Genomic DNA, 144,179 nt, shown 5'->3' on the forward strand with positions numbered 1-144,179 from the left:
TGTGGGATCTTCCCAGACCAGGGCTTGAACCTGTGTCCCCTGCGTTGGCAGGCGGATTCTTAACCACCGCGCCACCAGGGAAGCCCTGTCTCAAACATATTTTTAAGGCCACTGTCATTTGCAATCTCAAGCAGTTGATCCTCTTCTAGGACGGACAAAGTCAATTCACCTGGCTTATTTACAAATGGATCATGGATCCATTCCTTCCCAGTTCGGGGGGGTCTTTTGTGGTTGGGAAGTAATGCTCAAACTCTTCTGAAAGCTGAGATAGCTGATCATGCACCAGCTGGGAGAAAGAAGGCCCTGGCTCAGTCTCTTTCAAAATCTCTGCTAATGTTTGAAACATGTCAAAAATTCCAATGTACACTCGTCGCCCCCAGAATTCCAGTTTGGCTTTGAATGCAGCCACTTTATCTGCCAACTTGAACACAGTTGTTGTTCTCCCCTGAAGTGACAGATTGAGTTCGTTGAGCAGGAATATGTCACACAAGTAAGCAAGTTTTGCGACCCATTCTGTGCCACTGAAATGTGTTGCCAGTAGTGACTGTTTTTCTAAAATAAATCTCTAGAGCAGCTCTCATAACTCAGAAACTCTGGCCAGTGATCTACCTTTAGAAAGCCATCTCACTTCTGTGTACAAGAGAAGACGTGTGTGCTCTATGTCCATCTCCTCACAGAGCTGCGCAAACAGACATGAGTTAAGGGCATGTATTTTAATACATGATAATATTAATTGATAATAATATTGATAATTGTTCATTATCAACTTAATCACATCCTGCAAAACGCTGTTAAGTTCAGTTGACATTTTTCGGCTAGCCAGCATTTCTCTATGGATGACACAGTCTGTAGACTCACATTCAGAAGCGACCTCTTTGAACCGAGTAGTGAAACCAGAAAGCCATCCAGTCATGGCAGCTGCTCCATCCATGCATATAGTGACACAAAATGACCAGTTCAGTTTTCCTGATATGTAATCGTTCAAGGACTTGAATAGTTCTACAGCTGTGGTGTTGGTTGGCAACAAAAGTGCACATAACATATCCTCATGCATATGGTCCTGAAAAATATATCGCACAAAAACAAGCACTGTTGCCTTGTTGTCAACATCGGTAGACTTGTCAACCTGGATTGCGTACCACGGTGACTCATTAATCCTCTTTAACAGTTGTGCCTCAATATCCTCTGCTATTTCATCAATTAGTCTAGTTATGGTGCTAGCTGAAGGCGGAACGCATACCACCTTTTGAACTGCAGCCTCTCCTAAAAGTTCACGACAAATGTCCTTAGCAGCAGCAGGATCAACTCTTCACCAATAGTAAAGGGCTTCTTAGCTTTAGCAATGCGGTTAGCCACTAAGAATCATGCTCTCAGTGCAGACATATTTGATGAAGCGGTGGCCTTCAATAACTGCTTCTGTTCTTTGTGTTCACATTTTTTTCTTTTGAAAAACTCCAAAGGCTTGTCTTTTAATGCAGGATGCTTGGTCTCCATGTGGTGAAGGAGTTTTGGAGGTTTCATGGCTTCATGGGATAGCCAGTCGCCACATATTATTCAAAGTGGGCTTGGAGAATGTGAATCACCTGTTGCAATGAACCCATAATTCAAGTAGGACTCTTGGTATTTTCTTTTAAATGCAGCTTTCTTTTTGTTGGCAGTCTTAGAGTCTTCTGCTGTCTCCTCATTGGGTCTTTTCCCCTTTTCAAAGAAGCTCTCCAGTGATGTTTGTTTTTTACTCATTTTGGCTAGGGTTAGCTTGTGGGCTTACCAAAACTGTGGCTGAGACAAGTGTGCAGTGCGGGAAAGAGGCACAGATGGAAATGGTAAATAAAATAATGGGCAGACCATGCATGGACTAAAATAAGTGTCGGATTCTGACTTAAAGCCTGCCAGCACAGTACCGGTCCATGGCCCGCGGGTTGGGGATCCCTGATGTCTAGTGACAGAAAACAAATCAGTGGTTGCCTGTGTCAGGGAGGTTTTGGTGTAGATAACTGGGAAGGGGCACAAAGATACCTTTGGGCATGAAGAAATGTTTTTTAATTTTGATGTTGCTTAGAGAGGTGTATATATTTTTCAAAATTCATCTCATTAAACACCTAAAATAAGTGTACTTTATGTAGTGTATAGCTCAATAAAGATTTTTTATAAGATCTAGATTTTCAGAATGGATAAAACCAAAATAAATTCATATGTTGCTTACAAGAAAAGCATCTAAACTGTATAGACATACAAGTGTTGCAAATAAGAAGATGGAAAAATATATTCCATCTAGTACTAAAAACAATTGGTTCCAAATCAAACCCACCACCATCATCACCACCACCACCACGCAGACAGGGTTCTTTCCTCATGGAACTAACATTGTAGTGGGAGACACAGTCTTACAGTTAGATAGATACATGGATAATTGTAAAGTGTTTTTTGTCTTCACATAGCTGAAACATTAATATGAAATAATGAAAAATAAACTGCTGCTTAAAATAATGGGTTATACTGTCTTCATTATTTAGAGATAGAGACAACTTTCATGAATAGAAAGTACTTTTATGGATTTTTTTTTTGAGAAAAATAATGGATCAAAAGGAGTATCACAAATTTAGTCAAGTCTAAAAAGGAAATGAAATGTGATAAGAGTTACGATGATCACTGGAGGGGAATGTAGATTGAGAAAGCATTTCTTTTTAAAGGGAAAGATTTGAGTACTTTAAGTGCTATGAGGAAGACCCAGGAAAGTAGGAGCAGTTAAAAATTCTTGTTTGCAAGTGCATAATTGAGAGTGAAGTTCCCGAGAAACAAGGGGCTCCAGAACACAGATTGTTTAGCCTTAGAAAGAGTCAGAAATTCATTTCCTATGATTGTAACAGAAAAGTGGAGGGAAGAATGTGTTTACATCTTGGCAAATTTGTAGATTTGGGTGGCAGGAAGTAGAAGATGTTCCTGTCAGATGTCTTACATTTTCTGTATACTAGGAGATGAGGTCATTTTCTGAGAGCCTGAGTGTAGATGGTGGCTAGAGGAGATTAGAGAAATTCTGGAATTGGGAGAAAGGGCTGGGGAACAGCATTGAGGCCCCAGTTAGAACTTATACATTTAAAGGCTCCTATCTGCACAGTCCTGGGATTTTTCTCCTGCCTCATTTTACAGCAACAGTGCTCTTAGTGGGGATATGGAGAGTTGCATGCATACAGGTTTGGGGAGATTGAGAGAAAAGGAGTAAGAGTTGAGGACACTAGCAAAAGAATATTCATGGATAGGAAGAATTAATATTGTTAAAATGACCACATTTCTCAAGGCAATTCACAGATTCAGTGCAATCCTATCAAAATACCAGGGGCTTTTTTCACAGAACTGGAACAAATAATTTTAAAATTTGTATGGACACACAAAAGACACCAAATAGTCAAAATGATCTTGAGGAAGAACAACGGAGCTGGAGGTATCATACTCCCTGACTTCAGATTATACTACAAAGCTACAGTAATCAAACAGTATGGTACTCACACAAAAACAGACACATAGATTAATGGAACAGGATAGAAAGCCCAGAAATAAACCCACCCACTTATGGTCAATTAATCTATGACAAAGGAGGCAAGAATGTACAATAGAGAAAATACAGTCTCTTCAATAGGTGGTGCCAGGAAAACTGGACAGCTAATGTAAAAGAATGAAATTAGAACATTCTCTAACACCATATACAAAAAATAAACTCAAAATGGATTAAAGACTTAAATGTAAGACCAGAAACCATAAAACTCCTAGAAGAAAACAGGCAGAACACTCTTTGACGTAAACTGTAGCAATATTTTTTTTATCTGTCTCCTAAGGCAAAGGAAATAGAAGCAAAAATAAACAAATGAGACCTAATTAAACGTAAAAGCTTTTATACAACAAAGGAAACCAGAAACAAACAAACAAAACAAAAACCTAGTGAACGGGAAATATTTGCAAATGATATGACCAAGAAGGGTAAATATCCAAAATACATAACTCAACATCAAAAAACAAACAACCCAATTAAAAATGGGCAGAAGACCTGAGAAGACATTTTTCCAAAGGAGACATACAGATGGGTAACAGGTACATGAAAAGATACTCAACATAGTTCATCATCAGAGCAATGCAAATCAAAACCACGATGAGATATCACTGCACATCTGCCAGAATGGCTATCATCAAAACGACCACAAATAACAAATGTTGGTGAGGATGTAGAGAAAAGGGAACCCTTGTACACTGTTGGTGGGAATGTAACTTGGTGCAGCCACTGTGGAAAAAACTAAAAATAGAAATACCATCTGATCCAACAATTTCACTCCTGGGTATATATCCAAAGAAAACAAAAACACCAATTCGAAAAGATGCATAGAATAGATAAATAACAGATAGAGAATGGATAGACAACAAGGTCCTACTGTTTAGCGCAGGGAACTATATTCAATATCCTGTGATAAACCATAATGGAAAAGAATATGAAAAAGAATGTATATGTATATGTATAACTGAATCACTTTGCTGTACAACAGAAATTAACACAATGTTGTAAATCAACTATACTTCAATAATAAAAAAGAAAAAAAAAGATACATGCATCCTGATGTTCATAGCAGCATTATTTACAATAGCCAAGATATAGAAGCAACCTAAGTGTTCACCCACAGATGAATGGATAAAGAAGATATGAGACATATACCTATATATGTATATATGTATATACACTTACACACACTGGAGTACTACTCAGCTATAAAAGAGAATGAAATTTTGCCATTTGTAACAACATGGATGGATTTTGTATACTTAGTGAAATAAGTCAGACAGAGAAAGACAAATACTGTATGATATCACTTATATGTGGAAGTTAAAAAATAAAATAGTGAATATAACCAAAAGGAAACAGACTCAGAGAAAAATTAGTGGTTACCAGCAGGAGAGGGAAGCGGGGAGGGATAAGATAGAGGTAGGGGATTTACAGGTACAAACCACTATGTATAATATAAATAAGCTACAAGGAAATATAGTACAACACAGGGGATATAGCCAATACTTTATAATAACTATAAATGAAGTATAACCTTTAAAAATTGTGATGGGCACTGCATCTTAGCTGGAAAGGAAAAGTTAGAAAGACTCAAGAGTTCTGATTCATAGGTAGAAAGCAGAGATGGAGGATGAACGGTCCAGAGTGAGTGAACTGGCCCAGTGAGGGAGAAGATTTTGAAAAAGAAGGGCAGGGAGCTGAAAATGGACTCTCCAAAAACATGTACATTGGGTTGGTTAGGTTTTGCTCCCTTCTTCCCCTAAAAAAACAAAGCTGGGGAAAAATAGAGGCAGGGGAAGGGAATCATAAAATTTAAGTCACAGAAATATCACTGAAGTTGCTACAATAGTCTCCATCACATAATTCCCTTGTCCAAGAAGTGAATGTATTTATTATTTATTATAGAATAGTGTAGCACAAAGCTTGGCTATACAGTGTTCGCTAATAGACATCTGCTTAGTAATGAATGAAAGAATAGTAACTGCAAATTTCTCATTCAAACCTTGAGAATCTTCTATTACACGTCTTTCTAGTTCTGTTTTCTTTAGGCAGCTAATACATAGTTGAATAATTACCCTGGGAAGCAACATAGTTGGAATTGTTGTTGGCGTCAGAGTTTGGTTCAAATCCCCAAACAGCCAGATACTAGACTGATAAGGAAGAGTGTCTCATAAAATTCTCTTCCCTTACCTGCTCCCTCCTCTCTCCTTGGGGCTTCAAGGAGACCGGAGAACAAGGCCGTTCTCCAGCTGGCAGTTTTACTTCCCAAGATAATTTTATTTTTAAGTTCTATGTGTAAAATTACTAAGGAGTTACTAGGGATGCAAAGATGAATTTAAAAAGATTTTACTCTACAGGAATTTCTGAGTCTGAAGAGGAGCCAGACATAAACATAGATATCTATATGTATAGCTATATTTATCTACCCATCTATTATAAGACACGGCAAAAATCCTAAAAGTGAAGTATAAACCAAGCTCTAGGAAAGGCCTAGGAAATGATTATTTCTAAGGCGTGGGTGGGAATAGCGAAATTTTAAGAAGAAAGTGGCATTTGAATGGTGTACTGAAGGATGAGCAGAATTTCAGTGAAAGGTAAGGGGCTGCAGGAACGGTCTAATGAAAGGTAAAGAGAGGGAGACAGAAAGATTGGAATCTATTGAGGAAGACAACAGCATCAGAGATATATTAACTTAACAATTCATTGTTTTGCTCCTGCCTTTAGAAGCTTATTTTTAGTTGAGAGAAATAAAATGGGTACATAAATACCCACAATACTAGTGAGCGTCATAGAAAAGGAGAGGTTGCATCCTGTTTCGACGATTTTTCTGGCTACAGTGTTCTCCCCTGGAATCCCAGCTAACGGATGTTCAGAATCACCTGTTTAGAATATGATCAATAGAGAACAGCACTTAAGAGTGAGATCCTCATGTTTTAGATTCAGTTTCAAATGACTTAGCTTCTATGTGCTTCAGTTAACTTTTAAATAAAAATAAGAATATTTTCCTCAAAGAATTGTTAAGAATGACACGGGATGAAGAACACATGGCAGAACAGTACTTAGTATTTATGTCCTAAGTTATATATTTAATAAATAAGTAGATATGTGTGTGCAGTTTTCACCAGACAGCACACTCCCGCGGGCTGTAGCCGATAGGCCTCACCCTCCGATCAGTCGGCCCATTCCCTGGCTTTTGCGGAAAGAGCGGTTCATAACGCCTCCCAGCCTTAGCTAAAGCACGTGGGCTCCGCCTCCCCACAACAACAAAAAACCCTGTAGCACCAGCACCGGCCGCTCTGCTCGTGTGGCTTTTTAAATCCATCCGAAAGGACCAATCAAAGGCGGCATTCCGAGTGCGCGGAAGCGAATTGGCTGACAGATGATGACAGTGACCAATAGGCTTTGAGATGAGTTTGGTCTGGGCCGGAAGCGAGCGAATCGAAAACGGGTGGCGGTCGCGGGCAGTTTGAATCGGAATCTGTGCTCCAGCCCGCGGCGGCTGTACTAGGACCCGACTCTCTGAAGGGTTGTTTTCCCTTCTCTGCCAGCAAGGTGAGCGTTTTGCTTGGGTCCCGGCTCTGGCGGCGGGAGTGAGGGAGCTGTTGGCCTTCTGCAGGGGGTTACTGGGCGGGGATGCCTGTGGGATCGCGCTCCTAGGCACTGAAGGTGCTGCGGGCCGCCGCCTCCTCCCTCCTGACGGAACTGGGGAATCGGCCCCGGGCCAAGTTCTTTGTGGTGTCGGCCCCCCTCTGCTCCTGGTAATACTGGGCTGGCACTAGTGTCCGGAGGCCCTGCTCGGTCACGGGCTCGCCCTTTGGAGGATCAATTTCCTCCTTTGTAAGGTAAAAGACTTGGGAGATCAGCAGGTATTTACTAGCAGCCTTCCGCGCCTATTTGAAATTTGGACATCGGTCCTTTGTTGCGTGGAGGAAATGCAAACTTTAGTTATGAGGGTTTTGATCCGGGCAGCGGGTTGGTGTGCCTATTGTTAGTTGCGAGAGCATTTCTCTCACGCCTTCCACGTTCATTTGGCTGCGCCTGTGTTCCTGGCTCTGCTATGGGATGAGGACTCAGAAATAAATGACTTTGAGCCTGGTCTAGAGGAGCAGGCAGAGTTTTCATTCACAGGCTCCGCGGTGGCACTTTAGGCGGGAACTTGGGTTTCTTGGTGGAGATGGGGAATTCTGATAAAGGGAAAGCGCAAGACGGGCCTGCCGTGCTGGGGGTGGGCGAGTCACACGGTCACAAAAGAGCTTCCTCGGGCACTTTTCTGGGGTTGAGTGATTCGGGCATGGAGAGTGTCCTCCCCACGGTTAAGACAGAAACAGCATTTTCTGGAAGGAGCATAGTCCTGCAGTTCCTTTTTGCAGGAACCTCGATATCCAGGGCTTTTCTTCATCACCCACCCCCGGCCCCCACTCCCATCCCTTTGCCCCTCACATCTTTGAGGATTGCATTTTTTGTCCTTTTCTCCCAGTGGCTCCATAGAGATTGTTGAATGGTTGATGCCTTAATCTGTCAAAGTCCCCTCTAATCAAAATTTGCTTGGGTCTGGTGATTGCTTTAACCATTTATTTGTTGCTGTGTCTTAGACTTTGGAAATGGAAAAGCATTTAACTTGCCAGTCTTCCTTCTGTTTATTTCCATCATCTCTATCATCTTTTTAAATTGCTCCTTTTAATATTTTGTTCGCTATGGCGTATGGATGTCATGATTTCAGTGGCTGGAAGAACTGTTTAGGAGTTGTATTTGTGTGCCTCTGAGGTATGATATACCCACCCGTGAACCCCTGAATGAGCAAGCTAGTTTGGAATAGAAGGAGTAGCCTATTGGGGCAGTGTAAATTGACCTTTGTTGGTGGAGCGGCATGAGACTCCTTTAAGTAGTTTTTGGGTAAATGAGAATGGAGTTTAAGATGTTGTGTTCAAAGAACTAAAAGGGTGGGGTGGGAGGTGAGAATGGCAGAGAAAACAGCTCTCCAAGGCTTGATACTAAATTATGTGTTTTGCGAGACCCTTCCTTCTCTTTTAATATTTGGAAAAAAGTTTTTATTATAGTTAGTACTTTCACCAACTATTTATTAATTGTTGTGATAAAAATTTTCATTGATAAAGTGGACTGAAACAAAACGCTAAAATGGTTGTGGACTTCATTTAGTAAGAAATGGATTCTCATCCTTTTGCTAAAATAATTGGAAAATGAATGCTTTTTCTTTCATTTAAGTTCTAAATGCTAATGAATAAAGAATAATTGCCATACTTTTCTCCCAGCTGATTTAAATTTTCTAAGATATATCTGAGAAAGAGGTAGGTCATTTCTGTCTTGGTGCCCTAGGCATCAATATACAAATGAAAAAGCGTTTTCAGTGACTAATACAATTGCTAATGTGTATGGAAAGCTTATCAGGAGATACTGTTCTAAAGCTTTAGGGAAACACCACCATTATTATTCACATTTTACAAATGAGGAAACCAAGGCACAGAGGTGTTAAATAACATGCCCAAGGTCACACCACACATCTTGTAGGTTGCTGAGCAGGGATTTGAATCACTAAGGCTATATACCTGATTCCTGGTCAGGGTCTGTCTGGAGAATGACTTTACTGCATTTTGCAGTGATTCTAGTGCTAGTATGGCATCCACCCTTGTTCATGCATGCATTGACTCAACAAATGATAACCTCTTGGGAGGAAAAGGAGGTACCTGTGCCATGAGAGACGCTGATGGGGAGATATGACCCGATTATGATGGTTGTCCTCAGGGAAGGCTTCCTGGAGGAAGAGGGACAGAGTATGAGTGGGAATTAATGACATGAAGAGAGGAAAGAAGAGCATTTGCAAAGTAACTTATCATGCGTTTTATTTGTCCTGTAAGACCTATTTCACCAGAAACCTTATAGCAAAATATTCATGTCTTGTACAATGAAAACAAACTGAGTGGTAGAAAGCAGGTAGCCATATAAGAGTCAAAAATGAGATATAAGAAAACCAGAAAGCAAGGGGAAGCCAAACAAGCATATTGTGTACTATTGACACTTCACAGTCAGTTATTGGTAGTCGCCTTGCAGAGGGTGGAGAAGATGGAAGTTATACTTTGTTATCTTTTGAAACATGAAGTTTTGAAACTTGATTCTTAGAGGTGGTTATGTAGATTAGTTAGTCTCTGAGGCTGTAAGTTTCTTTTTACTATAGTAAGACTAACAGGCTGCTTATTCTTTTCAGTTTGTTTATAAATGTTTGAATAATAAAGGAGAGCAAAATGAGCTGGGCTTTGGAAGAATGGAAGGAAGGCCTGCCTACAAGAGCTCTTCAGAAAATTCAAGAGCTTGAAGGACAGCTCGACAAACTGAAGAAAGAAAGGCAGCAAAGGCAGTTTCAACTTGAAACCCTGGAGGCTGCGTTGCAGAAGCAAAAACAGAAGGTATCACTGAAATGCTGGTATTTAAAACTGTTCTCTCATTATTTGGATGAATGGTTTTGTCTTGGTCTTTTCAATTTAGAGAAAAATGATTTTGCTATCTTCAGGTGGTAATCCCCCCTCCTCTCCTTTATTGAGCCTTTTTTTTTTTGGCCACACCGCGTGGCATGTGGGATCTTAGTTCACCAACCAGGGATGGGACCGCGCTCCCTGCAGTGGAAGCTCAAGCACTGAGTCTTAACCGCTGGACCACAGGGGAAGTCCCCTCCCCTACTGAGTCATTTTTATTTTAATTACCTCATTTTCTCCGTTCTTTGTTTTCATTTCTGCTTACCTGCTAATGTGTAGGGCTGCTGAGTTCCATTTTCACTTCTGTTTAGGACCAAGAATTGGGCATTGCTTTTGCATTATGCACCAACATGGCCGAAAATCTCTGGCTCCGAATCTGGGATCAATATTAGAGCACTTTGCAGTCCAAATAGATAACGCTTTCTGAGAGTGAGCTTTTCACCTTGGTATTCCCACCTCTCTCCAGGACTAGTAAATGGAAACTTAAATAGTACTTCTTTCATATCTTTGCATTAGCCAACCCATAGTAATACAATTACTGCTCCTAAAATGTTTTTGCTAGTGGGAGAATTTTTCAGTTTCTTACAGTAACTGGCTTTAGCAGCTGAACTTGAAAGTGAATAGCTAAGGGAGGGTTTATAAGATTTATTTTTGATTTTTTAATTCTCGAAAGCATATTAAAGCCTCTCTTTCTAGGATGGGTTTGTGTAGCCCTAACCAAAGACTGTAATACATGACTTTGCAAAACTTTTCTATCAGTGGGCTTCAAAGTGAGATCATCTAAAATTTCGGTGTACATCAAGCACTGACTTCTGGATTTTTACAACCATATCTCAGAAAATTAGTCATCAGTGTTAGATTGACAGATAATATTTGGTAAATTCATGAGTAAGAGACCTAGTTCCTTTTGAATAATCTGCATTAGGTTGAGAATGAAAAAACTGAGGGTGCAAACCTGAAAAGGGAGAACCAAAGCTTGATGGAAATATGTGAAAATCTGGAGAAGACTAAGCAGAAGATTTCTCATGAACTTCAAGTCAAGGAGTCACAAGTGAATTTCCAAGAAGGACAACTGAACTCAAGCAAAAAGCAAATAGAAAAACTGGAACAGGAACTTAAAAGGTAACTTTTTTGGGAATGGTATTTATTATAGATGTCTTTGTATATATTCATTAGATGCAGCTATCTTTTCCTTTTATGGTATAATTATTACACATTGCAATTTTTTCTTTCCAGTGGAATGAACAATGATTTGAGGAAGATTAATTCTTTTCTTATATGCTTCAGTCCTATTGTTGCATGGCTCAGTACTATATAAATTCATTAAATGGTTGCTAGCTTATTCATTTACTTACTCAGTATATGTTTATTAAGCTGCTTCATGTGCCAGGCACTGTGTTTGTTACTAGGGTATGCAATAATAAATAATACCAAAACTATCAACAGTGGTTACTGAAAAGATGGAGGGAAGTTAAAGCATGGCTTATATATATATATATATATATTTTTTTTTTTTTTTTTTTTTTTTTTTTTTTTTTTTGCGGTACGCGGGCCTCTCACTGTTGTGGCCTCTCCCGTTGCGGAGCACAGGCTCCGGACACGCAGGCTCAGCGGCCATGGCTCACGGGCCCAGCCGCTCCGTGGCATGTGGGATCTTCCCAGACCGGGGCACAAACCCGCGTCCCCTGCATCCGCAGGCGGACTCTCAACCACTGTGCCACCAGGGAAGCCCAGCATGGCTTATATTGATGGCTTCTGTTTTCTCTGCGTGGAAAAGCTGTTGTAGAGAATGAGAGAACTAGGGAACTTCAAAAGGACTGAGGAGCACTGAGGGCTCAGTTGAGATTGGAGGCCAGGAATTTATAGTGGGACCAATCCATAGCGTTTAATGAGTTTTTTTTTTTTTTCCTTTCTTTAGCATATAGATGCTGAGAAGGTATACAGGAGGATCGATTTAGGGTTTTTGGGCGAGGGTGATGGGATCGAAGACAGTGGAATAATTGAGGATATTGGAAGAAAGTGATGGAAGTTGGGTGCCATGGAATCTCAGCTGGAGAGGAGGGAAGTGAAGTCTAGAAGACTTTCTTACTGAGATCCCCATCCGAGACACCCATCTTCCATCTTAAGCATTACATAATCAATTCACCAATATCAATTCTATATTTAGGCAATAAAAAAAGGTGCTTATTACTACTTTTCCATTAAAAAAAAATCCCCCAAACAACTAGAGGCATTATTCAAAATAAATTTAATGGGACTTGAGCACTGCTAGCTTATAAATGGAGTCTTCTTGTTCTAGTAGTGAAATTTTGTCAAAATAACAAGGAGTGATAAACACTAAAAGCAAAAAAGACTAGCAAATTGCCCTATTGTTAATTCCATGAATATACACCCAGAAATTTTAAGAAAAAATTTTGTTTTGAAATAACTTTACACTTCCAGAAACAGTTGTTAATATCTTACATAACCAGAGTACAATGACCAAATCAGAAATAAACATTAATAATTCAATACTATTAACTAAACTACAGACTTTATTGGAATTTCACTCATTTTTCCAGTAATGGCCTTTTTCTGTTCCAGGATCTGATCCAGGATTCCACATTGCATTTAGTTGATGTTTTCTTACTTTTTTTTTTTTAAAAATATTTATTTATTTAGTTGGCTGCGCCGGGTCTTAGTTACTTTTTTTTCTAAGCTCTGATGCTTTCTTGTCTTTTGTGACCTTGACATTTTTAAAGAGCACTAGTCTCCTTTATTGTAGAATAGTCCTCAATTTGGGTTCGTCTGCTGTTTTTCAACAATAGCAGAATTGACAGTTTGGACTGGATTATTCTTTGTTGTGGAAGGCTGCCCTGTGCATTGTAGGATACTTAGAATTCCTGGCCTCTACCCACTAGATGCCAGTAGCACCTACACTGCCTCTAAATTTTGACAGTCAAAAATGTTGCCAGGCATTGCCAAATGTCCTGTGGGAGGGCAAATTCATCCTGGATGGAGAATCACTGGGTCAGATTGAGGTTATGAATTTTTGGTAAGAATACCACAGAGGTAGTGACACACCTTTATAGTGACGTGTATAGTAGTGACAGGCATCATATCAGAGTGTACATGATTTAATTTGACTTTTAAACCGATCGCTTGTTAGGGTGTTTATCTGGGTTTCTGCATTATAAAGTTACTACTTTTCCATTTGTAATTAATAAATATTCTGATGCCAAGAATTTTTTTTCCTGGCATAGCTGCAATAATCTTAATTCTACCTACAAAAGGAAACATACTTTTGAAAGTTAAAACGTTTAAAAATTACAGTTTGCCCTCCATATCCATGAGTTCTGCATCCAGAGATTCAACCAACCAAGGGTAAAAAATATTTGAAAAAAAATTCCAGAGAGTTCCAAAAGCAAAACTTAAGTTTGCTGCGTGCAGGCAACTATTTACATAGCATATACATTGTATTAGGTATTATAAGTAACCTAGAGATGATTTAAAGTATACAGGAGGATATACATAGGTTATATGTAAATACTACCCATGTGATTTTATATGAGAGTTGAGCATTTGCACATTTTACTATTCAAGGGGGTCCTAGAACCAATCTTCTGCAGGTACCAAGGGACAACTATATGCTTGTCTTTTGGTGAAGCTGATAATTTAAGTGCACAGAAATATTTTTCTAATTTTGTTTCCTATCCATGTGGGAAGGTGGCTATCTATAATTTGCAATGTTAGAATGATAAATAAATTTCTGTCTTGTTGAGTTCTTTGTTTTTCTAAACTCTATCCTGGTCTGTGTTGTTCATCACTGTATTCCTAGCACCTGGCAATTGTAGGTCCTCAAATATTTGTTGAATGAATGAATGAAAGAGAGGCATTTGTTTTGGAAAGCAGGTGCTTGGGAAGTAGGAAGCTCACTTCAGTATGCTAGAATAATTATTTCTTTGAAAAGAACATTTTGGCTGCCAATGTTAGAAATATTGGTTTTAATAATTTAATTTATTAATTGGTTTTAATAATTTAATTTAATTTAGACAGAAATGTTAGTATTTTTAACATTTGAGGAAAAGATGCTTTTGTATACATTTCCCTATTTCATTGAAAAGTGCCATTTGGTAGCAATGCCTGCAGATATAAAGTTCACGGTTGTACCTGACATGTAGCAACAGTTAAATGTTAGCATTAATATTATCATTATTATCAGTTGTTAGTTATTATCATCATCATCATGGGATTAGGATACCCTCATAGCACATTTAGTTTAAAAATATTTTTATTATCTATGATGTTGATAGATATAGATGTTTATAAAAGTTTACAAACTGTATAAACTTTAGACTATAAAAACTATTGAGTATACTCTTCTATAGTATAAAAATTGTTAAGGGTATAAGACCTATAGATTACAATAACTATTGAGTATATTTTATATTAATTAATTAATTTAATTTTTTTGGCAGTGTTGGGTCTTTGTTGCAGTGCGCAGGCTTCTCATTATTGTGGCTTCTCTTTTTGCAGAGCACGAGCTCTAGGCACGCAGGCTTCAGTAGTTGTGGCTCACAGGCTCTAGAGCACAGGCTCAGTAGTTGTGGCGCACGGGCTTAGTTGCTCTGCAGCGTGTGTGATCTTCCCGGGCCAAGGCTCGAACCCGTGTCCCCTGTATTGGCAGGCGGATTCTTAACCACTGCGCCACCAGGGAAGCCCTGAGTATAGTTATAAAATTTTCACTGGTAACCTTCAGGTACAGGGCAGGAACTTATTTTTTCCATCAATGGCCACCAATTTCAGGTATATCTTGAACGAGTTAGGTTGAACATTTGAAATGTTCGTCAAAAACTGGTGAATAATAGACACAGAACACAGACTGGTTGTTGTCAGGGACTGGGGGAAGATGGCACTGGGGAGAAATTCCTTAATGGTTAAAGAGCTTTACTATGGAATGATAGAAATGGCTTGTAAGTAGATAGAGATGGTGGTTGTACAACACTGTGAGTGTAATCAATGCCACTGTATTGTTCACTTAATCTGGTTAATTTTATGTTACGTGAATTTCACCTCAAAAATTATTTTTTAAAACAAAACAAAAGAACAAACAAAAACAAACAAATAAAAACTGGTGAATATTAGCAATCTCATATAGTTAAATTAAACCTAGGAGAAAACAGCTTACTTTAGTGCTTTTTTTTTTGTTTTGGTGGTGGTGGTTTGTGTTTCTTCTCTCCCTAGGAGACAGGAGATACAAAGGTTTATAAAAACAATAGGATATACTTTTATTTAATATTTAAAATTAATAATTTTTTTTTTTTTTTTTTTTTTTACTGAAAAGATGTGAATTTGAGAGGGCAAAGAAACATCAGTTTTGCAAAGTTCTTCAAAATTCATCTCTGGAGCTACCAACCTTTTTACACCTTTGGAATTCTATAGACCTGCAGTGTCCAATATGGTAGCCACTGGTTACATGCGGCTGTTGAACACTTGAAATGTGGCTAGTGTCAATTGAGGTGTGCTGGAAGGACACAACCCAGTCCAAATTCTGAAGATTTAGTACAGAAACATGTAAAATATCCTATTAATGATTTTTGCAATGATTATAAGTTGAAATTACAATATGGAAAATATTGAGTTAAATATTAAGATTAAATTCATTTAGTTCTTGTTACTTTTTTCATGCTAATAGAATATTTCTGTTGGAGGACTCTTACCTGTTGTAAATTCGAATGTGACAATTTGATTTGCTGAGTAGCCATTTTCAGCTCATACATTGCTTCTTCCTTCCTGGATTGAATTTGGAGCAGGCAGAGCTAGGGCACTGAGGCACTTTCTTCACTACTTTCTTCACTCCCTGCTTTGAGTACTGTGTCCTTGGCAAAGAGAATGGTGCACATCATTAGCCATTCTACTAGGGTGTTCATTTTATTTCTTGTGTTAAGTTAAAATCAGGGACATTGGAGACTTGCAAGAATTGAGTCCTCTTAGGTTTGCTTCTGAAGGGTGTTACAACTGAAATGGTAGGGATACTCTGTACACATATACAATACAGTCGGCCCTCGTATCCACAAGTTCTGCACCCACAGATAGGGAGGGCTGAGTGTACAACTGCTGTTTTATATAAGGGACTTGAGCATCCCTAGATTTTGTTATCTGCATGTGTCCTGGGACCAACAACCCACAGATCCCAAGGACGTCTGTATATAGCTCACTTTCTCCAGTTCTTTGGATCTGTTTCCTGCCAGTATCTTTTCTAGATGCATTACGTTAACTTGAGTTTTAATATGTGTTTTAAAAATATCACAAAAGACCTGATACGTATATCAAATCTGTTTTTATAATGACAATATTATAAGTAATGCCATCCGGTTTTATGATTTGAGCCCATGCTCCAATTTCCTCCTGTGTTTCTGAAATTCTGTTTTTTTGTAGCACTGTGTCTTTCTTTGGCCTAGAATATAAAATTTGATTGGAATGTGTCCCAACCCTCCCAACTCTTCTTTGCTACTGTGGTGGTTATTACAGATCTTCATTATCATCTTTATCACATTGTAATTACTGGTTTGTATTTCTGTTTTCCTAACTAGACTGAGTTCCTTTGAAGACAAAGGACTGTCTCATAAATTAGTTCTTATTAAACATCTGTTGGATAAATGAAGTGGTAAGAATTCTTAGAGGGTTGGTTTTTTGTAAGTTTATCGCTTTCTGAGAATGTATGGTGTTGGTATTCTACAGCTGTTGTTCTGATTTGCCGTCCTCTCCGGTCATTTTCTCACAGGTGTAAATCTGAACTTGAAAGAAGCCAACAAGCTGCACAGTCTGCAGATGGCTCTATGAGTCCATGCATTACACCACAAAAAATTTTTGCAACTCCACTCACACCAAGCCAGTATTATAGCGGTAAGGATTTTTTCCCTTTGTATACAGAGCTCTTTTATTGAGATTTTAATTCTGCCAAAGAAATGAATTCATTCAACTTTGAATTCAACTTCTAATTTTAGCATTAAAAAAAAAGCAGCCATTAGTTACATATACATTTGTGTATCTGTTGAACTATGTTGAGCCATCAGTAAGCCTTTAAATTTTTCACTTTATCCTTCTATGGTATTTTCAAACATAATTCAGTTTTGGAATATTTAAAACGCCTATGTTTCCATGTATTTTGATATTTGAGTAATTTGATCGGTATCCGTTGCCTTAACCAAAATGTTCTTTCTATCTGATGTACTAAGATACTCATTTCTAGACGATCTATCATAATGATTCTTTGCAGAATCAGTGATCGAAGTAAAACTGTATCTCAATGTCTTTGTTTAGGTTCCAAGTATGAAGATCTAAAAGAAAAATATAATAAAGAAGTTGAAGAACGGAAAAGATTAGAGGCAGAGGTGAAAGCCTTGAAGGCAAAGGTAAATTAATTATGGGCCTTTTAATAGAGTATGCAGTTGAAGAAGTACTTTGATATAGAATGCAACAAGGATAGAGAAAAATCTGCTTTACATAGGGCTGACACATTTTTCTTACACTGAGAAAATTAAGTTCCTGGCTCATTGGTTATGGTATTTTTAAATTTTTTTTTTTTTTTTTTTTTTTCTTTTTGCGGTATGCGGGCCTCTCACTCTTGTGGCCTCTCCCGTTGCGGAGCACAGGCTCCGGATGCGCAGGCCCAGCGGCCGTGGCTCACGGGCCCAGCCGCTCTGCGGCATATGGGATCCTCCCAGACCGGGGCACGAACCCGTATCCCCTGCATCGGCAGGCGGACTCTCAACCACTGCGCCACCAGGGAGGCCCCTGGTATTTTTAAATTTAAAAATAGGTAAGAGTGGAGTAAAATAAGATTGGGGAGATGACTTTAACCCTAAATATTAAATGTTCACCGAATTCCATGGAAACTGTGGTAATGTAATTATTTCTCTGTTAAGATCTAATGATAAAGAACAAGTTTGAAGAGGGTGGGACGAGAGTCATAATTGACACTCACTAGCTTTGGAACCTGGAGGCAATTGCTTCCTGTTCAGGCCTTCTGATGGAATGTGGTGATTGCTACCAGGGACATGAGGTTTGGAGGTCATTATTAATGAACTGTTTATTTCAGGTGAGAATGTTATCAACGTAATCTCCCCAGTTCTTTTAAATAAGTTGCTGACAAGTGTTTTAAATTACATTTTGATAGGGGTAAAAAAGGCAGAGAGAGGTGGGTGAAAAGATTTGTTTAACATCAATAAAATAAACAAAATGCGTATTTTGGAAACCCCAGCTTTTAGTTTCAGGACTGACCCTGAAAATACCTGGTGTCTATAGAATATACCTTTCCCATTTCTGTGCACATGATGTTATTTATTTTTTAAAAAATTCCAGTTTGGCACTTAATGGCACAATTCCACTAAACATATGAACTTGGTGAGATGGCACAACTTAGCAAACAGTTTAAGGCTGAATTTATACGTAGATGCCTTAAATACTGAGGATCAAAAAAATACCTGTTAGAGCTTTAACAGTTTTAATTCTTTTTACATCTTTAACCCTTGTTTTGATATCACCAGGGTTTTGATATGTAGCAAAGGCATTGCTTACAAGATGAATAAAATTAAACAATAATTCTCTGGTCTGATTTGGAAATATGTGCTTTGTTATCCAGTTCAGTCATTGGTATCAATTCTGGCCCTGACATCTGTTCCCAGAGTTATTTTGTGGAGGACTGTGAGTCTCCAGAAGCATTAAACCTTTCCCTGTGGCAAGAAAAGCCCTTGCTATCAAAAATTTAACTCAGCTTCTGTAGCCACACCTTGATAGTTGTCAGAATGCAGGCAGAGAGAAGAACAAAAAGAAGAATTCAAAACAGCAGAAAATCCACAAATGTGTATTATATAATACAAAATACCTCATACGACATTTTTGGGGGGAGAGTGTTATGGTGGAACGTGAGATTCTTGAAAGAGTTCTTTAGGTTAGTATTGAACTTTGAGTCCCTGTGTGCAAAGCTACAGAGGGGGGTGACCAAGGACGGGCAAAGGAAGGCAAAGGTGACCAAGGACGGGCAAACTCACATGTGTTTTTATGAAGTATATGAGGGATGCAGAATAAATACAAAAACTGAGCCCATTTAAAATAGATTGGGCCTCAGATGGTACTGGTTTCACCCTTCAGTGCTAAGTCTGACCATTAGAACATTTCCTCACTGGTTATTGGGACTCAGTGGTTCCCTTGACTTGATGAATGTTCTTTCTTGGTACACAGTGGAAGTGTTACCTTCTTGGCATGGCTTTATGTTCTATTTGAAAATAAGTACGTAGTCTTTTTTTTTTTTATTGCAGTATCGCTGATTTCCAATGTTGTACTAGTTTCAGGTGTATATAGCAAGGTGATTCAGTTATATACGTATTATATATACATATATATTTTTTCATATTCTTTTCCATTATAAGTTATTACAAGACATTGAATATAGTCCCCTGTGTGTAAGACCTTGTTGTTTATCTATATTATATGTAGTAGTTTGTATCTGCTAATCCCAAACTCCTCATTTACCCGCCCTCCCACCCCCACTACTTTCCCCTTTGGTAACCATAAGTTTGCTTTTTTATGTCTGTGAGTCTAGTACATAGTCTTAAATATTTTGACTTCTAAAGGGCTCTAAAGAGTTTCTGTTTTTACAGAAAGCAAGCCAGGCTACTCCCCAAAGCACCATGAATCACCGGGACATTGCCCGACATCAGGCTTCATCATCTGTGTTCTCATGGCAACAAGAAAAGACCCCAAGTCGTCTTTCATCTAATGCTCTAAAAACTCCGATTAGGAGAGATTTCTCTGCATCTAATTTTTCTGGGGAACAAGAAGTGACTCTGAGTAGATCAACTTTGCAAACAGGGAATAGAGATGCTAATAGTAGTTTCTGTGATAATTCTAGCAATTCTCATCTTTTGGATCAATTAAAAGCCCAGAATCAAGGTAACTTCTTGAGCTAAATTAAATTTTCCTGAGATAATTTCAGAAGTCTAGAAATTTCTAGACATTTTTAGCCCTAGAAAGTGCTGATGTGTTTTGTTAGACCCATCAGTGATCAACATCCCAGCCTGGTGATTTGAAATACTGTCTCTGGGATAATGAGAAAAGATATCACCATTTGGAAAGGCACCTTTATTTGTACTATAAAGCTGATGCCATGAAGACTTGAAAAGTAGGGTGAGTGGCTTTGACTTTCCAGAGCGGGGCAAGTAGGTGGGTTACAGTTGACACTCCCCACGGCTCTCCCCTGGCTCCTTTTGTGGCCCATGAAACAAGCCAGTTTTGGCCAGAGGTGTGGCATGTGTCTGTAGGACAGCTTTGCTGTGTGCTGCCAGGTTGTGTGTATGGGAGAAACCTGTAACCTTGGCTGCTGCACCACGCTGCTGCTGACAGCCAAGGGTGCCAGGTGGTGTTTTGGAATCTAGTCTGCAGACTATGATAATTTCCAGTGCTATGATAGATTGAAAATCACCATCTGTGTGCACTGGTGAGACCTGTCACATGGCCAGTGCCATTGGAACCAATATTGTGTATATGTGGGGAAAAAAATGAAAAAAAACATTGTTGTTAATTTTGGCAATAGAGGAGGTTCACACTGTTGCTCTTTACTGGAGGACAAGCTACTAGAGAATATGGGAGGGTGAATTTTTCACTGCTTAGCACTCATTTGCATTGATATGGGCACAAAAAAAAATTAGTTCGTGGGTGTATAAAACCAAGTGGTAATTTTAGTGCAGGGTGTTATATGTGGTACACTTTTTGCAGTCTCGATAAGATACTATTCACGATTTTAGAAAAACATTTCCGCCCCCCCAAGTTTCTCTGTGAAAACTTATGAAAATTTGTTTCTCCTGCTTTCTGTAGGGTTTTTGAATACAAATAACAATAAAGACTAAACATTGAAATTAAATCCAAATAAAGTAGCTTCTTTGTTTAGTGTGAATTGACTTATGTTTGACTCACCAAAGATTTCAGAACAGAGTAACATTGATACATTCTGAGTTTAGTTGTAAATGTCTTTTGTGAAAAATATGTTAATTGAAGTGTGGGTTTTGTTTGTGATTTAAGAGCTAAGGAGCAAGATTAGTGAGTTGGAACTACATCTGCAAGGACAAGAAAGAGAAATGAAAGGCCAAGTGAATAAGCTTCAAGAACTCCAACTCCAAGTGGATAAAGCAAAAGCGGAATTAAACGAAAAAGAGAAAGTTTTGAACAAAAGCAGGGATGAACTGGTGAGAACAACTGCACAGTATGACCAGGCATCAACCAAGGTACTCGACTTTTCATGAGTTATTGATAAATCTCCATTTTTTTCATATAATTCTTTGGAAAGAGTACTCTGCACTTAGACTTGTGAAATAAATATTAGTAATGAACTTTATTATATACTAGGCAGTATTGATGCAGTTGAACAGTAAGTTCTTTTAGAGTTGGGTAGATCTGGGGTCAAATCCGGACTGTATATTTTCCCAGCCAAGGGACCTGGGCAAGTCACTGATCTCTTTTATATCTCAGAGGGTGGTGAAGAATAAAGATTATGTATGTACAGCGCCTGGCAGGTGCCTAATATATAAAAGAGGCACTTAAAGTCATGGAGCTTTAAAAGAGGTTTAGGACATATGATAGAACTGAATAGACCTACTCCTGGGATCCAGTGTATACACGCCTACCATTTACTCTAAGGCTCTAATTAAGGCCAAGCTTCGCAGCCTGTTATTTGGGGGTTGTCTTTGTTGTTGTTGTTGCTTTGCCCCCAACCTACCTCTCTAGTCTTTTCTTCTCTTTTTTCTATTATTCATTCATTCACTGACTCATTTGACAAATATTTATTGACCATCTACTGTATGTCAGCCACTGTTCTAGACCTGGGGATGCAGCAGTGAGTAAATAGACAAAAAGAATGGCCCTTGTGGAGCTTCATCATAATGGGGGACGTAACGTAGATGTACCAGTCACGTAGATAGCGTGCTATAAGGAGAAAAGTGTAGAGCAAGACGAATTATCTTCTAGGACCAACTGCAGTTATTTGGTGTTTCTTGAACCTAATCTTTGTCTGGGTCAGTGTTCTGCCCACGTTGCCTTTCTGCTTGGCATACCCGCCTCTTGGAATACTTTTGACGTGCTCCTCATCCCGTGAGCTCCTTCTCTCATTTCTTAGTGTGGTGAGGTCTTTTCTCCTGGCTTCCATCCCCATTATGACCCTTTTATTGTCGTTATTTATGTTCTAGCTCTTGTAGTTCCCACACTTGGCTAATTGTCAGAATCACTGAGAACTCTGCAGAATTAATCTTCTTAGACTCACGTCTGAAGTGGGCCTATGGAATTTACCTTTAATAAAATCTCTAGTTAAAAACCACTGTAGTAGGTAGACCTGTATCTTCTATTTGCTTCCTGGGAACAGGCTCTTTCTGTCTTTTTTTTCAAATTAATCCTTTTTATTTTAAGATAATTATAGATTCATGTAGTTGTATAAAATAATAGCTTGTTAATATGATGGGTTACAATGATTGCTTTTCAGATATTTGAATGTCTTTCATCCTCGGAATAGACCATACTTGGTCGTGGTGTATAATTCATTTTATATATTTCTGAATTTTATTTGCTAATAATTTGTTAAGGATTCTCGTGTCTATATTTGTGAGGGATGTTGTTCAGCTGTTTTCTCTTTTTGTACTGTCTTTGTCTGGTATTTGTGTCAGAGGTAATACTAGCTTCATAAAATGCATTGGGAAGCATTCCCTTCTCTTCTCGGAAGAGATTGTGCAGAATTGGTGTTATTTCATCTTTATACATTTGGTAGAATTCTCCATGAAACTATCTGGGCCTGGAGATTTCTTTTTTGGGAGATTTAAAATTATAAATTCAATTTTAAAAATACTTACACAGCTATTAAAATTATTTATTTCTCATTGGATGAGTTGGATTAGTTTGTGATTTTAGAGGAAATTTCATCTAAATTGTCAAATTTGTGCATGTGGAGTTCAGAGTATTTCCTTATTCTTTTGATGTCTGTAGGTCAGGTTTATTCCCTGTTCATTTCTGATATTTGTGTCTTCTCTATTTTTCTCTTTGTCAGTATTGCTAGGAATTTGACAGTTTTGTTGCTGTTTTATTGATCTTACTAAAGAGTCAGCTCTTTAATTCATTGATTTTTCTCTATTTCCTGTTTTCAATTTCATTAATTTTTTTTTTTCCTCTCTGTTATTTCCTTCTGCTTGCTTTAGGTTTATTTTGCTCTTCTTTTTCTAGGTTGTTGAGGTGGGGAGCTTAGGTTACTGACTTGAGACTTCTTCTTTTCTAATGCAGACATTTAATGCTATAAATTTCCCTCTCAGTACTGCTGTAACTGTGCTCTGAAAATTTTGATATATTGTATTTTTTTAAATAATTTTTTAAAAAAATTATTTATTTTTGGCTGCGTTGGGTCTTCGTTGCTGTGCACAGGCTTTCTCTAGTTGCAGTGAGCAGGGGCTACTCTTCGTTGTAGTGCGTGGGCTTCTCATTGTGGTGGCTTCTCTTGTTGCGGAGCACAGGCTCTAGGCGCATGGGATTCAGTAGTTGTGGCACATGGGCTCAGTAGTTGTGGCTCGTGGGTTCTAGAGCACAAGCTTAGTAGTTGCGGTGTGTGGGCTTAGTTGCTCCGCAGCATGTGGGATCTTCCCAGACCAGGGCTTGAACCCGTGTCTCCTGCATTGGCAGGTGGATTCTTAACCACTGCACCACCAGGGAAGTCCCTGATATATTGTATTTTAATTTTTATTCTTTAATGTACTAAAAAAAATTTTTTTTCTTGAAACTTCCTCTTTGGCTCATTGATTATTCAGAAATACCTTGTTTAGTTTCCAAGTGTTTGGAGCTTTTTCTCTTTTTGTTATTGATTTCTAGTTTGATTCCACTGTGTTCAGAGAATATACTTTATGATTTCAGGTCTTTTAAATTTGTGGGGGTTTGTTTTATGGCCTAGTATATGGTCTACCTTGGTATATGTTTCATAGGCACTTGGAAAAAAATGTATATTCTGTTGTTGGATGGAATGTTCTAAAAGTGTCACTAGCGTCTGTTGGTTAATGTTCTTTGTTAAATTCCTCTGTATCTTTGCTGATTTCTTGTCTAGTTGCTCTAGCAATTGTTGAGAGAGGGATATTGAAGTCTCCCATAATTGTTGATTTGTCTGTTTCTCCTTTCTGTTCTATCAGTTTTTGCTTCACTTATTTTGCAGTTCTGTAGTTTGGTCCATACACATTTAGGATTGCTATGTCTTCTTGGTGGATTGACCCTTATCATTATGCAATATCCCTCAGTGTCTCTGTTAATTTTTTTTATTCTGAAGTCTACTTTACCTGGTAGTAATATAGCCACTCTAGCTTTCCTTTGGTTTATGTTTCATGATGTATTTCTTTCTGTCTTTTTACTTTCAGCCTATCTGTGCTATTAAATTAAAAAGTATGGGCTAACTATAAATTAAAAAATAGGCCTAATGTGAGTTTTGTGTGGACAGCGTATAGTTGGGTCATATTTTTTAATTCACTCTTTTAAAACACTATTCCCTTTTAGAAACACTATCTGTCTTTTAATTAGTATATTTAGATCACTGATATTCAATGTAATTATTGATATGTCATGGCTTAAGTCTTCCATCTTATATTTTGTTTTTTATTTCTTTCATTTTTCATTCCTCTGTTTCATTTTTCCTGCCTTCCTGTAGGTTACTTGAACATTTTTTAGAATTCCCTTTTGAATTATCGATAGTGTTTCTGAGTGTATTTCTTGGTAGAGCTTTTATAATGATTGTTCTAAATAATGTATGTATACATACAATTTATCACAGTTTATTAGTGTTGTCATTCTATCAACACTAATAAAGTATCGAAAATTTACTTCTCTTTTTGTCCTTATACCCTCCCACATTTATAGTATAATTTTCTTCAGTGTTTTCTCTACATACATTTAGAACCACATCAGACAGTGTTATAATTTTTGCTTTACTTGTCAAACATAATTTAGAAAACTGAAGAAGAGATGGAAAGCCTATTGTATATATGTTTATTGTTCATTAACTTACTGTTCCTTCCTTCATGATTCCTTCCATATTTCCTTCTTTCATTTATTTCCTTTCTGTTTAGAGAACATCCTTTAACCATTCTTTTAGTGTAGTTACAAATCCTCCAAATTTTCTTTAGTCTGGGAATGTTTTGATTTCCTCTTCATTCTTGGAAGATATTTCTGCAGGGTATAGGATTCTAAAGGTTAACGGTTTTTTTCTTTCAGCACTGTCTTGTTTTTCCTTGGGCCCCAAAGTCTCTTGTTAATCTTCTTTCTTCTCTTTTTTCAGACTTTTTTATGTTTGTTTTAATGTAATGTGCAAGGTTTTGGATTATCCTTGGTGGGAGGTATAGGGAAATGTTCATCTCTTCCATCTACCTGGAAGTGGTAGGCCAGGTTCATTTTTAGAATTCTTCTAGTGCAGTGCTTTGCACAGAAATTCTTGATAACTATGGCTTAGATGTATGAAGGAACATGACCTCCCTCGATCCATATATTTATTCTCTTTGTGCAATCTGGGTTTGTAATTTGGTTTTCTAAGTTAGAAAGACTTGGATTCAAACCCTGCCTCTACTACATCCCAACTGTGTTGCTATGGAGGTATTTAATTAACTTCTGAACTTCAGTGTCCTAATCAATAAAATGGTGTTAATAATAATGCCTTTGTCATAGGATTGCTGTAAAGTTTGTGATAATTTTTTTAAAATATTTTATTTATTTATTTATTTATTTTCCTTGTTTTTTCTGGCTGCATCGCATGTTAGTTGCAGCACATGGGATCTTTGTTGAGGCATGTGGGTTCTTTTCATTACGGCGTGTGGTCTGCTTGGGTTTCTCTCTCGTTGTGGTGCACAGGCTTCTCTCTAGTTGTGGTGTGCGGGTTTTCTCTCTCTAGTTGTGGCGTGTGGGCTCCAGGGCGTGTGGGCTCTTTAGTTTGCGGCATGTGGGCTTCTCTTTGAGGTACTCAAGCTCAATAGTTGTGGCACGTGGGCTTAGTTGCCCCACGGCATGTGGGATCTTAGTTCCCCGACCAGGGATTGAACCTGCATCCCCTGCGTTGGAAGGCAGATTCTTTACCACTGGACCACCAGGGAAGTCCCTGTGATAATTTTTATAAAGGTTTTAGCATATAGTGCCTGGCACATGGTGAACTTATAATAATAGTTGTTATTATTATATCAATAAAGTTCCTTGTCAGTTTAGCTCATTTTCAGTTGCATTTCTGCCAAGTCACGCCTTCTCATATAGGAGAATTATACTTATCCTTTTACATTTTTTTTTTTTTTTCGCGGTATGCGGGCCTCTCACTGTTGTGGCCTCTCCCGTTGCGGAGCACAGGCTCCGGATGCGCAGGCCCAGCGGCCATGGCTCACGGGCCCAGCCGCTCCGCGGCATATGGGATCCTCCCAGACCGGGGCACGAACCCGTATCCCCTGCATTGGCAGGCGGACTCTCAACCACTGCGCCACCAGGGAGGCCCTATCCTTTTACATTTTGTCTTGTTGGTTTTGGTGTGACAAGGTCACCAAATCCTTGCACTGACTAGCATATTTGATGAAGTCTCTTCTTACCAGATCATGAATTAGAATTTTTGACTAGGACAGTGCTGAGAATATAGTTCTGGCTTTCTTTCTATTGGAGACTTCCCTCCAGGTTCTTAAGACTCATTTGTTCAATGCTTTTTGTATTCCATTTTTTTCCTGTAAACTACAAACCCACCTAACTGAAAATTCAGTCCACCTTTCTCCATCTTGTCTCTAAAGATAATACGACCTTGTCCAATATGTTGCTGAAATCAGGTTATGCTTTGTTTATGCTATTCCCTGATGTACCATTAGAACTATCTATTAAATAAAATGGAGCTAATTTGGCCAAAATCAATACCACGTGCTTTAGTGAACATACGCTGTTTCTCGTATGCTTCTTTTCCAAGTATTTACAAACCTTGTGGGATGCAAGGTTTGAACTCATGTAGAAACAGAGTGCTGGGGCTGGCAGCAAAGCTAGACTTCAGCACCCATATTTTACAGCTAAAAACTCATTGGCCCAGAGCACTGAGTCTCCAGGGTCATATGCTGTATATTTTTAAAGGACTTGAACTCTGGACCCTTTTTTAGAGTATTATGGAGCATTCATGACACCTAGTGGCCAGGTACTTGCACATGGATTGTGCATCATAAATATCAGCATAAAAATAATCTAAATAAAATATAAATTACTCCTAAAGGCTCTTTTTTAAGCTACTGTTTCTAATAAGAAAGAATTGATTGATTCTGAGATCCTATAGTGGAATATGTTGCAGTTTGAGGGAGTGCCAGCAGAGGGTGCCAAGGGTTCATTCATCTACTCTGCCATGCATGTTTTTTCCCCCCTGAAAATTGGCAGAATTTTATTTTATTTTATTTTTTACATTTATTTATTTATTTGGTTGTGATGGGTCTTAGTTGTGGCAGGCGGGCTCCTTAGTTGCGGCTCAGGGGCTCCTTAGTTGTGGCTCACCAGCTCCTTAGTTGTGGCACGCAGGCTCCTTAGTTGTGGCATGTGAACTCTTAGTTGCGGCATGCATGTGGGATTTAGTTCCCTGACCAGGGATTGAACCTGGGCGCCCTGCATTGGGAGCACAGAGTCTTAACCACTGTGCCAGTGGGGAAGTCCCTGTCAACATTTTAGACCATCATTTAGGCAATGATTTTTGTCTGAGTTGTTTACTGCTATATCCCCAGTGCCTAGCATGGTGCTAGACATATTTGTTGAGTTCATATTTATTATTATTAGAAATAATTTCTTTCATACTTTTCCTTAGGGATTTAAAAATTCAAGAACAATAAGGTTAATGACAAAGGTGTCTTAATGTTCAAAGCAGTGGATTAATTTGAACTACTGCTCAATATTTTAATTTTTGAATCCGGTATTTTAAAGTTATGATATTTGCAAAATCAGACCAGCTTTATCTTTTCATTTTTGGTTAGTTAATAGTTGGTGTCTGGTCTTCCAGGAAAGTCTTACATAATGTTTTCTTTTCCTCTGAATTCTCTGTTAAATTTCTAATAGTTCTAATAGTTCTAAATGGAACTATAATGAGTCTCAGAGAAATACATTAGTGGAGAGATTTGCCAAATTGGGGCACATTTCTTTTGGAACAGGAATTCTCCCCCACTAATGTGAGTTGTTCTTATTCTTTCCTGGGAAGTTAGAGTTGCTTTGTAGGGCAGTTCAAGGATTTGAACACCACAGGGAAGCATCAGAGGAATGGGTTTTAACACTTGAAGATTTAATTTTAGAAGAGCATCCTAAATTTTGATGTAGTTCATGTTTTAAAAATTATTTGAGAGATAACTGGCTATGCATAAAAAAGAATGAAATAATGCCATTTGCAGCCACATAGATGGACCTAGAGCTTATCATACTAAGTGAAGTAAGTCAGACAGTGAAAGACAAATATCACCTGATATCACTTATATGTGGAATCTAAAAAATGATACAAATGAACCTGCTTACAAAACAGAAACAGACTCACAGACATAGAAAACAAATTTATGGTTACTAAGGGGGAGAGTGGGAGGAGGGATAAATTGGGAATTTGGGATTAACAGATATACACTACTATATATAAAATAGGTAAACAGTAAGGATCTACTGTAAGGCACAGGGAACTATATTCAATATCTTGTAATAACCTATAATGGAAAAGAATCTGAAAAAGAACATATATGTATGTGTGTGTAACCGAATCACTTTGCTGTACACCTGAAACTAACACAACATTGTAAATCAACTATACTTCAATTAAAAAAAAAGATAACTGGCTATGCAAAAAGGCAAATGCATGTTCTTCGTGTTGCCTTTGGCAGCTTGGTTAAAACCCATTGTGATATTCTTTGGAGTGCTGTGAACCTCCAGACATTTAAAATGGCATATTGGGAGCATTGTGGAAAGATGCATATTAATATTTAAGTTTCCCACAAAATCTGTTGTGCTTGAAAAACACTATCATATGAGGATAATGGGTACCCTCTGGTTATTTTATAGCCTCTAAATTACGCAGGTCAACATCACTGCATTTTAACCTCTCATTCCCGTGCAACAAAACATTAGGTGAGGGCTTCCCTGGTGGCGCAGTGGTTGAGAATCTGCCTGCTAATGCAGGGGACATGGGTTTGAGCCCTGGTCTGGGAGGATCCCACATGCCGCGGAGCAACTAGCCCCGTGAGCCACAGTTACTGAGCCTGCGCGTCTGGAGCCTGTGCTCCGCAACAAGAGAGGCCGCGATAGTGAGAGGCCCGCGCACTGCGATGAAGAGTGGCCCCCACTTGCCACAACTAGAGAAAGCCCTCGCAGAGAAACGAAGACCCAACATAGCAAAAATAAATAAATTAATTAATAAACTCCTACCCCCAACATCTTCTAAAAAAAAAACAAAAAAACCCCCCCAAAAATTAGGTGAATCATTATTCAGACATGCTGATTTCTTTTTTCATGGCGCAAGTTATGAAGTATTTATTTAAATGGTCTAATGCTTTACATCCTTGCTAATATTTCCCAAATATAAATTTTATGTGTGCTAAAATAATTGTAGTGGTTTTGGTACTTGACTAATTGTTTTAAACCCAACTTTTTATGAAATAAAAATGTCAAAACACTATGTTAAACTTGAACCAGATCATGGGACTAATTTTTCTAAAATTCAAAATGTTTGCTTCTTTCCAAGAATAATTTTGTTTTGTACTGAGTGTCTTAATTTGTTGTTAGTGTATTGCTTTGGAACAAAAACTGAAAAAATTGACTGAAGATTTGAGTTGTCAGCGTCAAAATGCAGAAAGTGCCAGATGTTCTCTGGAACAGAAAATCAAGGAAAAAGAAAAAGAGTTCCAAGAGGTAAGGTAAATGGATTCATGAGGAGTCTGTCCAGAAGGCTCTTGTTGGCATTTCCTAGTTTGATCATTTGAAAAGAGGAGTGTCTGTCGTTATTTGGGATGTTCCACTAGAGGGGAAATGCTTTGTGTGGAAAAGGCACTATATTTTCCTTCACACTTTTCCATCTTTTAGTTTTTGACTGGAGAAGGGACTTAGAATGTTCTTTTTTATCCACATTTTCTGATTTGTTTGAAATTTGACACCAAGTAGGAAAGGATTGTATTTCTTATTTCAAACACTCTGTGTTGTAAAGGAAATTGTATTACATTCACCAGGTGTTTTTAAAGGCTGTGAGTTGGCAAATACATTAGAAAGGTAATTGATGGGGAGGGGAAAGAAGTTGGCAGACAAATTAGGGCTGAAGATGCCCTTGCATAAGGCTTGGTATCAGTTTCAGGTGAGTTAGCCTTGAAATGGGTCTATAGTCTTTCAATGAGAGTGACTGGAAATGTTAACCTCGTGTCCCTGTGTGATTATCCAAGTTAATTGGTGGTATTTCCTTCCTGTCATTCTCAATGGTCAGTGGCATAAGCTATTTGACATTTTAAACTCCATTGTTGAGTGTGTTGATTTCTCAGCCGAGTTGTGACTGGCTACAGCTCGGCTCTACTCTTTTGCCCCTGGATACTTCAGAACAGAGGTGATTCATTTAAGTCAGGGATGAGGCGGGAACAGGCCAGTTTCCATGTGTTCTCCTGGCAGACTCCTTCCTCTTCCGCTCAGAGACCCGGATCTGATGCCTGGGACCCGTGCTAAGGATACCTGTATCAATCATCAGGTAGTCGCAGACAGGCTCCCATAATCTTCTGCTCTTACAGAAGAGCATTGCCTGGAGGAAGACTGGGTCTCGCCCTAGGATCTCCCTTGTTAACCAACATCAGTCTGATGCATTTGTCTTTTGCTTTTTAGGAGCTCTCCCGTCAACAGCGTTCCTTCCAAACCCTGGATCAAGAGTTCACTCAGATGAAAGCCAAGCTCACCCAGGAGCTACAGCAAGCCAAGAACATGCACAACATCCTCCAGGCTGAACTGGATAAAGTAGGGTGCTAACTGATTTCTCCCCCATCCTTAACCTCCCCACCCCCTTTTTAATACATGTCATTTCTATACCACAGCAGACATATGATACCTTTAAAGAAAGAAAAAAAAAAGCTCTATCCTCACTTTCCTTACTTATCAAAGTGGAGAGCAAACTGAACCTTTCTGGGTCTGGGTTTTTTTGTTTAGAGAAGGAGGACAGTGAGTGAGGATCTCAGATCTGAAGGTCTGTGGGCGTCTCTGATATTCCAGTGGTTCTTGGTCATGCCACCAGCTGGGAGCTATCCCAAGTATTTATGCTTCCAAATAGTCAAAGCACTGAAAATTATAATTATTTAACACTCCCTGCACAAATGATCTCATCTGCTTTTATGGCTTTCTGTGTCATCCATGTGATGATGACACCCATGTTTATATCTCCAGCCTAGACGTCTGGTCTGAATTTCAGACTTGAGGGTGTGCATCTGATATTTCCAGTCACACATGTAATAGGCATCTCACACTTGAAACATGTTATTAATGGAACTCCAACTTTTTTCAGACTTGTTCTTTGCTGAGTCTTCCTTGTCCCAGTGAATAGCAATTCCATTCTTCACATCGCTCAGGTTAAAACCTCAATGTCATCTTCAACTCCTCTTTTCCTCTCAACACCTCAAAGTAATCCATTAAAATTCTGCTGGCTCTACATTTATTCACACACACACACCCACACACACACGTGTGTGCATGTGTATTTGTGTATATCTATGCATATGTATATTTGCATGCATGTGTATATTATATGAATAGTATAAACTTTTGTGTGTTAGAACACAAAATCTATATAGAACAAATGTACAACAATAAATTACTATAAGGCATGCCTCTCTTGTGACCATTATATATGTCAGAGGATACAGTCTTGTTGGCTACCCCAGAAACCTTTCATGTGCCACATACCTCCATGCTAAGAATAAACCTGACTTCTCTGTCTGTCTATATGTTTTATACTGGATCTGACTGCGTTCACCATCTCCAGCTCTATATGTGGTCTAAGACACATCATCTCTCACCTGGGTTTCTGTACCAGCATCCTAACTGGTCTCCCTGCTTCCACCCTTCCTCCTCACAGTGTGTTTTCAATCAGCAGCCAGAGTGAGTCTTTTCAAGTGTAGGTCAGATCATGTCACTCCTCTGCTCAGAAGTCTGCAGTTACTCCCCATTTCTCAGAGTAAGAGTCAGGTCCTTCCAAATGTGTGCAGGAGCCTAGGTGGCCTTCCTACCACCTTACCCGCTCACCCCATCTCCCACTCTCCCCTTGCTTACCTGTCCATGTGGCCTCCTTGCCATGGGGGGACACACCCAGCAAGTGGCAGCTTTGGGGTTTGCTCTTGGGGGTGCTCTGTCCCCAGACAGATCTGTAGGGTGTGAGCCTTCACTTTGTGAAGCCTTGCTGCTCCAGTGTCACCTTATGAATGACATCTTCCCGTGGTCACTACATAGACCCTTGCCCTCAAATACTTTCTGTTTCTTTACCTTGCTTTACTTTTCTCCATAAGGTCTATCACCTGACATGTAATAGAGTTATTTGTTTATTTAAATATTATCTTCTGGGGCTTCCCTGGTGGTGCAGTGGTTAAGAATCCGCCTACCAATACAGGGGACATGGGTTCGAGCCCTGGTCCGGGGAAGATCCCACATGCCGCGGAGCAACTAAGCCGGTGCGCCACAACTACTGAGCCTGCGCTCTAGAGCCCGCGAGCCACAACTACTGAGTCCACATGCTACAACTACTGAATCCTGTACGCCTAGAGCCCATGCTCCGCAACAAGAGAAGCCACCGCAGTGAGAAGCCCATGCACTGCGACAAAGAGTAGCCCCCGCTCACTGCAACTAAAAAGAAAGCCCGCGTGCAGCAACGAAGACCCAATGCAACCAAAAATAAATAAATAAATAAATTAAAAAAGATATTATCTTCCTTCCATCACTCAGATCTTTCCATGAGGACAGGGTCTCGTCTGTTTAGTTTCCTGCTCTATCTGCAATGCGGAAGCACTAAATATCCAGAGCTTTACTGTCAGAAGAAGCAATGCGGTCATTCATTCTTCCTTTTTTTTTTTTTGGCCGCGCCCTGAGGCTTGTGGGATTTTAGTTCCCCAACCAGGGATTGAACATGGGCCCTCAGCAGTGAAAGCGCAGAGTCCTAACTGCTGGACCGCCAGGGAATTCCCAATTCATTCTTTTCTTGACTTCACCCATTTTCCCTGAGAGGGTGACACATTTTAGAGTTTTATGCTGAATATGTCAGGTACTCACCTGTTGTCAGAGTTATACTTCTTTTCTTTTTTTTTTTTTAACATCTTTATTGGAGTATAGTTGCTTTACAATGATGTGTTAGTTTCCGTTTTATAACAAAGTGAATCAGTTATATATATACATATGTTCCCATATCTCTTCCCTCTTGCGTCTCCCTCCCTCCCACCCTCCCTATCCCACCCCTCTAAGTGGTCACAAAACACCGAGCTGATCTCCCTGTGCTATGAGGTTGCTTCCCACTAGCTAGCTATTTTATGTTTGGTAGTGTAGATATGTCCATACCTCTAAGTCTATAGTTTCTTTTTAACCTTTATCTTACTTTGCTGCTTTGGGTAAAATCTACCCATCTCTCTTACTGACTTAGTCCATTTGGACTGCTATAGCAAGCTACTACAGAGTGAGTAGGTTATAAACAACAGAAATTTATTTCTCACAGCTCTAGAGGCTGAAATTCTGAGAGCAGAGTACCAGCATGGTCATATGAGGACCTTCTTTCTAGTTGCAGACTTCTTGTATGCTCACATGGTGGAAGGGATGAGGGAGCTCTGTGCGGTCTTTTTTATAGAAGCTCTAATCCCTTTCATGAGGCCTCCATCCTCATGACCTAATTACCTCTCAAAGACCCCACATATTAATACCTTCATTTTTGCAGGTTAGGATTTCAACATATGAATTTGGGGAGACAAAAACACTCAGACCATAGCACTTTCCCTTGGCTTTTTAAAAAAAAAATTATTTATTTTTTATACAGCGGGTTCTTATTAGTTATCCATTTTATACATATTAGTGTATATTGGGGTTGACTTTCCCTTGGCTTCTGTGACACCACTTTTACTCCATCTGCCTCTATGCTCATTTCTTCTTAAGTCCGTTTGTGGACTCTATTATTTTTTCTACCCTACCTTTATCTGTTCATAGGACAGAGAGTTCTGACCTCTGTCCTCTTCAAATTCTGTTCTACATACTTTTCTTAATCAATTTCATCTATGAGATTTCTTCAATCACCAACTATTTGTTGACTAATCTCCTTATCAAGTGGTCATTTGACCACACCCTTAAAGGTCTTTCCTGAACAGGCTTTCTTCTTCTTTTCAATATGGATAAGCTGAGAATGTTCCAAAGCCTTAAGTTCTGCTTCCCTTTTGATGAACAATTTGAACTTTAAATCATTTATATCTTCCTACATTTTACCATAAGCAGTCAGGAGGAACCAGGCTGCTCCTTCAATACTTTGCTTAGATAGTTCCTCAGCCAATATACAATTTCATTGTTCTACCTTGCACAAAACAAAAGAACATGAGCACCATTCAGAGAAGTTCTCGGCCATTTTATAACAAGGATGGTCTTTCCTCCTTATTCAACAGCATATTCCTTATTTCTGTCTGAGTCGTCATCAGAATGGCCTTGATTGTACAGTCTACAACTGTCTGTTCAAGATTACTTAGGTATTCTATGAAAAGACTGAGGCTTTCTCTACAGCTCTCCTCTTTTCTTTCTGGACCTGTGCTAGAACCATCCTTACTGGTGCATTGACAGCAACGAATGCTTTTTCTAGAATGCACCCCAAGATTCTTTCAACTTCTACCCATTACTCAGTTCCAAAGCCACTTCCACATTTTTAGGTATTTGTTATAGCAGCACCTCACTTCTTGATATCAATTTCTCTCTCAATCTATTCAGGCTGCTATAAAAGAATACCATCGACTAAGTAGCTTAAAGAACAGAAATTTACTACTCACAGTTCTGGAGGCTGGGAAGTCTGAGACCAAGGCACCTGTAGATTAGATGTCTGGTGAGAGCCAGCTTGCTCATGTTCAGATTGCAGTCTTTTTGCTATGTCTTCATATGGTCAAAGGGGCAAGGGATCTTTCTGGAGTCCACTTTTTTTGTTGTTTTGTTTTGTTTTGTTTTTGTTGTTTTTTTATTTTTTTATTATTTTTTTATTTTTTATTTATTTATTTTTTTTGCTTTATAACAAATTAAATCAGTTATACATATACATATGTTCTCATATCCCCTCCCTTTTGCGTTATACTTATTTTCTTAGTGTTTGTTTCTTTATTTTCTAAAAGTGAGGATTTACCAATTAGGTTGTCTCATTATATGAAAAATACAGGTTAATTCCCAAATGTAAGATATAGCAGCCTAGGACATGTTGATTTCTAGTAGCAGAGGAGCTGGGTATGGGGAAATGCAGGCGAAATGCGGACAGCCAACATTTATTGACATCTCTTACATACATGGGATCTGAAGTTCTGATAGATTCATTCCTTTATCTATCCATCTGTCCAAGTTTGGAAAAAAGAAAAAAAATCTTCGTGTGCCAGGATAAATTGTTATGCACTATTTATTGGATGTCCTCCCAAGACTTTAAAAAATATACATTTGCAAATGTATAATTTTTTTTTTTTGGTTTTGACTTTTGTTTAAAAGGGAACATTCTGTTGGTAGTGTCTGAGCCTTCTTTTTATTGGATGTTTTGTAGTTTATTTAGTCATTCCCCTACTGATGGGTGTTTAGGTTCATGTAGCACCATTGGTAGTATCGTTGGGCAGGTAAAGGCGTGTGTTGCTGGTGCTTCCGTAGAACAGCTTCCTACATGTGACACTGATGGCCTCGAGGGCATATGTGTTCTCACGTGTGATAGGTACTTCCAAATTGCTCTCCAGAAAAGTCGTAGCAGTTCACTTGACACCAGCTGTAAGAGGCCTGTTTTCTCCCATCCTCCTAATAGGAGATAGTCCAGGTTTTAAAAATTTTGCCAACTAAGGAGTGAAAAATGTTATCTTATCATTGTTTTAATTCACACTTTTAAAAAATATATATTTATTTATTTGGCTGCCTCGGGTCTTTATTGCAGCGTGAGGGCTCTTGGTTGTGGCGCACGGGCTTCTCTCTAGTTGTGGAGTGTGGGTTTTCTCTTCTCTAGTTGTGGCATGTGGGCTCCAGAGCACAGAGGCTCTATGGTTTGTGGCACGTGGGCTCTAGTTGAGAGGCACGAGCTCAGTAGTTGCGGCACATGGGCTTAGTTGCCCCACAGCATGTGGGATCTTAGTTCCCTGACCTGGGATCGAACCCGCATCCTCTGCATTGTAAGGCGGATTCTTTACCACTGGACCACCAGGGAAGTCCCAATTCACACTTTCTTGATTACCATTGAGGTTATTTCTTTCAGAAGGTGATTTGCCATTTGTATCTTTTGTATAACATTTCTGTTTCTGTCCTTTGCTCTTTTTTTTAATGGGCTTGCCTCTTTGTATATTGAATCATAGATATGCTTTATGTGTTGTATTTTGGAAATATCATTTTTATTCTGTTGTATTTATTGCAAATGTGTTCTCCCAGTTTGTTTTCTCAACTTTTGTTATTTCTTATCTCATTTTTTAACATTTAGTTTATTACTATTTAGTTGTTTTATTTTTTTGTGGTTAATTGTTTTCCTTGTGGCTTCCTCCTCAAACCCAGCCTTTTTCATCAACATATGCTGCTGCCAAGTAATGTCACAGGTTGACGTGATGGTATTTTAAGTTCAACTTCTAGGGCCTTATTAAGCTGTGACGTATAGTGTGTCTCAACCAAAATAGATGGCATCAATTCTTATATTCCATGACCTTTTTATTCTTCTTTAAGAATAAATAGTTATTTAAAAAGTAAAGAAAAATGAAGCTTTGCTTTGTTTTCTATTTGTAGGTCACATCTGTAAAGCACCAGCTGGAAAAAAAATTGGAAGAGTTTAAGGAAAAGTTCAGTAGAACTGAACAGACCTTACAGGCGAGTGAGACCAAGGAAAATGAGCTGAGGAGAAGCAGTGAGGTAAGTGAGGGGTAGAGAAGAGTATTTGTCAACTTCTGTACAGGAGGAAGTGGGAGGGTTAAAGAATTTCTGTACCATTTTCTAGTAGTTTATTATAGCTACATTTTTGTTTTTAATTTGCCAGAAGTATATATTACAAAGTGTTTTGTATATAATCTATGACATAGAACATGTGGTTTTTTTTTTTCACTTTCTATTCTGATATAACTTACTAATATGCATCTAGCAATTATAGGAAAGCATGACTTATATTAAGACCATGTACTACTCTTTTGATTTTTTTTTTAAGATTGTTTTAGACAACCTGTGAGGTGGAAGGATGGAAGAAAGCAAGGGATTTTCTAAATGGAAAGAAACAAAACTGGTGATGGGAGGTATAATTTAAATCCCTTTTCGAAGGGTTTGCTTTTGCGTCATCAAATATTAAAAACCTTGTGCAGAGTGATAGACTTAAATATAAAATTTTTTACAGATAAAGAGTTTCTAGATTTAATATTGTTATAAAAACATCAAGTAATTGTAAATTGTATTACTCTGGCTTCAGCAGTCAACATTAACTTTCATGTTGAGTGTGTGCAGGCATAGGTGATGGTGTCTTTGCTGGGGTTTTTTTGGCCACACCGCATGGTATACGGGATCTTAGTTCCCCCACCAGGGATCAAACCCCCGCCTCCTGCAGTGGAAGCATGGAGTCTTAACCACTTGATCACCAGGGAATTCCCATGACGGTGTCTTTGGAGAGTCATGGTAACGATACAAAATGGTGGATGAGGTTTCCCGATGGCATGGAGTACAGGGCGTACCCTGATGTTGCTTCTACCGATAGGATTTTATCTGTACTTACTTACTTTATTTATTTATTTATTTTTGGCTGTGTTGGGTCTTTGTTGCTGCGCACAGACCTTCTCTAGCTGTGGTGAGCGGGGGCTACTCTTCGTCGCGTTGCTCGGGCTTCTCATTGTGGTGGCTTCTTTTGTTGCAGAGCATGGACTCTAGGCACACGGGCTTTGGTAGTTGTGGCACACGGGTTCAGTAGTTGTGGCTCGTGGGCTTTAGAGCGCAGGCTCAGGAGTTGTGGCACACGGGCTTAGTTGTTACGCAGCATGTGGGATCTCCCTGGACCAGGGCTCGAACCCGTGTCCCCTGCATTGGCAGGCGGATTCTCAACCACTGCGCCAACAGGGAGGTGTCTGTACTTACTTTAATTTGCTTCTCTCTGAATATATTTAGTTGCTTGGAGTTTATTTTAAAGGGCTTAATTAAGAACCATTTAGGGACAGTTAATAGACTGAAACAATATGAATAGAGTCATAAATCTGCACTGTAGTTTTATGAAAAAGCACAGCAGAACAGTAGAGGTTTCTTTTCCAACAAATGTTACAGGAAAGAATTTGTTTTCATTAATCTTTTAGCTATTTTGCAGTTACTTTTTAGATTGTACAGTTTTTTTGTTTGTTTGTTTGTTTTGTAAGTTCTCTGTAAAGAATAGTGATTTATCCAGGTGAGGCAAGTCTAAATATATTTATCCCCTCAGCTTCAAGGAGTGTATTATGGTTATAAAATCAGAACGTCTGTCAGTAGCAAAGAAGAGGTTGTTAAAGCAGCTATAGCCTCAGAGGGGTAATACTGCTGGAGAGAGGAGGCCACAGCCCCAGAAACCCGAGTGGAAGAAAACTTCATATCAGATGATGGTTTCATCAGCAAACGTTTTTAAATGAAAGCGTTTGTTTCAGCAAAACAAATGTTCGCCTTTTGGCCAGTGGGGACCAACCAACAGATGCTTCTGCTAACATTTCCACAGGCAGACTGGCACCAAGCTCTTCCCTCTGTGAGCTTCCCTTTCAGCCAGGAACTCTCCCACGACTCCACTGGCTGCCTGGTGGAAACATTTTGTAAAATCGATCGGCTGGTTAAGAGAGTCCAAACACTTTGCAAACGGTTTGCTTGGCCAAGGCTCCATAGTGGGCTGGACATTTCTTGCAGGTGTTTCTGAAGATTCATGCATCCCTGCAGGGCCTGGTTTGTCAGCTGTGGAGCTGTCCACCATGAGCTCTAGCTAAATGCCCATCATGTTGCACTTAATATTTCATTGATTTCTGTGTCCAGTGAGGGCAGTCATTGGAGATGCGTAGCTCAGGGCCAGGGAATTCATTTAGTATTTGTCTTTAATGTATGTTTTTGTGTGTGTGCCTTTTGAGGATGATATCAAGAATTCAAAGGGTTTAGCTGGCTCTTGCAGTTTGAATTGGGATTGGAATCAGAAAAGCAATTTACCCAGTTAGACTGGTGGTATAACTTCGAGGTAAAATTTTGGTGGCTTTAAAGTGAGCGAGATCTGAAATTGCATCACTTTTCTGCCACCTCCCTGCTGTGTGACCTTGGGACAATGCTTACCATTTCTGAGTCTGACTTTCCTCATCTGCACATGGGGACTAATACTAACCCTCCCTTTTCAGAGCTGCATTAATGATTAACTTAAGTATTGTATGTCAAATGTTTAGACCCGTGCCCAGCACATAAGGGCTCTTTGGTCTTCACAGCTGTTGTAACTTTTTGATGCTACCAGTTTGCTGTCACCCATAGGCAGAGAAAGGATGGGCAAAGGAAAGGGCATCTGAGATTTTTCACATATAAAATTACAGCCTATTCTAGTCTTATCGCACCGGGTATCTTACTGTGTCTAATTATAAGTACAAACAAGTTTAGCACGCTTATAGGTTTTGGATGCCGAAAAAATGAGACAGTTGTACTGAAATTCTCCTTGTCCATGTTTAGCAAACTAATATGCTGCTCACAGTGAGAAATTATCAGTAGTGGAAATGTGATTTAATGGCCCAATCAAGGGTAAAGTTAGCATTTAGTATCAAAGTGAATGGAAGGCTTCGATAAGCTGTTCATCCAGCATCCAGTGCCAACCCCATAGCATTGGGGTTAGGCAATCATATACCATCATTTGATAGCCAAGATGAGGGAACACTTGCTTGGGTACCTTCCCTAGCGTGGGGACCTGTATTACGACGGGGTCCGCTAAGGGGCCTGGTCTGGCAGGCAAGAATGATGAAGTGGAAGGGGAAAAACACATCCTTTGCATCCATCCCTGGTTCACCATATAGACTTCGCCCAGCAGGGGACATATTAAGCTTCATTCATGGATGGGATCACGAAATGCCACACAGTAACTGAAATTTGTTTTGTCTGGTCCTAGGAAATGATGCTTCCCTGGCTGCTCCTAAACCAAAGTTTATCTGGCTGGAATTGCTCCCTAAGCTCTAAGGCTGACTTGTGGTTATAGGGTTTTTTGTTGTGTTTTTCCAGACTAGTGCCCAACTCTGCAAATCATGTGAGGTTGCAGGAGCTGCCTAGGAGAATATATCCTTGTATGCTTAATGCATCGTTGGCAATGAGCCACGCAGTCAAGTCTTAAGTGGCTGTAAGCTGTGCAGAAAACTAATTGCTGATGGGTGGCAGCCTACAGCTCCATTTTCAGATGTTCATTTTCTAAATTCTGGCTTTTTAAAATTCTTGGGTTGGCCATAGCCATAGCATGATAAGCCTGCTGGGTCCCAGGATTGGCTGAACATTTCTTCATTTGAAACAAGTATTTATGGAACTACTGCCAGAATAGACAAAGACTTGTTAATCTTTTCGTTGAGCTTAGTATTCATTTAAATGTCTCCTGTTATACACAGACATGGATAGAGACGAACAGACACATAAACATAAGTTGCACCCTCCCTCCTGGGGTCCCTCCCCACCTCTTCTCCTCCTTTTCACCTTCCTTCCTCCTACTGGGATGCACCCAGCTTTGCATACAGTGTCTTGTCAGCTTTCTTGTCACGCCTCTAGATGTAGGTGCCATTTGATTTGATGATTTTTTTTTAGGGTAAAAAATATAAGTTGCAAAATAAAAATGCTAAGTCAACTCAGATGGTTGCATTCTAGTTACTCTCTTATGTTGAGCTCATTTAGCTGATCTTAGCATTGATCACACACATCGAGCTGCTGTTAAATTTTAGGAAGAAACACTACTGACAATGCTCCGTTACCCTTGTTAAAGTACGTTAAGGTATTTTTCCTTTCACATCTGTGATCTCATTTGAGTGGTGATTATCTTGGAGCCTGAAGAGCAAACACGCGATTATAGATTCTCTAGTTGAATGATGCTAGTTTAAGTCAGTAACATCATTGCACTTTAGTGATCATTCTTTGCAGAATTTCACAATGACTGGTATGAACGTCACTCTTGAGACGAGTTGGAGCGGGCTTTTAGTTCTGGTTGATCTCTTAATTTGATAGCTTGTCAGTTGAGCTCATGGAAGGGAGGTAGGATCAGGACAAAGGAGACAGAAATATAACTACAACGGACTCTGTCTTACTTTGGTGATGAAATGAACATATATACATGAACACAGCAGCTGCCAGCAAGTTTTCAAGTACTTTCTACCAGCCAGATTCTCCCTCTTCTTGAATTTGGCTTTGCTACGTTGGTACCCATCTGCTGGTAGTAACCAGACTGATAATTGAAGGCAGGCTTCCAGCACTGAATTGCCAGGGCCATCTGTTTTCCAACAGTGCAGTAGGGTTTGGAGGATGGGTCTTAATTGTTTCTTTAAGATTCAAAAATTTCCCCTACTTTTCAGCTTTTCAGAGGGATATTTTTTAAGTGTGTGTGTGTGTGCGTGTGTGTGTGTATGTGTGTGTTTTAAAGTCAGGCTTGTGAATCCCCCCCCACCCCGAGGATGGGAGTTGCTTGATTCTGTCAGTTTGTAATGATATATGCCAATTCCCAGTGGTCCAGAGGGTGGCATATAATATAGGTTGAAATACTTATCAGCTGTAATGTCATTGAAGGTTGAACAGCGGGTTGAGGAATATGGATAGAGGATTTATAATATTTATTATGCAAGTCATGTGGTTAATAAGAAGCATTTTTATTCAGCATGCAAATATTACTTCATTTTAAGACTCAGAAAAATAGACAGGTCTCCCTAGAAAATAGTATGGGGCTGCATATGTGTCTCTGCTACTCTATGGCACATAGATGCATGGGTCCTTCATTTAATCAGGTACCCAAAGGACCTTTTTTCACTGTGAAATCTCAGATTCCTCCACCCAGAATTAATTCTTCCATGCTCCAGCCCTCTGATTTCCCATAGGACACTTCATCTCTCTTGAGGATTTAGTGCATCTTGGTGTGTATTAAGTGATTGGTATTACATCTTCCCCACTGGCGGGTACCTGGTCCTGGGGGCAGAGACTCTTTTAATTTGTAGCTGCATCTTTCATAATGCCCATTCCAACATCTTTACATTGCAGACTTTCTTAATAAACATTTAATAAAGGTAATTTTACTCATAAAGACATTCCCGTAACAGTGAACCTTAAGATGGTTTTATAACAAAACATCAAAATTTGTCACGTGAATTTTTTGGTTCGATAGCACCTTAGAACTTTGCAAAGATATATTTGATCATTCAGGTGTGATGGGGACTTGGAGCATTTGTGTCTTTGGGGAGCTTGTTTTTTTTTTTTTTTTTTTTTTTTTTTTGCGGTATGCGGGCCTCTCACTGTTGTGGCCTCTCCTGTTGCGGAGCACAGGCTCTGGACGCGCAGGCCCAGCGGCCGTGGCTCACGGGCCCAGCCACTCTGTGGCATGTGGAATCTTCCCAGACTGGGGCACGAACCCGTGTCCCCTGCATCGGCAGGTGGACTCTCAACCACTGTGCCACCAGGGAAGCCCTGGGGAGCTTGTAAATAGGGTTTTCCTTATGAACAAACACTTTCACAACCGTAGGGACACCCAGAAAGTTCAAAAAATATATATTTCTCGAAGTAAAAAGATTATCATCCGTTTTGGGTTTTGTGCTTTTGACTTCTATTTATAAAATCATTTTATTGAAGTAAAACTATGTAACTTCATTGCTCAAAGGGAAAGTGTGATTCCTCCCCGAGTGAGATACACACACAGTCCCATTAGGGACCCTCACCAAGGCAGAAGTCCTAAGTTGCTTGAGCATCTGCTTGGGTGATAACTAACTAAACCTGTGCTTTAGGAAATGAAGAGGGAAAACAGCCTCCTTAAGAGTCAGTCTGAGCAAAGGGCCAGAGAAGTTTGCCACCTGGAGGAAGAACTGAAGAAGGCCAAGCAGCGTTTGAGTCAGAGCCAGAACTTTGCAGAAGAAATGAGGGGTGAGTAAATGTAGCGTTTTTGAGTTCTTTCTCTAGGCTAATGTCCCCATGAGGGAGGATGGATATCATTAGAAGCTTCTTTGAATTTTTCCATATCTTCTCCCAGAGAGAGATGCCTGCAGTTGATGTGGAAAAAGTTTTTGCTTTTCCACTTTTTCGTTTCCAGAGTGATAGCTGGACTTTTTTTTTTTTTATTTTATTGGAACACACTGAGTCCCCAGATGCCTGGTTTTCAGCACTTTGAAACCAGAAGGGTAAATATTTTCCACACAAAAGTAAATTGTCGGCGCTGTCTCTCGCCCCAGAGTGCTATTTTGTGTCTCAAATGTGTTTGTTAGTTACATCCAGACGGCGCATCTTCTCACCCTTCGCCATTTCCCTTATAATGGAAAATCCTATGTTAAATGCATGTTTTCCCAGCCCTTAGTGACCATTGTTTTGGGATGGCTTACTTGACTGAATGATTTTATTTCCTTATTCTCTGTATAGCCATAGAATGATGCTGTATACACCAAATGAATCCACTGTTCGTTTCACATTTATGTATATGTGCCTTGAGTCTTTACTTACACTTATGTTCTCCCTGAGGTATTTGCACATCTTGGATTTCTTTTAACCTGACTTGTGGAATGGGTGTCACACTTCTCTGTGACTGTTTTCTTTTTTAAATTCCAGTCTCCCTAAGACAGCTTTCAATTTTTCCATGACAGGAGGTAGAAATGTCAATCTTCAGCTTTTTGGAAAGAAAACTATAGGAAAAGAAAGGGTTAGGGCGTTTTTCAGTGATGGTCACCAGTATCATTGTTCGAGGTCCTCACACGCAAAGTGGACTGATATCCCCTGTGGCGATATCTCCACCAGCCTTCCACTCTCAGTATGTAGACTGAGATTAGGGGGCTAAAAATAGGAATGATTTCTAGTTACATCTGAGTTTATAATACATGCTACCTTTTTCATCTGCTATTGAGATTCTCAACTTTTATTCTTCCTCAACATACTTGGGAAGCCTTCCCATTATTGTTGAATGAAAGCAGTGTGGTTATTCTCAACTAGGAGAGGCCAGTGGGCAGAGGGGAGTTTTTAGGCAGAGGACAGGTGGTAATGGAGTTTGTGACATCTTCCTGATGATTCTCATCTTCACAGGCACCACCCTCACTGTGAGGGGCCAGGATGTGGGGAGATATTGCTTCTAAGTGATACTCACACGTAGGCCTCGAGAGTTACTAATATATAGCACCATATACTATTAAGATATATATATATTAGTTGAAGTATAGTTGATTTACATGTCAGTTTCAGGTGTACAGCACAGTGATTGTGTTTTATATATATACACACACACATGCACACACACACATATATCCTTTTTCAGATTTTTTCCCCTTATAAGTTATTACAAAATATTGAGTATAATTCCCTGTAGCACTTTATACTCTAGTACTTATGCCTGATCCTATGTATTTTTTGGCTAAAATGGCGAAGAAGTTATTTACTTTTCTGAGAAAACTGGAATACTCCATAGTATTCCTGAGATATTTCCATTTTAGTGCTGCTCTTGTCACACTTTTCTCTCCTTGAATAAGTATTTCCAAAGGGCAAAAATATGCATATACATAAACACATACAAGGAAAAAGAATAAAAGAAAGTTTCACGTGCTTAAGAAAATAATCCCTTGGTATTTTATACAACAACACTTTCTTAAGCTGCTGAGAAAGGAGATAAACAAATGTATTGCCATCCTGAAAAGGAAAATTTTCTCATTGTCTTTATATAAGCTTAGATAATTATCAGGTGATCTACTTTCAAGGAGGTATGCAGGCAATAATGCCAGTTTGTACAGGACTTGAGAAGCTGTTAGTTTGTTTGGATTTTTTTTTTTTTTAGAGTCTAGAATTCTTGTAGAATAAATATTTATTAAAACCATGACAACTTAAAAAATATTTTTTTTCATAGCTAAGAATACGTCTCAGGAAACCATGTTAAGAGATCTTCAAGAAAAAATAAATCAGCAAGAGAATTCCTTGACTTTAGAGAAACTGAAGCTTGCCTTGGCTGATCTGGAAAAGCAGCGAGATTGTTCTCAAGACCTTTTGAAGAAAAGGGAACATCACATTGAACAACTGAATGAAAAGTTAAGCAAAACAGAGAGAGAGTCCGAAGCTTTATTGAGTGCTTTGGAATTAAAGAAGAAAGAATATGAAGAATTGAAAGAAGAGAAAACTCTGTTTTCTCGCTGGAAAAGTGAAAATGAACAACTTTTAAATCAGATGGAATCAGAAAAGGAAAGCTTGCAGAGTAAAATTAATCACTTGGAAACCTGTCTTAAGACACAACAAATAAAAAGTCACGAATATAATGAGAGGGTAAGAACATTGGAGATGGAAAGAGAAAATCTAAATGTCGAGATCAGGAACCTTCACAATGTGATAGACAGCAAGACTGCAGAGGCAGAGACACAGAAGCAAGCTTATGGAGAACTACAACAGAAAGCCGAGTTCTCAGATCAGAAACATGAGAAGGAAATAGAAAATATGTGTTTGAAAATTTCTCAGCTTACTGGGCAAGTTGAAGATCTAGAAGATAAGCTTCAGTCACTGTCAAGTGAAATAATGGACAAAGACCAGCGTTACCAAGACTTGCATGCTGAATCTGAGAGCCTCAGGGATCTGCTAAAATCCAGAGATTCCTCTGTGGTGACAAATGAGCCTCATCAGAGAAGTCTTTTGGCATTTGAACAGCAGTCTGCAGTGAATAATTCCTTTGCAAATATAATTGAAGAACAAGAAAGGAGCGAATGCCATTTAGAAACAGACCAAAGTCCAAAAAGCTCATCCATGTTACAAAACAGAGTCGTTTCTCTTGAATTTTCATTAGAGTCTCAAAAGCAGATGAACTCAGATCTGCAAAAGCAGTGTGAAGAATTGGTGCAAATCAAAGGGGAAATTGAAGAAAATCTCATGAAAGCAGAACAGATGCATCAAAGTTTTGTGGCTGAAACAAGTCAACGAATTAGTAAGTTACAAGAAGACACTTCTGTTCATCAGAATGTTGTTGCTGAAACTTTAGTTGCCTTGGAGAGCAAGGAAAGAGAGTTACAACTTTTGAATGAAAAGTTAGAAACTGAGCAGGCAGAGATTCAAGAATTAAGAAAGAGTAACGATTTACTTCAGGAATCTCTAAAAGAGCTACAACTTTTGTCTGAAACTCTGAGCTTGGAGAAAAAGGAAATGAGTTCCATCATTTCTCTTGATAAAAAGGACATTGAAGAGCTGACCCAAGAGAATGGTACTCTCAAGGAAATTAATGCAACCTTAACCCAAGAGAAGATGAACTTGCTCCAAAAAACTGAGAGTTTTTCAAACTGTATAGATGAAAGAGACAAAAGCATTTCAGAGTTATCTGACCAGTACAAACAAGAAAGACTTACTTTACTCCAAAGATGTGAAGAAACAGGAAATGCATTTCGGGATCTTAGTGAAAAATATAAAGCAGAGCAGGAAAAGAACTCTAAATTAGAATGCTTGCTGAATGAATGCACGAGTGTTTGTGAAGAGAGAAAAAATGAATTGGGACAGCTAAAGGAAACATTTGCAAGGGAACACCAAGCATTTGTATCACAATTAGCATTAGCTGAAGAAAGAAACCAGAGTTTAATACTAGAGTTGGAGACAGTGCAGCAGGCCCTGAGATCTGAGATTACAGATATCCAAAGCAATTCCAAGAGGGAGGCTGACAGTTTAAAGCAAGAAATCATGACTTTAAAGGAAGAACAAAGTAAGATGCAACAGGAAGTTAATGCCTTATTACAAGAGAAGGAGCACCTGATGGAATTAATGAAGATGAAACATGAGCATCAGCATCTAGAATTGGAACCAATTCAAGACTCTGTGAAAGTAGCAGAGAGGAAGATAAATACATGTCATGTTCAACTTCCGATGGACCTTGAAGTTAAAGATGCTTCTCTAGACAGTTATAATGTGCAACTGGCGCAAGTAGAAACTAAAGTGAGAAACATGGAATTAAAACTTCAGGAGAGTGAGAAGGAGGAGTACCTACAGCACAGATTACAAATTAGAGGAGAATTAGAAACTGGAGATGTGCAACAAGGCACTCAGTCACAAGATACTAGCGGCCTTGGAAACTTTGAAATAGATCCAGAGGAAAAATATATTTCGGTGCTTCACGAGTTGTCAACAAGTCAGCAGGACAATGCCCACCTGCAGTGCTCTCTACAGACGGCAATGAACAAGCTGGACGAGTTAGAGAAGATGTGTGAGGCGTTGCAGGTGGAAAAGCTTGAACTCATATCTGAGCTAAATGACTCAAGATCAGAATGTGTCACAGCAACTAGCAAAATGGCAGAAGAGGTAGGGAAACTAGTAAATGAAGTTAAAATATTAAATGACGAAAATGGACTTCTCCAAGGTGAGTTCGTGAAAGAAATGCCAGAAAGTGAATTTGGTGAACAGCAAGATGAGCAGACGTCTGTGTCCTTAAATCCTTTGGATGACAGTAATTCCTATGAGCATTTGACAGTGTCAAACAAAGAAGTTCACGTGCACTTTGCTGAATTACAGGAGAAATTCTCATCTTTACAGAGTGAACACAAAATTTTACATGATCAGCACTGTCAGATGAGCTCTAAGATGTCAGAGCTACAGTCCTACATTGACACATTAAAGGCTGAAAATTCAGTCTTGTCCACGAGTCTGAGAAACTCTCAAGGTGACTTGGTAAAGGAGGTGATGCCAGGACCTGGGGAGAAGCATTTTCTGTCCTTGTCACTCTCTGGGGTGACTGACAGCCCTGGTAATGCAATAGAATCCTCTTTTTACAAAGATCTTTTAGAGCATATGGGAGAAACATCCCTTTTGAATAATTTAGACAGGACTGTTTTGGCAAACCACTCCAGTGTAGAGGAGGTCTCTTGCAGTAGTCTGGAGGAGGAGAATCTGACTGAGAAAGAAATCCCCTCTGCCCCGGTGAGGAGCGTTGAAGAACTTGAGACTGTCTGTCAGATGTACCTGCAGTCCTTCAAGAAGCTAGAAGAGAAAATTGAAAGTCAAGGGATTACGAAAAATAAGGAAATCGAAGAACTTGAACGGCTACTAAGTTCTTCAAGGGAAGAGCTTGACTGTCTCAGGAAGCAGTATTTGTCAGAAAATGAACAGTGGCAGCAGAAGCTGACAAGCGTGACAGCAGAGATGGAGTCCAAGTTGGCGGCAGAAAAGAAACACACGGAACACCTCACACTTGAGCTTGAAGTAGCGCGACTCCAGCTTCAAGGTCTGGACTTAAGCTCTCGGTCTCTGCTTGGCACCGACATAGAAGATGTAAGTATGTGGGACTGACATGCTATTTCTCGAATCAAGTGCCTAGTAGGCACGCAATCAATGTTTGTTGAATTGAAATCGAAATTAAATCTAAACTAAAATATTTTTAGGGTTCAAGGACATAAGAACAAAATATACCAAAGTTTTGAAAAAATAGACCAGAACTTTAGGAAAGTGAGTCAGCTTTATTTGGGGAGTAAATTTCTATCATGATTATCTTTACACACTATTATATTGGACATTACTAAAGATGTTTTTTAAAGACTCCTGGAGAAAATCATGTTAGAGAGTCAGAACATGTTCTTCAGGACGTGTTTTCACTCTTTGTGAGTTGATAAAGCACATTAAATATCAAATTGGAACTTAGGAATTGTAAGGTGATATGAATTTTAACCTCTCTTGCCTTTTTCAGACTGTTTTTAATGTTAGAGTTATAGTCATGAACCTAAATATTGCAGTTTATTATGTATTTCTGGATACTTTTCTGACAATTTGCTTGGTACAAATTTGGATATCAAATTTGATATCAGTCTGATTTGATATCAGTCATTCAAAGAGATATTTCTTTCTTTACAGAATATGAAATTGTTCAGTTACTTATACCTTTCTCTTTTCTAGTCTACCAGCTAAACTGGTAATGGCTTACAGACAATGAGACTCACTTAATTCCCTCCCTCTACCTCTGTAAGGTAGGGAGGGCAGGTGAGACGTGACAGCAGTTGTTGTCAAAGTAGCAGATCCCTATTTTACAGAGAAGAGAAAGTGAGGTTCAAACATGTGATTTATCCAACAATATAGTAGGTGCTGGATCTGTGATTAAGTCCTTGGGCTGGGAATCTGGTCATGAAACCCTACTGCCTTCTCTTATCGAAGAATATCATAAATGCTGAAGATGGAAGCCGACCATTTTATGTGGAATTTGTTAGCCTCTTATTTGATAATCCCAAAGAAAATTTATATTTAGGTTACCTAGCATATTGCTAGCAAGAAAAAAAATTTGAAATGTAACTACATCACAATTTAGATGATCAAGTAACTGACCCTGAAGGGTTTGTCTTCATGATAAATACCCAGTATCTTGCCCATAGAGAACACTTACTGAATGTTTGTTTAATTGTGTTGAATATTTGGATGGAGAGAGGTGAATTTGGTGGGAAGAATGCCCTTTGAAGAGATGTGTTTAGAAGAAGCAAGTAGCCAGTTTCTCAAAAAGAATACTATAATTCAGCCTATTTATTCTATTTTGATTCTTCTTGAAAAATAAAGTGCCTTCTCATTATATCTTACAACTACAGGCTATTCTGGGTGCAAACGATAGCTGTGACATAAGAGAATCGGAAGAATATACTTCAGAAACTAAAGAGAGGACACCAAAGCATGAGATTCATCAGATTTGTGAAAAAGATGTTCAGCAGGACCTCAGTCTAGAGATGGAGAAAATAACTAAGACGAGTGCAGTCAAACTTATAGGAGAGTGGTCCGGGGAGCAGCCCCCAGAAACCAGTCACGGGACCCCAGTGGAAGACACAGCCCAGGGCTGTTCAGAATGCATTTCCGAATTGTCACTTTCTGGTCCTGATGCTTCGGTACCTATGGATTTTCTGGAGAATCAGGTAACCATTCAGAATCTCCAACTGCAGGTAAAAGAGACATCAAATGAGAACTTGAGATTACTTCATGGCATAAAGGAACGTGACCAAAAAGTTGAAAGCTTGCTCAATGAAATCAAAGAGTTAGACTCAAAACTCAATTTACAGGAAGTACAACTAACTACCAAGATTGCAACATGTATAGAATTGGAAAAAATAGTTGAGGAACTTAAAGAAAAATCAGATTTCAGTGAAAAATTGGAATCCTTTTCTCGTGATAACCAGAGAGTAGAAAGTTCGGGAGGCCTCACTTCTAACTTAGAAATGGGCACAGATAAATTGTCACATGAAGGTATTGAAGATGAGGTAGCCAAGGTGACCGACAACTGGAGAGAGAGATGTCTCAATGTGGAAAATGAGCTGCAGAGGATGAAAGCTGAGAGAGGTAGCACAGAGCATCACTCCCTCTCTGCGGAAGCCAACTTAGAGGTAGTTCAAACAGAGAAGCTGTTTTTAGAAAAAGACAATGAAAATAAGCAGAAAGTTATAACCTGTCTTGAGGAAGAACTCTTGGTGGTCACAAGTGAGAGAGACCAGCTTCGTGGAGAGTTAGATACTTTGTCAAAAGAAAATCAAGAGCTGGATCAGATGTCTGAAAAGATGAAGGAGAAAATACGAGAGCTCGAATCTCATCAAGATGAGTGTCTACATCTCCAAGAGCAGCTGCAGAGTTTGGAAAAGGATTCTCAGGCACTGTCTTTGGTAAGAAGCGAGCTGGAAAACCAAGTCAGACAACTGAATAAAGAGACAGAATCACTCATAAGGGAATCCGAGAGCCTGCAGACCAAACTGAGTGAATTGGAGCATGAAAAGCTGACCGTCGCCAAGGCCTTGGAGGCTGCACTGATGGAGAAAGGCGAGGTCGCGGTGAGGCTGAGCTCAACGCAGGAGGAAGTGCACCAGCTGAGAAGAGGCATTGAGAAACTTAGGGTCCGCATTGAGGCCGATGAAAAGAAGCAGCTCCACATCTCAGAGAAACTGAAAGAAAGCGAGCGTAGGAACGACTCGCTTCAGGATAAAGTTGAGACCCTTGAAAGGGAATTGCACATGGCAGAAGAAAACCAAGAGCTGGTGATTCTTGATGCTGAGAATTCCAAAGCAGAGGTGGAGACCCTAAAAACACAAATGGAATTGATGACTGAAAGCCTGAAAACTTTAGATTTAGACCTTGTCACCATACGGTCCGAAAAAGAAAATCTGGTGAAACAACTACAAGAAAAACAAGGTCAGATGTCTGAATTACACACGTTACTCTCTTCATTGAAAAGTGTATTAGAAGAAAAGGAGCTAGAGAAAATACAGATGAAAGAAGAATCTAAAGCTGTGGTGGAGATACTGCAAACACAATTGAAAGAGCTAAGTGAGGAAGTAGCAGCCTTGTTTGATGACCAGGAGACCTGGAAGGCGGAAGAACAGAGTCTGGACTCCCCAGTGCAGGAAGTACATCAGCTGAGAAATAACATTGGAAAGCTGAAAGTCCACCTAGATACTAATGAAAGGAAGCAGCTCCATATCTTAGAAAAACTGAAGGAAAGTGAGCATCAGGCAGCTTTGCTTAAGGATACAGTTGAGAACCTTGAAAGAGAACTAGAGGTATCAGGAAAAAACCAAGAGCATGTGATTCTTGAGGCTGAGAAGTCCAAAGCAGAGGTAGAGACCCTGAAAGCAAAAATAGAGGAGATGGCCCAAAATCTGAGAGCTTTGGAGTTAGATCTCGTCAATACAAGGTCAGAAAAAGAAGATCTGACAAAAGAATTACAAAAAGAACAAGGGCGAGTGTCTGAATTAGAAACGTTAAACTCTTCATTTGAAAATCTATTGCAAGAAAAAGAGCAAGAAAAAGAACAGATGAAAGAAGAATCTAAAGCTGTGGTGGAGATACTGCAAACACAATTGAAAGAGATAAGTGAGGAAGTAGCAGCCTTGTGTGATGACCAGGAGACCTGGAAGGCGGAAGAACAGAGCCTGAGTAGTCAAGTAGATTCCCTTGAACATGAGAAGGCTCAACTGCTACAGGGCCTTGACGAGGCCAAAAGCAATCACATGCTTTTGCAGTCTTCTGTGAATGGCCTCATTCAAGAAGTAGAAGATGGCAAACAGAAACTAGAGAAAAAGGATGAAGAAATCAGGATACTAAAAAATTATATTCAAGACCAAGAGCAGCTGGTCTCTAAACTGTCGCAGATGGAAGGAGAACAGCAACTTTGGGAGGAGCAAAGAACAAAACTGGAAAATCAGATGGTGGAATTGGAGCAGAAGACCCAGGTGCTGCAATCCAAACATGACACTTTGCAGGACACCTTAGAAGCTCTGCAGAATTCTTCCAAGGATCTGGAGAAAGAGCTTGAATTGACAAAAATGGAAAAACTGTCCTTTGTTGAAAAAGTAAGTGGCTTTATCTCTGTACCTTTGAATGTGTTGTCACGCGGGAGGGTCAACCACTGTGTGAGTTGTTTCCTTCTGGATAGTGTTTGCAGTATTGGACCAAACTTTGTAAAGGCTTTTGGGGTCTTGAACTGTGGGGACATTGAGTTGGCTCCAGCAGTGGTGACCCTTTGCTTTGGCACACACTTCCGTGGGGCACTTCTATGGATTGGCATGGTTTTCACTGTGGCACCTGGACAGGGCAGAAGCTTTTGGGTTGTGCATGGTTCCTTTCTCATAGTACATCAGAATAGTAGCCCCCATACCCATACCCAGTTGAGAACCACTGCTGTAGAGAGTATAGCAGATATCAGTTAGAATCAGTAGGGATCCCCTTTGCTGCTGCCCTGCCTTTTTTTTGCCTTTAGGAGAAAGAACTATTAAAGATACTGACACAATTGTAACTGATAGAACCCTCATGGCTCCCAGGGCACGTCCTGGGGATTTTGTGCTTTCAGCTCCCTCTTTTGTACCTTCTCTTCGGGCAGTCTCCTGTTCTGTTAGCTGGTGTTTAAAGGGAAAATCTGCCATCTGGAAGCTTAATTATTAAAGAAAAATTAAGTTTTTGCCCTATACTTACTGACCTAGGAAAGTGATTCCTTCAAATTAAGTTTTTACTGGACAAATATTAAGAGACTGTCCAGAAAATACAATCAATCATACCTCTGTATTTTCCAAGAATTTCAAGTTTTTGTATGGCAGTTATGGGTGGAGACAGTTAGACAAACTATACCAGGCTGTTTCAATCTGATATAGGGATGAATGTAAAAAATGCTGCTTTAACTGGTTTTAATGAATCATAGTCATGTTTCTTGCTTTTTAGCATGGCATTGGAGAATTAGTAAGAGATCCAAGAGCTGACAGATTAAGTCACTGCCTCGTACAATGTTCTCTGATATTTAAGTTTAATTCAAATCATTACTTCTATGAAGGATTTTAAGACTTGGTAGTATTATCTTTCTTTGTCATTCCTTTCCTTATTGTTGTCTTATTAAATCTTGCAGAGAAGAAAAGGTAAGCTTACCAGTAGGTTTTGAGAATATTAGTTGAGTGGATTAGTAAAGGGAGGATTAGCTGGGTTTTATTTTATTATTGGAGGCTAAAGCGAATGTCGTGAATATGCTGTATAAGAGTGACTAATTTGATCAAACAGACAACCATAAGCAGATCCTAACGAAGATGAAATTTCAGGTAAACACAATGACTGTGAAGGAAACTGAGCTGCAGAAGGAAATGCATGCCATGGTACAGAAAACGACGGAGCTGAAAGAAGAATTTAGTAGGGAGAAAAACAGGCTAACTGAAGATTTAAAATTAGTGTCAGAAGAAATAAAGAGCAGAAAAGTAAGTTTCTCTGTGACAGATTCATTACACTCTGATAATTCTTGTGCACTCTCTCCTTGTTTGTTTTTGTTAAGACCTTCTGTAATGTACCAGACTTTATTTTTAGCTTTTGAAAAGAGTAACCCAAGTTTATGTCATGATCAGACCTGCAGTAATTTTCGCCATCCAGCACTGTCATGAGCCCGGAAGGAGTCAGGCGAGGCCCCTGAACACAAGAAAATACCTGTCATGGAGCCCAACTATTTTTTTCATAGAAGATGACCCTTGTAACTACATTAACGCATACCAGAAATGGATTTCATGCCGCTTTCAGTAGGCGTTGTCCTAGCCTGCCACAGATTACAAGCCAGAACATTGCTAGAGACAAATGCACTGAACTTGCAAAGAACTTACAAAGTAACAGAAAGAAAGTCATAGTAAGATGTAAAGTTGGAGCAGTCTTGGGGTGCTATTTTAGGGCAGGTTGTGGCAGAACTATAGCATTTGGGCTGCCACTCCCACTGCTGGTCCCCAATAGACATTGCTGATTCATGCGCTTTCTCCTGAATCTCTTTAACACCAAGTCTTAGGTAGCAGCTACCATGCATGCAAATGGTAAACACTCCTATATTCATGTAGTCCTTGTGCAACTTCATCCCTAAGTAATTCTCAGAAAAGGACAGCAAAATAGAATTGTGATTATGACCCAGAGTAATCACAAAAAGTTGAAACGATATTTGTAATGGCCTGTATAAGGAGTTGGGGAGGTTAGTGCTTTTCTTTAAATGTGGTATTTAATGTAATGAAAATTGAAAAGTTTTGGCATTTAATCTCAGCAATTGGCTCATGGAATTTTCTGGCAATGCTGTGTGGAAGGAGTTCCTGTGGATGATATTTGAGTCCTGCATCTGCTAAAATCTCCTTTGGTACTGAGCAGCCTGGGAGTATCCCAAGTATATTGTTATTTGTCTTTCATTTATAGGCTCTACTAAAAAGGAAAGCTAGGTGTTCAGCCTCAAGGCCATACATATGAGCGTGTTCGTCTGCAATGGCTATTCATTCTATAAACACGGCTAAGGTCAGAGGATAGAATGGTGGGCGATAGCTGTCCTGTGGTTCTTCCTGCACTCACAGAACTTACCATCTTGACATACAATAAATCATTACATAGGAAATATATCAAATAATCATAAACTGTTAAGTGCTATAAAGGAAACAAGATTCTTCACTGCAGAATATTTGGGAAGTGGAGTGTGGGGTAAGGAAGAAACTAATTTAGATGGGGTGGCCAGAGAATGTCACGTGCAGGGCAAGGCATCAGCCACGTGACCAACAGGGCAGACAAAGGAGCCTTCTAGGTCTAGAGAGCGGAGTGGTAGAATCTCTGAAATTAGAAAGATCTTTGTACATTTTAGAAATGGAAAGGAAGTCATTGTGTCTGGAGTCAGATGGAAAATACTAGGAAAGAAGTTTGGAGCAGTAGAAAGGCATGGTAAAGAACTAGAGTAGAATCTAAAGTGACACCAAACACGAGGCTGGAGATTGAAGGGAACGTTTAGGGTGGATACATGAACTTGGCTAGTTCAGAATATAGGTAGTGTTTAAACAATTATGGGAATGGTAGAAAACATAGATGGAGAAGAGAAGATGGCTCAGGGCCTAGCCCAGATGCCCTCCAGCATGTAGGGTGAGATGGGGGAAGGAAGAACCAGCAAAGAAACTGAGAAGACAAGATGAGGCCAACCAGGAGAGTGTCATGTTCTAGAAGCGACGCATGGAGGCTCTCTCAAGACCGAAGGAGTGGTCAGCAGCAGCAGATTCTACCTGGAGGTCGAATGAGATGAGGGCTGAAGAGTGCTCCTGGGATTTCCAACATGGAGCTTAACGAGGCCGTGAAAAGCCATTTCAGGAGGAGCTGGGATGAAAGCAGGTTGGAGTGGGTTGAGGAGTGAACGGTTGATGAGGAAGTGGACACAGCATGTATATAAACACATATAGAAACAGCTATTTGGGGTCAGGCACGGAGAAGCCAGATACCTCTAGGGCTGCAGGGGTTTGGTTTTTTTTTTTTTGCGGTACGTGGGCCTCTCCCGTCGTGGAGCGCAGGCTCCGGACACGAGGGCTCAGCGGCCATGGCTCATGGGCCCAGCCGCTCCACGGCACGTGGGATCTTCCTGGACCGGGGCACGAACCCGTGTCCCCTGCATCGGCAGGCGGACTCTCAACCACTGCACCACCAGGGAAGCCATAGGACTGCAGTTTTGATAGTCCTGCACAGTGAAGGGAGAGAAGGGCAGAAGAGGGGTGGGGGGCTTTGGAAGGAAATTCTTAAACTGATAGAAGATGGAATCTAAGCTGGACAAGGAAGAAGATGTAAGTCTGGAGGGGCTTGAGTGTGAATGAAGGTGGTGGTGATGCTGCTAATGAGGTCAAGAAATTACTGCACTAGAAGTACTTAAATAAGTGAGCCTGGGGCTTCCCTGGTGGCGCAGTGGTTGAGAGTCCGCCTGCCGATGCAGGGGACACGGGTTCGTTCCCCGGTGTGGGAAGATCCCACATGCCGTGGAGCGGCTGGGGCCGTGAGCCATGGCCGCTGAGCCTGCGCGTCCGGAGCCTGTGCTCCGCAACGGGAGAGGCCACAGCAGTGAGAGGCCCGCGTACCGCCAACAAACAAACAAACAAACAAACAAAAAAATAAGTGAGCCTGGGAGCCTAGGAGGGTTTGGTCCAGAGTGTTTTAGTAGCGAAACCGAGGTTTCAGAGATTCTGTGTTGCCCGTGGATGTAACCTTGGGCTGGAGCAAAGGAAATTGCCACTGGAGGTGAAATCGCCATTTAAAGTGAATACAGTCATCCCTTGGTATCCACGGGGCATTGGTTCTAGGCCCTCCCCAGATTCCAAAATCCGCAGATGCTCAAGTCCCTTATATAAAATGGCATAGTGTTTGCATATCACCTGCACACATCCTCGTGTATACTTTAAGTCATTTCTACATTACTTAAAATACCTAATGCTACCTAAATAGTTGTAAATACAATGTTAATGCTGTGTAAAAAGTTGCTGGTACACAGCAAATTCAAGTTTGGCTTTTTGGAAATTTCTGGAATTTGTGTTTTGGAATATTTTTGTTCTGTAGTTGGTTGAATCAGTGAATGTGAAATCTGGGGAAACAGAGAGTCAACTGTACATTGCTAAGGATTATAGCATTAACTCTATATAGATTGTCTTGCCTGTAAACTATTACAGGCAAGACAGTACTCAGTACTCAGTATTTTCTAGATATTGATATATATATCCAGTACTCAGTATTCAGTATTTTCTAGATGTTGATATATATATCCAGGTTCTTAATTATCTTCCCATGATTTTATTATTTTTCTCATTAGGGTCAACTGAAGGAGCTCATGCTAGAAAACAGTGAACTGAAGAAGAGTTTGGATTGTGTACACAAAGACCAGATGGAAAAGCAAGGGAAGATGAGAGAAGAAATAGCTGAATATCAGCTACGGCTTCAGGAAGCTGAAAATAAACACCAGGCTTTGCTTCTGGACATAAACAAACAGGTAAAAATGTGTGGTCTGGTGACTGGGGGAACTGGAGAGAGTGTGTTGACCATGGTGATGAGGCATTTTTTCCAAGAAGGTCAGTGTTCTGCATTATTATTATGATGTATAATCCTGTGAACATCCCATCCTATTAAGTTCCCTATCTTTCCACCAGTTACTTGCACGTCTTATTTTATGACTTGATTTTTTAAAAAATACATTTCCATCTTGGAGTAGAATGGTAAGGGAGTTGCAAAGACCATTTGTAATGGTCCCCGGAACAGCAGTTTCCTTTTTTTGTTTGTTTTCTTTACAATATTTTCACCTGAGCCTCCTGGTTAAGTAACATTTTTCTGCCCTAGTATGAAATGGAAATCCAGACATATCGAGAGAAATTGACTTCTATGGAAGAATGTCTCAGCTCCCAGAAGGTGGAGATAGACCTCTTAAAGTCCAGTAAAGAAGAACTCAATAATTCTTTGAAAGTGACCACTGAGATTTTAGAAGAATTGAAGAAAACCAAGGTATGTCCACTTATCATTACTTCATGACTTAGAATGGTTCATACATCTAACGGTGTTTTTTTTTTGTTTTGTTTTTTTTTTTTTTGCGGTACGCGGGCCTCTCACTGTTGTGGCCTCTCCCGTTGCGGAGCACAGGCTCCGGACGCGCAGGCTCAGCGGCCATGGCTCACGGGCCCAGCCGCTCTGCGGCATGTGGGATGTTCCCGGACCGGGGCACGAACCCGCGTCCCCTGCATCGGCAGGCGGACTCTCAACCACTGCGCCACCAGGGAAGCCCTAACAGTGGTTTTAACAGTATGAAATTAAGTGCTTTCATTTTAATTTTCATGAAAAAAGTTTTTTTGTAATCATAAATAATGTCATTCATCAGTTGTCTGCTGAGTTGTTTTTAAAAATTAGAGGATAGCCTGCAGTTCCATAGCTTGAATAAACTTCATTCATTGCTCAGTGAATCCTCTCAAAGTAGAGGATGTCAGAGACTTCTTGCGATGGATATGAAGATCAAGCCAATAACAGATCAGGGCAGGCCCCTCCAGGTGTGGATAATAATAATTTGGTGGTGAAAGTCTTGCATGACTGGTCTTCAGGTTCACTGCTGTCACCAAACCCACTTTACCATGGCTTATGGGGAGATCAGGGTGAGCCAAGCACTTGTTCAGGTACACGTATGTGTATGTTCTCCTTTTCTTTTCCATGCAAGGACCATAAAACTTTTTTCTTTATACAAAAAAGGAGGTGAGCCCTAATCTCAGGATTGTTAGACTGTAGAAGGTGCTACAGCAATTCTACCTGGAAAGGGAGGCTGTTTTGATACCCACAAAATTCTTTTCATAAAACGAATACCATCCAGAATGTAAAATATGGGTTTGTTTTTTTTTTTTTTTTTTTTTTTTTTGCGGTACGCGGGCCTCTCATTGTGGTGGCCTCTCCCGTTGCGGAGCACAGGCTCCGGACGCGCAGGCTCAGCGGCCATGGCTCACGGGCCCAGCCGCTCCGCGGCATGTGGGATGTTCCCGGACCGGGGCACGAACCCGTGTCCCCTGCATCGGCAGGCGGACTCTCAACCACTGCGCCACCAGGGAAGCCCCCAGAATGTAAAATATGAACGTGGAAAATAAATATTTTTCAGTAAAGGTCAGAAAACTAGGTATAGATTTCTTATGTTTACGGCCCTTATACAGTTATCAAGGTGAAGGAAATATACCAGTAAAATACAAACTAAGTGCAAAATAACATTAATGATCAATAATGTTCTGTTGCTACAAAATGAGAGATGTTAGGTTTAATAACAAGACAGAAGTAGCTTCAGGTCTAAGTTTTAATTTACTCACTTTCTCGTTTTTTTTAATCTTCGACAGTTGTACTGTGGGGAATGTCTATTTATATATATGCCGTGTACAAAATGGTATATTGTTAGTTGAGTCTATACAAATCTTATATAATTTTAATGAAGAAGAAGTTGATAAGCATTGTTTTATTTATTTACTTATTTATTTATTTATTTTGGCTGCACTGGGTCTTAGTTATGGCATGTGGGATCTTTGTGGCAGCATGCAAGATCTTTAGTTGCGGCATGTGGACTTCTTAGTTGCGGCATGTGGGCTTCTTATTTGAGGCACGCATGTGGAATCTAGTTCCCTGACCAGGGATCGAACCCAGGCCCCCTGCATTGGGAGTGTGGAGGGCTACCCACTGGACCACAGGGAAGTCCCAGCATTGTTGAAATTGAATTAAATCTATCTCTAATCCAATTACTGTTGGAATCAGAAATAGAAAGTTCTGAAAGTGCAGATTTACTGCAACATTGCTAATAAATTATTTCAAGGTGAAATGTGCGAAGAATGAAATCTACTTGTAACATGAATGCGATGCTCAGGTTCTTTTTTTTTTTTTAATAGTTTTGTCTGCCTTTATATGTTCATGGTCTCTTATCAAAAACTCTTAGAGCTAGATTGTTTTACAATTCTGCATTTCTTAGATATTGCATAATGCAATGCATATGCCACATATTACATAATGTCCCATCAGAATCTTGGGGTAATACTTCATAATCAAATTCATATTTCTACAGAAAAATGTATGAATATTTTTACAAGGTGGGATAAAGGAATAAATTCCTTCATATCTGTTCAAGTCAAGTTTTGCCTAGAAATCATTTTCAGAGCTTTTTTTTTGATTTTGCAATTGTGCTTAAGGAACTGTGAACATGTGCTACTGAGAAGTGCTTGATGACATAATTCTGCCACCATTCTATTCACTTTTTGTTTGAGCTGCTATAAAATTTAAATCTGTATTGTAAACCATAATATCATTTGGTCTTAAATTTGTGTTGTGAGCCATAGTATCACTTGGTGTGACTAAACAAATGCCATCTTAGGTATTGAAATTGTGCAACAGTACAGGTCACAAAAGGGAACAATTCTGTCATCTAGAGTGTTTGGCCTACCAAGAGTATGTGCATGGACCCTTGGCCCCTACCTCCCGGTGTGATTCCTATTGAATAAACACAGGCATAGTGGGCTACTTAATAGGACATTATATTAAGAACTGTGACTGATGCTTGCTGATCCTAAGAAAGGGAGTGACAAAACCACAGTGTCTACTGGGGGGACTTAGGACACTGAGCAGAGAAGATGAATTGTTTTGAAGATAATAGTTCTTAAATTTACAGCATATGATTCTTAATTATATCGTATTATTTTTCCATATGCTTATGAAAAGCAATTCAAGGTTTTAAGTGGAATTACTTCTGTTTTGTAGATGGAAAATCTAAAATATGCAGATAAGTTGAAGAAGGAAAACGATCGTGCCCGGGGGAAAATAAAGTTGTTGATCAAATCCTGTAAACAGCTGGAAGAAGAAAAGGAGATGTTGCAGAAAGAGGTATCTCATCTTGAAGCTGCACAAGAGAAACAGAAAGCAGGTCGGTGTTTACTGGGTCCGTCAGTGAACCCAAACTGTTTTCCACCAGTGAATCACACACTTACGGTGTGCCTGCGTGGGAAGTGTCGTTAGCGCTCTGTTCTGTGACTGCATGCTGATTGTCAGCCGTTAGCCGTTTTCCAATTTCAGAATTTTGTGCTTAGCTTGGGGTCATTAATAGGATTCAGAATGAAGCCTGCATTTTAAAAATAGAATTATTGCATCTTCTGTTCTATAAAACATACAAAAAAACTGGTAGCCCTTTCTGCTAATGAGCCTTTCCAAGAAGAGTTTCATGTGGATGTCCATGATGTAGTTCTAATGTAAAGGAAGACCGGCATCTGAGCTGGCATTGGTAATTTATAAACAGCTGATTCTGCTTGTCGTTGGCCCATCCTGGTGGGTCAACTAAATGGAAGGGTTGGGGGCTATATTTTTGGGTGTGGAGGTGAAATAAAAAAGAAAGGACAACTCTTCCTGTCACTTTTCTCCACGTACGCCCGCAGAGTGGAATGCTTTTTCTGTGTGGATAGATGATGGCAAGCATAGTATAAGTGGCTCTCTGGACCATACATAAATTGGCATGGGTGGGAGGTCAACAGTCTTGCCTGCTGAGGAGAGTACTCAGAATGGATTGGGGCTCCAGGGAGTGTCTCTAATGGAATCAGTGCCAACCAGGCAGCTATAAGTTACTGAGACCTCTTCCCTTATAGTATCTCTCAAGCCCTTGTCCATCAGATCCTCCATTGCCTCCAAATGGTTTTCAGAACTTTGGCCTTGTCTTATCACTGGCCCCTTCCTATCTCCCAAAGCCATTACAGCAGTGACTTTATATTCTCTGTCGACTTTTACTGTTCATTCCCTTACAATAGAAAGGATGGACAGGGGGAAATCGGGGATGTAATAAATTAATTCATTTGATGTCATATGATAACTACAAGAAGGTTTGATGGATTGGCTGAAATATGAGTTTGAGATTTTGGTGGGTTATGTTTAAGCTATCCCAATAAGTATGTAACTCACTAGAATATGTATGTTGATATCATCCCTCCCAAACAGGAACTATAAGAACATATATAGATAGACCTTCCGCCACTCTTCCCAAAAATAAAAATCAAGAAGCAAGTCTAAGGTTATCTGCTTGCTGATGCCCAGTGTTAATCAGAGAAGCGTCAAGTTACAAATGATGTGTCGCTTTATTTTTGACAGGTACTGTTGTGGATGCTAATGTTGATGAATTAATGACCGAGATGAAAGAACTGAAAGAAACCCTTGAAGAAAAAACCAAGGAGGCAGACGAATACCTGGATAAATACTGTTCCCTGCTTATAAGCCATGAGAAATTAGAGAAAGCCAAAGAGATGTTAGAAACACAGGTTGCCCGTCTGAGTTCACAACAATCTAAACTTAATCTTCGAAGTTCTCCTTCGCTGAATTCAGTTGTTCCAGGACCATCCCCAGTCCCTTCTGCTACTGAAAAGAAGTTATCATCTGGCCAAAATAAAGCTTCAGGCAAGAGGCAAAGGTCTGGTGGGATTCGGGAGGATGGGGGAGAAACCACATCTTCTACACCAGAGAAATTTTCTAAAAAAAGCAGGAAAGCAGTCAAAAGTGGTATTCACCCTGCAGAGGATGCAGAAGACGCTGAGCCTGAGCCAGAGGGACTTCCAGAAGTTGTAAAGAAAGGTACTCATAATTCAAAAAGTATTTGTGTTCTTTTGAAAGTGCTCATAAAAATTCACATACAAAAAGACAGAAGCATTTATTTTTTAGGTTATTGTGTAACAGTACTCATTGACCTTCAGAAGCAATAGTCCACTGTTAAATTGGTAAGATATATACTTTCTTTTCTGTCATGAGAGAATGGCTAAGATCTAGTTACTCATGTCACAGTACCAAAAGTACTAGGAGATTTGAAAAATGGCTGTCAAAAACCTGTTTAGAAATTGGTATTTCTGTGTTGAAAAATCCCCAAATCAAAGACACCCTTCGAGCTTTCCCACCTTTAGTCATGTGTGACCCAGGTAGTGGGTGAGCTAGAGGATGGGCCTGATGAGGCTGGACCCCTGGCTGAAGCCACTTACCAATTTTTTTCTTTGAAACCCACTGGTACTCCAGGTGCGGCCCAGAGGTTGGGTCCAGTCTAGGAATGTTTGTTACTGCTCCATGATCAAAACAATGTATAGAAATCAATAGTAAGAGTTTGAAATTTTCATAGTCCTTTGCTATTGTTGCAACATCCAAGCACATAATCAGTTCTCTATTAGATTCATTCTTATTGTACTATACAAAAGTATCATGCCACAGCAGATGGGAAATTACTTCCCACCCCTCCCCTGCAAAATATCAAAACCGATTTTTTGCCATAGATAGTTTGAGAAGCACTGCTCTGAGTAACTCTAGCCCTTAGGAAATCTAACCCCTAAATAGTCAGCTATCTCTTTCTCGTTTCTGTTTATTTGTAGTTAAAGGGTTAAAAACAAAGCAAGACCACATGCTGCTGTAGTTACTGTACTTACCTTAATGCTGTGTGTAACATGCTTTTTTTAAGTATCCTTGGCATTGCCCTTCTCCTCTCGGTCATCACAGGTCCTGTCAGTTCTCTCTGTGGAAGGAGATGATGAGTGTAGGGCAAGGTCAAATCTCTCCTCCCACCTAGTTTTTCTACCTGAGAGTAGTTACCTCAAGTAGCTGCTACCATTTCACATTTTCCCCCTTTCAACAAGAGCAGACCTTTTCTTTTATCTCTTTCCTTTCCATTTCACCCATGTTTTCCTCCTCTGATCCAGATCTTACAGGAAGGCCTGCTGGTGTGTTCTTCTTAGAGAAGTGCGAGTTAAGACATCCACATAAAAGAAGCAGGAAAAATTTTTTCTGTTTAATGTTATTTTCCCCATGTGGTTTCTTATGTTTCTAGTAAGAAAAAAACCTGTTAGTGATGTATTCAATTTGATGACTCCAGGGTAACTATGAATAAAGTGTGTCCATTGTCCACTGTGGCTAGGAGAAAGTGTTTTCGGAGTCACCCTTACCCTTGTTCAAACTTCACCTAGTGAATAGTACTCCCACCGTAGATAGAATTGGAGCCAGCAGTGTTGACAGTCAGCTTTTTGCCTTTAGGGTTTGCCGACATCCCAACAGGAAAGACTAGCCCATACATCCTGCGGAGAACAACCATGTTGACAAGGACCAGCCCCCGCCTTGCTGCGCAGAAGTTAGCACCATCCCCCCTAAGTCTCAACAAAGAAAATCTCGCTGAGACCTCCAAACCAACAGCTGGTGGCAGCAGATCACAAAAGGTAAACTACTGTGAACATGTATCTACCGTTTGAAATCCAGGAAATGACAGCATTATCTGGGCGAGGGTTTGACACTGCGCTGTCTGACTCAGGAGCTCTTCAAAGTCTGACCTTCTCCCTGGGGTATAAAGAAGTCAGTAGTGAGGAAAGTAACGAGCAGATGCGAGGATAAACATCACATTACCCTGCCGCACAATCCTGTCCTTGACCCAGCAGGCCACTTATAAATCGTTTGACGGAATTGGCGTTGTTAGATTAGAACTCAAAGGGTCTGTAAGAAAGTTTCGGGCAGTACCATCGAAAGATTTGGCACGGGTACTGGTCATTGCTTGCTTCACAGTTTTTCCCTCTCACCTGTCTGCCCCCCAGCTGCTGACTCTTTGTGTTTTATTATTCCTTTACTTTCTACAAAAAGCACATATTTCAGTAGATGTCTGGAGAAAGTAGCTCTGTTTATGGATGTCTCTATTTTGACTGTTGAGGGTAGGGAGGGCTGGGATCTTAGGGACCTCTCTGCACCTTGCAAACAGCCCAGTCACGTTATTTAAAGCATAGAGGATATTTGCTTCACAGATCTTTGTCCCATTACAATAATCCATACCAGCATCTACCAATTATGTATGCAAAGTATATGTATTTTATGGAACTCAAGTTTTATTTTCTTATTTTATTGTACTCTCCTAGTAAGTAGTATTATAAAAGGAGGAAGAAAGTAAGACTTACAAAGATTGAACCTGCCCAGACTTAACAACTACTCTCTCTCAGCTCCAGTCTTGCTCTTTTCCCATTGTTTCTCAAACTAGGGATTGCAGGAATCTTGTTGGAAGTTTCTAGAATGGCTCACAGATTTTTTTTTTTAATGTCGTGATTTTACTTTGATTGCTTACTTTGTCAGAGTTTAAGTATTCAATATGATTACCTTGAACCAGCCAACAAAGCTTTGAAAGTGTAGTAACCCTATTTGTGTAATGTAGTAATTCTTAAGTGGGCAGGCATGCTCCTCAGTAGGATTGTAGATACCAAAGACACTGGTGACTAGTTGCATCAAAGCAAGAACATATATGCACATGTTTGCTATGTGGATGTATAAGGGCTTTAAGGATTAAGGAATTTATGCCTACTATTAAGTTTGCTCATAACTTACATTATAATAAAAATTTGATTAACTCAGGAGTGAGGAAGAAGGGTCTGAGGTTTTCTTTCATTTATTAAAATGGGCCCATTCATGACTTGTATTAGAAATATTCTACTATTTTGTGCAAATTTCTTCCCCATCCCCACCCCTCCACCTACCTTTCTCTCTCTTTTTTTTTTTTTCCTCACTCACTCACTCACATTTGGATTTAACTCTTGGATGCTGGTAGCAATAGAACACTGAAGAGTACACTGGAGTAGGTCCTGACTTTCCAAGGGACCATAAGAACAGCTTCTTTTCCATAAAGCAACTAGCACCTTTAAAGAGTGAAGCTTCCAGGTTTGACTAAAGCTATTAACCACAAGCTAATTCCTGAAATGAAGTATTTGGCTCTTTTAAAACAGGAAATCATGACATAGGTAGTACCCTGTACCTCCTGCTATTTCACGGCAGCTCACTTTACTGTAATTACTCACCTAAATATCTGCCTTCTGAGTTCCAGTATGACTTCTGTGATGTTCCTGGTTATGTTTACAGTTTACCTGTGTCCTCATGTCTAATACAGATATTTGTTGAATGAATGCAGCTGTGAATGTCCTGAAGTGATTGCAATAATAGATGTTTAAAGGTGTGTTAGGAAATCACCTCATGAAATCATCATGGGTCATTTTTCCCTTCTTTTATGAGGAATTGATGTTAAAGCAGTTTCCACGTGGAGTTTAGACTTACTAAGAAAGAGAGCTTTGCACGCTAGGGGGCCTGCTCTCCACGCTGCTGTCGCATCTGCTGAGGACAGAGCAATAACCTGGTTGCCTGCAGACTTGTGTGCTTGCCTTAGCTACAGGCTGCAGTAGGCAACAGTGGTTATGAACTGCTAAGCAATTTTGTGCGCTTGTGCACATGAATGGAGGGTGGTTCCTCTTGAAAGAAGGTTATAGGGGACTTCACGATTAGATGCAAGCCTTTGAAACCCGGCCTATTGTTTTTTTATATATATATAAATTTATTTATTTTATTTATTTATTTTTGGCTGTGTTGGGTCTTCGTTGCTGCGCGCGGGCTTTCTCTAGTTGCGGCGAGTGGGGGCTACTCTTTGTTGCGGTGCGCAGGCTTCTCATTGCGGTGGCTTCTCTTGCTGTGGAGCACGGGCTCTAGGCGCATGGGCTTCAGTAGTTGCGGCACGCGGGCTCAGTAGTTGTGGCTCTCGGGCTCTAGAGCACAGGCTCAGTAGTTGTGGTGCACAGGCTTCGTTGCTCTGCGGCGTGTGGGATCTTCCTGGACCAGGGATCGAACCCGTGCCCCCGGCGTTGGCAGGCGGATTCTCAACCACTGCGCCACCAGAGAAGCCCCAGCCTATTGATTTTTAATTTAATTCAGCATTTTCTGAATCACCTTATAAAATGCTTGCCTCATCTGTTGAGCATATTTCATCATTCAGTTTGAAAAAAGAGAGAGCAAGGTGTCGTTTCCTAAAGCAGTTGCTTAGAAACTTGGGATTATGAGCCTTCGCCTGAAGTCACTGGCTGAGTGTTGAGAGATTTCCTAGATCGTTTAACGGAACCTTTAGTGACATCTGACAGGTTCAAAGGGGAACATGGGTAAAATGCGGATTAGGTGAGGACCATTCTCTGTTATGTCTCTGGGATGAATAAGCCCAGAGCTCCCAGTTTGCTGGAAACAAGGGAGTCGTGATTGTGTGTAGACTTGATCTGAATCTGGGGTTGGTAGTCGGCTCCAGAGGACCGTCCACTAATTATAGAAGATGATGGTGAGGCCGTCACCACAGAGTCGGTCAGCAGTTTCGTGGGGTCTTAGCCATTTTTCCTACTAATGAGGTTCATTTCCAATGAGCCATTTGCATACCTGCCCTCTCCCCACTGTGGCTGCAGACACAGTTTGTAAGACAGTCAGGGTATGGGTGCACTTAATAGCTTAAGTACCTGGTAAGTCCGACCTCACCTAGTTATGGGTAAGTCTGAGGCTAACTAACCAACATGAGGATCAAATCCAGAGTGTAAACTCTGATCACCGGCTATAGTTTCTCCTCAATTCAGAATCAAAGAAATTGAGTCTAGAGGGGGAGGCCAAAGGGTGGGCTTTGGCTATTTAATTGGGTTTCAGGAATTGAGTAGCTTAAATTCTCTTTCCCCAGCGTGATCTCTCCATCCCCCACTCCCTCTTCCCCCCGCTTTTAATGGTGAATCTAAAGGTTTGATTCTCCTGCATCTGTTGGGTTCAAGGGAAGTCTGTTTTTGTATCACTTTCTACTTTTAAAAAAAAGAGAGGAAAGAAAAGAAAAAGGAATGCCAGTAAAACTCTGTTTTTTTTTCCTTCAACTTTCCTTGGACAGTAATTTTCCATTAAGTCCTGATCCTTCAAGGCTTCTCTTTTTAAACGTCCTGCACATCCTCTGAGGTAGAGGCAAGCTTTCCAGGGATCTGATCTGTCGGCCAGATTTACTGTGTTTTCTATAATGAAGAGTATTTAGCTGCCTTTTAAGACCACGTACTTCCTATGGAAAGAATATAAACGGGGAAATAATTTCCATTCTTTCTTCTTACTGCTTCAGAAGGAGGTCACCGGCAGTCCACCGGCAGGGAGTGATGTGTCCCATAGCTGCTTCTCAGGCTTGGTACTGAGCACCCTTGTTAAGAGTCCTTCCTCTCTCTCTTTTACAAACCTTCCTACCTGAATTGTCTGCTCTTGCCTTTCACTTTGGTTAAGTGACGTGTTTCTGTGCTTCCTCTGTCTTGCTCTTCTTTCTCTTTCCCGACCCCATATCATTTTTCGCTACCATGGAAACCTCAAAAAAATCTCGACTTTACCAGCTACCCTGCCCTTTCATCTACTTCTTAAAGTCTCGCATTTTTGAGATTCCCTCTTTCTCTTAAAAGGCAGGACGTCAGAAAGGGAATCTACTTTTTTCTGGACTTTATTATTAAATAGCTGCCCTTCTGCCATAAACCAGACACGGGAATAAAACAACAATGTAAGGGGAATGATTAAAATGCTGGTATGTGAGGAGGAGGTTCTAGGTCTTTTAAATGTTGTAAGTAAAGCTTCCACTCTATGAAGGTGGTATTACTCATTTGGAATACGTTCATTTGAATGACAGCAGGGGCTCAGTTAAGATAAACGGAAGCTGCTTTGGGTTCTTACTTAGGCAAATATTGAATGTTTGCCAGGTAGGCATATTCTGGGCACTATGCATGCAAAGGTAAAGAGGACATAGTCTTTGCCCTCAAAGAGCGTACCTTCTGACCTGAGAGTGTCACACTGGCCTTGGGAGTGAGTTTGCGGCCGTCAGAGGTGTCAAGGGAAGCTTGCAAGGTGGCTGGCTGGTCAGAGGTTGTGTCCGACTCTTTTCACTAGCTTCTCTGTTAGATGGGGGCCTGTTTTCAGGGAAGAAGAAATGGTAGAACTGTACAACTCCTAGAAGAAGAATTTAACTTCATTTTTGGTGATCTAAGTGCTTGATTTTTCATGTTGTAGAAATGTGAATGTGATTTAAACCTCTAACAATGACGCTTGTGTTGCAGGTCAAGGTTACTCAACAGAGCCCAGTGGATTCAGGCACTGCCCTCCGAGAACCCACCACCAGATCTCTCTCCATCAGTAACCTTCCTGAGAGGAGTTCGGCTGACAGCCCCAGGGAGGGCCTGAGGGCCAAGAAAGGCCGGCTGGCTCCCAGCCCAGAAGCTGGCCCAGAGTCCAAGGGCAGTGAGAACTGTAGGGTCCAGTAGAAGAGCCCTTGTGTGTCAGCACCCCTGGAAGGTGGCTGTAGTTGAATAGAAGGCAGTGTGTCTGTGGGGTTTTTCTTTATTCAGGGAGCACATTATCAGAGGGAAGAAAACAATTCCTTATAAATCTAAATATGTTGGACCCTTTAGATCTCCCCTGTATAACAGTTAGAAAAGTTTGGAAGCACTGATTACCTCTTCATTGATATTCCTCTTCTGTAATGTATAATAGTCCTGTATAAAGCTTTTTGGTAAAGTTAACACAAATGGCAAGCACCATATAACAACTCCTGTTTTTATGCGGATTTTTACACTAAAAAATGCAAAACATTTTTTACTTGCAACAAACAGCTCCCAGGAAAATGTAAACTTGCTTTATGGTATTTCCTTTGTATAGTGTTAAGCGTGAAATAATTTTAGATCAAGACTTTCTTTGAGCTGAGTAAAACAAAAGAAAACACTGTTATATGTGTTCAAGGAAAACATGCACACAAATACACATGTGGGTGTGTCCCTCCTCTTCCAATGTGTTTTCTAAATCTTGGCTTATATAACCTGCACATATCTGTGTGTGGGGTAGTGGGAGTTGTGTGTTGATTTCTAATTAGCCTGGTTGCAGACTCCTCAGAGGTGTAGCATATTGAGTTTTCTGTCACTGTGCTGTTTCTGTTAAGACCAATTTGTTGCAGTATTTTGGTATGCATTCTGATAAATGGTGATCTTCTATTAAAGTATGGCATTTTTTCTATTAAAAAATTCACCTTTGTTTTCTGTAAAAATGATTCCTAAATATAAATGTACTATGAACATTGGTACCATTTCTTGCTAACTTTGCCAGCCTCTTATAAAAGTAAAAATGTTTTAACAAATGATACTACTATATTTAGTGAACGTATTCAGTTATATTAAAAGACGTGATTTGGAATATGGGTCATGAAGATTACGTAGGCATATAATATGTCCAGCCAGCGCTTAGCACATTGTGTGTACCCATTAAATCCCATCAGCAAGGATACAAGTATGTGGTATTTTCCAGCTCATTTACGGATGACAGGGTTTTGAAAATATGCAGGCATTATGAGCCATATCAATTCTAAAAACTTTGGAACAAGTCCTTGTGTCCTTGAATCAGGGTAAAGATGTTTTCCAGGACATGAGCTAGTAAAAGATAATTTGCTCTTGACTTTCAGTTCAGATTGATGTGTAAACCTTGACAAATACTATCATTTATATTTTAAAATTGTCCTTTGCCAGATGGCCTCTATTGTTGGATAATGCTTCAATAGTATTAAGCTACTTAGTATTCATCCACTGAAAGTGGTATCCTGACTTTCCTCCTGTTTTTTCTGTTGCTCGAGGTTGTGGTCTGGTGCAATATCCTTATCATAAATCATCCCAAGGCTGCCATGTGCTCAAGGGCATGGCCCAGAGTAGACATTGCTGGGATCAGGCCATCAGCTTTATTGGCTGTCTCCAGTTTTTGGAAGATTCCACTCAATAGGTCTGGCTGGGTGGTTTGGTGGGTCCTTGAAAGCATCTTCATCTTTTCCTAGGTGGACTGTAGTTGCTGTTCCTTGTTATAGGAAGTACTCAGCATGCCTTCCATTTTCATAATTGTAGAGAATTGTTCACAGTCTTATAAATGGACAGCAAGGACATTAAATATTCTTTTCCTTGAGCTAATAATACTTGTTACACTAGGAGCTGAGCTGCATATAGGATGAAAACTAAACACACTACAGTCCCAACTCTGAAGTACCTAATAAGCCAGGTGAGTCACAAATAAGATCCCGCTGACAAATCATATGGGGAAATAACCAAGTCCAGAGATCTAGGGATTTGATTCTCATCTGTTCAAAGAGGGGCTTGGTTGAGATGATTTTTCCCTTTTGAATACTCTGTAGGAACTGAGATGGCCCTTTGTGTTACTGGGGGTTATCAGGAGTCCAAAGGGACTATGCTCTCCCTCCCACTTCTGCTCACATAAGCTGCCTTCCCTTTAGAGGAAGGGGCTTTACGCCAAGTTCACTGACTAGAGAGAACACTGAGGGAATAGAACTTGGGTAGCTTCAGAAGAACCAGGCCGTTCGTTCTAATTAGAAAAGACTGAGGACCTGAAACTAGCATCCTACCTCCAGGTAGAGCTATGTATCTAATGGCACTATTCACTTGAGCTATGGCTCAGCTACTTAAAACACAGTGGAAAATTATAGTCATTTCACATGTTTGCTCAAACCTTACACCTTTGTGAGGCAGACATTAGGATCTCCATTTCATAGGCTAAGATTAAGTAAGAGACACGGAGCTTCTGACTCACGTCTGGAGAGAACTTGTTAATAATAACAATGTGTCTCACAACAAGCTTGCAAAACGGGGATTATCCTTATTGGATAAAAGATGATGTAGGCTCAGAGAGTTCAAGTATTTCAACCATGGTGTTCGTGAACATAGAGCCCACTCTATTTCTTGTTTATGTTGTTCCTCTCTAGGAGCAGTCTGTTCCAGAATAATTCTGATAGCACAAATATTCCTGTGATAGAAGTAGCTTTTCCTTTCTGTGCAATGGAGATGTCCTTCAGTCTAGGATGATGGCATCTGACTTGTGTTACCTTCTATTGAATTTTCAAAACCATAAAATGAGACGGGCTATAAATTTCAACTTCTAAAAATTGTAACTACTAACTCAGTGCATAAGCACTATTTATTTAAATAAAAGCAAATCTTTTTAAAAAGTGTTTTGGAAAACTTGAAAAATCTAAAAATTTGTAAGGCTTTGAATATGCAAGTTTAGTATAATGTAGACATTAAAAGTCAGGTGTCAGAATGCCTGGGCTCCCCAAGTGACCTTGGGCCAAGTTTGACCTTCACTATGCCCCAGTTTCTTCTGGTAGAATTGGGAATAATAATAATACTCCTGACGTTGTCATGATAATTAAATTAATCGGTTACTGTTTAACAATACATAGGATTTTGCACTCAAAATGTTGGTTATTCTGTATACAGATAAGTAGATAATTTTTTAAACTGCAGTTTACAATTGTTAGATAAATCTTCATCCAACACTACACATTAATTTCAGATGAACTTCTGTCCTACAAAATTCTCACCATTCTCAAAACCACTAATGCTTATTTTGCAGATGAGTTTAATCACTGTAGATTTGCTTATATCATTCAATTACTGATCTTGCAAATGTACTGTCCACTGGTTTTGGTTTTTCTTTGGTTGGCTCATTAAAAATACCCAAGGACAACAATTGCTGCAATTTTAATTACAAATGAGTTGTGTTGCTGAAGTTCATATAAACTGACCATTTGGAACTCAAAATACATTTCTTTATAGAATCAACATTGCAAATTGTGCCTAATTCAAGCTTAGAAAGTTAACTGAGTTCACACATAATATATTAAAAATGGGAATTACTTTTGTTTCAACTATCAGAACCTCCACTTACAGCATTGTTTTACTGGAAAAATATATTTTAAGCAATGAGTTACCAGAAACTAATTTTTCTACCCCTCAACCATTTTTTCTAGTGTGTTCCACCCTTCCCATCCTGTGGTGTTGGACAGGAATTCTCTAGTGGTTTCTGGAGAGTAATAGGTGCGCAGACTCCTGTCTGCCACATTTCTAGCAGCAGCCTGTCCCGGTATGAAAGGGAAAGGGACAGCTTTTATGTTGGTTCTGATGCTGCAGGTAAGGTCTGTCCTGTGTAATGCTGATGTATTTATGTGTGTAAATGTAAGTGGTATGTTCTATTGATGTTTTAGAAAATCACGAGGAAACACGCATATCCCCAAAGTTCATACATTTTTGTTGACTTGCAGATTGAGTTCCAGCACAAAAATCCCACCAGCCCATATCCCTTCAAAGTAAAGAATGTGGGAGGTGAATAAGATGACAGTTCTTTGTTGTTCCTCTCCTCTAGGACGCCTTGAGGATGATCACAGGGTAATGTTTACATGCATAAAAACACCAGATTTGTCAAGCCGAATCCTTGCAGTTTCAAATGCTTTATTTTATTTGATATTTAATAATCTTGTGAAGTGGGTCCTATTTTGCCACTCAAGAAGACACCCAAAAAGGTTATTATAAGTTTGTGGCAAAACAAAACTGAGGTTCTAGACTTGATCTCCAGTCCAAGGCTCCTCATATATTACCTTATGCCCCCCAGTACAGAGGAAAGAGGCCAAGAAGCTAACTACCAGCCTGATAAGTTCTTTTTAGGTTCCTATTCTGAACCCAGTGGGGGGAGTTTCCTTTTTTTAGGGCTTAGGACAACTCCGCACCTAAGGAAAATGTGCTTTATTTAACCCTTAGAGATGGTTTCCAGCAAAAGTTACATGTTGTAATCATAGGGAATTTCACTTCTTCCCGCTTCAAATTTTTCCCCAATGCTGCTTCCTTCCTCAAGGAGGCAGGAAAATGGCAGCTTTCCACAGTTACAGACTTTTTAGGGAAACATTGAGATATTTCTGAGTTTTAAATGTGAGCCGATCCTCTGGGTGTTGAAATCACAGCTGTGTTATCTAACAGAACGTGTGCTGGCTGAGAGCACACTCCTTCCTGCTAGACCTTGGGCAGTCCACATGAGGGTTTAACTTGTCCTGGATGCCATCTGCCTGTTGTTTTAATGGTCATCTTCTTGGACATGGGCCAGCAGAGGGTCATGAGGGCGCCCTGTGTCAGCCCACAATGCTTTGTCTCCCCTATGCTATTTATGGTCAGCCCATAGCTTATGCCTTCACAGCAGGGTGCTGGTCATTTTCCTCCAAGTCATAGCCATGTGGGGAAGGAAAGAAGTGCTACTGCTGATTTATAAACAGGTGACTATTTTCCTTTGAAAATAGTCACGACTTGGAGCAGGTTAAGTGAGTTACATCTTGGCTCTGCCCAGTTAGGTTCTTTCAGAGGTTTGGATATTTAACTTATGAGACAAGTTGAAATACCAGACGTTCATGGACTTGCATATAACAGATTTTAATGGCAGAGCTAATGAATGGAAGATACCCATCATTCCTAGAAGTTAATACAAGTTCTCACTGAGAAGATTTACTGCAGATTCCACTTACCAATATGCTGTTATAAAAACCAGAAGCCCAAATTAGCATCCTAAATCTCATTCCAACATGTATAACAAAATTAGAATTTTTAGAATTTTTTCCTCCATGAGGTTGTCATAAACTCATTGAAGAAAAGAATATATTGGTTTGCAAAGAGTCTCACACTGATCTTCCAAATGTGGCATGCGTTGTAGTCAATGAAGAATTATTTTTTAAACCAAATTCAGCCAGTTAAAAATAAAATTATCCCCAGACAGAAAAGATGCCTACTCAACTGTCACTGCCACTTTCTTTCCTGCCAGTAGAACTCGCTTTTGTTCAGATGCTGGGCAGCATTTGCTCAGGAAATGTGGCTCCGCTCACAAGGAAGGAATGAAATTAGGATAAGCCAGTTTTAGTCATTCCATTCTCTTTTGCCAGTGATTGGTTATCATGACCACCCTGCAGTAACCAATTCTGAGACCAGAAATAAAACATTTCCAAAACACAGATGCCAGGTCAGAAAGGTGGGTCACTGATAACTGCGTTAAGCCTCTGAACCAACCTTGGGTTTCTTGTCAAAAATAAGCTATTATTATTCTTTTTTTTTTTTTTTTTTTTTGTGGTACGCAGGCCTCTCACTGTTGTGGCCTCTCCTGCTGCAGAGCACAGGCTCCGGATGCGCAGGCTCAGCGGCCATGGCTCACGGGCCCAGCCACTCCGCGGCATATGGGATCCTCCTGGACTGGGGCACGAACCCGTGTCCCCTGCATCGGCAGGCGGACTCAACCACTGCGCCACCAGGGAAGCCCTAAGCTATTATTTTTTAAAGCAACTTCCAGTAGGAAATTCTTTTACTTCACCCACAAGCTTCCTGATATAATTGCAAAGCCCGTTTTCTGATTTTTTGTTAGTCCATTCCTACGCTCTTTATCCTTTCTTTGAGTCTGGCCTGCTACCTGAGCAAGAGAGCTCTTTGAAACCCATATGCTTAACAATCTTACTTTCTCCAGGTCTGTCATGAAAAGCAATTCTGCTTGGATTGGCACAGGGCACCTGTCTGAAACCTAAATTACACAGGGGAGGACGTGAAGAAAGTACATAATGTCCTAATGCCTATTAATGCCCACCTTGAAAGTCATTCATTATTCTGCCTATTGTGATTTTTCTTAACATCAGGTAATTTAAATAGCTACAAGTCCAAAAATAAAACGACTTTTGGGCCATCCATAACTTCTATTATAATAATATGGTTTAATTATCTAGGTTTTCTTTATCATTTTGAAGATGAAGAAATTGAGATCCTGAATAAGCAATAGTTTTCTCTGCATCCCACACTTTGTCCTAAAATCTACATTCCAGCTACTCAGAATGGTGCTTCTAAAAAATAGAGCATGTGACCAATGTGAATAATATTTACACTTTTTTTTTTTTTTTTTTCTAGAAATGATCATTCACAGCACTGGAAGGAATAGCAAGTTTGAACCACATCAAGAAAACCGGATCTTGAGTTCTACGAGAGTTAAATATCCCTTCATTCTGTCCCAGCTTTAAAGACCAGGGGATTTCACTAGGAAAACCCAGTAGGGAAGCCATGATTAGGGTGCCAGCTGCAGAGAGATATACGTGTGTACATGTTAATGGAATAGTTATGGGGACACACACACAGAGCATGAACACTCAGTGTTTCTGGTGACAGGCTCACAGAAGCTCTCTACTTTCCTCACCAGGCTTTTCCCCCAAGCCAACACCCACACTCGAGCTGCTTCTGTGTGCTCTAGGACTTCTCTCTTAGTAGCTCCCAAACATGGCTGTGGGTACCTTTTACACAATTAGGGCTTTACATTAAAAAAAAAATCCTCAGATAGAACCTGTCAGAATTTTAAGACCTTCTCCTCCCATACTCCTTCTCTTCATATGTACAAACTACATCCTTATTTGATTCAATTTATGAAAACCAGAACAAAATCAGAGTATGAATATTATACTTTCCAAATAATTCCCAAGCATTCCCTTTATTTATTTTTATTTATTTTTTATTTTATTTTTTTTGCAGTATGTGGGCCTCTCACTGTTGTGGCCTCTCCCGTTGCGGAGCACAGGCTCCGGACGCACAGGCCCAGCGGCCATGGCTCACGGGCCCAGCCACTCCGCGGCATGTGGGATCTTCCCAGACCGGGGCACGAACCCATTTCCCCTGCATCGGCAGGCGGACTCTCAACCACTGCGCCACCAGGGAAGCCCCAAGCATTCCCTTTAAATGACAGTGGATGGGAGCCCTACCATGTTGCTTTGGGGACAATTAACCTCTTGACAGAAAGACTGAGTTTTAGAGAGAAATTTAACAGTGAGGTTTGTTAGAGGGTCACACCCACCGAAGATCAAGTAGGAGGAATACCGATGAAGAATCTGCAGTGGTCACTGCAAGAGCAAAATATCTTTTAAGTCAATGTAATAGTAAAAGAGAATTTCAAGAATAGAAGGAAATACCGTCTATAAACTCACCCTAAATCAAAAATTATTTTTATCAGAAATAATAGAGATACTGAGAAGACATTTTTTTCTCATGTAACTTTTCATGACACATCAACAGAGAAGGGTTAATAACCACACTCATCCTAGTTAGATAGCTATCCATTAGGGTTTCCTCTCAAGTCTGTGTTTTTGTTATATATTTTTTAAGTTCAAAAAGATAAACACTTAAAAAAGTCTTTTGTTTTCTGGTTTCATACATTAAGTGTCCACTTTAACTGGTTTCTAGTCTCCAAAATAATTTTTTAAATGATTGAGGTAAATGAGCCCTGGGGCTTAAAATAGGTTGGCTTAGATACCATAATCATCTCACAGTAATTGATAATATATTATTGATCATGATGGTCAGGAAATGCTGAGAGATGGACAGTGAGGGAAGAGAAAAAAGATGGGAAGGAGGAACATTGAGCAGCTGGGAAGAGATATGGGTGGGAGAGGAATGAAGTTTGGGGATCAGAACAACCCAGAGAACATCAGATGTTTTACAGTCACAATTCAAGAACTGGAAGTTCGATTGTCTTGTGAGGACTGCTAATTCCAGGTCTGGGCAGACCTTGGAACTCCATCTCACAGCTATTGCCTGCCAACGTCCTTATTTTACAACCACGAACTCATGGAAGCCACTCCAATGCTCTATCTGCTGTTTAAACACCTCCCCCACCACACACACACTATTTTTCAGGCATAGTCAAAAAGCCTCTGCTTATTAAAGAAGCTAGTATAGAACTAAAATCAGGTTATTTCAACTCCAACTCTGATTTAACTAATAGCTTTAGCTTCCGCCACCACATTTCTGACAAGCGATGCTGTCCTATATTGATTTGGACTGGTTTGTGTTCCTCTACCCTAGTCCTACTTAATCTTTTAAAAGAAGTACCTCTATTACCCTCTATTATCACCTGCTGGGAGTGAGTTCATGACCTCATTTGGTTAGCATTTCCATCACACCGTTACATATGCTATATTTTTAATGTATATTCCTATTTCCTCATCTGAATTCCAGGACTCTTTGGGGACAGTAGAATGTCCTATATACATTTTTATACTCCCAGTTCAAGCACAGGGTCCAGCCTGTATATACTTATTGATGATTATTGCTTGGATGACAGTTGCCTTCTCTTTTTTATCAGGACATAGAAGGGTGAGACACTGACAGAGATGTACTGATTTCTCAGCCTTAACCCTGGCTGGTACTGAAAGCCATCTTCTCGCATTTGTTTTTGATAAAACTAGACCAAATCCTTTTTTTTTTTTTTTTTTTTGCGCTACGCGGTCCTCTCACTGCTGTGGCCCCTCCCATTGAGGAGCACAGGCTCCAGACGCGCAAGCTCAGCGGCCATGGCTCACGGGGCCAGCCGCTCCGCGGCATGGTGGGATCCTCCCGGACCGGGGCACGAACCCGTGTCCTCTACATCGGCAGGCGGACTCTCAACCACTGCGCCACCAGGGAAGCCCAACCAAACCCTTCTTAATAAGTAATCAAATCTTTGCTGACATCTGTTTCAACTGATGGATTGGGTGAGCATCTTACTGAAAGTTCTGATGTGATTAATCTCTGTCCCAGAATCCATAGAACTATTCCCATTATCTAGGAGAATGGTACACGACAAACACTTTCTTCCCACTAGTTTGTTAACTGTTTACCTCCAGTATAGCTAATTTCAATCTTTTCTTTGAGAGAAATCAAGATGGTATAGTTCAAGGATCTAATCACAGAAAGGTCAAGAAATTGAAGCCCGGAAGGTTTGTACCTGCTTTATCTTTTTGCTTTTAATGAGATGACCTTATATCACTTTGCAGGTATGGTAGAACCTAGTGTATCCATTCCTTATCAATTTGGAATTTGTGAAAATGTCTTATATGCTCTAGATTGCTATTTGTCTGCATTATCTGGGGAGAACAGGCTTTCCAAATGGGTTCAATTTACAATGCTCCCAACACTCATCAGCCTCATTGCCCGCCCTTAGAGAACCAGCACCTGCAAGGCCCTTCCTCCAGGTATTTTTATTTTAATAATTTTCACCTCTTCCCTTTGTTCCTTTGGTCTTAGGGGTGGTTACTGCTGATTGCACTTGCAACCTCTGTAAATCCTTTGCATTCTTTGGTTTGCTTTTTCAGTTCTGCAATATCTAGTTAACAATTCTTTGTTAAATTCACTCTGTTTAAATAGCTAGTGTCATTTCTACATCTTGGTTGGACCGTGACTGATATAGAGCACACACATTCTCTTGTGTATTTGGAGGTAATAGAAATATTGTAAATTCTTTAATATATGTTTTTTACCTTTTAAATTTTCCACCAAATGTGTTCGAATTAGTAACATGTTCTAGAAATCATATTTTTCCTTCAACAGTAATCTGTTTACCAGGCTTGATGCTAATACTTTAAGACAAAAAAAAAAAAATCCACAAATCTCCATTTCCAGCAAGTGAGAGTTGATATTGTTCTGTTTCCCTGTCCCCCCGCACCCCAGAAAGAGGGGATGACTTGGAACAGGAGTATCCAAGTCAGCCCCACTCTTGTGACACGTTCCAAATCACAGGAGGGGGCAACACAGGACACTATAGTCATCATCTCCCCCAGGAAGCAGTGATCCTGGGTCTTTCTTGCTCTTGGCAGGGGAGGAGAAGCCCCAGTGGGAGCAACAGAATTGATTTAAATATTCCTTTCAACATTGCTCAGCATGAGCACAAATGGGTTTTAGAGACAGAGACTTTGGCTTGAAGTTGGCTATTCTGAGGTCAGAGGAAAGTTTCTCCCTTGAGAACTTCTGTGCTCAGAGCAGTGCTCGTGTGCCATTACTCATTTGCTAGTTACTTTTGCTTCTCTATCAGGTTTTTTTTTAATCATTACGGAACGGTATCTTTTGCAGGGCAGAAGTTTTTAACTTCAGCGAAGTCTAATTTAACAATTTTTTCTTTCATGGGTGTTTTGGTGTTGTGTCTAAAAACTTATCAAATCCAAAGGCACATAGATTTTCTCCTATGCTTTCTTCTAGAAGTTTTATAGTGTTATGTTTTATCTTTAAGTCTATGATCATTTTGAGTTAATTTTTGTGAAAGGTATAAGGTGTCTAGCTTTTGGGTTTTTCCCCATATGAACAACCATTGTTCCAGCACCATTTGTTGAAAAGACTATCTCTTCTATATTGAATTACCTTTGCTCCTTTTTCAAGGATCAGTTGACTATATTCATGTGGGTCTAATCCTGAGCTTGCTATTCTGATCCAGGTTCATTCAAGTTTCAGATAATGTTTATTAAGCAATTAACAAATAAAATTACGAGAATTCTGCTTAGGTACAAAGGGAAAAGACAAAGCCACTGCTTCCAGCAGCTCTCAGTCCTAATAAAGTAATCATTCACAGTAGAACTTAGTAAAGAATAGAGTGGAAGTACTAAGAGTTCCCAGAACACAAACATATAAGGCATCCAACCATTTCTTCCCACCTCTGTCATGACTGTTTCCATTTGGGGCCAAGGCACTACTATTTTTCACCTGGATTTTTTAAGCTGCCTTCTAACTAGATTCTCTGACACTGGTCTTGCCTTTCCTTTAAAAGAAAGTGGAATTATGTCATTGCTCTGCTCACAGACTCCAGTGGACTCCCTTCTACCTTAGAGTAAAAGTCAACGTCCTCTCCATGGCCTTCATGAGCGGGATCCCATCATGTTCCTGCCCTCATGTCTCCTCACACTCTTGTTTTGTTCTGGCCTCTCTGGCCTCCTTGCTATTCTGTTAAAGTGCCAGGTGCTCTTGTTTTAGGACTGGCATTTGCTATGCTCTCTGCCGGGGAAAATCTTGCCAGATATCCATACGCGCCCCTCCCCCAATTCTTTTAGATCTTGATACAATCTATGCTATCAGTATCTATTACCTGCTCAATATTTTAGCTCTTCTTTTTCAAAAAAAGTTATCCGTCTCTCCCCAGTAAGTTCCATGAGGTTATGGAATTTTATCTCTCCTTCTCTCCCTTCCTTCTCCTCTTCCTCTTTTTTCCCCTGTGGTGCCTAGAATAATGCTTGGAATATAGTATGAACTCATAAAATATTTATTGGAATGGAGGAATAAAAACGTGAAAAAAAATAGGGACACTGGGGGTAATCCCAGTAAACTATCAGCTTCTCAAGGAAAGAGGAGCTTATAAAAGTCATCATTGATTCTCAGTGCCTAAGCATGAAACAAATGCTGAATAAACGAATGAATGAAGAACAATATACTCAAATAACCGTTTATAGTTGAGAACACTGAGGCACAAAACTTTAGATTTCTTACCCCTGTAGTGGCAGACATGGCGTATGAGACTACAGGGATATTTTTTTCTTTTCATTGTATCATTTTAAGACTATAATCTCTAAATAAGATGAACTAATTGAGTCAAGGGAATTAATTAGATGCCAGGAGAAGGCTTCATGGGTTAGAATGATTCTCAGTAGGACTTTGAAGGAAGGGAGCCTCAATTAAAAGGTAAGAAAAAAGGAGTTCTTCTCCCTTCCAAGTTCCATATCTTGGCTGAGAAGCTTGCCAGTGCAGAAGTGTGCACCAGAAGGTCCTGACAGCAGTCTTGACAAGTGGCCATTGTGACCTTTGCTTGCCAACTAACAGAGGCTAAGAGGGTAGGGGCTGAATGGATTTAACATCCCAGCAAGGCCTTCTTCTATTTGCATAAAAAAGCAAATACTGGTAGATTAGGAACCTGAGGTACCTAAGATGTGGAAGCAATTTTCTCAGATGTGGGCTTTTCTCAGGGAGCACCAGAGATTACCTGGAGAAAGTAATCTCAGGGTCCTTTTCAGAGGATCTCTCTTGGCCCAAGCTGGAGATGCCCATCCCAGCCCAGCTCTTCCAGGAAAATGTGGAAAAAAGGTGAGATGTAGCTGACTCTGCTCTCAGAGCTCTCCAGTGTGTACGGTGGGTGGGAAGTGTTGGCCTCGATACCTCACTCAGTTCAATTCAAAAGCAAGTGGCTGTGGAACTGCTATAACAATATCACTGATGCTCTCACTGGTGCTTGTGCCTGTAAACGGGCATGGTTGTGTCTGGTCTCTCCATCAAATGGCATTTATAACTTTTCTTTGTTTGTATTAACTTTTTGGCTGAAAACATATGCCATCAGAAAACAAATAATACTGACTTTCAAGATTTATATAACGAATTCCATATGCCTTTGACAATTCTATCACATTTTTAGGCAGTTACAAAAGACACTGTTTTCCTATAGGATGTCAGGATAGTAACTTGGATAGCTGATGGGTGTCTTGCGAAGTATATAAAAGATTAGAAAGCCAAAAACTAACTTCAAATGTTTTTACCAAAACTAGTCAAGGAAAAAATGAGGAGAGATATTCTTTATCATGATACCTCAGAGTAAAAACTGCTGCTCTGTGGTTAACAAAAACCTTTTTTAAAGTTTATTGTCTATTAGTAAACCATTACTGTCTTAAACATGTTCCGAATTTTCTCTTTAAATTTGCCATGTTTATCATTATTCAGCATACTTGATTAAAAGTACGTCTTTGGAATTTCAGAAGCTTGATGAAATGGATTCATCACTCAATAAAGTACAACTAAGAAAGAATGGAACATTTTTTAAACTGAATTTTTGGTTTGTAATTTTATACTTCTATACATGTTACAAGAGAAAAAAAGTTTTCTCTTTAGGAGAAGCGTCATGACACCAAATCTCCTCATCCAATATTTCCACTCAAAGGACCACTGAGTAAGTCAACTTCTCTTTAAGACTTAAAGGGATGGAAAGAGTGACTTGATTTGTCACTGTGCGGGGCCTGACTGACAACACTGAATTTTTCCTTGCATATGGATACATTTTCTTGTATTTACAAAGAGAAAAAAAAAAAAAAAAAGCTTGGAACACTTTTTATTCCCTCTGAGGGTTCTTCTCTTTCTTCTCCTCCTCCATTTGGCTGAAGGAGCAAAGATGAATGTGAATGGTTATTAAATAATCACTTGTTACAAGTAACTGATTAGAATTTGGACTATGTCAACAGTGGTTGCTTGCCAGCCACTTGGCAAAGCGCTAATCACGTTAGGTTTTGGGTAATCAATTTATTCTAATACAAACCATATTGGATGATTGAGATTTTATGCCTTTTTATTTCCTTTAAACAGCTTTCTGAACCAAATGCTTATTATTTTGAAATGCAGCCAAATTCTGGCCACCACAGGAGTCCAGTGTTAAGATGGAGGTCCTAGTACTTTAGATATTTTCTTGACTTATGCAGAAACACTTAGAAAATTGGACCGAAAAGTTATGTTTCTGATTTTCTCTCTTAGCTGCTGATTATTCGAGTTTCATTAGGATAGTGACAGTAACTTTTTAATCTATGGAATATTTTTCTGTAATAAAAGCTTCGTCTTCTTGTTTTATTTTGTCTATATTTTAGGTAAACAAAGAGTACCCAAACATTTAGTATTCAAATCCAGCTATAAACAGCAACCATGGGGTGGGTGGAGCCCCAGAGAAAGGAATAAAGGCAGAGTTTTCTGGGAAGATATCATGGAAATTGACAACGAGCAATGCAGAGGATTAGAAGAGTGATTAAGCTGAGAGGTTGAGCATAGAAGTTATTTAGGGCTTGCCATGGGAATGAGGCTATTAAAAAAGCCATGTTCTAAAGGTTACATAAGGATGTCAACAAGCCGGATATATTAAGATATATTCGGCAGCAGAAGAAAGACAGGAACTTCAAATGAGCACCTGTTGATGAGACGGAGAGGTGACTAAGGTTGGAGAGAGGTGGCAAATGAATGTCTGCAGGGGGTAGGCAGGTGACCTACATGTAGGGATGCTATTAATAACGTTTCACTGATACAGTACCAACATTTACCAATCAGAACAGACACTGGCCACAGAGGTGGAGCAGGGTGCAGTAGGTTCCTTGTGACAGCTGGCCTTTCTCCTTTATTTCCTGGATCTTGGGGGGATCTGAAGGATCCTCAGGGAGTGGGGATGGGACAGCTGCAGAGGCAGGGATACGTTTAGAAGGCACAGGATAGTGCTGATTTACCAGTATATTTAATAGTCTAACAACTCATTGGGCTAAACTGTACTGGTGGATTATCAGCCCTTCCCACATGGGTAAAGTGGACTCCATGAAGCTACAAAAGAGAGTGGTACAGCCTGTGCTAAGCCTGAGCAGCCACGCCACTGTTAGCTGCAGTCCAATGGATTTTGTGTTCATTGGAAATCTCCTTTTTAAAAACTATTCTTTAACCCTGTGTGGGTGAAATAAAACACACCTGCAGTGTGATCATATGTCATCCTTTGTCATCATATGAGACTTTATACTCAGGTTTCTATCTTAATAGCTGATGCATTATAACACCAATGTCTCAGGTAAGAAACCTCAGTTGTTTCTGACCTATTCTTTCATTTCTCCATTTTCTTCATTTATTTATTCAATACTACTAGAGATTATCTTTGTTCTTCATGTTTTATCACTTACTTCCTAGTATCTTTCTTAAGCTATCCATCTCCATCTCTCAACTAACTTCTCAGAATAGTATCTGAGCCTGTCTTTCTGACACTTTGACATCATACGGTAATTCCAAAATTCATTTGCTTTTTTGTTTATTTAATATTTATTGGACAACTTCCACGTACCAGGGACTATACTAGGTGCTGATGTAAGACTCATGAGATAGTCTCTTCTTATTGCCCTCAAGGAGCTTACTGTCTAACTCAACCCAACCATCCACTGATGAAGTATTATCAAATTCTGGTTGACATCATCTTACTCAATCCTTGGAGATGATGATTGAATGGTCTTCTCTCTTTTTTTGTTTTTCACCTCCCTCTCCTCATGCTAACACAGTGATTTCCTCAGCATCTCACCTCAGGTCCTTGTTCTTGTTCTGTGTTTCAAAGTCCTTATTGAGCTACCTTGGCAAACCTCATCTCTCCAGTGCCTTCATATCTATCTCCCTTCCCTTTGTGGCTTTTGGACTTGCTTGCTCAATGCAAATCCTCCTCCTCCTCTTCAGCCCTCCCAGCATGCACAGGTCTCCAGCTTCACCAGGAACATTTTCCCCAGCCCAGTTCATGAAGGCCTGTGGCTTTCTCTGAGCTGCTGCCTGGATCAAATTTCATCTGGGGGAGATTTGTGCCCTTTGCTCTTGGCTGGTACCTAACAAGTTTCCTAAAGGATCAGGTATAAGATGAAACACCACATCCAGTAGTGGAAGGATGCTGCTTAAAAAAAAGAGCAGTAGACACATCAGACTGACTTAGCAGAGGGAATTGAGGAGAAAGACAAAAGGAGAGAAGGGCAAGTACACTTTTTTATTTTTTAAAGGAAAGGCCTTCCTTATGTAAACTTCCTGGAAGCTGTGAATAGTGGTGAGTTCTGAGAGCAGCACTGTGCAGGCCAGACCACAGAGCTGGTCTGGTTCGAAGGCTGGGGAAATGATGCCTTGGGTTCCATTCAAAGTCACTTTCTCCTCAGTCTACTGCCAAACTTGCACACAGCCAAACAGAGAAGACACTAGGGAAGGTTAAACATGAGCAGATGAGGCTTCTCAATATCTCCTGCTCAGAGTCATGTGCTCAATACTGTTTATGTGGAAATGGGAGGCTGCCAGGACCTCTGACCTGTTCCTGTTGTCTTTCAAGGATTAGAATGAAGGAGGGGGCTTGTTAGCATTCAGGGATCCGCTTACTTCCATACAAGGAAATTATTACTTTACTGACTGTTTTGTGTTCAACTATGTCCCCCTGGAAAAGATATGTTGAAGTCCTAAACCCAGAGGCCTCAGAATGTGACCATACTTAGAAATAGGGTCTTTACAGAGGTTATCAAGTTAGAATGAGGTCATTAGGGTGGGCTCTATCCCTATGACTAGTACCCTTATAAAAAGGAGAAATTAGGACATAGAGACAGACACAGAGGGAAAACGATGTGAAGATACACAAGGCGAAGTATGCATATACAAGCCAAGGAATATCAAGGATTGCTGGCAAACGACAGAAGCCAGAAGAGGCTAGAAAGGATTATCCCCTAGAGCTGTAAGAGACAGCATGGCCCTGCCAACATCTTGATATTGGACTTCTTGCCTCCAAAAGTGTGAGACGATACACTCCCTTTGTGTCAAGTCATCCAGTTTTTGGTGCAACTAATACTCCTTCTTACTTTGTCAGCAGTCCTACATCAGGTCTGCCTATGGCTTACCACAGGCCATATAATAAAAGATAGGTTTCTTCTGTTTAGAGTATGGAAAGAACCACTGTGTTTTGCAGACACATTTGCACACAGAGGCAGTATTTGTCTATAAGCTAGTAATATATAACACCTCCTCTGTTATTCTATAGCAGCACTGTCCAATAATATAGATACCACTAGTTATATGTGATTCTTTAAAACTCAAATTTAATTTAAAGTAATTAAAATTATTAAATTAAAAATTTAGTTCCTTAGCCACACCAGCCGTATGTCAAGTGCTCAATAGTCATATGTGGCTAGTAGTTACTGTATTGGACAATACAGATACAGAGCACGTTCCTCACTGCAGAGAGCTCTATCGCACAGCACAGTTCTAGAGAAAGAGGTGTTCTAGTCAGTTGAATGTTCTGGGTAATAGAAAGATACTATGTATGGCTAAAAAAATAAAAATCAAAGAAAGAAGGAAATGAAAAAGGAAAAAGAAGTTAATACAGTTAACTTAACCCTGAAAATGTACTTTGATAAATCTGAAGGGATGTTATCACCTTGAAATATTTTAGAGGTGGGAGTATGAATTTCAACACTTACTGTACTGACAGTGGACCAGGATGCTGGCAAATTGAGAGCTGGGTTGATTGAACTCTAAATAAATCAGCCTCTGCTGTCTAAACTATAGCCCCAATACAAAATCTAACCAAGTCTGGGGAATAATTTAGGAACATTTAAAGTCATTAGGATCATTAGATCAGACTCGAGCAAAGCAAAATAAACAACTCTCCCAGCCTGATTTGGAACTAGTTCTTCTACTGCCTTATAAGTCAAAGTGAAATCCTCTGAGTTTAAGTATATTACAAATGTTTTTCTTTGTTGGGCTATGTTTATTCTCACTTCTCTGTTTTTGCAGTGTTCGTTCCATTGTTTTCTGTACCCTACTTACTCACTGTGTTAGAGCCATAGGACTGTTAAGTACTGAATTGTCTGGTTCCGGCCTTCAGTCCGGAACTCAAGTGATCTGACTATCTATACTTCTGTGTTCTAGGTCCATCCTTCATGGGAACATAATCATCCTAGGACTATACCTAGCAGTTTGACATTGCACCATGATTTCTCTTGCCCCCTCATTTTTCATAACAGCATTTTTACATTCTTTCCAAACCTTTGGGTCAGGGTGCCATTTAGTCTGCTCCTCTGATCTCTAGTTGTAATTTTCTTTGTCTGGGCTATGGGGAAGGACACTAAATTTCCCTTTTTATTGTGGTTAGAGGGTTCACCAAGGAACAATGGCAGGAATGTATTCAGTAGCTCTGAGTTCTAAAATCATAGATAACTAAATAATACTTTACAGACAGAGGGGACTCCAAAAATATTCTTAACTGACTGGTTGGCTTAAAGAAATTAACACCCTCCTATAAAAAATAATTTTGTCTGTATTTAAGAGATATGTGGTGCTCTAAATTTTAAATAAATTGCTGGAGAAGGACTTCACCCCAACTCTTAAGGGAGAAAAGTCACTATATTTGGCTTTACTGATAACAGTGATTTTGACATTTATTTCTTTTCTTCCACCAGAAAAACGTCATGCCAGTTATGCTGCCAAGAGCTACAGAGTGAACTGGGCTCTGATGAAGGCTTATCAGGTTGGTATGATCAAGAGGCTCTCCTGGTCAAGCAGGCTGAGTCTCAGCTGGTGCCCTGTGTGCTCCTTGGGAAGAGAATTGGGCCAGTGTGCTGCTTACCTTTCCAGGGCCAGCCATATGATTATGTGATTGACAGATTACTGTGTCAACTAAGAGGAAAGATGAGTAGATGAAACAAGAGAGGGAAGTTTAATAGGAGAGCATTTTCTATGTTGAGAGTAGAGAGGTTCTATCACATTTTCAAGCCACCCCTTACCCTAGGCAGTGTGCCCTTCTCCCAAGTATGGAAGATACATGGTGTTTCTCATTTAAGAAATTCAACGAACAAAAATCTAGACAAAGAGACCCAGAACATCTTTAGAAAAATAGCAATTATTGAAAAAGACTTTCCAAATTACCAGATAATATCTATGCAGGATTTCTTTGAATAATGAGAGTTGACAGAAATCTCTGTTCTGGCTTTATGCAAATTCATCATTATTATTTTTTTTTTCTTTTCTACTTGGGTTCTGGACACTTCACTCATGCTGGTTTACAATGGGCTGCTTTTTCTCTTATACTGCGACCCTTATGACAAGTTATAGACAATTCTTGGTCTCTACTCCCACATTGGGAGCTCCAGCCCACACCTCTTTCTGGGACTTCAGATCTATGTACTCAATCATCTAGGCAGCTTTTCACTTGATGGACAGCTCAGACTTAACAGTGCCCAAGACCGTCTTTTAACCCCAAATGTATTCTACCAGTAGTCTTCCCTGTGTCAGGTTTGGGCAATTCCAAAATTCCATCGGCTAAGGCCAAAAACCTTGGAATCAACCGAAACTTTCCTTCTCCCCCACTCCCCCCTTCCCTACATTTCACATCTACCAGTCAGGATTTCTCTCTGGAAATATCTCCAGAATCTGACCACTTCTCACCTCTCCCACTGCTGCAGTTAGCCACCATGATCTTCCACTTTGATTACTGCAGTGGCCTCCTAGCAGCTCTCTCTTCCCATTTATAGTTTCTTGACCCAGTGGCCAAAGTGTAGGAGCCATTGCAGGGTTTTGACCAGAGGAGTGACAAGATCTGACTTTTGCTTTAAGTCTCCTTTCTCAAGTATTGCTCACTCAATAAGACTTAACAATAAACACTCAGTTTAAAATTACAAGCTACCCTTCCCTCAGCATTCTTAATGCCCTTAGCTCAATCGAATTATACATAACATGAACCACTTCTAACATAATATATAATTTACCTATTTATCACATTGACTGTTGTCTCTCATCATACCTCCCCTCTCCCACCCCAATAGAATGTAGATGTTTGCTCTGTTCACTGATATTTCCAAGTATGGAATCATACACGGCACATTGAAAACATTCCTCATACTTGCTGAATGATTAAAAACAATTTTCTTTGTAATCCATCCAGGGGTCTTCAACCCTGTGTAGTGAAGTCTACATTTTTTGCCTTTCTCTTAGATAAAGTCTTAACCAGGTCTATAGCTTTTCTAGTTAGAGTTGGATAATGAAAAGGTTGTGGTACACTCCCTGTCACAGGGACAGTTTTATTTCAATGCTTTAAATGACCCAGTTCCATGAAACACTAAGATTCAGACTTTTAGTCATATTTAAAGTGTTCCCCCATTCCCAGTTTCTGAATCCTGCACTGGGGAGGGGAGCATGGATGCTTCTGTTCCATATCCTCACCTTTTCTAAACCCTGCTCACTAGTCCAGGCTTCTGACTCCTTCTGAATTGGGAAGAAGGCATTAAGGAAACACACAGTATCCAGAGATTGATATTTTTACAATTTGTCCTTGGTGTTCACGAGGCTTGGCAAATGTAAACCTAGATCTTTCCCTTGGGATACATCTTGTGGGTTTCTAGGAAACTCCTCCAGTGGGAATCTTCTATAATGACCAGTCCTGTGATGTGGGATGTGGTTGGCCACTTAACAGCACAAACTCTCAGACTTGGCGCATTGGGCCTTCCACCCCACAAGACTCTCTGTGGTAAACCTCTTGAGAGCAAGGTCTTTTGGAAGATGGCTCCAGTCTGGCTCCCACGAGACCCATATATGTTTGAAGAAAATCTCTCCTACATCTTTGCCTGTGTGAAGTGCAGTTTGCTTCCAGTGCTGCCACTTCCTCTGAATGTTTCTCGTTAGCATGACTTTAGATATTTCAGCTGAGTCAGACAGCAGTGCATTGAGTAGTCTCCTGGTATATCCCCACTAGATCTCAAAGCATGGGGGTAAAAGATCCCTCTTCTTCCCTTTTGTGGAAGAGAGCGGGCAAGGGAGTGGATGCAGAGCAAAATGACAGCTTCTCCAGAGAAATTCTTGCTCTCAACCTTTTCAACTCCAACCCTGTTGGAGCCTCAAGATGGGTGATAGATTAGGGATTGACAAAGGGATGGCTGGGTACCCTCTTTGCAATTCCTGTGGGGATGTCTGGGATCTACTATTTTGCTGTCAACCTATGGAGAGAACAAACAGATACAACAAGCCATAGTTTAGCATGTTCTTACAGTTTTAAAATAATAAAGAAATGAGTTGGTGTTGTCCCTCCTTCAGTCTTGCCCCCGCATGCTGCTTTCTGGGCTTGGAGCATTCATGAGCCTGGCTCCTCTTCCATTTCAGGTCTCGGCTTAGATGTAGCTTCCCACAGAAGCCTGCTTGGCCTGCCCAGCCTAAGACGGGTCCATGTTATGCTCTCTTAGCTCCTGCTTCATTTCCTTCATATATTTATTACAGTTTGTAATCATACATGTATTGACAGGATTCATTTCTGTCTCCCACACCAGATTAATTAGCTTCAGGAGGTCAGTTTGCTTGGTTCATAGTAGCCTCCTTGGAGCCCAGGACAGAATTGAGCATACAGCTCCTGCTCAGAAATGTTAGGGGACGCTCAGTGCTGCCTGGTGTGAATGTGGCTCTGCTGCTTACTAGTCGTGTGCTCTCAGGAAAGTTCTTTTCCTTAGCTGTAAAGTTGGGACAACAATAGTACCAATTATTAGGTGATATTTAAATATTTATAGTGTTTAGAAAAGGGACTGGCAGATACTTTAAAAGTGTTTGCTGTGATTATTAACTCCATAAAGGTGATGCATTACCTAATTGGTAAGTTAAATGTTTTTAGGGAACAGTCAGTTAAGAAAGGGGAATCGTTCCACTGCAATCCAGAGAGAAGCCACCAGTGTAATGTGGTTCAGGGAATGCGAAGGCCCTAACACCCTGGTGCTGAGAGGTGCTCCCTAGTCCCTGCATCACATAGATCTGGGGAGAGAACATTCAAAATAGTGGTCTAGCTTAGTGGTTCAAGCACAGGCTGTGGAAGCAGACAGATCAGGATCAGATCTTGCCTCTTCCACTTATAAACTCTGTGATATTGAGGAGTTATTCAATTTCTCCAAGGCTTGATTTCTCTATATTTAAAATGGGTATCATAATACCAATCTCACAGGGCTGTTGTGAGGATTACATGATTTTAGATATGTGATATTATTTGGCTATCATAAATGCCCCAAAAGGCAGCCATTATTAATATTGTTGCTAGTAACAGTAACTATAGCCATAGAAAAACAGTGGGCAAGGACTCTGCATTTTCGAAGTAAACTTTTAGAAATTGCACATAAGACAGTATTTTTTGCAATCAGTGTTGTGACTAGCATGTAACTGTTGGATGTAATCCCATTATGAGGAAATAAATACCTCCCTCCCCCAAATCTCAGTATTAGATTAATAAAAAATATTTCTACTTCCTGCTTATTTCAAGTAGCACTCACTGCAAGTAGTTCCTAGTAGATAACACAAATCAGATTGCAAACGTGAGGAGTGGTTTGAATCTCAGTAATCTCTGGATTTACTTGCACGTGAAGCATCTCCCTGTGAAGGGCACTTTGAACTCTTAGTTCTGACAGCACCATCAAAATCAAAGGTGCTGGTGTTATTTCAGCCAAACTCAACTTCTGGAATACTCTCTCCTTACACAAATAAATCTCTCAGGTTTAAATCTGCAAAACATTAACATAAGATTCTCAGGGTTTGGTTTACTGGAAATGATATTTGGATTACTTTAGAAATGTAGATTTCTTGTTAGTTCTATGATAACTGGATAAAAAGCTAGCTTTTTATTTATAATTTCTTCCATTGACATTTATTTCTTTGTTTAAATTGTGTACCCATTCATTTTAGCAGGGGGCAAATGAAGTTGAATAAAGACATTCTACCTACAAGATTAAGTCTCTATTCAGAATAGTCTGGGAGCTCTGTGCCCTGGGGAGAGTAGCACTCAGCAACTCCCCATTATAATCAGTCTTCATGATTAAACATTTTGAGGACATTCTCTGGGTCCATTTTTTAAAGACAGTTATTCTCTTTGACTATATATACTTGATGTGATGTCATTTTTTGTTTTCTCAGGGAAGCTAAATAATTAAGCTAGAATTTAGATTTTTTTGTTAGTGCTTATGGAAACTGAAGTACATAATATATTTAGCAGGACTCCAAATCTATGGTCACTAGTTTGCTCATGACAATCACATGTTTCTGCTGCTCACCAGAAGCCTGGGGTTATTGTGCTTTCTTTGATCTCCCCAGGATGCACTTCTGAACTGTGGGCTGTAGAGTGTCAGAGAAACTATCCCAGCTGTCAGGGAGTCCCGTGGCTTCAGCAGGGCAAGCCCTTGGGTTGCCTCTTCATCCTGGGTCCATTTCCTGTGTGACCCTTTCTCTCTTTCCACATTTGGTCACTGGGAGTTCTCTGCATTCAGGGAGCCAGAACTTGGGAGATGGAGGAATGTGATAGAGAAAAGGGGTCTTTCTTTCCATATCTCAGTATAGTGAAATGCCTGGTCAAGGTGTTTGAGAAGAAAGCTCAGCTGCTCAATTACTCTCCTTTCCTGACGAGCCTTTCCTAGTAAACCTTCCCCCCTTCACACAAAATTTTCTTCTGTTGCAGAGCCATGGTCTGTAGCACCTGGATGTTGTAAACTGGCAGAAAGCGAATGGACCCAAGGGTGACCAGGCTGAATTATCATTATATATTGCCCTGTGCTATACAGTAGGTCCTCGTTTATCTATTTTATATATAGTAGTGTGTATCTGTTAATCCCAAATTCCCAATTATCTCCCCCCTTTCCTCTTTGGTAATCATATGTTTGTTTTCTATGTCTGTGAGTCTATTTCTGTTTTATAAAAAGTTCATTTGTATAATTTTTTAAGGTTCCACATATAAGTGATACCATAGGCTATTCATCTTGCTCTGTCTGACTTCACTTAATATGATAATCTCTAGGTCCATTCATGTTGCTGCAAATGACATTATTTCATTCTTTTTTATGGCTGAGTAATATTCCATTGTACATATATATACCACATCTTTATCCATTCATCTGTCAATGGACATTTAGGTGGCTTCCATTGGTTGGCTATTGTAAATAGTGCTGCAATGATCATTGGGGTGCATGTGTCTTTTTGAATTAGATTTTTCATCTCTTCTGGATATATGCCCAGGAGTGGGATTGCTGGCTCATATGGTAGTTCTATTTTTAGCTTTTTAAGGAACCTCTCTAATGTTTTCCATAGTGGCTGCACCACTTTACATTCCAACAGTGTAGGACGGTTCCTTTTTCTCCACACCCTCTCAGCATTTATTATTTGTAGACTTTTTTTTTTTTTTTTTTTTTTTTTTTTGCGGTATGCGGGCCTCTCACTGTTGTGGCCTCCCCCATTGCGGAGCACAGGCTCCGGATGCTCAGGCCCAGCAGCCATGGCTCACGGGCCCAGCCGCTCCGCGGCATATGGGATCCTCCCAGACCGGGGCACGAACCCGTATCCCCTGCATCGGCAGGCGGACTCTCAACCACTGCGCCACCAGGGAGGCCCTATTTGTAGACTTTTTGATGATGGCCGTTCTGACTGGTGTAAGGTGATACCCCATTATAGTTTTCATTTGTATTTCTCTAATAATTAGTGATGTGGAGCATCTTTTCATGTGCTTGTTGGCCATTTGTATGTGTTCTTTGGAGAAATGTCTATTTAGGTCTTCTGCCCAGTTTTTGATAGGGTTGTTTGTTTTTTTGATATTGAGCTGTATGAGCTGTTTGTATATTTTAGAGATTAATCCCGTGTCGGTCATGTCATTTGCAAATATTTTCTCCCATTCTGTAGGTTGTCTTTTCATTTTGTTTATGGTTTCCTTTGCTGTGTCCCTGTAAATTTTAGAATAACTTCTATGTCTACAAAAATATTGTTGGAATTTTGGTAGAAATTGCTTTAAACCTGTAGATCAATTTGAAGGGGAATTGACATCTTTTGAATCTTCTAATCCATGAACACAGTGTGTCTTTCATTTACTTAGTTCTTTGATTTCAATCATCAGTGTTTTGTAGTTTTCAAAGCCTGTTTTCTTAGATTTACACCTATGTATTTAAGTTTCTTGGAGTGACAGTAAGTGGTATTACATTTTAATTTTAGTGTCTCTGGATTCATTACTAGTGTATAGAAACATAATCAATTTTTGTATGTTTATCTTATATCCTGTGACCTGGTTAAATTAACTTATTATTTCTAGTTTTGTTTTGTTTGTTTTGTAGATCCCTTGGGGTGCACTATGTAGAAAGCTATGTCATTTGCAAAAAGGGAGAGTTTTACCTCTTACTTTCTGATATACACACTTTTAATTTCCTTTTCTTATCTTATTGCACTGGCTAGAACTCCCAAGTGCTATGTTGAAAAGAATGGTGACAGCAGACATTCTTGCCTTTTCCCCAATCTTAGGGGAAATATTCAATCTTTCACTGTTAAGTATAATGTTAACAATAGGTTTCTTTATAGATGCTCTTGTCAAGTTAGGGAAGTTTCCCTCTAGTTCTATTTTTGATAATTTTTATCATAAATGAGTGTTGCATTTTGTCAAATGCTTTTTCTGTATCAAATGATATAATTATTGATTTACCTTCTTAGCCTACTAATATAGTGGATTGCATCGATTGATTTTTGAATACTGAATCTGCCTTGTATCCCTAGAATTAATTTCATTTGGCCATGTTTTATAATTCTTTTTATATATTGCTGAATTTTATTTGATAATGTTTTGTTAAAGATTTTTATATCTGTATTGATGAGGGATATTGGTCTGTAGTTTTCCTTTCTTTGCTCTGTCATCTGGTTTTTTCATTGGGGTAATACTAGCTTCATAAAATGAATTGAGAAGCATTCTTTCCTCTTCTATCTTCTAGAAGACCTTCGGGAGAATTGGTGTTATCTTTTACTTTATACACTTGATAGGATTCTCCAGTGAAACAATGTGGGCCTAGAGATTTCTTTTTGTGGAGTTTTTAAGTTACAAATCCAATTTCCTTAATAACTACAGGGCTATTAAAATAATCTATTTCATACTGAGTGAGTTGTGCTAGCTAGTGATTTTTGAGGAATTATTTCATTTCATCTAAATTGTCAGATTTAGGTGTGGAGAGTTGTCCATAGTATTCCCCTATTATCTTTTTGATGTCTGCACAGTCTGCAGTGATATCTCCTGCTTTATTTATGATTGGTAATTTGTGTTTTCTTTCTTTTTCTCTTTGTCTATCTTATTAGAGGATTGTCAATTTTACTGATCTTCTCAAAGAATCAGCTCTTTGGTTAACTGATTTTCTCTATTGGTTTTGTAATTTCAATTTTATTGATTTCTCCTCTTATATTTATTATTTTCTTTTTTCTTCTTGCTTTGAATTTATTTTGCTTTTTTCCTAGGTTGTTGAGGTCAAGGCTTAGATGATTGATTTGAGGTTTTTCCTTTTTTCTAATTGATGATTTAGTGCCATAAATTTCTCTCTCAGTGCTGCTTTAGCTGTGACCCACCAATTTGATACATTGTATTTTTCTTTTCATTCAGTTCAATGTACTTTTTGATTTCCCTTAAGATTTCCCTTTTGACCTATGGATTATTTATAAGTGTTTAATTTCCAAGTGTTTTGAGATTTTAGTCTTATCTTTTATTGATTTCTAGTTTGATTCCACTGTGGTCAGAGAACACACCCTGTATGATTTTAATTCTTTAAGGGTTGAGTCTGTCTTGGTTTCATGGGAGCTTGAAAAGAATGTATATTCTATTGTTGGGTGGAGTAAAAATGTCATTAGATCCTGTTCATTGATGGTATTATTGAGTTCTTTTGTATCCTTTCTGATTTTCTGTCTAGTTGTTCTATCAATTGTTGAGAGAGGGGTGTTGAAATCTCCAACAATAATTGTTGGTTTGTCTATTTTCCTTTCAGTTCTATCAGTTTTTGCTTCACATATTTTGCAGTTTTATAGTTTGTCACATACACATTTAAGACTGCTATGTCTTCTTGGTAAACTGACCCTTTATCAATATATAATACCTCTCAGTGTCCCTGGTAATTTTCTTCATTCTAAAGTATATTTTATATGATATTAATATAGCCATTCCTGCCCTTATTTGATTTATGTTTTTCTGTCCTTTTACTTTCAACCAGTCTATATACATTATATTTGAGGTTTCTTTTAGATGACATTGAGTTGGGTCTTTATTTTTCTTGTTGAAGATTTAGTTTATTGTTACAAAATTTAAAGTTTTGACAGCTTCAATTAAACCTTCCTATAGACCACAATATTTTATGTATTTATTTATTAAAAAATTTTTATTTTATATTGGAGTATCGTTCATTGACAATGTTGTGTGAGTTTTGAGTGTACAGCAAAGCAATTCAGTTATACATATATAAGTATCTATTCTTTTTCAAATTCTTTTCCCATTTAGGTTATTACAGAATATTGAGCAGATTTCCCTGTGCTATACAGTAGGGACTTGTTGGTTATCTATTTTAAATATAGCAGTGTGTACCTGTCAAGCCCAAACTCCCAATTTATCCCTCCCCAACCCATCCTGCCTGGTAACAATAAGTTCGTTCTCTAAGTCTGTGAGTCTGTTAATCTGCTCAGCCAGTCTATTTAAGTATGTTTAGACCATTTATGTTTAATATAATTATTGATATTTTAGGGTTTAAGTCTGCCATTGTTTTCCTGTTTGTTCTTTATATTTTTCATTTTTGTGTTTTCTTTTTCCTGACTTCCTGTGGTTTACCTGAACATTTTCTAGAATTCATTTTGACTTATCTGTAGCATTTTTGAGTGTATCTTTTCATAGACCTTTTTCAGTGGTTGCTCTAGGTATTGCATTGTATATACATAACTTACTTCATTGACTGGTGTCATCATTTTACTAGTATGAGTGAAATATGAGAACTTGTTCCCTTTTATGTCCTTTTATCCTCCTCATTTGTAATATAATTGCCTTAAATATTTCTTCTATTACAGCAGGGCTCCCCAATTCCCGGCCACGGCCTGTTAGGAACTGGGCTGCACAGCAGGAGATGAGCTGCGGGTGAGTGAGTGAAACTTCATCTGCCACTCCCCACCACTCCCCATCGCTCGCGTTACTACCTGAACCATTCCCCCCACTCACATTACCACCTGAACCATCCCACGCCCCCTGGGTCCATGGAAAAACTGTCTTCCATGAAACCAGTCCCGGGTGCCGAAAAGGTTGGGGACTGCCGTATTACAGGTAGTACCACATAAGACAATGTTACAATTTTTGCTTCAATTGTTAACCAAATTTTAAAAATTGAAGAAGAGAAGGAAAGCCTATAGTATTTACTCATATTTTTACTTATTGTGCTCTTTCCTCCTTTAAGACCTACCAAGGTTTCTTCTTGTATTGTTTCCTTTTTGCTTAAGGATTTCCTTTAGCCATTCTTTTAGGGTACTTCTGCTGATGACAAATTATCTTAAGTGTCCCTTTGTCTGAGAATGTCTTGGTTTTCCCTTCATTCTTGAAGAATATTTCATTGAGTATGGGATTCTTGGTGATAGGGTTTTTTTCAGCACCTGAAAAATATTGTGCAACTTCCTTCTGTTCTTCATGGTTTCTGATAAGAAATCAGATCTCATTCTAATTGTTTTTATTCTATAGATAGGTATTGTTTTCTTTGGCTGCTCTTGAGATATTTTCTCTGTCTTTTGTTTTAAGAATTTTAGTAATGATGTGTTTTGGTGGGAATTTTGGGGGGGATTTATCTTGTTTGAGTTTCACTCGGATTCTTGATTCTGTCAGTTTATGTCCTTGCCAAATAAGAAGTTTTCAGCTATTATTTTTTTTGCATACTTTTCAGGCTCATCCTCTTTTTACTCTCCATCTAGGACTACAAGGACATGGATATTGGATATTTTGTTATAGTCTCACAAGTCCCTCAAGCATTGTTCATTGTTTAGCCTATTTTCTTTTTTTTTCAGATTGAATAATTTATATTGTTCTATCTTCCAATTCACTGTATCCTTTCTGTCTTCAACATTCTGCTGTTGATTTTATTTATTGAATTAAAAAATTTAATGAAGTATAGTTGATTTACAGTTGATTTACAATGTTGTGTTAATTTCTGCTGTACAGCAAAGTGATTCAGTTTTACATATATATACATTCTTTTTCATATTCTTTTCCATTATTGCTTAATCTCAGGATATTGAATATAGTTCCCTGTGCTGTACAGTAGTACCTTGTTGTTTATCCAGCTGAACTTTTTATTTTGTTATTTGTATTCTTCAGTTCTAAAATTTCCACACAGTTCTTCTTTATATCATCTTTTTATTCCATTGATGAGATGTTCTATTTATTTGCTGAGTTTTTCTTTTTTCATTTGTTTCAAGTGTGTTTATAATTGCTTATTGTAGCATCTTTATCATGGCTGTTTTAAAATTTTTTTCAGATAGTTTTAACCTCTCTGTCATCTTGGTGATGACATCTGTTGATTTCCTTTTTCTTAATCAGTTTGAGATATTCCTCAAGTGATTTTCAGTTGAAACTTAAACATTTTTGTATTATATTATGAGACTCTGGATCTTATTTAAATATTTTGTTTTCACTGGTTTTGCCTGATGCCATTCTGCCATTACTGCCAGTTGGAAGTGAAAGTCCAGTTTTCCCACTCAGCCTCCATTGACATGTGAGAGAGCTGCCTCCTCATTACTGTTGGGTGAGAATGAAAGTTCCTGCTCTCCACATGGTCTCCATTGACACCGTGGTGTGGTGGTCTTATTAACACTGGGTGATAGTGAAAGTCCTGGGTCTCTACTGGACCTCCTTTGATGCCACCACAGTGGAGAAATGTTTGGGTGCCTTGTTACAGCCTTGCTAAGGTGGAATTCTGGGCTCCCCCTTTACCCTTTGCTGGCATTGGTAGGAGTGGGGTTATAGCGTTTTCTGTGTTGTTTGGTAGAGTAGAATGGTTATTATCTAAAATGTTTCTCTATTGCTAGGCTTTCCCCTCTCCTGATTCTTTGACTAGAGATAGCAGACTTTTGTTGAGACTTCTTTGGTCTGTGCCTATTGTCATTTCTGAGTTGGTAGCTTCTTCAGCTCAAAGTCTGGTATATCTGAGGCAAAAAGAAAACCCACAGAACTCATCAATGGGTTGTTTCTTGGGTCCCAAGGTCCTTAGCCAATCTGCCATCTTCTCTCCATCTTTCAGAGTTTTCTTATGTTTGTTTTATATATAATATAAATATATGTTTAAATATGTTCATATTTATATAGCTTATATAAATATATATTCATATTTATATATGTTTGTTTTATATATATAATGTCCAGGGTTTTTAGTTTTTCTTGGTGAGAGAAATGAGGAAAAGTACATCTATTCCATCTGTCCAGATGTGGAAGCATTCTTCATTGATTTTTAGGATTTCTTCTAATATCCAAATATTTACACTTTTTCTCTTACTTGGATTGCAAGTATTTTCTCTCAGATATAACTTTTCTTTTAATTTTGCTTTTGAAGTATTTGACCATTTCGTTCATAGGAATTTTTAAGGAGACTGTTTTTTTTTTTTTTTTAAATGGGTGAGAGAAAAGTAGACAATTAAAATAGAAAGAAATATGACTGGCTAACAACTGGTATATGAAATTTGATATCAATGAGTTCAATTTGAAGAAAAATGATGGAATTATAGGGATGCTACGAATGTTAAGGTTCAAAATGTAAAAGCCCTGATGAAAAAAATTTAGTGAAATATAAGTCAGTCCATGGTTTCCTGTGCTAATAAGGAACTTTAAAAATATATGCAATTCTGGAAATTTTTTCATCCTACTGTGACATCTCTAATTGTTAAAAAAAATTTATAAATCAAATTTGACAAGGAATATCATGGAGATGTTAGAGATTCTTTTAAAACTAGAGATGTACAAAATCTGTTTTATTATATTTTTGCTATTTTTGTGCAATTCACAAAAGAGACACAAAATTAAAACACCGAAAGTACTTAGATAAGAATTTCTTTTTTAGGTGTAGAATTCTTAGTACTCTAAGTAAGATAAATAGTCTCTGTGAGAGCTAAATGGTCTTTTTAGGGTATAATAGAACCACACTGTAATTTACTAAATGCATCAAATTACTAGGCCCCAATAAAGAAAGAAATATTATCTAAATATAAGTTTCCTTTTAGGGTAATGGCTTACTTTTCCTGTTTCCCAAGATGCCTTCAGCTGCTTATGTGCTTTTATTATGTAGTATTAATTTCGCAACACAATGCTCTTGAGAATTCGTAGCATATCTAGTTTCCCCAGAAAAGTATTTTAAAGGATTACATTGCTTGGTTTTGTGTTACTGGCCTCAAATAATCACATATACTGTATTATTTGACTGGATGAAAATAACTGTGGAAGGTTTGGGAAAATTTTATGGATGGTAATGTAGATATCTATTTCACCATTATATCTGCAGTTGGCATTCAATTTCTCCAAGGAAAGGGGACATAGGCACTGGATTAATCTCTAAACCTAATTTCAGCATTGTTCATTATAAAAAGTTACTCAAACTATAAACTATCAGGAAGACTACCTTGATTCATGTTTGCATCTACCTGTCTATTTTCTGAGACAGTTGCTAGTGCAAGATGAAAGATGGGTAGGACTAATAAAGACAAGCAGATGACTGGATTAGCCACAGTTGGCTGGAAAGGTTTCATCTCAAGTTATAGAATCTGAAATACCAATCAAATATCTTTATGTCATGATGTAGGTATAAAATAAAAGTAATGATAATTACTGAATTGTGCAAAAGTGGTGATAGAGCTGAAAGGGAACATTTCTTAAACAAACAGTATGTCTCACTGTACTGGAATATGGTATTTGAATAGAGATTTTTAGCTTGGAATCATATGGCCATTTTTATTGGTAAAATATTAACAATTTCATATGGCTCAATCAACACGAATTGCCTAATGTGACCACATATATTAGGCAAAACATTTTAGAATAGCAAAATCCTAGATTGTGATGGGTGAGTAGGGGTGGGGTTGGGGAAAGTAGGTGTAGTGTGTTGGATCACATGATACAGGAAACAAAAATTCAACTCTTCTGAACCACAGGAGAGCAAGTTTTAAAATGTGGAACTTTACTTCTAAGCCAACTATCAAACCTTCACTTCCACTCCACCCTCACCAGCAACTCTGTGCAGATGTGTTCAGAGGTGTGAGAGTCAATCAGCCCAGAGGAAGAAGAACCAGTCATTCCTAGCATGATAGGGATCTACAAATGGTGCTGAAACAGCATGAAAATATAGCATGGAAAGCAGAAAAAGTAATCATGGAAAGATACAGAACTACAATAAAAGGAGCAGTGCATCGTATCTCTTCCTATTCTGGTGTATGACTGTTTATATTTATTTGGCACTTTAATAATTCCCAGAAAGCTCTGATTTTTTTTTTCATAGACAGATCTGTGTGCTGTACTTACTGTATCACTTGAGAATTGGTTTGGATTTATGAACTAACATAGATCAGTGAAGGACAAAACCACAGTTCTCTATTTGAAATGTAGCTGGGTTTCTAGAATTAGCTGTTCTAGCTGCTGGCACAAGCAGCCCATGTAAGTTTTAAAAATTATACAAACTTCTGGATCTAAATTTCTGTTAGTTGTTTTTTGCCAAATATAATATCTTTGGTGTATTATTAAGAAGAAGTGCATCACAGACTACAAAGTGCTCCTGAATATGGAGCACTGACTATACACAATAGGGAGATAAAAGGAAAAGTAGCACAAAACACAGTCATTTGTTTCTTTTACTGTGTGCAGTAAATTGTCTCTGTGCATGTTCACTCTAGTTAAAGAGGGAATGCATGAAAGACATGAAACCAGATAGAATTTTGGAGTTATTCTCAAGGAGCTTCCCTTGTTCACTAGGGAACATACATGGAGAGCATCTACTGCACACAGTAAATAAAACTTTAACATACAGTTATAAAATCCCAAAGAAATGTGTCACAATGTCCAGTAGAAAGGGGTTAAATTTATACCTTTGGCTGTCTGAGTGACTCTAAAATAATGCCTGGAGCTGACTTTTAAGAGAACACCCAGATAGCAACAACCAGTTGAAAATCAACACTGATATGGAAGAGAAGGTATTAAAAAGGAAAACAATTCTGAAGTGAGTCTGGGGTGGGGGGGAAGCATGGATCATTACAGGTACTCATTTCCTTCTACAAAGTTCTTTTCTGTCAAAAAGATTAACTGATTTAAAAGATTTCAACTTATTTTTCCTTGAGAGACTATTCACTGCCTACTGTATGTCATTCAAATTAAAATTTAAACAACCACTGGAAAGATCAATTCTATACTAATTGAGACTTGGGCGAAGAATCCAAGATTATTTTTTGCATTTAGTGCACTTTCAAAGTATGTCTATTGTGATTCCATTTTCATACACTGCACACATTTCACTACCACAAACCTATCATGTAAAATAATGCAAGACCAAACATCAGGATGCTGACATTGTCTATGTATAAAAAGATAATACTAGAAAAAAGTTATGGCAAATCTTCAAAAAAGTAGGCAGCCTGATTCCACCACAATTTGAACAACTTTAAAACCACATCACATGCATTTCAGAGAGGTCCTCTGCTACTGATTTGGTTATTGGAAAATGGTTAAATGCACATGAATATTATTAGGAAATCTTGAGGAAGCTATCACTACTAAGATTCAAATACATTATTATAATTATTTTAGATAAAATCAAATTGGTTGCAAATATATTTCTTTGAGAGCAGATTTCTGATTTATTTCTTAGAGGTCTCAACCATGTTGTCAAAAGTGCAAACATTCATCATCCTACTGAACGTATATTCCTAATCATTCCTCTCCATAGGCAAACGCAAACTCAGTAAAATAAAGAAAGACAGCTTCTTCCCCACTTCCTGACATGGGCATCCAACTCTACTGGCCAGATAGCAGTTATGCAAATTGCAGTACCTATGATGCAGATTGAAAGAATGAAGTGGTTGTTTGCAAAATCAGCTTGGCAAACTGCAGTGTAGTAACCATGGTGTGGGATTTCAGCCTCTCAATATTTTTCCAGATATAATATTCATTTTCAAATATCAAGACAGGGCTGATGAAATATTCTCAGTAGACGGTAAGATTTCAAAAAGACTTTCTGCTTTTTAAATGTTTTCAACTAATTTCTGCCCATCTCTTTCTTGACAAATAACCTTGGCTTCAATTTTATAGATAAAATTGAGCTATCACTTACACATCTTAGTTTTCCTCCTTGCCACCTCTAAAATCCCTATGTATAGATATTAGACCTTTGTGCACTTCTTTTCTAGGTAAAAATTGTCCCTTGTCCTTGCTAAGTCCAAACTGATATCTGAGCTCATGATTGCATTTTGTGTGTCCTCCCACTTGATTACACTGTGTGTAATCCCCAATCTCTTTTAGGTCTTCACTTTTGCCTTCTCTGCTTGTTCCACCTCCTCTGCCTCTAAACATGTCAAGTTTTCTGTTACAACATATTTTCCCTTGATCCTGCCACCATCTCAAGTTGTAAGTATCTTATGATATTGAGCATCTTTTCATGTGCCTGCTGACCATCTGTATGTCTTTGGAAAAATATCTACTCAGGCGTTCTGTCCATTTTTAATTGGGTTGTTTGTTTTTCTGATATTGAGTTGTATGGATATTATCCCCTTACTGATCATATAATTTGCAAATATTTTCTTCCCTTCAGTAGGTTGCCTTTTCATTTTGTCGATGGTATTTTCCTTTACTATACAAAAGCTTTTAAGTTAAGCCCCACTTATTTGTTTTTGCTGCTGTTTCCTTTGCCTTAGGAGACCGATCCAGAATAATATTTTCATGATTTATATCAAAACGTGTTCTATGTTTTCTTCTAGGAGTTTTATAGTTTCCAGTCTTACATTTAAGTCTTTAATCCATTTTGAGGTTTTTTTTTTTTTTTTTTGGCTGCGTTGGGTCTTCGTTGCTGCTTGTGGGCTTTCTCTAGTTGCAGGGAGCAGGGGCTACTCTTCGTTGCAGTGCATGGGCTTCACATTGTGGTGGCTTCTCTTGTTGTGGAGCACAGGCTCTAGGTATGCGGACTTCAGTAGTTGCAGCACACAGGCTCAGAGTAGTTGCGACATGCAGGCTCTAGAGCACAGGCTCAGTAGTTGTGGTGCATGGGCTTAGTTTCTCCATGGCATGTGGAATCTTCCTGGACCAGGGAGCGAACCTGTGTCCCCTGCATTGGCAGGAGGATTCTCAATCACTGCACCACCAGGGAAGTCCCTGAGTTTTTGTATATGTGTGAGAAAGTGTTCTAATTTCATTCTCTTACATGTAGCTGTCCAGTTTTCCCAGCACCACTTATTGAAGAGACTGTCTTTTCTCCATTGTATATTCTTACCTCCTTTGCTGTAGGTTAATTGACCTTAGGTGTGTGGGTTTATTTCTGCACTATCTATTCTGTTCCATTGACCTATGTGTCTGCTTTTGTGCCAGTACCATGCTGTTTTGATGACTGTAGCTATGTAGTATAGTCTGAAGTCAGGGACTGTGATAACTCCAGCTTTGTTCTCTTTTTTTTTTTTTTAATAAATGTATTTATTTATTTATTTTTGGTGTGTTGGATCTTCGTTGCTGCGCAAGGGCTTTCTCTAGTTGCAGCAAGTGGGGGCTACTCTTCGTTGTGGTGTGTGGGCTTCTTATTGTGGTGGCTTCTCTTGTTGCAGAGCATGGGCTCTAGGTACGCAGGCTTCAGTGTTTGCAGCACACAAGCTCAGTAGTTTTGGCTCGCAGGCTCTAGAGCACAGGCTCAGTAGTTGTGGCACATGGGCTTAGTTGCTCCGCGGCATGTGGGATCTTCCCAGACCAGAGCTTGAACTGGTGTCCCCTGCATTGGCAGGCAGATTCTTAACCACTGTGCCACCAGGGAAGTCCCTCCAGCTTTGTTCTTTTTCTCTAAGGATTGTTTTGGCTATTCAGGGTCTTTTATGGTTCCATATAAATTTTAGGATTTTTTGCTCTAGTTCTGCAAAAAAATGTCATGCGTATTTTGATAGGGATTGCATTAAATCTGTAGATTTCTTTGGTTTGTATGGACATTTTAACAATATTAATTCTTCCAATTCATGAACAAAGGGTATCTTTCCATTTCTTTGTATCATCTTCAATTTCCTTCATCTATGTTTTATAGTTTTCAGAGTATAGGTCTTACATCTCCTTGGTTAAGTTTATTCCTAAGTCTTTTATTCTTTTTGATGCAATTTTAAATGGGATTGTTTTCTGGTTTTCTCTTTCTGATTGTTCAATATTAGTGTATAGAAAAGCCATAGATTTCTGTATATTAACCTTGTTTCTGCAACTTTACTGAATTTATTTATTAGTTCTAAGAGTTTTCTGATGGAGATGTTAGGGTCTTCTATATATAGTATCATGTCATCTGCAAACAGTGATAGTTTTACGTCTTCCCTTCCAATTTGGATGCTTTTTATTTCTTTTTCTTGTCTGATTGCTGTGGCTAGGACTCCTAATATTATATTAAATAGAAGTGGTGAGAGTGGGCGTCCTTTTCTTGTTCCTGACTTTAGAGGAAAAGCTTTTGGCTTTTCAATATTGAGTATGAGGTTAGCTGTGGTTTTGTCATAAATGGCCTTTATTATGTTAAGGTATGTTCCCTCCATAAAAACTTTGATGAGAGATTTTGTCATGAAGGGATGTTGAATTTTATCAATCGCTTTTTTCTGCATCTATTGAGATGATCATGTAATTATCCCCCTTCATTTTGTTAATGTGGTGTATCAGTTGATTGACTTACTGATACTGAACCATTCTTGCATGCCTGGAATAAATGCCACTTGATCATACTGTACAATCCTTTTTATATATTGTTGAATTCAGTTTGCTAATATTTTGTTATGGATTTTTACATCTATATTCATCAGAGGTGTTGATTTGTAATTTTTTTGTAATGCCTTTGGTTTCAACATCAGAGTAGTTGTGGCCTCATAGAATAAATTTGGGAGTGTTCCTTCCTCTTCAGTATTTTGGAATAATTTAAGAAGGATAGGTGTTAGCTCTTCTTTATGTGTTTGGTAAAATTCCTCTGTGAAGCTGTCTGGTTCTGACTTTTGTTTGCTGGGAGTTTTTTGATTACTAATTCAATACCATTATTAGTGATAAGTCTGTTCAGATTGTCTATTTCTTCCTGATTTGGTCTTGAAAGATTGTATGTTTCTAAAAATTTATGCATTTCTTCTAGGTTGTGCAATTTGTTGGCATATAACTGTAACATTCTCTTATGATTGTTTTTATCTCTGGGATACTGCTTGTAATTTCTCTTCCTTCATTTTTAAAAAATTTTATTTGGATCCTCTCTTTTTTTTTTCTTAATGAGTATGGCTAAATGCTTATCAATTTTGTTTATCTTTCAAAAAACTAGCTCTTGGTTTCACTGATCTTTTCTATTTTTCTTTTTTGTCTCTTTATTTCCTCACTGATTTTATTATTTCCTTCTTTCTGCTTTGAGCCTTGTTTGTTCTTCTTTTTCTAATTCCTTTAGATGGTAGATTAGGTTGTTTATTTGAGATTTTTCTTATTTCTTACAGTAGACTTTGAACTGTTTTTCCTTTATCCCATAGATTTTGGAAAGTTGTAGTTTTACTTTCATTTGTCTTGAGATTTTTCCTGATTTCCCCTTTGATTTCTTCATTAACCATTGGTTTCTAAGTAGCATGTTGTTTAGTCTCCATGTGTTTTTGTTTTTGCCACTTTTCATCCTGTGGTTGATTTCTAGTTTCATACTATTGTGTTTGGAAAAAATGCTTGGCATAATTTTTTATATCAAGTGAGTGAGGTGATATCTCATTGTAGTTTTGATATGCATTTCTGTAATAATTACTGATGTTGAGAATCTTTTCATGTGCCTTTAGGCCCTTTTTATGTGTTCTTTGGAGAAATGTCTATTTAGATCTTCTGCCCATTTTTTTGAGGGGGTTCTTTTTTTTTTGATATTGAGCTATATGAGCTGTTTGTATATTTTGGAGATTAATCCCTTTTTCATTGCATTGTTGGCAAATATTTTATCCCATTCTGTAGGTTGTCTTTTTGTTTGTTTATGGTTTCCTTTGCTGTGCAAAAGCTTTTAACTTTAATTAGAGTCCATTTGTTTATTTTTGTTTTCATTTCTACTACTCTAGGAGATGGATCCAAAAAGATATTGCTGTGATTTATGTCAAAGTGTGTTCTATGTTTTCCTCTAGGATTTTTATAGTATCTGGTAGGTCTTTAATCCATTTTGAGTTTATTTTTGTATATGGTGTTAGAGAATGTTCTTCATATGATCCAGCAATTCCACTCCTGGGCATATATCTGGAGAAAACTACAATAATTCAAAAAGATACATGCACCCTAGTGTTCACTGCAGCACTATTTACAATAGCTAAGACATGGAAGCAACCTAAATGTCCATTGACAGATGAATGGGCAGAAGAATGGAATATTACTCAGCCATAAAAAAGAATGAAATAATTCCATCTGTAGCAACATGGATGGACCTGAGATTATCATACTAAGTAAGCCAGACAGAGAAAGACAAACATCGTATGATAATCATTTATATGTGGAATGTAAAAAAATGATGTAAATGAACTTATTTACAAAACAGAAATAGACCCACAGACATAGAAAGCAAACTTATGGTTACCAAAGGGGAAAGTGGGGGAGGGATAAATTAGGAGCTTTGGACTAACATATACACACTATTATATATAAAATAGATAACCAACAAAGACCTACTATATAGCACAGGGAACTATAGTCAATATTTTGTAATAATGTATAATAGAAAAGAATCTGAAAAAGAATATATATGTGTGTATATATATAACTGAATCACTTTGCTGTAGACTTAAAACTAATGCAACATTATAAATCAACTATACTTCAATTTAAAAAAATGGTGGTCCTGTGACACTGTTCTGCTAATGAAATGTAAGTTGGAGTCTGTTGTAGGGAGGGTTCCTGTGAAAGATTTTGCTCTCATGAACAAACAGTTGGATGCACAGCATTTCCCCTTTGTCTGCCTTAAATGTGGGTACAATGCCTGAAGCCTCAGCAGCCCTCTTGCACCCATGAGGGAAAATACAAGAGTGTTGCAGAGACAGTCTCCCTGATATTACTGCAACCCTGAAACAAATACAAACATCCATCTACCATCAGATTTGTGAGAAAAATCAACTCCTAATTGTTATAAGTGAGATTTTTTGGTGTATGTAGCTGAACAAAAGCTAACTGATATGTAGCTTATTTTCCACTGTATTTCTTTTTTTTCTTTTTTTTTTGTTTGTTTGTTTGTTTGTTTGTTTGTTTGCGGTACGCGGGCCTCTCACTGTTGTGGCCTCTCCCACTGCGGAGCACAGGCTCTGGATGCACAGACTCAGCGGCCATGGCTCACGGGCCCAGCCGCTCCGCAGCATGTGGGATCCTCCCGGACTGGGGCACGAACCCGTGTCCCCTGCATCGGCAGGCGGACTCTCAACCACTGTGCCACCAGGGAGGCCCCTCCACTGTATTTCTTAATTTGATACTGCTGGCATAGGAGAATACAATTTGTATAGATTGATATTGCTGAATTTTTATTAGTTCTATTAAACAGTTAGTTGGTGTGTTACATTGATTTGCTTGAGACTTCTCTGTAAAAGATGAAACCATATGCAAATAATGCTAAACTGTATCATTTCTCCCAGTCCTTATAAGAACTCTTTTTTTCTTGTTTTAGTGTGCTGGCCAAGACTTTGGAGTACCAATGGTCATTCATTCTACAAATATTTATTGAGCATGTGTTTTATGCCAGATGCTGTACTAGCCGCTGTGGCAAACAAAACTCCTCTACTATACTAAGGACATTCCTGTCTAGTTTCTTATCTTAAAAATTCATCTAAAGTTTCTTTTTAACCATGATATTTACTGAGGTTTTTGGTAAATAGTCTTTATAAGGTCAAGGGGGTTCTATTCTATTACTAATTTCTGATAATTAAAAATTAATTTTTTTTTTTTTTTTTTTTTTTTTCTTTTTTTTTCTTTTTGCGATATGCGGGCCTCTCACTGCTGTGGCCTCTCCCGTTGCGGAGCACAGGCTCCGGATGCGCAGGCCCAGCGGCCATGGCTCACGGGCCCAGCCGCTCCGCGGCATATGGGATCCTCCCAGACCGGGGCACGAACCCGTATCCCCTGCATCGGCAGGCGGACTCTCAACCACTGCGCCACCAGGGAGGCCCAAAATTAATTTTTAAAATTGTATCAGAAACTTTTCTAGATTGATTGTGATGATCATGTGAATTTTCTTCCATAATTTATTAATGTGGTGAATCACACTGATTAATGTGGTGAATCACATTAACTATCTGTGTTCTTGTGCTGAACTTCATTTGATTATGATGTATTACTGTATTTTAAAACAAACCATTGTATTCAGTTAATATTTTATTTAGTATGTTTTTGCACCTACATTCTTAAGTGAAATAGTCCTATATTCTTAATTTCTTCTTGTTTTTATATTTCAATTTTGGAATCAAGATTATTTTAACCTCATAAGATAAAGTGGACTACTTTACTTACTGTTTTTTGAAACAGCTTTTTTCCCTGTAGTAGGTCATCTGTTACTTTAATGTTGAGTGGAATTCACTTGTACAATCTTCTGGATCTGTTCAAGTTTTCTGTTTCTTCTAATTTGGGCATTTTATGTTTTTTCCAAAATTATGTCTATTTCTTTTAGATTATCAATGTATACTTTTTCATGTTATCTTTTTATTATTTTAAAGTATCTTCAGACATTTTGATATATAGTGTCATTTTCCCCTTTCATTATGTATCTTATTTAACTCCTTTTTTTCCCATCTAGTTTTCAGAACTTTTTCCGTCTTATTAAACCTTTCAAAGAATCTAATTTTTGTGTAGTTTATCATGTCTTGATTCCTTTGTTTTCTAATTCATTGATCCCTTATAGCTGTCAGTTTCTCCCTTCTTGTTCTTTTGGGCTTATTCCGTTGTTCTACCTTCTCAAGTTGGACATGTAGCTTATTTATTTAAAATTTTTCTTATTTAAACTATAAAATTTGAGTACTACTTTAGTGGTGTCCCACAGATACTGACATGCAGTGTTTTCATTGTTACTCAGTTCTTAGCATTTATAAATTTCCCTTGTAATTTCTTCTTTAATCCAGGTATTATTTCTTAGAATATCTTTCTGTTTCCAGACAGGCCAGCTGTCTTACTTTTGTACTGTCACTTCTGGACCAGTCTGTAAGCTCCTTGAGGGAGACACTGTGTGATTTTCCTCACTGTCTTTCCTTACAATATGCAACACAGATATTTTTTACTTCCATAAGTGCTTAATGCACTTCTATGATAAAATTGGTAATCTACAGAAAATTACTAAATTGATGCTTACATAGCATTTTGTCACTGCTGGTTATAATGATTGCTTTTCTTTTTGCCAGACTGTAAAGAATTGTCTTCTCAGGAGAGGCATACCCTATAAACAGCCCAGCTGAAGAGATCTATTGAACAAACAAAAAGCTTAAGAACTGTAAATAGATGACTATATTCTTACTTTCGATGCAGCTATATGTTGACTTTAGTCACTGAGCAACTTTCCTCCTCCTTTCGTTATGGTAGATGCCAGCCATAAAGCTGTGAAGCGTGGAAAACTTAATGATACAACTCTGATTCTAGCTCTGTATTTATTTGTTTGCTTAACCCAATGAAGCTAAATGACTTAGAAGGAACTATAGATGCTACCGTTTATTTTTACATCCCATGGCTTCATATGTATGGCTACTTCACTGTCTGCTGAAGATATTTGAAACTCCTCTCTCTCCACCTCAAATAGATTGTGGGGTTTATTACTTTGCTAGAAATGATGAACTAAGAGTCATTATTTCTGGGTGACTGAAAGGCATAAATATGTATAAATTCCCATTTTAAATTTTAGTTAATTAAAAAAAACCTAGAGACTAAGATATGAACAAACAAGTACATCTTAAGTAACTTACTGGCACAGGGCATTCATAAATAGTTTGATATAACAGTCCCTCCACTTCTGCTTTTATGCTGTTTATAATCCTGATCCTAACTCTTATTTATGGATGACAGCCTAAAGACTGTGACCCAGAATGAACAGCTGTTCTGCTATCTCTATTGGTCACAGTAAAGAAGTCAATATGGAAACTGCCATCTCTTCTCCTCCACTCCCTCACCCTCTTATCATTACTGTTCAAAAGCTTCTGGATGCATTCATGCACATCGCATGGGCATTGATAATTGTAGAAAAGATGACCTTAATTTTGAATGCAGATCAAAGTTCCTTGGAGGAAAGAAGAATGCCTTTGTTTCATGTAGGGAGATTGATCAGCAAAGAGACACATCCTTGGACACATATTTGAGAAAGCCTCACCTAGTCCAAGTCAGAGAACCCTCCCCCACACAATATTTATATGTAGCTTTATATTTAGTTGTTGTAAAAACATGTTTGTGCTTTATATTCATTTCTTTGGGTATGAAATATGTTTCCAGACATGAAAGCTCAGTTTATATTATTGTACATATGTAGAATAACAGCCCAGTGTACAATATCTTGACTTGTAGCTGTTGTCCAAAGGACCAATAAGGTTGTAGTTTAGAGATCATTTGCATCTGAATATATGTGCTTATTTCTTTTTCACAGGGGCATGCCTTATCACAAACAATTTGCTTTTTGTCCCATGAACATTTTCAGTTCATTCATTCATTCAACAGAGGATGCCCATGTTCTCCCTTGTATTTCTACCAGAGAAGAGTGCTACTCCTTTCCCACTGGGTGGGGGACTAGTGGAGTGAATGCTTCAGTTTTTTTCTCTTTTCCCCTAATTAGATGGACTAACCAATTTTGCTGGTTAGTGCTATTGCCTGACAATGGGAAATCTCTCTCGTGGGAAATGCCTGTGGCCTGTGTTCATGCAGGATGGTCCTACATGACTATTTTCCACATCATAGGACCCTCGTGAGGGGCTTTTTAAGGAACGAAGGACAGAGAAGGGAAAGTCTGACATTTTCCATTTTCTCTGGTTGCAAATGCTTTGCAGTCTCAACTGTTTTCAAGAGCTCCCAGTGTGGCCTCATGTTCCAATTACATTCCCCAACCCAGCTTTATCAGTCTTTTAAAAAAGTTATTAGATCATCACTAACAAAATTGATTTTCAGAACTCTATACGTCTCCCAGCATCCATTCTCTACTGGGAAAGACTTGGATGGGAGGAAAGGTTTGTGTTGGACACTCCAAATCTCTAATATTATGAGATATAAAACTTGTAAGTCTGCAGCCCTCAAGTAGCTTATAATGTAGTTGAGGAGGCCAGGAACAAGCATATAAAGTTCAATTAAAAATTTAAAGTGTCAAAAAAAATTTTAAAGTATCAACTTACTGATGCAGACAGGGATTCAAGACAATAATCACTGAGTGTTGGGGTACTGAGTGAGATTTATAAAGGAGGAGGTAGAACTCTGGAAGCAAGTTGGTTTCAAATAAGTAGAGAAGCTACCAGAAGACAGAACTTGAGCCAACAGAGAAATTATAAAGGGCAGATTTTGGGACAAATATAAGGAAGCTCTTTCCAATATGGAAGATACATATTAATTTAAGATTATTGGTTCTAGGAAAGGACCAATTAAAGTTTACCGCTTTGAACAAAAAACATAGTAAACAGAAAAAAAAAGTTTGAGACTTTAAATTGAAGCTAAAGTTTTGAAAATAAATTGATTTCATCTTAGAGTTAACAAGATGCTTTAAAATGCTTTTAAATGCACATATGTATTTTAGAGTAAAAATAAATCAAATGATTTTTAATAAAATACTTCTGATTACATTATATGATTGTATGATTTGGTAATCTTCACAACAAATTTATCTTTTGCAATCTGATAAAAAAATTAATCCTTTTTTGATTATTTTCTTCTTTTCTTTTTCTTTTCCAAATTAGGATGGTCAGTGTACAGCACTGAGTTAATGATCATCCTTGTTTATTATATAGTTTAATCATTGGCCTTTGGATTCATTTATTTAATAATATAATTTGTACCCTTCATTCCATGATCCAATTCAAGAACTATGGTGCAACTTTCATATTTGTGCTCCTCTCTATTTCCTCCATCTACTTCTTCCCTTCCTGTTGTCACTATCTTGAATTTTGTGTCAATTCCTTTGACTTATTTTTTTAGTTTTAATACCATATATGCTTCAATATTTTTAGTTTAATTTGCTTAAAGATTTCATATTATATGCAGTCTTTTAGAACTTGCTTATTTCTCTAAATAAAGTATTACAAAGATTTAGCCATATTACTGGATGCAGATTTAATGCATTAATTTTCATTGCTGTAAATTATTCCACTGTATGACTATACACAATTTATCTATCTGCTCTTCAGTCAATGTATGTTTAATTGTTTCCAGTTTGGCTATTATTATCTCATGCTGCTGCAAAAAGTCTTTTTGTTCACATGCACAAGATTGTCTGTAGTTAAGAGTATATGTCTAAGAATGGAATTGCTAGTTTGAAGGGTATGCATATCTTCAGTTTTATGAGATGATGCTGAAATTTTTTCCAAAGTGATTATACCAATTTATACTCCCACCAGTAATGTATAAAGGAACCTATTAATCCACATGGGCTATAAAACTTGGTGCTGTCAGGCCTCTTCATTTTTAGAAATCTATAGTTATAAAATGGTCTTGATTTGCATTTCCCTGATTTCTCACGAAGCTGCGCTTTTCATATGTTTTGGTCATATGTGATTCCTCTGAAATGACTATTTATGGTTTTCTATTCTCTGAGCCTCAGTATTTTTTTCCTTTTATCTGAAAATTCAGATAATAATACATATCTAGTGGAATTTAACCATATACTCTATGCAAAGCATCTGGTCAGTGTCTGTCACATAGATCTTTAATAGAAACAGTTTTTTTCCCTTTTCTTCTGTTCTGAGATTATCTTCTGGTCTTCTCACACATTTCTGGATCCTTCCTTCTTTCCCTCCTACCTTTACTCCTTTCTTCCTTCTTTCCTTTTTTCATTCCAACCTCAGAGTCCTTCTCTTATATTCCAGCCCAGTGTCTGAGGCTCTGTAACCTACATGGGCCACCCAAGGAACCAAAAGGTGCTTACTGCCTTTTTGGACTTCCAAGGAACCTGTCTGAATGGACCACTCCTTCCTCCACCCCTACCCCCCCCACTTATTTGGAAGTATGGTCTTCAACCATACTTTGTTGAAGTTTATGCTCAGAGACTTCTGTTTCCTTTTGGATGCTGTGCCTATTCCTCAGGTCGACTCTTCTTTGTCATATCAGCTGTGCGATGCATTTCCCCAAGGCCTCTTTTCAGTCCCATCCTGTGGTAAGTTAGCACACTTCCTCCCTGTGTCCTGAGATATGACTCTACTGTGGACACCAAAGTCATCTAAGTCTGAGCTTTGCCAACTTTATTGTGCATGTGAATCACCTGCAGTTTTCTTAAATGCAGATTCTCATTCAATACATCTGGATGGGCTCTAAGAATCTGCACATCTTAACAAACTCTCAGGTGATGCTGATGCTGCTGGTCTGTGGACCACACTTTGAGGAGCAAAGGTTTAGATAATTTCTGATTTTAATAATCTGTGAGTAGTAAACATTCACATTCTATTCTTGAGAACACTTTGCTATCTTTTCACTGTATCCTTTCTGGTTTATTAGTAATTGATTCATTTACTTAGTAAATGATTTTTGAGTACTCACAATGTGGCTGGCATTAACCTAGTGAAAGAGGCACATCAGTGAACAAAACAGAAAACACCCCTGTCCTTAAGGGACTATCATAGTTTAAGTGTAACTTCTAAATAAATGCAAATAACATGTATCTTTTATACTACATTTCTTCTGTTCCTCATTTCAGGAAGTGATACTTTAAACTGTTTTTACATGACAAAGACAAATAACATTATTCTTTGTTACCCTTGACTCTATATTGTGGTCTCTATTTAATGCTATTTAAAATTTTATTGGATTTAAAAATACTCAAATATTTACAATATTATTTTATTTGGAATGCACAATCTTTTAGTTTAGTCACTAATAGAATAAACCATGAAGAAAAAGTGTGCTAGAACTTTTGCAAAATAAAGCTTTTTTTATACATAAAAATTCTATTTCTACATCTCTTCAAGTTTTTTTTCAGATTGATTCCCCCTCATTTATTATCTTGCTTTTATTTTTCTCCACAGGAAGTAATTCCCAATAAACCTTAAAATTCAGGATGTCTTGGTGTGTATTTCTCTCCATAACACACTTTAAGGCAAAGCTTTTGAAGTGGAGCAAACTTCAAAGTTGGACCCGAAGCTTTTGAAGTGGAGCTACCCTCAGAACGATTTTCAAAACAAGTTATGTGCTCATTCTCCCTTGTGCTTCACACACGACAGAGAAGGAATCTGTAGTGACAAACAGTACCTATACCAAGTCCTAAAGTATTTAAACCAATAAGCACAGTTTCCAAATGGTTTAACTTAAGATTTTGGAGGCAGAAGTAAAAGATATGTTTAAAAGTATAAAAGGAAGCTTGGAGGATCTCTTTACTATCTGCAAACACAGTGGATTAAAACAACTGTTTAATTTTCAAGCTTGGTTGGAAGATGTAAGAATGACTGTGAGGTGACTACAAAATGAAAGCTTCAGATATTTAAATTAACCCATCTCATCAAGCCCAGGCTTATCTATTCTCTTTTTTCTTTATTTTGAAAGTTCAAACTCATAGGGAAGCTTTGGCACCTAAGGATTCAGCTTTAATTTTTTTTAATTAAAAAAAAATTTATTGAAATATAGTTGATTTACAATGTTGTGTTAAAGGTGTACAGGAAAGTGATTCAATTATATATATAGATATATGAACTCAGTTATATATATATAAAAAATATATATATTCTTTCTTTACATTCTCTTGCATTATAGGTTATCACAAGATATTGACTATATGGTAGGTCCTGTTGGTTATCTATTTTATATGTAGTGTGTATATTTTAATCCCAAACTCCTAATATAACCCTCCTCTCTTCCCCTTTGGTAACCATAAGTCTGTGTTCTATGCCTATGAGTCTATTTCTATTTTGTAAATGAGCTTATTTGTATCATTTTTTTAGATTCCACATATAAGTGATATATGATATTTGTCTTTTTCTGACTTACTTCACTCAGTATGACAATCACTAAGTCTATCCATATTGCCTCAAGTGGCATTATTTTGTTCTTTTTTATGGCTGAGTAATATTCCATTGTATATATGTACCACATTTTCTTTATCCATTCATCCATTGATGGACATTTAGTTTACTTCCATGTCCTGGCTATTGTAAGTAGTGCTGCAATGAACATTGGTGTGCACATAACTTTTCAAATTATGGTTTTCTCTGGATATATGCCCAGGAGTAGGATTGCTGGATCATGTGGTAGCTCTATTTTTAGTTGTTTAAGGAACCTCCATACTGTTCTCCAAAGTGGCTGCACCAGTTTACATTCCCAACAACAGTGTAGGAGGGTTCCCTTTTCTCCACACCTTCTCTAGCATTTATTGTTTGTAGACTTTTTGATGATGGCCATTCTGACCACTGTAGTCTTGATTTGCATTTCTCTAATAATTAGTGATGTTGATCATCTTTTCATGTGCTTTTTGGACATCTGTATGTCTTCTTTGCAGAAATGTCTATTTAGATCTTCCATACATTTTTTGATTGGGTTTTTTTTTTGATACTGAATTGCACGAGCAGTTTGTATATTTTGGAGATTAATCCCTTGCTGGTCACTTCATTGGCAAATATTTTCTCCCATTCTGTGGGTTGTCTTTTCATTTTATTTATGATTTCCTTTGCTGTGCAAACGCTTTTAAGTTTAATTAGGTCCCACTTGTTTATTTTTGCTTTTATTTCCTTTACTCTAGGAGGTGGATCAAAAAAGATCTTGCTGTGATTTATGTCAGAGAGTGTTCTGCCTATATTTTCCTCTAAGAGTTTTATAGTGTCTGGCCTTACATTTAGGTCTTTAATCCATTTTGAGTTTATTTTTGTGTATGGTGTTAGGGAGTGTTCAAATTTCATTCTTTTACACGTAGCTGTCCAGTTTTCCCAACACCATTTATTGAAGAGACTGTCTTTTCTCCATTATATATTCTTGCCTCCTTTGTCATAGATTAGGTGACCATAGGGGCATGGGTTTATCTCTGGACTTTCTACCCTGTTCCATTGATTTATATTTCTGTTTTTGTGCCAGTACCATACTGTCTTGATTACTGTAGCTTTGTAGTATAGTCTGGAGTCAGGGAGCCTGATTCCTTCAGCTCCATTTTTCTTTCTCCAGATTGCTTTGTCTATTTGTGGTCTTTTGTGTTTCCATACAAATTGTAAAATTTTTGTTCTAGTTCTGTGAAAAATGCCATTGGTAATTTGACAGGGACTGCATTGAATCTGTAGATTGCCTTGGGTAGTATAGTCATATTCACAATATTCTTTCTTCCTATCCAAGAACATGGTATATCTTTCCATCTGTTTGTGTCATCTTTGATTTCTTTCATCATTGTCTTATAGTTTTTGGAGTACAGGTCTTTTGCCTCCTTAGGTAGGTTTATTCCTAGGTGTTTTATCCTTTTTGATGCAATGGTAAATGGGATTGTTTCCCTAACTTCTCCTTCTGATCTTTCATTGTTAGTGTATACAAATGCAGCAGATTTCTGTGCACTAATTTTCTATCCTGCTACTTAACCAAATTCATTGATGAGCTATAGTAGTTTTCCGGAAGCATCTTTAAATACATTTTCTATGCATAGTATCATGTCATCTGCAAAGAGTGACAGTTTTACTTCTTCTTTTCCAAGTTGGATTCCTTTTATTTCTTTTTCTTCGCTGATTGCTGTGGCTAGCACTTCCAAAACAATGTTGAATAAAAGTGGTGTGAGTGGACATCCTTGTCTTGTTCCTGATCTTAGAGGAAATGTTTTCAGCTTTTCACATCTGAGTATGATGTTAGCTGTGGGTTTGTCATATATAACCTTTATTATGTTGAGGTAGGTTCCTGCTATGCCTACTTTCTGGAGAGTTTTTATCATAAATAGATGTTGAATTTTACCAAAAGCTTTTTCTGCACCTATTGAGATGATCATATGTTTTTATTCTTTATTTGTTAATGTGATGTATCACACTGATTGACTTGCGGACATTGAAAAATCCTTGCATCTCTGGGATAAATCCCACTTGATCATGGTGTATAATCCTTTTGTCATATTGTTGGATTTGGTTTGCTAGTATTTTGTTGAGGATTTTTGCATTTATGTTTATTAGTGATATTGGCCTGTAATTTTCTTTTTTTTTGTGGTATCTTTATCTGGTTTTGGTATCAGGGTGATGGCAGCCTCATGGAATGAGTTTGGAAGTTCTTCCCCTGCAATTTTTTTTGTAATAGTTTGAGAAGGATGGGTGTTAACTCTTCTCTAAATGTTTGATATAATTCTCCTGTGAAGCCATTTGGTCCTGGACTTTTGTTTGTTGGGAGTTTTTAAAACACAGATCCAATTTCAGTACTTGTAGTTGGTCTGTTCATATTTTCTATTTCTTCCTGGTTCAGTCTTGGGAGATTGTATCTTTCTAAGAATTTTTCTATTTCTTCTAGGTTGTCCATTTTGTTGGCATATAGTTGCTTGTAGTAGTCTCTTATGGCCCTTTGTATTTCTGTGGTGTCAGTTGTAACTTCTCCTTTTTTATTTCTAATTTTATTGATTTGGGTCCTCTCCGTTTTTCTTTTCCTTGATGAGTCTGGCTAAAGGTTTATCAATTTTGATTATCTTCTCAAAGAACCAGCTTTTAGTTTCATTGATCTTTTCTATTTTCTTCATCTCTATTTCATTTATTTCTGCTCTGATCTTTATGATTTCTTTCCTTCTACTACCTTTGGGTTTTGATTGTTCTTCTTTCTCTAGTTCCTTTAGGTGTAAGGTTAGGTTGTTTATTTGAGATATTCTTATTTCCTGAAGTAAGATTGCATTGCTATAAACTTCCCTTTTGGAACTGCTTTTGCTGTGTCCCATAGGTTTTGGATCTTCATATTTTTGTTTTCATTTGTTTCTAGGTTTTTTTTTTCATTTCTTTGATTTCTTCAGTGATCCATTTGTTGTTTAGTTAGCATATTGTTTAGCATCCATGTGTTTGTGTTTTTTGCAGTTTTTTCTTGTAGTTGATTTCTAATCTCATAATGTTGTAGTTGGAAATGATGCTTGACATGATTTCCATTTTTTTAAATTTACCAAGGCTTGCTTTGTGGTCCAACATTTTATTTATTCTGGAGAATGGTCCATGTGCACTTGAGAAGGAATGTGTATTCTGCTGCTTTCAGGTGGAATGCTCTCTAAATGTCAATTAAGTCCTTCTGGTCTAATGTGTCATTTAAGGACTGTGGTTACTTACTGATTTTCTGTCTGGATGATCTGTCCATTGATGTAAGTGGGGTGTTAAAGTCCCCCACTATTATTGTGTTACTGTTGATTTCCTCTTTTATGTCAGTTAACATTTGCCTTATATATTGAGGTGCTCCTATGTTGGGTGCATATATATTTAAATTGTTATATCTTCTTATTGGATGGATCCCTTGGTCATTATGTAGTTCCCTTCTTTGTCTCTTGTAACAGTCTATGTTTTAAAGTCTATCTGTCTGATATGAGTATTGCTACTCCAACTTTCTTTTGATTTCCGTTTGCATGGAATACCTTTTTCCATCCACTCACTCTCAGTCTTATGTGTCTCTAGATCTGAAGTGGGTCACTTGTAGACAGCATATATATGGTTCTTGTTTTTGTACCCATTCAGCCAGTGTATGTCTTTTGGTTGGAGCATTTAATCCATTTCTACTTAAGGTGATTATTGATATGTATGTTCTTATTGCCATCTGGTTAATTGTTTGGGATTTGTTTTTGTAGGTTTTCCTTTCCTCTTTTGTTCTCTTCTCTTGTGATTTGATGACTTTCTTTAGTGTTGTGTTTGGATTCCTTTTTCTTTTTTGTGTATATATCTATTACAGATTTTTGATTTGCAGTTACCATGAGATTTGGATATAGCAGTGTGTGTGTGTACATATATATATATATATATATATGTATGTATGTACACACACTGTATATATATGTGTGTGTATATATATATATATATATATATACACACACACACATATACAGACACATACATGATTGTTTTAAGTTGATCTCTTAATTTTAAATGCATTTCAAATATCTTGCATTTGTTCTCTCCTCCTATCACAATTACTGGTTTAGATATCATATTTGTGTGTGGATTATTTCTTACCTTTACTGTATGTTTGCTTTACCAGTAAGCTTTCCCAGGTTGTAATTCTTTTTTCTAGTTGTGGCTTTTTCTTTCTGCCTAGAGCAGTTCCTTTAGCATTTGTTGTAAAGCCTATTTAGTGATGCTGAATTCTTTTACCTTTTGCTTGTATCTAAAGCTTTTGATTTCTCTGTTTAATCTGAAGAAGAGCCTTGCTGGGTAGAGTATTCTTGGCTGTAGGTTTTTCCCTTTCATCACTTTAAATATATCATGCCACTCCCTTCTGGCCTGCAGAGTTTCTGATGAAAAATCAGCTGATAGCCTTATGGGGATTCCCTGGTATGTTGTTACTTTTCCCTCATTGCTTTTAATATATTTTCTTTATCTTTAATTTTTGTCAGTTTGAGTAGTATGTGCCTCAGCATGTTCCTCCTTGGGTTAATCCTGTATGGGACTCTGAGCTTCCTGGACTTGGGTAACTGTTTTCTTTCCCATGTTATGGAAGTTTTCAGCTATTATGTCTTCAAATATTTTCTCAGGCTCTTTCCATCTCTCTTCTCTTTCTGGGACCCCTATAATGTGAATATTGGTGTGTTTGACTTTGTCCCAGTGGTCTCTAAAATTGTCCTTGTTTCTTTCATTCTTTTTTCTTTCTTCTGTTCTGCGGCAGTGATTTCCACCACTCTGTCTTCTAGCTCACTTATCTGTTCTTCTGCCTCATTTATTCTGCAATTGATTCCTTCTAGTGTATTTTTTCATTTCATTTATTGTATTCTTCAACTCTGTTTGGATGTTCTTTATATTTTCTAACTCTTTGTTAAAAGCTTCTTGTAACTTCTCACCCTGTGCATCCATTCTTTTCACGAGTTCTTGGGTTATCTTTACAATCATTACTCTGAACTCTTTCTCAGGTCGATTGCCTATCTCCACATCACTTAGTTCTTCTTCTGGGGTTTTATATTGTTCCTTTGTCTGGAACATGTTCCCCTGATGTCTCATTTTGTCTAAATTTCTATTTGTACTTTTATGTACGTGGAAAGTTAATTATGTTTCTTGACATTGGAGAAGTGGCCCTCTGTAGGTGTTGTCCTATGTGTCCCAGCAGTACACTCCTCTTCTGTCACCCAAGGGCCAAGGACCAGCTGGTCACAAAGTAGGTTTTGACCTGTGTTTGTGGACTCTGTTATACAGGATGTGGGATTTTAGTTTTCTTGCTCTTGGTGTCTGTCCCCTGGTGGGTGAGGCTGGCTCAGAGGCTTATGCAAGCTTCCTAGTGAGAGGGGCTGGTGCCTGACCATTGGTGGGTGGAGCTGGATCTTGGCCCTCTTGTGGGCAGGGCTGTGTCTAGGGGTATGTCTGGAGGTACTGTGGGCTCAGGAAGTCTTTAGGCAGCCTGTCTGTTGATGGGAGGGACTGTGTTCCATCCTGTTTGTTGTTTAGCCTGCTGTGTCCCAGCACTGGGGCCTACAGGCTCTTGGCTGGGCCATGTCTTATCTATTCTGAATAGATATATCTTACCTGAATAGATATTATCTTATCTATTCTGAATATGTCTCTGAAATGCTGTCAAATGCCCTTTGAAGTATAATAGAATAATGAAAAGAGATTATCAGAAAAATAAAATAAAAACACCATATCTAGTTCCCTTAAGAAAAAAAGCAAAAATATTGACAGGATAATTGATTGCAATACAATAGTAATAAAAGGTACAAATTGTAACTGTGCACAGTTTCCCTTGTTTTCCAAATAAAGTTGTAACTTTTTAGAGCTTTCTAAACTCTAAATATTTACATTAATCAATGACATGTCAGGGTGTAAAAAGTCTAAAACTCAATGTCTTTTAATTTCTGATTTATTGTCTCCAACTAGGGCTAAAAAATTCAATACAAAGGAAATAGAAAAGCATAAATACTTTAATATTAAGTTGTGATAAAAAGATACATTTATGAGACATGAGCATGTATGTTATTTTCATCTGAGCATTACCTGGAAGCAGAGTTTTTATATTTTCTCTTTTCATATTTTTGGTTACAATCCTCTCATCTTTCATTTCTAAAAACTACAGTGAAGAAAATATATTTTATTAAAATAATTTGAATTCCTCTAGCTTGTTCATGTTGGTTTCTTAAACAAAAACCTACATTTTTATTCATCACCACAATGTGATGTATCAAAAATTTTCACTTTTAGAAGGAAATTATTTCAGACTTTATTTTCCATGGTCAAGTCTTTGTCACAAGTCTCTGTGCTTTATAACTATTGAGTTTTTAATTTCAGGGCTTGTAATTAAAAATTTTCAGTTATCTTGCTAAAGGTGTTTGTAGGGCAAATTATTTAATAACCCAAATAATCATAGATAGAGCTTATGCTTAGTTAGACTGCATTTGTATTATTCACCTTATTTAAGGCAACATTTTCTTAACTGTTCCACTCGATTTCTTCCTGCAAGTTGGTGGAAGGAAGGAATCTAATGTTAATTAGATTAACATTAATGTTAATCTAATTCTAATGTTAATATAAGAAATATACACTTATGAAATTGACCCAACAGGCTGAATCCTGCACATTTTTTCCATTATTCCTTGCAAGTTTAATGAGCTACATGAAGCCAGGGTTGGAGGCTTTACTACTATATAAGCTGTTTAATTTCTCCATCTTCTCCATCCAGAATCTGCATCTTGAACTCTGCCCAGTTGTCTCATAAATGTTTGTGACTGATCACAATCGAAGCTAAGTGAAAGAGTGTAAGTAGATCAGCTCATACCAATGTCACACAATGGGAAAAAAAGTGAGTATTTGTGAACTGTCGATGGATCAATGACACCAAATTTCTAAGAGAAGATTATTTTTTTGTATTGCAGTTATCACTGAGTAACAAACAATGCCAAAATTTATTAGCTTAAACAACCATTTGATTTTGTTCAAAATTTTGTAAGTTAGGATTTTGGGAAAGGCTTCACTGGGCAGTTTCTCTCTTCCCTGTGGCATCAACTGGGGTGGCTGTGGCTTGAAGACCTGTTCCCAACATGGCTTTTTCACTCACATAATTGGCTTCTCAGTGCTCCTGGGTACCTCTCATTCTCCATATAGCTTCTCACACTCCAGGGCCTCTCCAAGTTGCTTGGGCTTATTACATTAGTGGTGCCACAGGAGCCAAACTTCTCAAGTGGTAGCTGGCTACCTCCGGAGCATTTTAAGAGAAAGCAAAAGTATACCACGCTGTAAGGCTTCCAATTACTTAGCTTCAAAAGTCCCAGAGCATCATTCCTCTGCATTCTATTGGTCAGTCAAGTCTCTCAATCCAGCACAGTTTCAAGGGGAGGAAGGGAATAGATTCTACTTTTCCATGGGGGGATGACATAAAAAAAAGATTCCACTGTATGATGGGGGAATGGTATCAGGAGGAAAAAAATTAATGGCAGCTATCTGGAAACAAACTGTCACAAAGACTATTCTTTGTATGGTACATGAATTAACTGTTCCAAGACTTTGGGGGCCATAGTCTCTCAGTATATATTGAACAGTTTACATGGCTTCAAAATGGGTGAACTCCTTGGGGGAGGGTGTGTCTAGGGGCTCAATTCCCCTTTATTTTGAAAAACATAAAAATTCACTTTGCAAGGATGTAAATGGAAGCAAAAATATTTCAAATAAACTTAAATCACTGTAGCAACTTCAGCATAATTGGTTTTTGTTCATTACACTTTCATTAATAAAATATGTTCTTGAAATTATATTATTGGGTGGTAATCATTTCATTAACAAAGCATAACTAATTCTGAAGTTGACTCCTTAAACTACTTATTAAAACTATTAATGTTTGAACACAAAATTTCATCATTAACACCTGCTAAATGTCTGATGTTAAATACTAGGAGTTTCCCAATATTATTCTGCCTGATATCTATGTCATGAATAGTGAAAGTTTTTCTATTTTTAAGAAATCAGCGGAGGAGAAAAAAAGGAAAAAAAATGAAATACAAATAAGTATTTTCCCTTACTTTTTAAACTGTAGCATCAAGAGTTCCTGAAACATAATTACAACTTAATCTGCATCTAAAAATTCTTGACAAGTTTAAAAAATTTTAATTCCCCAGGAAAAGAGTATTTAATGGCTGGAAAAGATCAGAGGGTGCAGCACTGGAAGAAGTGCTGGAGCCTGGAAACCTGAAGAACCCTGAAGAGGCCAGATTTTTGGTTTGATACTTCCTGTCTTGGGCTACATGTACCATGATGAGCCTGAAGGACAGTCCCCAAATAAGCTTCTGTTGTGAAGCAGAAGGGGATAATATGTGTAACATGCATTGCAGAGGCCTGGCTTCTACTGTCAGAAGCCAGGCCTCTGCAACACATGTTACACATATTATTACATTTTAAAGCTGCAGTTTCCTAAGTTTGTATTATCCGCATTTCACTGGTAAGAAAACAGGCTTATTGAATTTGAGTCACTTGCCCAAGCTGGCATGGCTAAATGTGGTCTGAGGTCTGTTGCTCTCCATTTACTCTGCTGTTTACAGCATACATGAATAATCACGATTATCTCAACTCATTACCCCCATCTGTGAAGACAAATGGTTACAATGTAATTTTATAAACAGATGGGGAAACTAAGGCTCAGCCAGATTTTTACTTTTCATGCAGGAAAAAAAAAAATGTCAGAGTGACCTGCACAAAACAAAACTAGAAAACAGAGATGGCAGGACTCAAACATGTTTCTATTGCCACCTCTTTCCGCAACACTGAGGCTCACAAGAGTCGACTCCTGCTCCCTGGTTTCCGAACTCTACATTATTAAATGTTAAAACTTATTCATTCATTTGTTCATGTCAACAAATATTTATCTACATTATTAAATGCTAAAATTTATTCATTCATTCGCTCATATCAACAAATATTTATTTAGTGCATAACATTTACGAGGAGGTTAAAATATTTAAGGGAGTTGAAATATTTAAGATGCCTCTCCCTAATTCTTGTCTCCAGAGAATTAAAAAGAAACTGCGCATTTCATACTTTCTTTTTTTGAAATAAACAAAACCCCAAATGCTCAAGGTAGCACCTGAATTGGTTTTCATTTTATTTTTTAATTTTTATGTCAGATCTGGGGTAAGTTGGACCAAATTTGAGGGAAAACCATTGACTTGCAGTCAGCTGAGACATGACTTAGTTAATTTTGTGGGCAAATTGCCTTTCTAACTAAGGAAAAGTCAAGGCCTGAGCATGTCTGTGGCCAGAATGATCTCTTTGTCTCCTGGAGGGCATGGCCTTGCCTTTGCTAAAGCAATCAATAAATTCAAGTCGAAAAAGAACTTGAGGGGAAAAGCTTTCTTTACACTTGTATGGAAGTTGATGTGGAAATGAGAGGTGTAATACAATATGAAGAGTAAAAAAATACTTGGAAAAAAGGCTGTCTTATTTCTCAATCTTTTCCAAGTTTTTAGATTTTTCAGATATACCTTGAATTTTTACTTGTAAAACTAAGATACATATGACAACACTTAAATCTTAAGGCCCAGGTTACCTTTCTTTTACAGCTCTGCTATGATTCTGAGGGGAAGTGTTTGGGGTCGGGGTGCATGTTGGGGCAGAAGGTTTAACATTAATGTTTTATTAATGTTAAATGGAACTAAGATACATCTACACAATAGAAATGGTATTTTTGGAAAAAATGACATGGAAAGTGCTCATGACATAATGAAAACTAAAACATCAGAGGACAATATTACATTACAGACTGAGACCACAGACTAGAAAAAAAAGACTGCAAAGAAAAAAATAAAATACTACCTGTGTTATCTCAGGGTGGGGATGTTTGCTGTGATTTTAATTTTTTCCTAGTACTTTCCTGTGTTTCTAAACTTTCTGTGGGGATCATGTATTAATAGTGACTTTAATAGTCAGGAAAAAGATGCATTAGGAAAAGTAAAGTTGTCAAGTCAAGTCTTTGGGCTTGAAACACTAGATTTCCATTATGTTCAGATCTAGTTAAAATTTGACCTCACAAATCTTGTTTATCTCACTGGTTTGTTATTCCTTTATCCCATTAATGAATTCTGTGTATTCATAGAGTATTACCCAAGAGGAGATGGAAACTGATGAGACATTTTAAGTAACAACCCCAAAGAGAGGCAAGCAAAGAAAAGGGAGAACAAATAGTAAAATCAGAGGAATAACCAGGGCAAAGATTCAGGATTCTTGCTTTCCATTTCAGCATAAATCACCAATTAGATTCTCTTGAAATTCTAATTTATTCTTTCCTCACTTTCCTCTTCCTTTTCCTAATCTTCTCTTCTCCTTCCTTTCTCATATACTTCCCTTTTCTTCTCTTTCAAACCTCTGCTTTTTTGGATAATGGTAATAATTATAGCTACCTATTATGTGCACTGCAATGTAAGTTTTTAAGGGGAGGACCCGGGTTCAAATCTAGGTCCTCCTGACTCCCTAACTCCATATCATGTTGCCTATTGAAATCCAAAGGAAGAAACTAATGTTTGATTTTTTCCTGTTAAAGTGCAAATTGCAAAAACACTTGTGATGTTTCCATGTCATTTTGATTTGCATTCAAACAAAAGAAAGCCAAACCCAAAGTAATCATATCTTCCAGGTTTTCCAATGTCAAAAGGCATTGCAATATGTGAAACAAAGATTCAGAAATAATCTTCACAATCAGAATACAAATACAAGCTAGAGAAGCCGAATGCATAAGCTGTTGAAAACAAAGGACTGACCATAAGCCACAGAACATTTACATTCATGTTTCTAAATAACTCTCATTCATTATACACTTAGATATAATTCTCATCTTCAGCTGAATTTAAAATAGGAGAAATTTCCCACTTGTTAGGCTAGCAGTGTTGAATCAAAAAGCAATTTATATTTTGTTTAAAAGATAGAGGTGCTTTAAGGCTTCCCTGTACAAATGTGGCAGAGATTCAGCATCAACAAATCCTCCCCACTATCTTGACAATGTTTGCTTCTTCAGTAAATTGCAAACAAATTAGCAACTTTTCTTGTTATGTTAATATTTGGGCAATGATGACTGCCATTCACTGTGGATCTAATCTTTTGAAAGTCTTTCCATCAAGATTTCTGGAGAAAATATATTGTGTTAGTTATTACAAAGCTTAATTAGAGCTCAACTAATTGGCAATTCACATCTAAAGCTTGATTACATATGCCATCTGCTATTTTTGTCTAATAAGTGCTCTTTAAAAATAAGTTATGAACGTGAAATTTACATAACATAAAAAGAATCATTTTAAAGTGAACAATTTGGTGGCATTTAGCACAATCACAATGTTGTGAAACCACCACCTCTATCTAGTTCCAAAACATTTCCATCACTCCAGAGTAAAACCCCTATCCATTAAACAGTTTCTCCCCATTCCTTCCTCTCCCCAGCCTCTGTCAACCACCATTGTGTTCTATCTCTGGATTTAACTCTTCTGGATATTTCATATAAATAGAGTCATATGTGACCCTCTGTGTCTGATTTCTTTCACTCAGTTTTACGTATTCAAGGTTCATCCACACTATAGCATGTATCATATTTCATTCCTTTTTGTTTTCAGCTTTACTGAGGCATAATGGACAAATAAAATTGTAATATATTTAAAGGGTACAACGTGATGATTTCATATCCATATACACCGTGAAAGAATTCCTACAATCAAGTTAACATGTCCATCACCTCCATCACATTATATATTTATCTTTTTTGTGTGTGCTTGTGAGAACACTTAAGATCTACTCTCTTAGCAAATTTCAAAATATACAGTACAGTCTAATCAACTATAGTCACCATGCTATACATTAGACCCACAGAACTTATTCACTTTATAACAAAGTTTGTACTCTTCACCGGTCTCTTCTCATTTCCCTCACCCCCACCCCCCCAACACCTGGCAACCACCATTCTACTCTGCTTCTTTTGATTTTTTCTTTTTTTTGAATAAAAATGCTTTATTGTACAAATCCCACACAGATCCCAGACCCGGGGCCAAGTCCACATCCCCAGCTTGGCTTTGGCTTTGAGCCTGCTCTGTGGTCCCCAGATTCTCCTGTGGAGTGCGCAGGCGTCCTACAGAATGCTGTGTGTGGGGTGGGCCTCTCTGGGCTGTGGGCACTCAGGCACTGTGGCAGCCCCAATCTGAAGACAGGTGGGGTGGAGCAAAGTCCCCACCTGCCCAGGTTTAGAAGGCACATTGGGCCACATGGTTCTTCCTGCTGGGGAACGCGTGGTAGATGGTGAGAGGGAATATGACAACAGTGCTGAAAAGGGAGCCCACCTGGATGGCCAGGCCTGCCGCCAGCAGCGACAGCTCCCCACTTCCCCATCCCCCCCGTGCAGCAGGGAGCTGGCAGCCGCCTTCACGTATGAGAACATGCCCAGACACAGAATCTACAACACCACCACAAGGACCACCCCTGCAGAGGTGCCCACCACGGGTGGGCAGGGGCTCAGGATTGCCAGCACCATCAGGCAGGCCCCAAAGAGCATGCCCAGCAGAGAGAGACTGCCCAGCCCTGCCAGGGACCTGCATAGAACGCCCATGGTCAGGAAGCAGGTGAGGCGGCACTGCCCAGCACCACGGCCAAGTGGTAGGCCAGGTGTCCGTAGGGCGGGCAGAACCAGCTCTGCACAACAGGCAACCCATCCTTGGTCAGAGCGTTCGTGGTGGCCAGCAGGCCCAGCAGACAGGCACCACGGATGGGCTGCAGGGTCTGGGCTGGGGGTGATGCCTGCCATCTGGCCGGGTGGCTCCTGCAACGCCAGGCCTCTTCCTCCACTCCTGGGGCTCCCATTTGCAGGCCAGGCCCTGGGCCCCTTGTGAGTACAGCTGGCGGTGACAGCAACAGCAGCAGGAGACCCTAGAAGGCGGCAGCAGGATGGGGGCCCCCTCGCCCTTGCCTGGGGCCGACTGCTGCCGCAGAGTCACCACCAGCAGCAGACCCAGGGTGTCCAGCGCCACAAGCACAGAGAGGTAGGAGGGGAGACTCCAACCCTCGGGGAGGTCTTTTACCACCCCCAGGCAGCCACCCGGCTCCTGTGACGGCAGCCCATGAGCCGTGCCAAAGAGGGCTGCCAGCAGGTGGGTCAGCACCGGAAGGCCCAGCAGGGGTGCCGCCATTCAGCCCAAGGCTGGGACATCCAGGACAGGGCCAAGGTCACAGCCAGCTCCTCTGCCCTCACCTAGGGCCAAAGAAAATGCTTCAGGCTCTTCTGGGGACAGAAGACCCCGTCAAGCATCACCAGACGGCAAGGCCGTCAGGCATGGGAGCAGGAAGGCGCCACAGCCCCAGGGGAGGATGATGAAAGAGGGAGGTGGCCTTCGAGTCCGACCTCCCGACACCACCACCACACTCACCCTCACATCACGGAACAAAGACTCCGGGACAGGATCTGCTCTCAAGTGCCACGCAGAGCTCCGCGGCTTCTGTGAGAACCGTGACCGCCGGGCCGAGTGGGGCCTGGGGGGCGTCGCTGCGGCGAGCACCGCCCCTCGCTGCGTCAGGCGGCTGCGCAGAGCGGTCTAGGGCGCCCGCCCGCCCGCCTGGGTCCCTGCTCCCTGTCAGGCGACCGTGCTCCCTGACCCGGCAGCAGGCCTGCTCGCCGAGATTTGAGGACGCCGCCTCTCGCCCAGGGTCGCGGCTCCGTCCCAGAACAGGTGGGGCCGGAAAGCGCAGCCAAGCCGGTGTGAGGACTCCAACTTGCCGTCCTGGACTCAGGGAAGCCCTGGGCCAGCGCGCCCCTGGCATGGTCCAGCGCCCATGTGAGTTTGAGATATATATATATTTTTTGTTTGTTTGTTTGTTTTAAAAGATTCCACTTTTGAGTGATATCATGGCTTGTCAAAATAATTGAGCAGGTATCTGTGGGTTTATTTCTGGGGTCTCGTATTCTACTGTTCCATCCATCTGTGTATCTGGTTTTACGCTAATTGCATCCTGTTTTGCCCTGTGATGCCTCCAGCATTGTTCTTTTTCAAGATGGTTTTGTCCATTTGGGGTATTTTGCGGTTCCATACCAATTTTAGAATTGTTTTTTCTATTTCTGTGGGAAAAGCTATTGGAATTTTGCTAAGGATTGAATTGAACCTGTAGATCACTTTGAGTAGTATGGACATTTTAACAGCATTAATTCTTCCTATCCATGAGCACTAAATATCTTTCCATTTATTTGTGTCTTCTTCAGTTTCTTTCATCAGTGTTTTATGGTTTTCAGTGTACAGATCTTTTGCTTCCTTGGTTAAATTTATTCCCAAGTATTTTATTTTATTTTTGATGCTATTGTAAATGAGATTGTTTTGTGAATTTCCTTCCCATAGTTTGTTGTTAATATATAAAAAATGCGACTGAGTTTTGTATATTGATTTTCTACCCTACCACTTCACTGAATTTATTAGTTTCAAACAGTTTTTTTTTTTTTTTTCCTTTGGTGGAGACTTTATGGTTTTCCATATATGATATCATTCCATCTGCAAACAGGAACAATTTTACTTCTTCCTGTTTGATTTGGATGCCTTTTAATTCTTTTTCTTGCCTAATTGCTCTTTTGGGCTCCTTGGACGATCCCAGGCAGCACCTAGATGCTAGCTAACCAGGTGCCAGAACTTCAGACAGCAGCTAGTGACATATGCAGTCAAATTTCTCCCAGAAAAAAACTGTGAGATGGGCGTTTTTGTCTGCTTCCTCTGTGCTGAGCCTGGGGAGATAGCCATGGGGAGTGCCAGCACACCCATTTAAGAACTGCTCTGTGTGCTATAGATCTTGGGACTATAGCAAGCTCCATTGGCTCTCAGAGGTAAATGATTTGTGGGCCCTTGGGTGGCAGCCTTAAAAGCTGGAGTGCTATATGAGTAGTCCAAACGCTTCAATTCTTAGGAAGAAGCTGGAATCACTCCTGATTGTAAGGGGCTGTGCTGGAGGTGGGGTTTATGGTGAAAGTGTGTTTTAGCCTGTCCCACCTGCTTCGATGTGGATACTTTTTCAGTCACCTGAAGTGTAGGGGTTACTCAACTAGTTTCTTGATTTCTCTCAGAGGGAACTGCTCTGAGTGTAGCTACTCATTTGGTCTGTGGAAGGAGGGAAATTCAGGATTGTCCTATGTCTCCATCTTGGTGATATCATTCCAAAATTATCCCTTCATTCCTTTTTATGGCTAAATAATATTTTATTGCATGGTTCTACCAAGTTTTGTTTATTTATTCATTGATTGATGGACATTTGGGCTGATTCCACGTTTTGGCTATTGTGAATAGTGCTGCTCTAATAAGTGTTTTTAAAAATTGTTCTTAGGCTGTGTAGGCACATAGTTTTCAGAGTCAAATAGTTTCACAAGGCCTCATGAAAAGTAGCAGTTCCCTGAACAATCTTCCTTTGCTGCTGAGTTTCTTTGCTCCCTAAAGGTTGGTGGGAATAGGAACTACTCAGAGCCATGTGTGATCTTTGGAAATTGTTCTGCTCCTTTTTGTTAGTTCTTTCCTTGGCCTTTCACACATGTGCCAACCAGTGCTCTGACTGCAAGGCCTCCAGGGCTCAGGTGCTCTCTCTCCACGTGGTGCCTCCTCTCCTGTTCTTGGCCCTGCAAATTCTAACCATCTAGGCCTCCCCCAACTCAGTCTCTGTCTCCTCAACTTTGGGCTCTGTTTAGTGTCCCCCCGCCCTCCAGCCCCCTGCTTGCAGCCTGGAAATTGCCTGAGTCTGGTCCCTCTGTATGGCTTGTAGATACTGTGGGAGGTGACGAAGGTACATGCTCTTAAATATTAAAACCTTTCTGTATCTTCTGACATGTCAAATTATCATTTGGGAATAAAACATAGAATTTATATCCTCCTAAGAGTATATTAAATGTCAATCTTAAGTGGAAGAGTTAAGGAAGCACCTGTTAGCATTATAAAACCTTTTAAATCGTCTTACCCTCTCCTTGTGTATGTGCAAGAATTATTACAAGATAAAATAGAAAGGTACATCACAAATGATTTTGCAAGAACTGGATATAGTTAACACTTTAGCCAATGCTTTTCCTAATGAAATCTGTTACATTCTAACTTTCTAACTATGGAATTAATCCATTGCTAATTGAGTTACCCTGAGACTGTTTTGCTTGAAGGAGAGTTATGAACTGCTAGAGAGACACAATTTTGCATATCAATTTGTAGCAACTCAGCTGTTATTGACCTTTGACTAGTTCTGGTCCCTGAATTAAACATAAAGATAACTTGTGACTCATCTGGATTTTAAATTTTGGATGCTTCTAGCAGCAAATTTTAAAATAAACATTGCATTTTAATATGCTTATTTTTCTGAAGTGGGTGAATCAAACATTTCAGATTTTAGAACCCATAATTCATTTCTCTATGTTTTTCAAACAGAAAAATGAGCAGAGGAAAAAACCCCATTTTTATTATTTTAGCTCTGTATTATCTGACATTATGTTCAGTGAGATCATTTTGAAAAGGTTAAGTGACTTGGAAATTTACAAGATGTTCTTAGTTTCATGTCCTATTCAGTTCTTCTCCCAGGAGAGGATGTGGATGACACTGCCCATGTTAGCCATCTGTATTTCTGACCTGTGGAACCATTTAAGTAAAGCTGTACTGAAGAAAAGGGGAAAGAGTAATAAAGATAAATAATATGTATCTAGAGTTATGGCAAACACAGAAAAAAATATGATGTGATTCCTGTATATATGGTGTTTTTAGTAAGATATTATATAAATCAGAGCGACATAAACATTAGAGAACAATACAAAATAATATATAATTAAGAGCCCAAGCATGTGGTGCAAATTGTAAACCCTAGAAAGATTCAGAGAAAGGAGACATTGGTGTGGGTTTAGAGGAACTGAGACAGACAGTAGAACGTTCTGGGAGTTTATCATTGAAAAGAAGTTAGAATTCGTTCAGAAACCAGGAAGAAGGAGGGGATGCTCTTTAGTTGGAGCAGCACCCAGCAAAGATGAGGAGGCAACAAAGAGATTCTTGCCTAATGGGAACCTGCTGGATGAAAATCTGATAGGAGAAGATCCATAATACAGGAAGAAAGTTGAAGAAAACGCTTTCATGATGATGGAACCATTAACCCACCAAAAAAGCTGTTTGTTTTGGCAACAATTTTTTCCTAACTGCAAATTTTATAAAATATATCTGAGGTAGGGGGTGAGAACAATTAATGCAACAGTGCTGGTGGACTGCATCCTGGCTCAGGCCCTCACTGGCTATGTGATCTTGGGAAGGTTCATTAATTTGTTGAGCTTCAGAGGTCCCTGTAGCCTGCCCTCTTTCTGCTTATCTTGCTTTACTTCCTCCTATTTTTAAACATACACGTATCAAGTTGATTTCTGCCTTGGCCCATAAACTTCTATCTTCATATCTTTTATCTAGGTTAAACTTTTTAATTAAAAAAAAAGTCCTCCCTGTTTATAACATCTTGATGAAGCCTGGAGGCCTTTGCAGGTTACATGGTCCTCTCTGAGCTCCCGCTTCTCTGGACTCTTTTTTTTTTTGGTACGCAGGCCTCTCACTGTTGTGGCCTCTCCCGTTGTGGACCACAGGCTCCAGACGCGCAGGCTCAGTGGCCATGGCTCACGGGCCCAGCCGCTCCACGGCACGTGGGATCTTCCCGGACCAGGGCACGAACCCGTGTCCCCTGCATCAGCAGGCAGACTCTCAACCACTGCGCCACCAGGGAAGCCCTGGACTCTTATTTTGAATCTGTAGCATGCCCCATTCAATCCTTACTCATAAACTCCCTCATATTATGTGTATTTTGGGGTGTGTGTTTCTGTGTCTCACACTTGGTTACACATTTTTTATAGCCATGACTTGGATATAATATTGAACCCATAGGAGATGCTCATTGTGAATGTGTCAGTTAATAGGTTGATATTCTGAATTTTTGTTTACTTACTTTGACATTCTTAAAGATTGTTTACTAAAGTATACTTTTTTAAAAAACATCTTTATTGGAGTATAATTGCTTTACAATGATGTGTTAGTTTCTGCTTAATAACAAAGTGAATCAGCTACACATATACATATATCCCCATATCTCCTCCCTCTTGCGTCTCCTTCCCACCATCCCTATCCCACACCTCTAGGTGGTCACAAAGCACAAGCTGACCTCCCTGTGCTATGCAGCTGCTTCCTACTAGCTATCGATTTCACATTTGGTAGTGTATATAACTCCATGCCACTCTCTCACTTTGTCCCAGCTTACCCTTCCCTCTCCCCGGGTCCTCAAGTCCATTCTCTACGTCTGTGTCTTTATTCCTGTCCTGCCCATAGGTTTTTCAGAAACATTTTATTTTTTTTTAAGATTCCATGTATATGTGTTAGCATATGGTATTTATTTTTCTCGTCGCACTTACTTCACTCTGTATGACAGTCTCTAGGCCCATCCACCTCACTACAAATAGCTCACTTTTGTTTCTTTTTATGGCTGAGTAATATTCCATTGTATATATGTGCTACATTTTCTTTATCCATTCATCTGTTGTGGACACTTAGGTTGCTTCCATGTCCTGGCTATTGTAAATAGAGCTGCAATGAACATGTGGTACATAACTCTTTGAATTATGGTTTCCTCAGAGTATATGCCCAGTAGTGGGATTGCTGGGTCGTATGGTAGTTCTATTTTTAGTTTTTTAAGGAACCTCCATACTGTTCTCCTTAGTGGCTGTATCAATTTACATTCCCACCAACAGTGCAAGAGAGTTCCCTTTTCTGCACACTCTCTCCAGCACTTATTGTTTGTAGATTTTTTGATGATGGCCATTCTGACTGGTGTGACATGATATCTCATTGTAGTTTTGATTTGCATTTCTCTAATGATTAATGATGTTGAGCATTCTGTCATGTGTTTGTTGGCAATCTGTATATCTTCTTTGGAGAAAATGTCTGTTTGGGTCTTCTGCCCATTTTTGGATTGGGTTATTTGTTTTTTTGATATTGAGCTGCATGAGCTGCTTGTACATTTTGGAGATTAATCCTTTGTCAGTTGCTTCATTGGCAAATAATTTCTCCCATTCCGAGGGTTGTCTTTTCGTCTTGTTTATGGTTTCCTTTCCTGGCAAAGGCTTTTAAGTTTCATTAGGTCCCATTTGTTTGTTTTTATTTCCATTTCTCTAGGAGGTGGGTCAAAAAGGATCTTGCTGTGATTTATGTCATAGAGTGTTCTGCCTATGTTTTCCTCTAAGAGTTTTATAGTTTCTAGCCTTACATTTAGGTCTTTAATCCATTTTGAGTTTATTTTTGTGTATGTTGTGAGGGAGTGTTCTAGTTGCATTCTTTTACATGTAGCTGTCCAGTTTTCCCAGCACCACTTATTGAAGAGGCTGTCTTTTATCCATTATATATTCTTGCCTCCTTTAGCAAAGATAAGGTGACCATATGTGCGTGGGTTTATCTCTGAGCTTTCTATCCTGTTCCATTGATCTATATTTCTGTTTTTGTGCCAGTATCATACTGTCTTGATTACTGTAGCTTTGTAGTATAGTCTGAAGTCCGGGAGCCTGATCTTCCAGCTCCGTTTTTCTTTCTCAAGATTGCTTTGGCTATTCAGGGTCTTTTGTGTTTCCATACAAATTGTGAAGTTTTTTGTTCTAGTTCTGTGAAAAATGCCAGTGGTAGTTTGATAGGGATTGCATTGAATCTGTAGATTGCTTTGGGTAGTATAGTCATTTTCACAATGTTGATTCTTCCAACCCAAGAACATGGTGTATCTCTCCATCTATTTGTATCATCTTTAATTTCTTTCATCAGTGTCTTATAATTTTCTGCATACAGGTCTTTTGTCTCCTTAGGTAGCTTTATTCCTAGGTATTTTATTCTTTTTGTTGCAATGGTAAATGGCAGTGTTTTCTTAATTTCACTTTCAGATTTTTCATCATTAGTGCATAGGAATGAAAGAGATTTCTGTGCATTAATTTTGTATCCTGCTACTTTACCAAATTCATCAGTTAGCTCTAGTAGTTTTCTGGTAGCATCTTTAGGATTCTCTATGTATAGTATCATGTCATCTGCAAACAGTGACAGCTTTACTTCTTCTTTTCCAATTGGCATTCCTTTTACTTCTTTTTTTTTCTCTGATTGTTGTGGCTAAAACTTCCAAACTATATTGAATAATAGTGGTGAGAGTGGACAACGTTATCTTGTTCCTGATCTTAGAGGAAATGGTTTCAGTTTTTCACCATTGAGAATGATGTTGCCTGTTGGTTTGTCATATATGGCCTTTATTATGTTGAGGTAAGTTCCCTCTATGTGTACTTTCTGGAGGGTTTTTATCATAAATGGGTGCTGAATTCTTTCGAAAGCTTTCTCTGCATCTATTGAGATGATCATATGGTTTTTCTCCTTCAATTTGTTAATATGGTTTATCACATTGATTGATTTGCATATATTGAAGAATTCTTGCATTCCTGGGATAAACCCCACTTGATCAAAGTATATGATCCTTTTAATGTGCTGTTGGATTCTGTTTGCTAGGATTTTGTTGAGGATTTTTGCATCTATGTTCATCAGTGATATTGGCCTGTAGTTTTCTTTCTTTGTGACATCTTTGTCTGGTTTTGATATCAGGGTGATGGTGTCCTCTTAGAATGAGTTTGGGAGTGTTCTTCCCTCTGCTATACTTTGGAAGAGTTTGAGAAGGATAGGTGTTAGCTCTTCTCTAAATGTTTGATAGAATTCGCCTGTGAAGCCATCTGGTCCTGGGCTTTTGTTTATTGGAGGATTTTTAATCACAGTTTCAATTTCAGTGCTTGTGATTGGTCTGTTCATATTTTCTGTTTCTTCTTTGTTCAGTCTCGGAAGGTTGTGCATTCCTAAGAATATGTCCATTTTTTCCACGTTGTCCATTTTATTGGCATAGAGTTGCTTGCAGTAATCTCTCAGGATCCTTTGTATTTCTGCAGTGTCAGTTGTTACTTCTCCTTTTTCATTTCTAATTCTATTGATTTGAGTCTTCTCCCTGTTTTTTCTTGATGAGTCTGGCTAATGATTTATCAATTTTGTTTATCTTCTCAAAGAACCAGCTTATCTTTCCTTCATTTCTTTTTCATTTATTTCTGATCTGATCTTTATGATTTCTTTCCTTCTGCTAACTTTGAGGTTTTTTGTTCTTCTTTCTCTAATTGCTTTAGGTGTAAGGTTAGGTTGTTTATTTGAGGTGTTTCCTGTTTCTTAAGGTAGGATTTATTGCTATAAACTTCCCTCTTAGAACTGCTTTTGCTGCATCCCATAGGTTTTGGGTCGTCGTGTTTTCATTGTCATTTGTTTCTAGGTATTTTTTGATTTTCTCTTTGATTTCTTCAGTGATCTCTTGGTTATTTAGTAGCATATTGTTTAGCCTCCATGTGTTTGTATTTTTTATAGTTTTTTTTTCCTGTAATTGATATCTAATCTCATAGTGTTGTGGTCAGAAAAGATACGATTTCAATTTTCTTAAACTTACCAAGGCTTGATTTGTGACCCAAGATATGATCTATCCTCGTCAATGTTCCATGAGCACTTGAGAAGAAAGTGTATTTTGCTGTTTTTAGATGGAATATTCTATAAATATCAATTAAGTCATCTTTTTAATGAGTCATTTGAAGCTTGTGTTTCCTTATTTATTTTCATTTTGGATGATCTGTCCATTGGTGAAAGTGGGGTGTTAAAGTCCCATACTATGGTTGTGTTACCGTTGATTTCCCTTTTTATGGCTGTTAGCATTGGCCTTATTTATTGAGGTGATCCTATGTTGGGTGCATAAATATTTTCAATTGTTATATCTTCTTGGATTGATCCCTTGATAATTATGTAGTATCCTTCTTTGTCACTTGTAATAGTCTGTTTTAAAGTCTGTTTTGTCTGATCTGAGAATTGCTACTACAGCTTTCTTTTGATTTCCATTTGCATGGAATATCTTTTTTCACCCCCTCAGTTTCAATCTGTATGTGTCCCTAGGACTGAAGTGGGTCTCTTTTAGACAACATATATATGGGTCTTGCTTCTGTATTCATTCAGCCAATCTGTGTCTTTTGGTTGGAGCATTTAATCCATTTACGTTTAAGGTAATTATCAATATGTATGTTCCTATTACCATTTTCTTAATTGTTTTGGGTTTATTATTGTAGGTCTTTTCCTTCTCTTGTGTTTCCTGCCTAGAGAGGTTCCTTTAGCATTTGTTGTAAAGCTGGTTTGGTGGTGCTGAATTCTCTTAGCTTTTGCTTGTCTGTAAAGGTTTTAATTTCTCTGTTGAATCTGAATGAGATCCTTGTTGGGTAGAGTAATCTTGGTTGTAGGCTTTTCCCTTTCATCACTTTAAATATGTCCTGCCACTCCATTGTGGCTTGCAGAGTTTCTGCTGAAAGATCAGCTGTTACCTTATGGGGATTCCCTTGTATGTTTTTTGTTGTTTTTCCCTTCTTTTAATATTTTTTCTTTGTATTTAATTTTTCATAGTTTGATTAATATCTGTCTTGGCATGTTTCTTCTTGGATTTACCCTGTATGGGACTCTCTGCCCTTCCTGGATTTGATTGACTATTTTCTTTCCCATATTAGGGAAGTTTTCAACTATAATCTCTTTAAATATTTTCTCAGTCCCTTTCTTTATCTCTTCTTCTTTTGGGACCCCTATAATTAGAATGTTGGTGCATTTAATGTTGTCCCAGAGGTCTCTGAGACTGTCCTCAATTCTTTTCGTCCTTTTTTCTTTATTCTGCTCTGTTGTAGTTATTTCCACTATTTTATCTTCCAGGTTACTTATCTGTTCTTCTGCCTCAGTTATTCTGCTATTGATTCCTTCTAGAGAATCTTTAAATTCATTTATTGTGTTGTTCATGATTATTTGTTTGCTCTGTAGTTCTTCTAGATCCTTGTTAAACATTTCTTGTATTTTCTCCATTCTATTTCCAAGATTTTGGATCATGTTTACTATCATTACTCTGAATTCTTTTTCAGGTAGATTGCCTAGTTCCTCTTCATTTGTTTTGTCTGGTGGGTTTTTACTTTGCTCCGTCATCAAGAAGTATGTTTTGATTTGTGGTCCTACATTTGTGATTTCTTTGTCTTATCTTTACTAATTTACTATTTGTATGCAAAGAGCCATGTCCTAAAACTGAAAATGCAGGTTTGCTGGAGATAGGCAGCTGCTGGGTTGGCTTTCATATTCATGATTTTATTTTATTTATGGCACCTGGAGGTTTTGTTACTTCCTTACAAGCTCAGCAATGCATTTTAAAAAGTGTTTAAACTCTATCTAGCATTTCCATGTGTCTTACGGCCTGTGGCTTTCAGTCTCCTATGTGCTATTAATGGAAATCCTATGTATTTTTAAAAGTTACCTACGTTTGTTTTTTAGGAAGTGCTTTTCTTTAGCTACTCATACCCCTTTGTCTATTTTATTTCTCTTTCTTCTTCCTCTTTATTATTATTTACATTTTGTAAATGTTGGCTTTTCTTTTGCAAATACAATTTGTTTGCTGACTATACTGGAATTGAAACATAATTAGAGAAGCCCAGAAAGTACATTGCTTCATTAGCTGCATATTGTGAATGAATTGAAGTTGTGTTTTGAAGGAATTCAGAAGAAATTGCCTGTGAGAACACCAGATTGTATGATGCCCTCAGCCAAGGAATGTGGATGCAGAATTTCAACTCATTGGAGTGAAACTCTTAACAACCAGAACTTTCACAAACTCTAAAACATCTGTGGTTTCCCCCACGGCGTTTTTCAGCAAGATCTTTGCATCCTTGGATATGTTGTAGAGGGCCACAGGAATAGTGGGTGGGCAGTTGCAGTGGATGAGCTTTCCAGTCCCTCCTAGTTCGGACACAAACAAATGCTCCAACACACTACTCCTCAGTCTGGCTGTCACCCTAAATGTTCCTTGGATGGCATTGTAATAAACACCTCTACTTGGTCTGCCTGCCATGCACTGGGTCTGAATATAATCAGAACTCATTTGTCATAAAACCTCTTGCACACTCTGTTGCTCATTTTATGGGGCTCCTGGGAAACATTTCTGGAGTTAAGTAGGGATGAAGAGTGAAGCTAAAGCATGTCTTCTGTAGGATTTTAAATGCTGGGTTCAGTTTTTACTTCCTCTGCTGTCTCTTTATTAAACAAGAAAGTACACACAAAAACTGGTGTGTAATAGTGCCTCTATGATTTCAAAGTGATGCTTTTCATTTTCTCATAGGTCACTGTTGAATCTTGAGTCATTTTGAACCAAGCAGTGGGTTGGGGCAGTGTTATGGGAGGGGCAGGGCATGCCGAGAAATCACTGCGTATAGTGGGATTGATGAGAACCTGTGGCCCATGTGAATGTGATGGAAGAGAAGAGAGGCTTAGAACCTTCACTAAAGACTATCTGTGGCCCGTGGCCTGGCATAACATGGTAGAAAGGCATAACATGTTCCCATACACTTTCTGGTTTAAAAAGCACAAAAGCTCCAATGAAGTAGATTTTCTTACTGTATCTATTCCACAGATGATGAAGATGAAGCTTAGAGTGTCCTTTGCCCCCCCCTAATGCAACCTCTATACAGTGGAACCAGGAATGAGAATTTGCCTGGCTGTCTAAATGTTTTGTCTTGGTTTCAAAAAGCCCTCTACCGTCTGTTCCAAATGCAACATAGTGCCTGACATGTAATAGTTACTCAGTAAATACTTGTTGGTGAATAAATAAATGTCTATATCTTTGTCTCTGTACTCTAGCAACAAAGATCAGTTCATTGTTCTCCAAATGCCTATTGTGTTCTCTCAGCTGAGTAACCTTGTCTTTGAGGCTTAGCCAAGTATGTCACAGCCCCCTATCTCATCTTCTTCAAAGAGTCCAGTGTTCTCCCCAAAGCTTTTATAAATATCTGGAGGCTCTTATTCATATAGTCAATTTTGATTCTGGTAGTCACATATCCCCTCTTGATACTAGTTGTATTTTAAATTTATATTATTATTTACTACTATGTACTATTATTCAACTTCTCATTTTTAAAAAATCACTCAACTAGATGGTGAAATCTTTGAGGGAATGCATAGTCTCTATAATTCCTTGAACCACTAACACAGTGCCTTGCTCATATTCATGATTATTTGACTAATGTCGGTCTCACCCTCTGGCCGCCATGCCCCATGATGGCAAGAATCTTGTCCAGTTTTGCTGAATATTGAATCCCTAGGGCTGAATGCAGGAGTGCTCCATAACAAGTGCTCAAAATATTAATATTCATATTCATTTCACATTCTAAGGTATTAGAAAATGCACTGACTTTTGAAACAGACAGACTATGCTTTTGCCCCTTAATAGCAACATGATCTTGTACAAATTAATTAACCTCTCTGAACCCAGCTTCCTCATTTGTAAAATGAAATAATAATCACTACCCACACAGAGTTGTTGTAAACGCTTTGCACTTAGGATGAGCATAACAAATGGCTTGGTTGAAATGGAAGTGGAATACAAATTAACTGTTACTGAGATTTATGTCGTGATCCAGAAAGTTCACTACAGAACAACATAAAAGTGTATTCCTTCTTGAAAAGTCCTAGAACACCATAAATCAAAGGATCATGAGTCACATCCTAGGAGGACTCTGAAATATCATCCATACAACCTTCTGCCTTACTGCTCTCTAATCCAGCATTTCCAAGTGGGCTGGCCAAAAACGATCAATGTCCAGGATGTTTCTAGATGTTCTGTGCAAAATAGGGTTTTGTACTAAAGACAAAATTTACAATCACTACAAGTGATTGTACTACAATCAAGTGTTCTCTACACAGTAATTCTCATACCTTTTGATATGCCTTGAATATGGTATAACTTGTAGCATTTTCCACTCTTATTTGACAACCAAATCCTTTTTTTTTTTTTTTTTTGCTTTCATCCTGTAGGATTGATTAGTATTTCTCAGACTATTCTAGAGAAAAATTTAGGATGGTTTGCTTCTAGTCTTGTGCCAAAGTGCTGTAAAAGTAACCTATTCCAATGAACAGAATGTTCTTCTTTAGAATATGAAGAAGGGGTTAGAGTACATTTATGAATAAGTGTGATAGATATTCCTAAAAATCAGTGCTTTGTGAGAATGATAGTAAAATAATAAGTGACCAACCAATGTGATGCTTAGATAATGAGGCAAATAAAGCCAAATTTTAAAATTTGCCTAACTTCCCTGCGACCTCAAGGCTCAAATCACCATCTCCCACTAAGTGTGGAAGTTTTAATTGGTATGCTGGAGAGAAACTGAAAGCTTGTTTTCATTCTAAATGTTTGCCTCTTAGAAGAGAAATTTAAGCATAACAGGAGTAGAATCCTTTAGGTGGAACTAGATATAAATAAATCAGAATATGTCATCCTTCATTGCATAGCTGAGAGGTTTTATTTTTTACTCTTTATAAGGGTCAGAAAATGACAGAACTCCTATTCATTAGATATCATAGGTTGCAAGTAGAGGGCTGATTGCCATTTTCAAAGTTGTGAGATTCTTTTCTGAATCTGAGAAATTGCTTCTATTTTTACATTGTGTCATGGCCGTGAATATCTATTGGAAGCATTAAATAAGTTTTTTTTTGTAAATATTGTCCTAAATAAACACCCTTTATTATTGAAGTTTACTTTTTAATGACTTTTAAAAGCTGATGTTGAAAAGTTGAGCTATCCCCAAAATGTTTTGCTTGGATTCTTCATGTGATAATCTGAGACAGTGGGAACAGTATTCCACTAATAATATCCTTTCTTTCCTTATATATTTTCTTTTTTTAAGCAAAACTTTCTCAACTTTGCAATGGACTTTTCTGTCCTTAGGCAGAAACCAGCCATTAAGTTTTCTCTTTTATGAACCAACCACTAAGTTTTCTCTTTTATGGGAGGCAAGAGCTGAGGATTTTCTGACACTGTCCACACATTTTTCAATTATGTATGTACTTTAGAAAGGCAATATTCTATCGCATAGGAAGATCTACAAGATATTTTTTCAGTTTTCACATTTACTTATAAAGTAGGCATTTCAAAGGAAATATTTTTTTCTCAAGACCTTATTTTTCTATCCATAGAGAGCTTACTGTATATCAGACTATAAAATAGTGATCTAATCATCACAGCCATTTTATAGATGAAAAAACAGAAGAGCCAGGATGTCACCCAGGCAGGAGCTCTCACAGCCTGGCTCCTATTCACCTCTAATGACTGTGCCGGGTGTTCCAACAGAGAATTATTGGGGAATAGAAGCTATACCTCCCATTCCATCCCCCCACCTGCTCTCGCCTCAACCCTTTCCTTGACACTTAACCTCTGCCCGTAAAGTGAAAGTATACCTCTATTATATTGCAAATAAATACCTGAGTAGGGGTAAAATGCAGAATTGAGTAAGGGGCAGAGAAGTGATGCCTGTCCACATTCCTCATGTTTGAACCTCAGCTCAGCCAGCCATAAATACCTGGTTAATGGTGTAAACCCAAACTAGCATCTATCTGGCCCTGACCCCAGGGGAACTTTGCCAATGACCTAGGAGGAGGGGCTGAATAAGAAGTTAAAAGTAAATCAAATCAAATCAAATAAAGTAAAATATGCATCATTAAGCATTTCTTTAAGAAATTGGGTGAATATGCAGAGTTGGTAATAGGATGCTGCAGAAGTGGATTTCCTCCAGTTTAGCCTAGTCATGGTGAGAGTGGGAGGATTATGGCTGGCACCATTATTTTGGCACCCTGGGAACCTCTTGAGAATGGGACTAGCAAGAGAAGGGTGGTGTCAGTCATGGCCATTTGCATGCCTGTGAGAGATGTCCCAAATGGCCTTTGACCTAGGAGCTGGGTCTCATACTAGATATCAGTGAACCCGGAAGTGGGTCTTGTTAACTCTAATTATGATATTTTTGTACCCTCT

At 38.8% G+C, this 144,179-nt stretch overlaps 1 protein-coding gene and 1 pseudogene across 4 annotated transcripts; one reads left to right on the forward strand and one right to left on the reverse strand.

The window, feature by feature from the left end:
• Window positions 1–6,994: 6,994 nt before the first annotated feature.
• CENPF (centromere protein F) lies at window positions 6,995–72,154 on the forward strand. 3 transcript variants are annotated; one of them, XM_082612920.1, is made up of 20 exons: window positions 6,995–7,096; window positions 9,765–9,963; window positions 10,955–11,151; window positions 16,793–16,914; window positions 17,332–17,423; window positions 19,671–19,962; window positions 21,088–21,290; window positions 29,812–29,937; window positions 30,886–31,014; window positions 37,000–37,122; window positions 43,176–43,311; window positions 45,266–48,645; window positions 49,941–52,679; window positions 53,910–54,062; window positions 57,428–57,604; window positions 57,949–58,110; window positions 60,871–61,033; window positions 62,242–62,718; window positions 64,153–64,331; window positions 69,006–72,154. In XM_082612920.1, the coding sequence occupies exons 2-20, from the start codon at window positions 9,802–9,804 to the stop codon at window positions 69,207–69,209; spliced, it is 9,216 nt and encodes a 3,071-aa protein (XP_082469046.1). In that variant the 5' UTR covers window positions 6,995–7,096; window positions 9,765–9,801; the 3' UTR covers window positions 69,210–72,154. The 3 variants fall into 3 exon arrangements, with proteins under 3 accessions (XP_082469046.1, XP_082469048.1, XP_082469047.1); XM_082612921.1 differs by lacking the exon at window positions 6,995–7,096 and adding an exon at window positions 7,301–7,386; XM_082612922.1 differs by lacking the exon at window positions 29,812–29,937.
• A 56,349-nt stretch (window positions 72,155–128,503) lies between these two features.
• LOC309799300 (solute carrier family 52, riboflavin transporter, member 2-like) lies at window positions 128,504–129,543 on the reverse strand (annotated as a pseudogene). The gene is made up of 2 exons: window positions 129,290–129,543; window positions 128,504–129,182 (listed from the first exon to the last, which is right to left on the reverse strand). The product of its transcript is annotated as a solute carrier family 52, riboflavin transporter, member 2-like (transcript).
• Window positions 129,544–144,179: the final 14,636 nt, after the last annotated feature.

This window comes from Mesoplodon mirus, assembly GCF_964341445.2.
Source record: "Mesoplodon mirus genome assembly, chromosome: 3".
Classification (NCBI taxonomy): Eukaryota; Metazoa; Chordata; class Mammalia; order Artiodactyla; family Ziphiidae; genus Mesoplodon; species Mesoplodon mirus.

What these genes read in the sequence shown, in the direction of transcription:
- CENPF (XM_082612920.1), top strand. Translation starts at nt 9,802, where the DNA reads ATGAGCTGGGCTTTGGAAGAATGGAAGGAAGGCCTGCCTACAAGAGCT. An exon ending in CTGGAACAGGAACTTAAAAG is followed by an intron (nt 11,152 to 16,792) that starts GTAACTTTTTTG and finishes ATTTTCTCACAG; the next exon opens with GTGTAAATCTGAACTTGAAA. An exon ending in AACTGTCCTTTGTTGAAAAA is followed by an intron (nt 52,680 to 53,909) that starts GTAAGTGGCTTT and finishes ATGAAATTTCAG; the next exon opens with GTAAACACAATGACTGTGAA.